At 38.9% G+C, this 144,179-nt stretch overlaps 1 protein-coding gene across 1 annotated transcript in view; it reads left to right on the forward strand.

The window, feature by feature from the left end:
- Positions 1-136,835: 136,835 nt before the first annotated feature.
- Positions 136,836-144,179, forward strand: part of P2RY10 (P2Y receptor family member 10) — a 19,053-nt gene continuing 11,709 nt past the window's right edge. Inside the window, exon 1 of the mRNA XM_010592703.3 lies at positions 136,836-137,002. The gene's annotated coding sequence lies outside the window, so the exon portion shown is untranslated. The remainder of the gene's footprint in view (positions 137,003-144,179) is intronic.

Consider the following 144,179-nt stretch of genomic DNA (forward strand, 5'->3'; position numbering starts at 1 on the left):
ACCTGATATAATTAGCTCACTCTTCATCAGCATCTCTCTCCTACTCACTGACCAGTCCCTTTCATGTCTGGTGAGTTGTCTTCGGGAATGGTTCCTGTCCTGGGCCAACAGAAGGTTTGGGGACCATGACTGCCGGGATTCCTCTAGTCTCAGTCAGACCATGAAGCATGATCTTTTTGTGAGAATTTGGGGTCTGCATCCCACTGATCTCCTGCTCCCTCAGGGGTTTCTCTGTTGTGCTCCCTGTCAGGTCCGTCATCGGTTGTGGCCGGGTACCAACTAGTTCTTCTGGTCTCAGGATGATGTAAGTCTCTGCTTCGTGTGGCCCTTTCTGTTTCTTGGGCTCATAGTTATCGTGTGACATTGGTGTTCTTCATTCTCCTTTGATTCAGGTGGGTTGAGACCAATTGATGCATCTTAGATGGCCGCTTGTTAGCATTTAAGACCCCAGACGCCACATTTCAAAGTGGGATGCAGAATGTTTTCATAATAGAATTATTTTGCCAATTGACTTACAAGTCCCCTTAAACCATGGTCCCCAAACCCCTGCCCTTGCTCTGCTGACCTTTGAAGCATTCAGTTTATCCCGGAAACTTCTTTGCTTTTGGTCCAGTCCAGTTGAGCTGACCTTCCATGTATTGAGTATTGTCCTTCCCTTCACCTAAAGCAGTTCTTATCTACTAATCAGTAAAAAAACCCCTCCCACCCTCCCTCCCGCCCCACCTCATAACCACAAAAGTATGTGTTCTTCTCAGTTTATACTATTTCTCAAGATCTTATAATAGTGGTCTTATATAATATTTGTCCTTTTTTTTTTTAACTTTTATTGAGCTTCAAGTGAACGTTTACAAATCAAGTCAGACTGTCACATATAAGTTTATATGCACCTTACTCTGTACTCCCACTTGCTCCCCCCCTAATGAGTCAGCCCTTCCAGTCTCTCCTTTCATGACAATTTTGCCAGTTTCCAACTCTCTCTATCCTCCCATCCCCCCTCCGGACAGGAGATGCCAACACAGTCTCAAGTGTCCACCTGATATAAATAGCTCACGCTTCATCAGTATCTCTCTCCTACCCACTGTCCAGTCCCTTTCATGTCTGATGAGTTGTCTTCGGGAATGGTTCCTGTCCTGGGCCAGCAGAAGGTTTGGGGACCATGACCGCCGGGATTCCTCTAGTCTCAGTCAGACCATTAAGTATGGTCTTTTTGTGAGAATTTGGGGTCTGCATCCCACTGACCTCCTGCTCCCTCAGGGGTTCTCTGTTGCGCTCCCTGTCAGGGCAGTCATTGGTTGTGGCCAGGCACCAACTAGTTCTTCTGGTCTCAGGATGATGTAAGTCTCTGCTTCATGTGGCCCTTTCTGTCCCTTGGGCTCTTAGTTATCGTGTGACATTGGTGTTCTTCATTCTCCTTTGATCCAGGTGGGTTGAGACCAATTGATGCATCTTAGATGGCCGCTTGTTAGCATTTAAGACCCCAGACGCCACATTTCAAAGTGGGATGCAGAATGTTTTCATAATAGAATTATTTTGCCAATTGACTTAGAAGTTCCCTTAAACCATGGTCCCCAAACCCCTGCCCTTGCTCTGCTGACCTTTGAAGCATTCATTTTATCCCAGAAACTTCTTTGCTTTTGGTCCAGTCCAGTTGAGCTGACCTTCCATGTATTGAGTATTGTCCTTCCCTTCACCTAAAGCAGTTCTTATCTACTAACTAATCAGTGAAAAACCCCCTCCCACCCTCCTTCCCGCCCCACCTCGTAACCACAAAAGTATGTGTTCTTCTCAGTTTATACTATTTCTCAAGATCTTATAATAGTGGTCTCATACAATATTTGTCCTTTTGCCTCTGACTAATTTCGCTCAGCATAATGCCTTCCAGGTTCCTCCATGTTATGAAATGTTTCACAGATTCATCACTGTTCTTTATCGATGCGTAGTATTCCATTGTGTGAATATACCACAATTTATTTAACCATTCATCCGTTGATGGACACCTTGGTTGCTTCCAGCTTTTTGCTATTGTAAACAGAGCTGCAATAAACATGGGTGTGCATATATCTGTTCGTGTGAAGGCTCTTATTTCTCTAGGGTATATTCCGAGGAGTGGGATTTCTGGGTTGTATGGTAGTTTTATTTCTAACTGTTTAAGATAACGCCAGATAGATTTCCAAAGTGGTTGTACCATTTGACATTCCCACCAGCAGTGTATAAGAGTTCCAATCTCTCCGCAGCCTCTCCAACATTTATTATTTTGTGTTTTTTTGATTAATGCCAGCCTTGTTGGAGTGAGATGGAATCTCATCGTAGTTTTAATTTTCATTTCTCTAATGGCTAATGATTGAGAGCATTTTCTCATGTATCTGTTAGCTGCCTGAATATCTTCTTTAGTGAAGTGCGTGTTCATATCCTTTGCCCACTTCTTGATTGGGTTGTTTGTCTTTTTGTGGTTGAGTTTTGACAGAATCATATAGATTTTAGAGATCAGGCGCTGGTCTGAGATGTCATAGCTGAAAATTCTTTCCCAGTGTGTAGGTGGTCTTTTTACTCTTTTGGTGAAGTCTTTAGATGAGCAGATGAGCATAGGTGTTTGATTTTTAGGAGCTCCCAGTTATCTGGTTTCTCTTCGTCATTTTTAATAATGTTTTGTATTCTGTTTATGCCTTGTATTAGGGCTCCTAAGGTTGTCCCTATTTTTTCTTCCATGATCTTTATCGTTTTAGTCTTTATGTTTAGTTCTTTGATCCACTTGGAGTTAGTTTTTGTGCATGGTGTGAGGTATGGGTCCTGTTTCCTTTTTTTTTGCAGATGGATATCCAGTTACGCCAGAACGATTTGTTAAAAAGACTATCATTTCCCCAATTAACTGACATTGGGCCTTTGTCAAATATCAGCTGCTCATATGTGGATGGATTTATATCTGGGTTCTCAATTCGGTTCCATTGGTCTATGTGCCTGTTGTTGTACCAGTACCAGGCTGTTTTGACTACTGTGGCTGTATAATAGGTTCTAAAACCAGGTAGACTGAGGCCTCCCACTTTCTTCTTCTTTTTCTGTCATGCTTTACTTATCCGGGGCTTCTTTCCTTTCCATACGAAGTTCGTGATTTGTTTCTCCATCACATTAAAAAATGACATTGGAATTTGGATCGGAAGTGCATTGTATATATAGATGGCTTTTGGTAGAATAGACATTTTTACTATGTTAAGTTTTCCTATCCATGAGCAAGGTATGTTTTTTCACTTATGTAGGTCCCTTTTAGTTTCTTGCACTAGTACTTTGTAGTTTTCTTTGTATAGGTCTTTTACATCTTTGGTAAGATTTATTCCTAAGTATTTTATCTTCTTGGGGGCTACTGTGAATGGTATTGATTTGGTGATTTCCTCTTCGATGTTCTTTTTGTTGATGTAGAGGAATCCAACTAATTTTTCCATGTTTATCTTGTGACCTGATACTCTGCCAAACTCTTCTATTAGTTTCATTAGTTTTCTTGAAGATTCCTTAGAGTTTTCTGTGTATAAGATCATGTCATCTGCAAATAGGGAAAATTTTACTTCTTCCTTTCCAATCCTGATGCCCTTTATTTCTTTGTCTAGCCTAATTGCCCTGGCTAGGACCTCCAGCACAATGTTGAATAAGAGTGGTGATAAAGGGCATCCTTGTCTGGTTCCCATTCTCAAGGGAAATACTTTCAGGCTTTCTGTGCATTTAGGATGATGTTGGCTGTTGGCTTTGTATAAATGCCCTTTATTATGTTGAGGAATTTTCCTTCTATTCCTATTTTGCTGAGTGTTTTTATCATGAATGGGTGTTGGACTTTGTCAAATGCCTTTTCTGCATCAATTGATAAGATCATGTGGTTTTTGTCTTATTTATATGGTGGATTACATTAATTGGTTTTCCAATATTGAACCAATCTTGCATACCTGGTATAAATCCCACTTGGTCATGGTGGATTATTTTTTTGATATGCTGTTGAATTCTATTGGCTAGAATTTTGTTGAGGATTTTTGCATCTATGTTCATGAGGGATATAGGTCTGTAATTGTCTTTTTTTGTGGTGTCTTTACCTTCTTTTGGTATCAGGGATATGTGGGCTTCATAGAATGAGTTAGGTAGTATTCCATCCTTTTCTATGCTTTGAAATACCTTTAGTAGTAGTGGTGTTAACTTATCTTGAGATTTTGAACTGGGATTAATAACCATTTTAAAGTCATGGATTTCCACAAGAATTTGATGGAAGCAGTGGACTCTCTCCAGAAAAATATATGTGTACAGTATTTTAAATATGATATTTAGAATTTTATAGACATTCTGAGACCATCGGATTTAATAACTGTTATCTTGAAGAGAATTCACCAGGAGCACAAAAATGTGTGTCCAAAGCACCTTACTCACTCCGTAAGGTATTCCTGAGTTCTCCCATCCTCACTGATCTCTCTTTCTTCTATCACCTTAAAAAAAAAAAAAAAACTTTTTTTTTCCAGAGTTCAGGAATAATGCAGATAATACTTCGTGTAAACATGCACTTATTTCTCATTATTCATCACCTGTGGATATTTCTTACCTCCGTTATTAGAATATGAGTGTCTTAAGGGTTGAGCTTCTGTCAAAATCATCTTTGTATTCCCCGACATCACCCTCTTCCAGCCTAACTTAGCGTAATACTTTTACTGACTGATATATATGCATATATTTGAATTCATCTCTCAGAACTTTTCTAAAAGAAAAAATAATATCCTCTCTAGAAAATAAGTTCTCTTCACTTTTCCTCAGCTTGCCATATGAATTCTTACTTCTGTGCACTGTTGTTGTTGTTAGGTGGTGTCAATGGGTTCCAAGCTATAGCCACCCTATGTACAACAGAACAAAATACTGCCCAGTCCTGCACCATCCTCACAATTGCTACTAGGTTTGAGCCTATTGTTGCAGCAACTTTGTCAGTCCATCTCGTTGAGGGTCTTACTCTTTTTTGCTGACTCTCTAAGAATCTTGATGTCCTTCTCCAGGAACTGGTCTCTCCTGATAACATGTCTCGCCATCCTTGCTTCTAAGAAGCATTCTTGCTGTACATCTTCCAAGACAGATTTTTTCCTTCTTCTGGCAGTCTGTTGTATATTCAATATTCTTCACCAACACCGTAATTCAGAGGCACCAATTCTTCTTTGGTCCCTTATTCATTGTCCGACTTTCACATCCATATGAGTTGATTGAAAACATCACGGCTTGGGTCAGGTTCACCTTAGTACTTAAAGAAACATTTTTGCTTTTTAATACTTTATAAAGATCTTTTGTAGCAGATTTGCCCAATGCAATAAGCTCTTTGATTTCTTGACTGCTGCTTCTATGGGTGTTGATTGTGGATCCAAGTAAAATGAAATCCTTTACAACCTAATATTTTCTTCATTTATCATGAGATTGCTTATTAGCCCAGTTGTGAGGATTTTTGTTTTCTTTATGTTGAGGTGTAATTGATACTGAAGGCTGTGGTCTTTGGTCTTCAACAGTAAGTGCTTCAAGTCCTCTCCACTTTCAGCAAGCAAAGTTGTGTCATCTGTGTATCTCAGATTGTTAGTGATTCTTCCTCCAATCCGATGCCCCATTCTTCTGCATATAGTCCAGCTTCTCAGATTATTTTCTCAGCATACAGACTGAATAAGTATGATGAAAGGATACGACCCAAACAGACACCTTCCCTGATTTTAAACCAGATACTATCTCCCTTGTTCTGTTGGAAGAGCTGCCTCTTGGTCTACATACAGGTTCCTCAACATCACAATTAAGTGTCCTGGCATTCCCATTATTCCCAATGTTATCCATAATTTGTTATGATCCACACAGTTGAATGCCTTTGCATAGTCAATAAAACATATGTAAACAAAGGAAATTGAAGAACACCAAGGCCACACGACAACTAAGAGCCCAAGAGACAGAAAGGGCCACATGAACCAGAGACCTACATCATCCTGAGACCAGAAGAACTAGTTGGTGCCCAGCCACAATCGATGACTGCCCTGACAGGGAGCACAGCAGAGGACCCCTGAGGGAGCAGGAGATCAGTGGGATACAGACCCCAAATTCTCATAAAAAGACCAAACTTAATGGTCTGACTGAGACTGGAGGAATCCCGGCGGCCATGCTCCCCAGACCTTCTGTTGACACAGGACAGGAACCATCCCCGAACACAACTCATCAGAAATGAAAGGGACTGGTCAGCGGGTGGAAGAGAGACGCTGATGAAGAGTGAGCTAATTATATCAGGTGGACACTTGAGATTGTGTTGGCAACTCTTGTCTGGAGGGGGGATGGGAGGATAGAGAGAGAGGGAAGCCGGCAAAATTGTCAAGAAAGGAGAGACTGAAAGGGCTGACTCAAGAGGGGGAGAGCAAGTGGGAGTAGGGAGTGAGATGTATGTAAACTTATATGTGACAGACTGATTGGATTTGTAAACGTTCACTTGAAGCTTAATAAAAGTTATTAAAAAAAAAATAGGTAAACATCTTTCTGGTATTCTATGTTTTCAGCCATAATTCATCCAACATCAGCGATGATATCCCGTCTTCCATGTCTTCTTGAATCTGACTTGAATTTTTGGCAATTCCCTGTGGAAGTACTGCTGCAACTGCTTTTGAATAGTCTTCAGGAAAATGTTACTTACATGTGATATTAATGATACTGTTCAATAATTTCTACATTCTGTTGGATCACCTTTCTTTGGAATAGGTGCAAATATGTATCTCTTCCATTCAGTTGGCCAGGTAGCTGTCTTCCAAATTTCTTAGCACAGACAAGTGAGAGCTTCCAACACCACATCCATTTGCTGAAACATCTCAAATGGTATTCCATCAATTCCTGGAGCCTCGTTTTCTGCCAATGGCTTCAGAGCAGCTTGGACCCCTTCCTTCAGTACCATTGGTCCTTCATCATATGCTACCTTCTGAAATGGTTGAATGTCGACCAATTCTTTTTGGTATAGTGACTCTGTGTATTCCTTCTATCTGGATGCTTTCTGTATTATTTAGTATTTTCCATGTAGAATCCTTCAGTATTGCAACTCAAGGCTTGAATTTTTTCTTCAGTTCTTTCAGCTTGAGAAATGCCGAGCATATTCTTCCCTTTCGGTTTTCTATCTCCGGTTCTTTGCACGTTTCATTATAGTAATTTACTTTGTCTTCTCAAACTGCCCTTTGAAATCTGTTCAGCTCTTTCACTTCATGATTTCTTCCATTAGCTTTAGCTACTTGATGTTCAAGAGCAACTTTCAGAGTCTCTTCTGACGTCCATTTTGGTCTTGTCATCTGAGATACACAGATGACACAACCTTGCTTGCTAAAAGTGAAGTGGACTTTAAGCACTTGTTGATAAAGATCAAAGACCACAGCTTTCTATATGGATTACACCTCAACATAAAGAAAACAAAAATGCTCACAAATGGACCAATAAGCAACATCATGATAAACAGGAAAGACTGAAGTTGTCAAAGATTTCATTTTTAATGTCCCTTTCTTTCTTCATGTATGATGTCTTTGACGTCCTTCTGTAGCTCATCTGGTCTTCAGTCTTTAGTATCCAATGCATCAAATCTATCCTCGAGATGGTCTCTAAATTCAGGTGGGATATACTCAAGGTCATACTTTATATCTCATGGACTTGTTCCCATTTTCTTCAACTTCAGCATGAACTTGCATATGAGCAATTGATAGTGTTTTCCACAGTCAGCCCCTGGCATTGTTCTGACTGATAATATTGAGCTTTTCCATTGTCTCTTTCCACAGATGTAGTCAATATGATTCGTGTGTATTCCATCTAGCAAAGTCCACATGTATAGTCATCGTTTATGTTGTTGATAAAAGGAATTTGCAACGAAAAAATCGTTGGTCTTGCAAAATTCTATCAAGCTATCTCTAGAGGGATTTCAATCACTAAGGCCACATAGTTCAACTACCAAACCTTTTTTGTTTCCAACTTTCACATTCCAATCACCAGTAATTACCAATGCATCTTGATTGCATGTTTGATCAATTTCAGACTGCAGAAGTTGATAAAAATCTTCAATTTCTTCCTTTTTTGCCTTAGTGGTTGGTGTGTAATTTGAATAATAGTCATATTAACTAGTCTTCCTGTTCTTGTCATTCTTAGGTGCCATTGAGTCAGCTCTGGCTCATAGCAACCCTATGCACAACAGAATGAAACACTGCCAGGTCCTGTGCCATCCTCATCATCATTGTTATGCTTGAGCCCATTGTTGCAATCACTGTGTCAATCCATCTCGTTGGAGGTCTTCCTCTTTTTCCCTGACCCTCTACTTCAGCAAGCATTATGTTCTTCTCCAGGGACTGATCCCTCCTGATAATATGTCCAAAGTATGTGAGATATAGTGTCACCATCCTTGTGTCTAAGGAGCATTCTTGCTGTACTTCTACCAAGACAGATTTATTCCTTCTGGCAGTCCATGGTATATTCAATATTCTTCGCCAACACCACGGTTCAAAGACATCAATTCTTCCTTGGCCTTCCTTATTCATTGTCCAGCTTCCGCATGCATATGAGGCGATTGAAAATGTCATGGCTTGGGTCAGGCGCACCTTAGTCTTCAAGGTGACATCTTTGCTTTTCAACACTTTAAAGAGGCCTTGCTGCAGATTTGCCCAGTGCAACGCATCTTTTGATTTCATGACTGCTGCTTCCATAGGTGTTGACTGTGGATCCAAGTAAAATGAAATCCTTGACAACTTCAATCTTTCCTCTGTTTATCATGATGTTGCTTATTGGTCCAGTTGTGAGCATTTTTGTTTTCTTTATGTTGAGGTGTAATCCATATTGAAAGCTGTGGTCTTTGATCTTTATCAACAAGTGCTTCAAGTTCGCTTCACTTTTAGCAAGCAAGGTTGTGTCATCTGTGTATCTCAGGTTGTTAATGAGTCTTCCTTCAATCCTGATGCTTCGTTCTTCTTCATATAGTCCAAACCAAACCAAAACCAAACCCAGTGCTGTCGAGTCGATTCCGACTCATAGCGACCCTATAGGACAGAGCAGAACTGCCCCATAGAGTTTCCAAGGAGCACCTGGCGGATTCAAACTGCCCACCCTTTGGCTAGCAGCCGTAGCACTTAACCACTATGCCACCAGGGTTTCCTCATATAGTCCAGCTTCTCAAGTTATTTGCTTAGCGTACAGACTGAATAAGTATGGTGAAAGGATACAACCCTGACAGACACCTTTCCTGATTTTAAACCACACAGTATCCACTTGTTCTGTTGGAATGACTGCATCTCAGTCTATGTAAAGTTTCCTCAACATCACAATTAAGTGTCCTGAAATTCCCATTCTTCAAAATATTATCCATAATTTGTTATGATCCACACAGTTGAATGCCTTTGCACGGTCAGTAAAATGGAGGTCAACATCTATTTGGCATTCTCTGATTTGAGCCAGGATCCATCTGACATTAGCAATGCTATCCCTTGTTCCACATCCTCTTGAATCCGACTTGAACTTCTGGGTGTGCCCTGTTGATATACCTCTCTAGCTGCCGTTGAATGATCTTCAGCGAATTTTACTTACATGTGATTTTAATGATATTTTTTGATAATTTCTGCATTCTGTTGGATCACCTTTCTTGGGAATAGGCATAAATATGGATCTCTTCCAGCCAGTTGGCCAGGTAGCAGTCTTCCAAATTTCTTGGCATAGACAAGTGAGCACTTCCAGCACTGCATTCTTTTGTTGAAGCATCTCAATTGATATTCCATCAATTCCTGAAGCTTTGTTTTTTGCCAATGCCTTCAGAGCAGCTTGGACTTCTTCCTTCAGTACCATTGGCTCCTTATCATATGCAGCCTCTTGAAATGGTTGAATGTTGAACAATTCTTTCTGGTATAGCAACTCTGTGTATTCATTCCATCATCTTTTGATGCTTCCTGCGTCATTTAATATTTTCTCTATAGAATCCTTCAATACTGCAACTTAAGGCTTGAATTTTTTCTTTAGTTCTTTTAACTTGAGAGGTGCTGAGCATGTTCTTCCCTTTTGGTTTTCCATCTCCAGGTCCCTGCATATGTCACTATAACACTTTACTTTGTCTTCTTGAAAAAAAATTGAGCCACCCTTTAATATTTTCTGTTCAGCTGTTTTGCTTCATCATTTCTTTCTTTTGCTTTAGCTACTCAATGTTCAAGAGCAAGTTTCAGAGTCTCATTTGACATCCATTTTGGTCTTTTCTTTCTTCCCTGTCTTTTTACTGATCTCTTGCTTTCTTCATGTATAATGCCCATAACTCATCTGGTCTTGAGTCATTAGTGTTCAACCCATCAAATCTATTCTCGAGGTGGTCTCTAAATTCAGGTGGGATATTCTGAAGATTGTATTTTGGTTCTCATGGACTTGTTCTAATTTTCTTTAGTTTCAACTTGAACTTGCATAAGAGCAGTTGATAGTCTGTTTTGTAGTCAATACCTAGCCTTGTTCTGACTGATGATATTGGGCTTTTCCGTTGTCTCTTTCCACAGATGTAGTCGATTTGATTTCTGTGTATTCCATGTGTCGAGGTCCATGTGTACATTTGCCTTGTATGTTTTTTAATAAAGGTATTTGCAGTGAAGAAGTCATTGGTCTTGCAAAATTCCATCATGTGACCTCCAGCATTGTTTCTATCACCAAGACTGTAGTTTCCAACTACCAATCCTTCTTCTTTGTTTCCAACTTTCACTTTCCAATCACCAGTAATTATCAGTGCATCCTGATTGCCGTGTTCAATCAACTTCAGACTGCAGAAGCTGGTAAAAATCTTCAATTTCTTCATCTTTGGCCTTAGTATTTTTTGTGCAAATTTGAATAATAGTTGCATTAACTGGTCTTCCTTGTAGGTGTACTGACATTATCCTCTCACTACTGCCTCATACTTCAGGACAGATCTTGAAATGTTCTTTTTGACGATAAATGCCAAGCCATTCGCCTTCAATTTGTTGCTTCTGGCATAGTAGACAATATGACTGCCTGATTCATAACAGCCAATACCAGTCTATTTCAGCTCACTAAATCCTAGGATAACAATTTTTATGCATTCTACTTCATTGTTGACAACTTCCAATTTTCCTAGATTCATACTTCATACATTCCACATTCCAATTGTTAATGGATATTTGCAGCTGTTTCTTCTCATTTTGAGTCATGCCACATCAGCACTTGAAGGTGTCAAAAGCTTAACTCCAACCACATCATTATGGCCCACGCTACTCTGAGGAGGCAGTTGTATTTTTCATGCCTTCCAATCTGAGGGGCTCATCACCTGGCACTATATCAGACAATGTTCTGTAGCCATTCATAAGATTTTCACTGGCCAATTTTTTATGAAGTAGTGTGCCAGGTCCTTCTTCCTAGTCTGGAAGCTCCACTGGAACTTGTTTACCAAGGGTAACCCTGCTGGTACTTGAGATACCGGTATCAAAGCTTCCAGGATCACAACAACACTCAAGCCACCACAGTATGACAAACTGACAGACATGCTCATGAAAAGATGCTCAAGGTTATTAAGTCACTGGGGAAATGCAAATCAAAATCACAGCATGATACTGCTTTATCCTTACTAGGTTGGCTATTATTAGAAAAACAGAAAATATCGTGTTGGAGAAGATGTGGAGAAATTGGAACTCTCATCTATTCTTGTGGGATTGTAAACTGGTGCAGTTGCTGTGGAAAACAGTTTGACATTACCTCATAAAGTTAAATAAAAGACTGCCTTATGACTCAGCAAATCCACTTCTCGATGTATAGCAGGATTGGATTATCCATGGTGGTTACCTTGCTTAACAGATCATCCGTTCACATCAAAATGTAATGAAACCCGTGTGAATTTAACTACGATTTAGAAAATAAGCCTATGCTTAATTTGCTTACTGGATTATCCACCCTTGTCAGGGATTGTAAATTTGAAAAGAGTCTTTGATTCTGTGCGAAGGTTCTGTGGGGTTGGGAGAGAAAGAGATGCCAGTCATACCTAGAAGCAGAATATTTGATGTGAAAAAAATGTGAAATTGTTCACTGCAAATGATCTGGTAAGCAAGCACTGTGCTTACTTTGCCTATTGGATAACCCACCCCTGGTATATATCCAAAAGAATTGAAAGCAAGAATACAGACACTTGTGCATCAATGTTTATTGTAGCACTATTTTTTTTTTTTATTCACAATAGCCAAAGGTGGAAACAGTCAAAGTAGAGTCCATCAGCGGATGAATGGATAAATAAAATGTAGTATATACATACAATGGAATAGTATTCAGCCACAAAAAGACATGTAATTCTGATACATGCTATGGGATGCATAAACCTTGAAAACATTATGCTAAGTGAACTAAGTCAGACACAGAAGGACAAATATTGTATGATCCCATTTATAGGAAATACCTAGAATAGACAAATGCATAGAGACCAAAGGTCATTAGTGATTACCTGGGGCAGGTGGGAGGGAACAATAAGGGGTTATTGTTTAAGTGGTACAGAATTTTCATTAAGAGAGATTGATGAAAAAATTGGAAATAGTGGTGCTTGCTACACAACACGGTGGATGTAGTTAATGTCATTAAATTATACACATATAAATGATTGAAGTCTTTTGTTACATGTATTCCACCACAATAAAATTTAAAAAATACCATTCGGTGGTTTTCTCCAGCAATGTTTTTGGCAGTCCCAAGTTTAGGTGCTGAGAAGGGGTGGTGGAACAGAAGAGAATATGAGAAGGTTAAAGATCATGAACAATGAATAAGAATAATCAAAGAATTGATGCTTTTGAATTATGGTGTTGGCGAAGACTACTGAATATACCATGGACTGCCAGAAGAATGAACAAATCTGTCTTGGAAGAAGTACAGCCAGAATGCTCCTTAGAAACAAGGATGGCAAGAGTTTGTCTCACGTACTTTGAACATGTTATCAGGAAGGGCATCATGCTTGGTGAAGTAGAGGATTAGAAAAAAAGAGTAACGCCCTCAACTAGATGGACTGACACAGTGGCTGCAACAATGGGCTCAAACAGGAATGATTGGGAGGATGTCACAGGACCAGGCAGTGTTTCGTTCTGTTGTACGTAGGGTGTCTATGAGTCAGAACCGACTCGACAGCACCTAACAGCAAAGAGCATGGACGAATGACTGATCGGGTACTAGCACTAAGTAGCTTATGACTTTGGACAGGTCACATCCCTAATGCGGTTTCAGTTTCTGGATTTTTTAAAAGAAGGTACTGTAAGAGGTCATCTCTATAAATTTCTTTTCAGATTCTGAACTCCACTCTCTTCTCCTGTTATTGCACTGCCACCTAGTGTATATAAAAGATATAGAAGAGAATAAGGGAGTATTTTTTTTTTTTTATATAAGGAAGAAATATAAAGGAATGGGTTTAAGAAAATAAAAATTAAAAGCATGTGTGCCTATGGAGGGGTGAGGAGAGAGCTGGATAGATTTTATCTCAGATTGTCTAAGCTTTGCTTGCCTTTCTCTCTCAGAGGTATTTTCCTTTTCATGAACTCTGTGTCCCATTTTTCCCAGGCACCAATCCTAGTTAAAAAGAATTTCACTTAATTTCTGGATATTAGAGGAAAATTATTTCAGATACTCTGTATTTTAGAGTCCCTAAGGAAATAAAAAATATTTTAACTTTCAAAGGAATTAATGTCTAGTGGTGAAATTCCAGGCAACATAAAAATTAATGGGGAACACTTTTTGACCTGTAAAGCTTTTTCAAATCACTTTCCTCACCAATGGGTGGCATTTATTCTACCTATGCTGTCAAGGAAAGCAGGTGTAAGCCAGTAGGAGAAAGTGAGTGAAGCAAATGAAACCAGTACAGGCCATCAAAAAAACATTTTTATTTCACCACGTTCTTTAAAAAAAGGTAAATTTATCAAAAAGAAAAATAAGTTCATAGAGTGAGCACAATTTGGTGCAATGAGGAAGCTCACAAGACCTTAAATCTAACAAGATACTTGGATCCAGTGGTAAGTTAAGGGAGAAGTGACTTAGCTTAACTGGTCTGATGGTGGGTTGGTGAGGGGACTTCCAGGTCAGAGGAGTAAGCTGGATTTTGAAGTAAATCACGTTCAAAACAGAAAGCCAGGACCTATTTGTTTGTTTGTTGGGTTTATTTTTGTTTTTAACTTTTCACCCAGGTTTATTTGAAAGTAAGTGAGATTACCTTTTAGCATTCTAAAGTCTTTTGTGTGTGTTCCTATATTTTAATTCTCTCTGTGAATGTACACAACTCTGTTTTTAAAAGAATAAACAATTGCACGAAATTTTTTGCATCTATCAACATGCTTTTTCTCTATCACTCTACAGACAGCAGAGTTTATAGCCATTGCTTTCATTCCTTTAACCACTCATACTATTCTTAACCAGGTAGTCTTTTTGTCCTAATTACTTCATTGAAGTTGCCCTAATCTCTGAATTTTAAGTCAAATTCAATTGCTTCTTATTTTTCACTCTCTTTGACATTTGTGTCACATTTCACAAAGATGATTACCCTTGTCTTTAGATTTTGCTTCTTTTTTCTATAACAAAAACGTCTTACTTTCCTAACTTTTCATTTTTCCCATCACTATACCTAGGTGATGCTACTTTTCCATCACCTCCCCCACCATGCCTTTATTCTCTTAGATTCTAAACTATTGTCATAGCTTCAAGCAATCCGTTTTTGCTGATTCCAAAATCCCTATTGATCCATTAACAATAGCCTATTTCTACATGACTATGACTACTTGAATAGGCTATAATCAGGATTAAAACTGATGCTGTTAGCTTTTCTCTTAAATTAATTTCTTCTCCTGCTTTTCTCACAATTTTCTCAGCCACTTAGGTTAAGAACCTTGAGGTCACCTCTGACTCTTTATTGTCTCCTATATTCAGATGACTTGTAATTCACCATTTGTTCTATGCAGTCCCTCTAATACACTTCATCTTTGCTTTCCCTTTGTCATTGCTGGTGCCATTTCCTTTCTAAAGTGCCTATTCTCTTTTATGGCTGAAAGCCTTTCTCAAATCACATCTTCTTTGGGAAGCCTTCCCCAGTCACTCCAACTAAAAGTATTCTATTACAGATACTGTCCGTAATACCTCTAAGACATACATACGCAATGGTATATTACTGTTACTTGAACATGTCTTATTTTTCCATTCAATTAAATGCTCTTGGAGGACAAAGGCATTTTGTTATCCTTATTTTAATACCCCATGTAGCATAGAATTTCACAAATTATATGCTTGCTGAATGAATGCACAAACCCACCATCATATGATGCTGGACAGAAGCTCTCTTCTGGTTCATTTATTATTAACAGGTGGGTTAGCCAGTTAATCCAGTTTGGTTTCCGTATAAAATCTGGATGACATCGCAAAAGCCACACTCTTGATTTCCCTTTTCCCTCTCCTCCCAAAATGTGCTACTTCAGTCTTCTCAATTTAGCAAATCATTTTTTCTCCATTCTCCCTGCTACTATGCTAATCCAAGTGTCCATGGTCTTTCTTTCCTGAGATGGCTTCCTATCTAGTCTCTGGTTCCTTCTTACCTCTTTACAGTCTCTTTATCTATACAATACAGTGATTTTTTTTAAAAACACTGAATCATATATCACCAAACCAAACCAAATCTGTTGTCACTGAGCCGATTCTGACTCATGGCAACTCCATGTGTCACAGAGAAGAACTTTTCCATAGGGTTTTCTTGGTCGCCATGAGACAGAATTGACTCGACAGCAACTAACAACAACCACAATCTTTATGGGAGTAGTTCTCCAGGGCTTTCTTCCATAGGACCACTGAGTGGGTTTGAACTACCAATCTTTAGGTTAGCAGTCAATCACATCACTTTTGCTTAAAACCATCCCTTGTATTTGCAATAAAAACTGAATAAGTTGCCACTTTCTACAATGCCCTACATGATTTGTTCTCTGCCTGTATTTCCTTGCTAATCTTGTTTTTTAATAACATTATTAAATATATTGATGTATTGGACATAACATAAAATTCATTCTTTCAAATTGTACAATTCAGTGGTTTGTAACATACAGAGGTGTGCAACCACTGTCTAATTCTACAATATTTACATCACCACAGAAAGAAACCCTGTATCCATTTCTAAGAATATGGATTCTGGATGCAATATATTTATCAGATATACAATTTGCAAAATTCACTTCCTGATGGTATCATTTGTAGCATAAAAGTTTTTAATTTGGATGAAGTCAAATTTATTTATTTATTTTGTCACGTGTTTTTGGTGTCATATCTAAGAAATCATTGTTTCTTCATACCAAGATTATGAAGATATACTCCTATGTGTTCTTTCAAGTGTTTTATAGTGTTAGCTCTTACATTTAGCTCTGTGATCCATTGTGAGTTAATTTTTGTGTGTAGTGTGAGATATGAGCCCATTTACAACATTTTACCTGTGCAAATCCAGATGCAGCACTGGAAGTGCTCACTCCTCTATGCCAAGAAATTTGGAAGACAGCTACCTGGCCAACAAACTGTAAGAGATCCATATTTATGTCTATTCCCAAGAAAGCTGATCGAACTGAATGTGGAAATAATTGAACAGTATCATTAAAATCACGCACAAGTAAAATTTTGCTGAAGATCATTCAACAGTGGCTGCAGCAGAAATTCAAGCCAGGTTCAGAAGAGGACATGGAACTAGGGATATCACTGCTGATGTCAGATGGATCCTGGCTGAAAACAGAGAATACCAGAAAGATGTTTATCTTTATTTTATTGACTATGCTAAAAGGTTTGACTGTGTGGATCGTAACAAATTACAGATAACATTGCGAAGAATAGGAGTTCCAGAACACTTAATTGTGCTCATGAGGAACCTGTACATAGATCAAGAGGCAGTTGCTCAGAGAGAACAAGGGGATACTGATTGGTTTAAAGTCAGGAAAGGGTGCGTCAGAGTTGTAGTCTTTCACCATACCTATTCAATCTGTACACTGAGCAAATAATCTGAGAAGCTGAACTACATGAAGAAGAACAGGGCATTGGGATTGGAGGAAAACTCATTAACAACCTGCGTTATGTAGATGACACAACCTTGCTTGCTGAAAGTGAAGAGGACTTGGAGCACTTACTGATGAAGATCAAAAACTACAGTCTTCAGTATGGATCACACCTCAGCATAAAGAAAACAAAAATCCTCACAACTGGACGAGTGGGCAACCTCATGATAAATGGAGAAAAGATTGACGTTGTCAAGGATTTCATTTTACTTGGATCCTCAATCAATATCCGTGGAAGGAGCAGTCAAGAAATGAAAAGACACATTGCATTGGGAAAATCTGCTGCATAAGACCACTTTAAAGAGTTGAAAAGCAAAGCAAAGATGTCACCTTGACAACTAAGGTGCGCCTAAACCAAGCCATGGTATTTTCAATCACATCATATGCATGCAAAAGCAAGACCAAAGAAGAATTGATGCCTTTCAACTGTGGTGTTGGAGAAGAATATTGAACATACCATGGACCACCAAAAGAATGAATAAATCTGTCTTGGAAGAAGTACAAACAGAATGCTCCTTGGAAGCAAGGATGATAAGACCATGTCTCACATACTTTGGACACGTTGTCAGGAGGGATCAGTCCCTGGAGAAGGACATCATGCTTGGTAAAGTAGAGGGTCAGTGAAAAAGAGGAAGACCCTCAATGAGATAGATTGACACAGTGGCTACAACAGTGGACTCAAGCATAACAACTATTATGAGCATGGTGCAGGAGCTGGCAGTGTTTCATCTGTAATACATACGGTCTTTATGAAGTGGAACTGACTTGATGACACCCAACAACAGAAACAACATCCAGTTGTCCCGCCATCATTGATTGAAATGGCTTTTCTTTCCCTTTGAGTTGTCTTAGTATCCTTCTCAAACATCAAGTGGTCCTGAGTGCAAAGGTTTATTTCTGGACTCTCATTTTTGTCCCACTGATCTGAATATTTATCTTTATGCTTGTAAGGTGGTGTCTGGATTACCGTACTGTTGACATAAGTTTTCAAATCAGGAAGTGTGAGTCCTACAACTTTGTTCATCTTTTTCAAGATTGTTTTAACTATATTCTGAGTTCCTTGCATTTCCATGTGAATGTTATGATCCGTTTGTCAATTTCTGCAAAAAAAAAAAAGCCGTTTGGGATGTGGGCCAAGATGGTGGAATAGACAAACACTTCCCCCGAGGCCTCTTACAACAAAGACCCCCCAAAAAAGTGAAACAAGTATATTTGTGACAAGTAGGAGCCCTGAACATCAAAGTATAGGATAGAAAATGAATCGAGGGGCGGGGGAGGAAAAGACAGTTCAGAAGCGGAAAGGAGTTACCGGATCTGAATCACCTGGAGCCCTCAGGCACCATTCCCAGAAGCAGCTGTGGCAGGCTGGTAGTAGCATTTGGCAATACTTTTCTCAGGGAGAGGCAGCCAGCCACACAGCCTACTCACACCTCCGGAACCAGAGAACGGCGCTCTGGGCAAAAGCTAACTATTTGCATATATTTTACCACGTTCTCTGCCCGCAAGCTGGCTTCAGAGGCTATTCATTTCCCTGGTCCTGAGGTAGGCCCTGTTAAGTGCCTAGAGCCATCCTCTAGGCCCTGGAAAAAAAAAAGGAATAAATTACAACAGGGGGAAAAGATAATTTGCCAGCTCCACGAACTAGGGGAGCTCAGGACAGAAGCGGCTCCTGTCCAAGCATAAATGGCCCGTGGACAATAAGTAGCTTTCCCCCCTGCATGGACCTGTGTGGGCCTGTTTCAGGAGAATAGGCCCTGTTGGCAGACAACAACTGTCTCAGCTGTGTGTTGGAGATGTGGGTGATTGATGTTTGACACTGCTTTGCCTATTAAACAGGGTCCCCACCTGCCCACATCAGGGGCCTAAGGACTGGTGGCTTCAGTCAGGTCACCAAGCCACCCATGACAGTGGTCCAAGGATAACTGGTACCTCCCAGTCCTTACAACCAAAAACATTGAGTGCCCATGGTCCACCTGCAGAATCCACCCACCTGTATGCTCTAGGCAAGAGGGACACACTTTCCTCAGAGACATGTGGGGGATGATTCTCAACCCTCTGCCTTGTTCAGACCATGACCCGTTGCTGCAATCAGATACCGGTATATACAGCAATCATCCCTGCCCCTCTAAGACTCTAGGACAGAGCCTATACCACATACTTGATGATCAGCTACCTGGAAACCTGAGCTGAATTCATACAAGAAAACTGAATGGACTTCTAGGCTGATATACCTGATAACAGCTCTAGCCATCTGGGGACAGGACGTCTGAGCTCAAAAGGTGAAAATAATCAAGCTAGCTCACTCAAGCAACCCATAGGGGTATACCAAAACAAACAAAGCAAGCAGCTACGACACAGTAAGCAAGCATAAACTAATACAATAACTTATAGATGGCTCGGAGACAACAGTCAATATCAAGTCACATACAGAAACAGGCCATGATCACCTCAACAAGCTCTCAAAAGAAAGAATCCAGGGATCTTCTAGATGAAAGTGCATTCCTGGAATTACCAGATGCAGAATACAAAAGTTTAATATACAGAACCCTTCAAGACATCAGGAAGGAAATGGGACAATACACAGAACAAGCCAAGGAACACACAGATAAAGCAACTGAAGAAATTAGAAAGATTATTCAGCAACATAATGAAAAGTTTAATAAGCTGGAAAAATGCATAGACAGACAGCAATCAGAAATTCAGAAGATTAACAATAAAATTACAGAAGTAGACAACTCAATAGAATTTTAGAGGAGCAGAACTGAGCAAGTAGAAGCTAGGATTTCGGAACTCGAAGATAAATCACTAGGCGCTAATAAATTTGAAGAAAAATCAGATAAAAGAATTTAAAAAATGAAGAAAACTTAAGAATCATGTGGAACTCTATCAAGACAAATAACCTATGAGTGATTGAAGTACCAGAACAGGGAGGAATAACAGAAAATACAGAGAGAACTGTCGAAGATTTGTTGGCAGAAAACTTCCCTGATATCGCAAAAGATGCTCATTGAACTCCACATAAGGTAGATGTTAAAAGAAAGTCATCAAGACATATTATAATCAAACTTGCCAAAACCAAAGATAAAGAGAGAAATATAAGAGCAGCGAGGGATAAACGAAAAGTCACATACAAAGGAGATCCAATAAGAATAAGCTTGGACTACTCGCAGAAACCATGCAGAAAAGAAGGCAATGGGATGATGTATTTAAAAAACTGAAGGAAAAAAATTGCCTGCCAAGAATCACATAACTAGCAAAACTTCTCTTAAATATGAAGGTGAAATTAAGACATTTCCATATAAACACAACTTGAGGGAATTCGTAAAAACCAAACCAAAACTACAAGAAATACTAAAGGGAGTTCTTTGGTTAGAAAATCAATAATATCAGGTATCAACCCAAGACTAGAACACTGGGCAGAGCAACCAGAAGACAACCCACACAGGGAAATATAAAAAAAAAAAGCAAGATAAGAAAAAGAAGAAAAAAACCACAAAACAGGGTAACAACGATGTTATTATATAAAAGAAGACATTAGAATAATAAAGAGGGACTAAGAAATGTAATCATACACCTTCCATATGGAGAGGACGATACGGCGATACAAAGCAATAAAAGTTAGGTTTAAATTTAGAAAAATAGGGGTAAATAATAAGCTAATCACAAAGGAGACAAACCAACCCACTCATCAAAATAAAATACAAGAAAAAATAGAGACTCACCAGAAACAAAATCAACAACAACAAATATGAGGAAAGGACAATATATAAAGATTATCTTCTCAGCACATAAAATTAAGTGGGAAAAAGAAACTGTCAACAATACACAAAAAAAAAAAATCAAAATGATAGCACTAAATTCATACCTATCCATAATTACCCTGAATGTAAATGGACTAAATGCACCAATAAAGAGACAGAGAGTGGCAGAATGGGTTAAAAAACAAGATCTGTCTATATGCTGCCTACAAGAGAAACACCTTAGACTTAGAGACACAAACAAACTAAAACTCAAAGGATGGGGAAAAAATGTATCAAGCAAACAACAATCAAAAAAGAGCAGGAGTGGCAATATTAATTTCTGACAAAACAGACTTTAAAGTTAAATCCATCAGAAAGGATAAGGAAGGACACTACATAATGATTAAAGGGACGATTAACCAGGAAGATATAACCATATTAAATATTTATGCACCCAATGACAGGGCTGCAAGATATATAAAACAAACTCTATCAGAATTGAAAAGTGAGATAGACCCACAAGAATAGTAGGATACTTCAACACGCCACTTTCGGTGAAGGACAGGACATCCACAAAGAAGCTCAATAAGAACACGGAAGATCTAAATGCCGCAATCAACCAACTTTACCTCATAGACATATACAGAACACTCCACCCAACAGTAACCAAGCATGCTTTCTTTTCTAGTGCACATGGAACATTCTCTAGAATAGACCACATATTAGGTCATAAAGCAAGCCTTAGCAGAATCCAAAACATCGAAATATTACAAAGCATCTTCTCTGACCATAAGGCCATAAAAGTGGAAATTAATAACAGGAAAAGCAGGGAAAAGAAATCAAACACTTGGAAACTGAACAATACCCTGCTCAAAAAAGACTGGATTATAGAAGGCATTAAGGATGGAATAAAGAAATTCAGAGAATCCAATGAGAATGAAAACACTTGCTATCAGAACCTTTGGGACACAGCAAAAGCGGGGCTCAGAGGCCAAGTTAGAGCAATAAATGCACATATACAAAAAGAAGAAAGGGCCAAAATCAAAGAATTAACCCTATAACTTGAACAAATAGAAAGAGAGTAACAAAAGAAACCCACAGGCACTAGAAGGAAAACAAATAATAAAAATTAGAGCAGAACTAAATGAAATAGAAAGCATAAAAAGAATTGAAAGAATTAACAAGACCAAAAGCTGGTTCTTTGAAAAAAATCAACAAAATTGATAAACCACTGGTGAAACTGACAAGAGAAAACCAGGAGCGGAAGCAAATAACCCAAATAAGAAATGAGATGGGCGATATTACAGCAGATCCAACTGAAATTAAAAGAATCATATCAGATTACTATGAAAAATTGTATTCTAACAAATTTGAAAACCTAGAAGAAATGGATGAATTCCTAGAAACACATGACTTACCTAAACTAACACAAACAGAGGTGGAACAACTAAATAGACCCACAACAAAAGAAGAGATTGAAAAAGTAATCAAAAAACTCCCAACAAAAAAAAGCCCTGATCCGGGCGGCTTCACTGCAGAGTTCTACCAAACTTTCAGAGAAGAGTTAACACCACTACTACTGAAGGTATTTCAGAGCATAGAAAAGGACGGAATACTACCAAACTCATTCTATGAAGCCACAATACACCTGATACAAAAACCAGGTAAAGACACCACTAAAAAAGAAAATTACAGCCTATATCCCTCATGAACATAGATGCAAAAATCCTCAACAAAATTCTAGCCAATAGAATTCAAGAACATATCAAAAAAAAAATTCACCATAACCTAGTGGGATTCATACCAGGTATGCAGGGATGGTTCAACATTAGAAAAACAATTAATGTAATCCACCACATAAATAAAACAAAAGACAAGAATCACTTTATTTTATCAATTGATGCAGAAAAGGCATTTGACAAAGTTCAACACCCATTCATGATAAAAACTCTCAGCAAAATAGGAATTGAAGGAAAATTCCTGAACATAATAAAGGGCATTTATACAAAGCCAACAGCCAACATCACCCTAAATGGAGAGACCCTGAAAGCATTCCCATTGAGATCGGGAACTAGACAAGGATGCCCTTTATCACCACTCTTATTCAACATTGTGTTGGAGGGCCTAGCCAGAGTAATTAGGCTGGATAAAGAAATAAAGGGCATCCAGATTGGCAAAAAAGAAATAAGAGTATCTCTATTTGCAGATGACATGATCTTATACACAGAAAACCCCAAGGAATGCTCCAGAGAACTACTGAAACTAATAGAAGAGTTCAGCAGAGTATCGGGATACAAGATAAACATACAAAAATCGGTTGGATTCCTCTACACCAATGAAAAGAACATTAAAGAGGAAATCACCAAATCAATGCCATTTACAGTAGCCCCAAGAAGATAAAATACTTAGGAATAAATATTACCAGAGATGTAAAAGACTTATACAAAGAAAACTAGAGTATACTTCTGCAAGAAAACAAGAGACTTACATAAGTGGAAAAATATACCTTGCTCACGGATAGGAAGACTTAATATTATAAAAATGTCTATTCTACCAAAAGTGATCTATACATTTAATGCAATTCCGATCCAAATCCCAACGACATTCTTTAATGAGATGGAGAAACAAATCACCAACTTCATATGGAAGGGAAAGAGGCCCCAGATGAGTAAAGTATTACCAAAAAGAAGAGCAAAGTGGAAGGTCTCAGTCTACCTGATTTTAGAACCTATTACACTGCTGGAGTAGTCTAAAACAGCTTGGTACTGATACAACAACAGATATATAGGCCAGTGGAACAGAATTGAGAATCCAGACATAAATCCATCCACATATGAGCAGCTGATATTTGAAAAAGACACAAAGTCAGTTAAAAGGGGAAAAGACAGTCTTTTTAACAAATGGTGCTGGCATAACTGGATATACATCTGCAAGAAAATGAATCAAGACCCATACCTCACACCATGCACAAAAATGAACTCAAAATGGGTCAAAGACCTAAACATGAAATCTAAAACGATAGAGATCATGGAAGAAAAAATAGGGACAACACTAGGAGTCCTAATACATGGCATAAACAGTATACAAAACATTACTAACAATGCAGAAGAAAAACTAGATAACTGGGAGCTCCTAAAAATCAGACACCTATGCTCATCCAAAGACTTCACCAAAAGAGTAAAAAGATTACCTACAGACTGGGAAAATACCTTTAGCTATGATACTTCCGATCGGTACCTGATCTCTAAAATCTACATGATACTGCAAAAACTCAAATTAAAAGAGACGAATAATCCAATTAAAAATGGGCAAAAGATATGAACAGACACTTTACTAAAGAAGACATTCAGGTAGCTAACAGATATGTGAGGAAATGCTCACGATCATTAGCCATTAGAGAAATGCAAATCAAAACTACGATAAGATTCCATCTCACTCTAACAAGGCTGACATTAATAAATGTTGGAGAGGTTTTGGAGAGACTGGAACACTTATACGCTGCCGATGGGAATGTAAAATGGTACAACCACTTTGGAAATCAACTTGGCACTTCCTTAAAAAGCTAGAAATAGAACTACCATACGATCCAGCAATCCCACTCCTTGGAATATATCCTGGAGAAATAAGAGCCTTTACACGAACAGATATATGCCCACCCGTCTTCATTGCAGCATTGTTTACAATAGCAAAAAGATGGAAGCAACCAATGTGCCCATCAACAGATGAATGGATAAATAAATTATGGTATATTCACACAATGGAATACTACACATCTATAAAGATCAGTGATGAATCTGTGAAACATTTCATAACATGGAGGAATCTGGAAGGCATTATGCTGAGTGCAATTATTCAGTTGCAAAAGGACAAATATTCTATAAGACCACTATTATGAGAACTTGAGAAATAGTTTAAACAGAGAAGAAAATATTCTTTGATGGTTATAAGAGGCGGGAGGGAGTGAAGAGAGAGAGGTATTCACTAATTAGATAGTGGATAAGAAGTACTTTAGGTTAATGGAAAGACAATATACAATAAACAGGAGAGGTCAGTACAACTGGACTAAACCAAAGGCCAAGAAGTTTCCTGAATAAATTGAATGCTTTGAAGGCCAGCATAGCAGGGGCGAGGGTTTTAGGACCATGCATGCAAGCATTTGGAGACACTTGATTGGTGCAGTGACACAGGTTGAAGAAAGGAAGGAAGGAAAGAAGAAAGCTAGAGTGAAAGAAAGAGCCACAGTAATCAAAATGACCTGATACTGCTTCAGTGACAGACTCATAGTCCAATGGAATAAAACTGAGAACCCAGAAATAAATCCATCCATCTATGCGCAGCTAATTTTCAACAAGGGGTCAAAGTCTATTCAATGGGGAAGAAACAGTCTCTTTAACAAATGGTGCTGGCAAAACTGGATATCCAGTTGCAGAAAAATGAAACTGGATCCATAACCTCACACCACACACAAAAACAAACTCAAAATGGATCAAAGACCTAAATGTTAAAGCTAAAACTATAAGGTTCCTGGAAGATAATACAGGAAGAAAACTATGGAATCTAACTGTTAATCTAAACAGACTAACAAATATAATTGCAAATGAACCAACAGCAGAAGACAAATTTGATAACTGGACCTTCCTGAAAATTAAATTAACTTTATCAAAAGAGTAAAAAACAAAAACAACCGACAGACTAGGAAAAAGTCTTTGGGAACAACATTATAATCTCCAGAATATATAGAAAACTTAAACAATTCAACAACAAAAAACCAGATAACCGAATTTAAATATGGGCAAAGGTTATGAACAGCACTTCACCAAAGAGGACATTCGAGCAGCCAACAAACACATTAAAAGATGCTCAACATCATTAGCTCTTAGAGAGCTATAAATCAAAACTACAATGAGATACCATCTCATCCCCGCAAAAATGGCACTAATTAAAAAAAAAAAAAAAAACAGAAAGCAACAAATACAGGTGAAGAAGTGGAGAGATTGGGACACTTATCCACTACTGGAGGGATTGTAAAATGATACAATCACTATGGAAAAAGGTATGACATTTCCTCAAAAAGCTAGGAATAGAAATACATTATGATCCAGCAATCTGACTCCTAGGCTATACCCTAAAAAAAAAAACAAACCCTAGAGATCTAATAAAAGAGACACACACAGACATATGCACACCTACGCTCACTGGGACTTCATTTGCTGATGTGGCATGAATCAAAATCAGAAAAAAACAGCTATGAATAAAAAATGAAATGGAATGCATAAAGATCGATATCCTAGGCGTTAATGAGTTGAAATGGACTGATATTTTCCATTTTGAATGAGACAATAATATGGTCTTTTATGCCAGGAATGACAAATTGAAGAGGAATGGCATTCCATTTCATTTTTTATTTCTTCCACTAATGCCAAGAAATTGAAGATTTTTAACAACTTCTGCAGTCTGAAACTGATCAAACATGCAATCAATAAGTGTCAATAATTACAGGTGATTGGAATGTGAAAGTTGGAAACAAAGAAGGATCGGTAGCTGGAAAATATGGCCTTAATGATAGAAATGATGCTGGAGATCACATGATAGAATTTTGCAAGACCAATGACCTATTCATTGGAAATACCTTTTTCTGACAACATAAACAAGGACTACACATGTGGATCTCACCAGATGGAAAATATAGAAATCAAATCAAATACATCTGTAGAAAGAGGCAATGGAAAATCTCAATATTATCAGTCAGAACAAGACCAGGGCCGACTGTGAAATAGACCGTCAATTCCTCCTATGCAAGTTTAAGTTGAAGCTGAAGGAAATTAAAGCAAGTCCATGAGAACCAAAATACGACCTTGAGTATATTCCACCTGAATTTGAAGACCATCTGATTTGATGCACTGAACACTAATGACCAGTTGTGGGATGACGTCAAGGACACCATACGTGAAGAAAGCAAAAAGTCATGAAAGACAAGAAAGAAAGAAAGACCAAAAGGGATGTCAGAAGAGACTCTGAAACTTGCCTTTGAACATGAAGTAGCTAAAGTGATTGGAAAAAAATGATGAAGTAAAAGAGCTGAACAGAAGATTTCAAAGGGTGGCTCGAGAAGACAAAGTAAAGCATTATAATGAAATGTACAAAGACCTGGAGTTAGGAAATTAAAGGGAAGAACATGCTTGGCATTTCTCAGGCTGAAAGAACTGAAAAAAAAATTCAAGCCTAGAGTTGCAATAAAGGGCAAAATATTGAATGACAGAGGAAGCATCAAAAGAAGATAGAAGGAATACGCAGTCACTGTACTAAAAAAGAACTGGTCGACATTAAAATATTTCAGAAGGTAACATATGATCAAGAACCGATGGTATGGAAGGAAGAAGTCTAAGCTGCACTGAAGGCATTGTTGAAAAACAAGGCTCCAGGAATTGACAGAACAGCAGTTTAGATGCTTCAACAAATGGATGCAGCATTGGAGATGCTCACTCATCTATGCCAAGAAATTTGGAAGACAGCTACGTTTCCAACTGACTGGAAGAGATCCATATTTGTGCCAACTCCAAAGAAGTGTGATTCAACCAAAACCAAAAACCAAACCCGTTGCCTTTGAGTCGATTCTGGCTCTTAGCGACCCTGTAGGACAGAGTAGAACTGCCCCATAGAGTTTCCAAGGAGTGCTTGGTGGATTCGAGCTGATGACCTTTTGGTTAGCAGCCATAGCTCTTAACCACTACACCACCAGGGTTCCCAACAGAATGTGGAAATAATCGAACAATATCATTAATATCACAAGCAAGTAATATTTTGCTGAAGATCATTCAAAAGCAGTTGCTGCAGTTCATCTACAGGAACTGCCAGAAATTCATGCTGTATTCAAAGAAGACATGGCACAAGGGATACTGCAAAGGCTTTTGACAGTGTGGATCACAACAAACTATGGATAACATTGCGAAGAATGGGAATTCCAGAACACTTAATTGTGCTCATGAGGAACTTGTACATAGACCAAGAAGCAGTCGTTAGAATAGAGGAAGGGGATACAGCATGGTTTATAATCAGGAAACGTGTGTGTCAGGGTTGTGTCCTTTCACCATATTTATTCAATCTGTATGCTGGCCAAAGAATCTGAGAAGCAAGACAAAATGAAGAAGAATATGGCATCAGGATTGGAGGAAGATTTATTAACAGCCTGTGATATGAAGATGACACATTCTTGCTTGCAGAAAGCAAAGAGGACTTGAAGCACTTACTGATGAAGATCAAGAATACAACCTTCAGTATGAATTACACCTAAACTTAAAAAAAACAAAAATCCTCACAACTGGAACAATAAGCAACATCATGGTAAACAGAGAAAAGAATGAAGTTGTCAAGGATTTCATTGTACTTGAATCCACAATCAATGCCCACGGAAGCAGCAGTCAGGAAATCAAATGACATATTGCATTGGGCAAATCTGCTGCAAAAGAACTCTTTGAAGTGCTGAAAAGCAATGATGTCACTTTGAGTGGAAAGGTAGTGTCATGGATTGAATTATGTCCCCCCAAAAATGTATGTATCAATTTGGCTGGGCTATGATTCCCCGTATTGTGTGATTTTCCTATATGTTGTAAACCCTGCCTCTATGATGTTAATGAGGAAGGATAGGCAACAGTTGTGTTAATGAGACAGGGCTCAATCTACAAGATTAGATTGTGTCTTGAGGCAATCTCTTGAAATATAAAAAAGAGAAGAAAGTACAGAGACAGGGAGACCTCATACCACCAAGAAAGCAGTGCTGGGAGCAGAGTACATCCTTTGGACCTGGGGTACCTGCACGGAGAAGCTCCTAGTCCAGGAGAAGACTGATGAGAAGGCCGATAGAGAGACAGAAAGATTTCCCCTGGAGCTGACACCCTGAATTTCCTACTTCACTGTGAAGAAATAAATTTCTCTTTGTTAAAGTCATCCATTTGTGGTATTTCTTTTATAGCAGCACTAGATAACTAAGATCGATGGGGAGGGGAAATCACTAACTAGATAGTAAAAAAAGTGTTCATTTCGGTGAAGTGAAAGACAATACACAATATAGGGGAAGTCAGTACAACTCGACTGAAGCAAAGTCATAGAAGCTTCCTAGACAAAAACACCTTCATGGCCTGAGTTACTAGGGCTGAGAGTTGGGGACCATGGCCTAGGAGAACATCTAGGTCAATTGGCATAACATAGTTCATAAAGAAAATGTTCTACATCTTACTTGGGTAAGTAGCGTCTGGGGGTATTAAAATCTTGTGAGTGGTCATCTAAGATACATCTACTGGCCCCAGCACATTTGGAGCAAAGGAGAATGAAGAAAACTAAAGACAAGGAAAATATTAATCCAAAGGACTAATGTACCACATGAACCACAGCCTCCACCAACCTGAGCCCAGAAAAACTAGATGGCGCCCAGCTACCACCACCAACCACTCTGACAGGGATCACAGTAGAGAGTTCTGGGCAGAGTGGGAGGAAAATGCAGAACAAAATTCAAATTCACAAAAAAAGATGAGACTTACTGGTCTGACAATTACTGGAGGAATTCTCAAGACTATAGCCCCCAGACACCCTGCTAATTCAGAATCGAAGTCACTGCCAAGGTCCTCCTTTCAGCCAAAGATTAGACAGGCCTATAAAACAAATAATAACACACAGTGCAATGTGCTTCTTAGGTCAGTCAAGTATATAAGACCAAATGGGCAACATCTGCCCAAAAGCAAAGAAGGGAAGGCAGGAAGGGACAGGAAAACTGGATGAATGGACACTGAGAACTCAGAGTGGAAAGGGAAAGGGGGAGGGTGCTGATACATTGCAGGGATTGCAACTAATGTCACAAAAGAATTTGTGTTTAAATTTTTTGAATGAAAAACTAATTTGTGCTGTGAACTTTCACCTACAACACAAAATTAAAAAAGTGAAAATTTTATTGAAGACACCAAGAAGCTTCTTTATGTTGGTTGTATCTGTTGATATTTACTGTATTACAAATTAAAACAGAGGTTTTTAAAATATATATTTATTAATTCATTAAAAACAATATTATAAGAAAAAGATATCACTTTGAGAACTAAGGCACGCCTGACCCAAGCCATGATATTTTCAACCGTTTCATGTGCATGTGAAAGCTGGACAATGAATAAGGAAGATCAGAGAAGAATTGATGCCCTTGAATTACGGTGTTGGTAAGAATGTTGAATATACCACAGACTGCCAGAAGAACAAACAAATCTGTCTTGGAAGAAGTACAGCTGGAATGCTCACTAGAAGCAAGGGTGGTGAGAGTTTGTCTCACATACTTTGGTGATGTTATCAGGAGGGACCAGTCCCTGAAGAAAGATTTCATGCTTGGTGAAGTAGAGGGTCAGCAAAAAAGAGGAAAACTCTCAGCAAGATGGATTGGCACAGTGGCTGCAACAATAGGCTCAAACATAGTAACAATTGTGAGTATGGCGCAGGACTGGGCAATGTTTCATCCTGTTGTACATAGGGTCACTATGACTTGAAACCAACTTGATGGCTCCTAACAACAGCAACAACATGTTTATTGCAGCATTATTCACTATAGCAAAAAGATGGAAACATCCTAAGCGCTCATGAATGGATGAATTGATAAAAATATGTGGTATATACATACAATGGAATTCTATCCAACTGTAAAGAATGATGAGCCTGGGAACATCTTATAATGTGGACAAATATGGAGAACATTATGCTGAGTGAAATAAGTCAATCACAAAAGGACAAATACTGTATGATCACTCTTTCATAAGAAGAAAAGAATGCATGTACAGAGACCAATGCTTATTGGTGGTTAACAGGGTTTGGTGGGGAGGGGGAGGAATAGGGGGATGCAGTCTCAAGATAGTAGACAGTTGTTATTTTTGGTGATGGGAAAGGTAGCCTCAAATACTGATGAAGTACACATAACTTGACCAAGGTAAACTATGTCACTAAGAACTTCAAGAGTAAAACCAAAAAGATTTACACTGAGACAATTTATAATCAAGCTGTATAAAAGCGAAAGACAAAGAGAATCCTGAAAGCTGCAAGAGAGAAGTGAACAGTCACGCCCAAATTATCCCCAGTAAGATTAAGTGTCTATTTCTGCTCAGAAACCTTGGAGGCCAGAGGCAATGTAATGACATATTCAAAGTGCTGAAAGAAAAGAACTGCCAACCAAGAATACTATATCCATCAAAACTATTCTTCAAGAATGAGAATGAAATAAAGATATTTCCAATAAACAAAAGCTCAGAGAATCCCTAGCCAATACACCTCCCTTACAAAAGTACTAAAGGGAGTATTCAGATAAGAAAGAAAGGACACTAGAACATAACTCAAAGAAGTACTTAGAAAAAGAAAAAAAAAATTCCATTAAAGGTAATTGTAGGGGTAAGTATAAGGGCAAGATTTAAGGTATATTTGCTTGATAATTCTAGTGGTTATGTCCTTAATACTTAACAAATGCATAAATGATAAGTATAAATGTAATTACAGGTCACATGATGTATAAAGATGTAATTACTGATAACAACTACATATATAAGGGGAGGGGAGATGAATGGTACAGGTATAGAACTTTTGTATGTTACTGAAGTTAAGTTGGTATCAATTTAATCCAGGTTGTCATATATGCAAGATGTTAAACGTAATACTCATGGTAACTACAAAGAAAATATCTAAAAAATACATACAAAAGAAAGGAGTAGGGAATCAAAATCGTTCACTACAAAAAAAAAAAAAACAGGCATAACTAGAGGAAATAAGAAGCAAAGAAGTTATGAGACACACAAATAACAAAATGACAAGTATGTTCTTTCTTATCAGTAATTACAGTGAATGTAAATGGATTAAATGCTCCAGTCAAAAGAGAGAGTGGAAGGATGGATAATAGCTCATGATCCAACTATACGTTGTCTACTAGAGACACATCTTAGGCCCAAATCACAAATAGGATGAAAGTGAAAGGATGAAAAAATTACCCCATACAAATAGTAACCAAAAGAGAGCTGGGGTGGTGATTTTAATAGGCTTTATATCAAAACATGAAATAAGAGACAAATAAGGACATTATATAATGATAAAAGTGTTTAAAAAAAAACTGATAGAATTGAAGGGAGAAATAGATTTCTCTACAATAATAATTGTTGTTGTTGCTAGGTGCCATAGAGTCAGTTCTGACTCATAGAAGCCCTATGTACAACAGAACAAAACACCGCCCAGTCTTGCACCATCCTCAAAATCGTTGCTATGCTTGAGCCCATTGTTGCAGCCACTCTGTCAATCCATCTCATTGAGGTTCTTCCTCTTTTTCGCTGGCCCTCTACTTTACCAGGCATGTCCTTCTTCAGGGACTCATCCCTCCTGATAACATGTCCAAAGTATGTGAAATGTAGTCTCGCCATCCTTGCTTCTAAGGAGAATTCTAGTTGTGCTTTGTCCAAGACGGATATGTTCCCTCTTTTGGCAATCCATGCTATATTCAATATTCTTTGCCAACTCCACAATTCAAAGACGTCAATTCTTTGGTCTTCCTTATACATCGTTCAGCTTTTGCATGCAGGTGAGGCGACTAAAAACACCATGGCTTGGGTCAGGTGCACCTTAATCTTCAAGGTGACATCTCTGCTTTTCAACACTTTAAAGAGGCCTTTTGCAGCAGAGTTGCCCAATGCAATGTGTCTTTTGAATTTCTTGACTGCTACTTCCATGGGCGTTGAACATGAATCCAAGTTAAACGAAATCCTTGACAACTTCAATCTTTTCTCCATTTATCATGATGTTGCTTATTGTTCCAGTTGTGAAAATTTTTGTTTTCTTTATGTTCAGATGCGATCCATACTGAAAGCTATGACCTTTGATCTTCATCTGTAAGTGCTTCAAAAAATACTCTTCACTTTCAGCAAGCAAGGTTGTGTCATCTGCATAACGCAGGTTGTTAATGAGTCCTCCTCCAATCCTGATGCCCCATTCTTCATGTAGTCCAGTTTCTCAGATTATTTGCTCGGTATACAGATTTAATATGGGTTTACAGATTTAATAGGTATGGTAGAGAGATACAACCCTGACACACACCTTTCCTGACTTTAAACCACGCAGTGTGCCGTTGTTCTTTTCGAACAACTACCTCAATCTATGCACAGGTTCCTCATGAGCACAATTATGTGTTCTGGAATTCCCATTCTTCGCAATGTTATCCATAATTTGTTATGGTCCATACAAATGCCTTTGCATAGTCAATAAATACAGATAAACATATTTCTGCTATTCTTTGTTTTCAGTCAAGATTCATCTGACATTAGCAATGATATCCTTGGTTTCACCTCCTCTTCTGAACACTGCTTGAATTCCTGGCAGTTCCCTGTTGATTTATTACTGCAGCTGCTTTTGAATGATCTTCAGCAAAATTCTACTGTCAGGTGATATTAATGAAATTGTTTGATAATTTCTGCATTTGGTTGGATCGCCTTTCTAATGGGCACAAATATGGATCTGGTCCAGTCAGTTGGCCAGGTAGCTTCTTCCAAATTTCTTGGCCTAGATGAGTGTACACTTCCAATGCTGCATCCGTTTGTTGAAACATCTCAATTGATATTCCATCAATTCCTGGAGCCTTTTTTTTTTTTTTCCACTAATGCCTTCAGTGCAGCTTGGACTTCTTCCTTCAGTACCACTGGTTCCTGATCATATGCTATCTCCTGAAATGGTTGAACATCAACCGATTCTTTTTGGTACAGTGACTCTGTGTATTCCTTTCAACTTCTTTTAATGCTTCCTACATCATTTACTCATTTACTATTTTCCCTATAGAATCCTTCACTATTGCAACTCAAGGCTTGAATTTTTTCTTCAGTTCTTTCAGCTTGAAAAATGCTGAGCATGTTCTTCCCTTTCGGTTTTCTAACTCCAGCTCTTTGCACACATCATTATAATACTTTACTTTGTCTTCTCGAGCCACGATTTGAATCTTCTGTTCAGCTCTTTTACCTCATCAATTCTCCCTTTTGCTTTAGCTACTCAACATTCAAGAGCAAGTTTTAGAGTCTCTTCTTACATCCATTTTGGTTTTTCTTTCTTTCCTGTCTTTTTAATGACCTCTTACTTTCTTCATGTATGACATCCTTGATGTCATTCCACAACTTGTCTTGTGTTTGATAATTAGTGTTCAACACGTGAAATCTATTCTTGAGATGGTCTCTAAATTCAGTAGAAACTTCAATATTCCACTTTCAATAACGTACAAAGCATATAGAAAGAAGATAATTAAGAAAACAGAGGTTCTAAATGGCGCTATAAATCAACTAGAGCAAACAGACAAAAATAGAACACTTCACCAAACTACAGCACAGAATACGTTCTGCTCCATGCACATGAATCATTCTCTAGGATAGATCACATGTTAGGTCATAAGCAAGTCACAATAGATTTTAAAAGATAAAAAACATGCAAAGTATTTTCTCTGTCCACAATGGAGTGAAATTAGAAATTAATAAGAGAAGGAAATGTGGAAAATACACAAATATGGAAATTCAACAACACACTATTAAATAACCAATGAGTTAAGGGAGAAATAAGAAAAAAAATATTTAGTGTCAAATGAAAATGAAAGCACAGGAAAAAGAGGAGTCAGGAATTGAGGGGGGAATTGAATATATTTCTGGATGCCTCCATGAACAACTGCTTCCTTTTCCATGAGATCAGAAAAACTGAATGGTGTCCCTCTACCATCACTGAACATTTTGATCAAAGGTTCTGTAGATCAATGCTAATCAAAGGGGGTGAAAGGAAGTACAGAACAGAATTTCAAATTCTCAATGGTATCTAGTCTTTCTGGATTCATTGAGGCTGGATGATCCTCTGAAACTATTGTCCTGAAATAATCTTTAAACTTTAAGCCTTAAACCAAAACTATGCCCTGATGTCTCCTTTGAACAACAACAACAAAAAGTTTATCTTAATTACCAAACTAAATCTTCCTTGACCATTGTGCTCTCTTAAGAGTTATCAATGTGAGATCAAATTGACAATGACAACTCAAAAAGTTGGATAGGAGGCTTAGTGAACAGCGAGTTTAAGATAATGATGGTAGAATAATTTGGAAAGGATAGAGAGAACAGTACCACAACTTGAAGAATGTAACCAATGGCACTGAAGTACATGTAGAAATTGTTGAAATGGTACATTTTTAGCTGTGTGTATTTTCAACTAAATAAAAAAAATACATATTAAAAAAACTTATGGGACACACAAAAGCAGTGTTCAGAGGAAAATTATAACTATAAATGCCTACATTAAAAAAGAATAAAGATCACAAATCAATAGCCTAATTTTACAACTTTAAGAATGAGAAAAAGAAGAGTAAATTATATCAAAAGAAACCAGAAAGGGGGGGATAACAAAGATCATAGCAGCAATAAATGAAATAGAGAATAGAAAAACAAGAGAGGAAATCAATGAAACCAGTAGCTAGTTTTTCCATGCACACAAAAAAAAAATCATTATAATTTTCAAACCTTTAGCTGGACTAAAGAGAGAAGATGCAATATCTAAAATCAAAAATGAAAGTGGGGACATTACAACTGAGCCTACAAAAATAAAAATGAAAAGGGGGACATTATAAACAACCCTACAGTAATAAAAAGGGTCAAAAGAGAATATCATGAAAAATAGTATGCCAGCAAATTAAATAATCAAGATGAAATGGACCGACATCTAGAAACACATAAGCATCCTACACTGAAGCAAGTCAAAACAGATCTTAACAAACCCACAACAAGAGATTGAATAAGTAATCAAAAATCTCCCCAAAAAGAAAAGTCCTGGACCTGGTAGCTTAACAGGGGAATTCTACCAAACATTTATGGAAGTGACTTGAATCCTATTTAAACTTCTCCAAAAATAGAAGAGGAGGGAACACCTCTTAACTCATTCTATGAAGCCAGCATCACTCTGATACAAAAGCTAGACAGACACAATGCAATATTCCTTATGAATACAGATGACAAAAATCCTTAACAAAATATCAGCAAACTGAATTGAAAAGAATATTAAATGGATTATACACCATGATCAAATGGAATTTATCTTAGGAATGCAATCGTGGTTCAACGTTAGCAAATTAATTAATGTAATAAAAAAAATACACCTCATTAATGGAACAAAAGAAAGGAACCACATTATCACCTCAATTGATACAGAAAAGGCATTTGACAAAATTCAGCACCCTTTCATGACCAAAATACAAGCCAAGAAAAGGGAAAGCATCATCTGATAAAGGGTATTTATGAAAAACCCACAGCTAACATCATACTCAATGGAGAAAGACTGAGAGCTTTCCCCTTAAGATCAAGGACAAAACAAGAAAACCACTCCTACTGTTATTCAATATTGTACTGGAAGTTTTAGTCAGATCAATTAGACAACAAAAAAAAATAGGTGGGGCCAAAATAGCAGAATAGTCAGATGCTTCCTGTCATCCCTCTTACAACAAAGACCCCAAAAAACAAGTTAATCATTTATATATGACAATCTAGGAACACTAATCATCAACGGCAAAGTTGAAGTATTGGACTGAACAGCAGGGGAAGGAGAGAGAATTCAAAAGCATCTGAGAAGTAACGATTGCAAGATCACCAGCACCCTGCTAGCTGAGTCTGCGTAGCACACACAGGCTAAGCCAAGCAGCAACATTCAAAGACTAACCTCACCACATCAAGTGTAGCCAAGCAGCAGTGCATCTTCACACACCTCCAGAACCAAGTAGGAGCAACACCAGACCTGCAAAAGTTAAGTGTAAGCTTCTAACCTACCATGCAGGGGCAAAATAACTCCTCACATCCTAGAGTTTCACAGAGGAGAAGTGCTTCCTTCCCCTCATCCACCGCCTACCGTGCCCGCTCCAACACCAGTCATGCAGTATTAAAAAACACTATGGCCCCTAAGCCAGGAACTCAGGGCTCTTTGCACCCACACCAGTCTCGTAGCCACTCTGCCCAGCCACTGCCTTAAGGGGTACATGGAATTTCAGTGCCCTTCACCCCTGCCCAGACCTGTGTGCGCCAATTCAACACCACATGCCCTCATTAGCATAAAACAGCAGGGCATAAACATGAAGACCATTTTCAACTTCAGTAGCCCAGGGGGAGCTGCAGATTTGTGACATTTGACACCACACATACCCCTAAACTGGGACTTCACCCAACCACAGTTGGGCCTGAGGGCTGGTGGCACCACTCATTCCATCTAGTCACCCACAATGGGGTCTGAGAATAAGTGGTGGCTCCAAGTCCCTCCAGCCAACAGCACTGGGTGCCCAAGGACCAGCTGCAATACCCCCCTACTATGCACTATAGGGGACAGGGATACACCCTCCACTCAGGCACCCTGGGGCAGCCATCAGCCCCTGCCTTCCTCCACACATACCCCCTATAGCAGCCAGATACCTGTGCCTGCTCTGAACACCCCTACTCAGCCCTTCCCATCGAGGACTGTAGGTGAGAATCTGCACCACACATTTGATGGTCAACAACACGGGCACCTGTGGAGCACCACCACAAGAAAAGTGAACAGACTCAGACTCCTGGGCTCACACACCTAGTAGCTGCTGTCACCTGGAGACAGAACATGAGACCTTCAAAGACACCAACAACCAAAGTAGCTCACAGACCCAGAGCTTGTAGGACATGTTAAAAAAAACATACAATAGATAAATATAATAACTTATTGATGCTTCAGAGACAACAGTCAATATCACATCACATAAAGATGCAGGTCAAAATGGCTTCAGCAAGCTACTAAAATAAAGAACCAGAAAACCTTCCAGAAGAAGATAAGATATTAGAACTACTAAGAAAGAATTCAATAGACTAATATAACAGAGCTTTTGAAGAGATCAGGAAGGAGGTCAGGCAAAACTCAGACCAAGCCAAGAAACATGCAGACAAAGCAATAGAGGAATTCAGGAAAACAATACAAGAATAAAATGACAAAATCAACAGGCTGATAGAAACCACGCAGAGACAGCAACTAGAAATCCAAAAGATTAACAATAAAATTTCAGAATTAGACAACTCAGTAGAAGGTCATAGAGAAGGATTGAAACAATGGAAGTCAGAATTAGTGAGACTGAAGATAAATCCCTTGACACCAATTTATCTGAGGAAAAATCAGAAAAAAAGAATTAAAAAAATTGAAGAAATTCTAAAAATTATGAGAGACACTATCAAAAGGAAAAACCTACGAGTGGTTAGAGTACCAGAATGGGGAGGATAACAGAAAACAAAGAGAGAATTGTTGAAGATTTGCTGGCAGCAAACTTCCCTGATATCGTGAAAGATGAAAGATATCCATCCAAAAAGCTCAATGAACCCCATACTGGGTAGACCCCAAAAGGATGTCACCAAGGCATATCATAATCAAGCTTGCCAAAACCAAAGACAAAGAGAATCTTGAGAGCAGCTAGGCATAAACAAAAAGTCATCTATAAAAGAGAACCAATAAGACTAAACTCTGACTAATCAGCAGAAATCATGCAAGTAAGAAGACAATGGGATGACATATATAAAGTCTTGAAGGATAAAAATTGCCAGACAAGAATTATATATCCAAAAAAAAAAAATGTCTCTCAAATACAATGGTGAAATTAGGTCATTTCCAGAAAAACAGAAGTTAAGGGAATTTTTAAAAACCAAACCAAAATTACAAGAAATATTAAAGGGAGTCCTTGGATTTTTTTTTTTTTTTTTTTTTTGGATTAGAGAACCAACAACATCAGACAGAAATCCAAGACTGGAACACAGGACTGATCAACCAGTTATCAACCCAGACAGGGAATTCACAAAAACGACTCAAAGCTATAAGACTGAAAATAGGGAATTGGAGATGTCAATATGTAAACGATGATAATGTCAAAACAAAAAAAGAGGGAATAAGCAGTATAGTCATAGAACTCCCATATGCAGAGGGAGTTAAAGCAATATAAAGAAATAAAAAAATTGTTTAAAATTAGAAATATCAAGTTAAATTTTAGGGTAACTACAAAAAAGCTAACAAACCTACCCATCAAAATAAAAAAGAAAAACATAAAGACTCAGCAACACAAAATCAACAATAATGAAAATGATGAAAAGAAAATACATAAGCAAAAAGAACTCAGCAAAGAAAATTAAATAGGACAAAGAAACTGTCAACAGCACAAAAATGCATCAAAATGACAGCATACTTATCAATAATTATACTGAATGTAAATGGCACAGATGCACCAATAAAGAGATAGAGAGTGGCAAAATGGATCAAAACCACAATCCATCTATACGCTGTCAACAAGAGACACACTTTAGACACAAACTAACAAAAACTCAAAGTATAGAAATAAATATAACAAACAACAATAAAAAAGAGTAGAAGTAGCAATATTAATCTCTGACAAAATAGACTTTAAGGCAAAATCCACCACAAAGTTTAAGAAAGGACACTGTATCATGATTAAAGTATCAATACACAAGAAGGATAATATCCATAATAAATATTTTCTCATTCAATAACAGGGCTCAAAAAATATAAAACAAACTCTAACAGAATTGAAGAGAAATTGACAGCTCCGTAATAATAGTAGGAAACTTCAACACACTTCTTTTGGCGAAGGGCAGAACATCTAGAAAGAAACTCAGTAAAGATACAGAAGATTGAAAGCCACAATCAACTTTACCTCATAGACATATACAGAACTCTCTACCCAACAGCAGCCAAATATACATTCTTTTCCAAAGCACATGAAACACTTTCCAGAACAGACCACATTTTAGGCCACAAAGCAAGCCTTAACAGAGTCCAAAACATTGAAATATTACAAAACATCTTTTCTGACCATAATGTCATAAATGTAGAATTCAATAACAGAAACAGCAAAGAAAACAAGTCAAATACAAGGAAACTGAACAACACCTTGCTTAAAAATTACTGGGTTATAGAAGAAATCAAGGATTGAGTAAAGAAATTCGTAGAATGAAATGAGAATGAAAAGGCATCTTACCAAAACCTTCGAGACATGCAAAAACAGTGCTTAGAGGTCAATTTATAGCAATAAATTCATACATTCAAAAAGAAGAAAGGGCCAAAATCAAAACATTAACACTACAACTTGAACAAAAAGAAAGAGAGCAGCAAAAGGAGCCCTCAGGCACCAGTAGAAATTAAATAATAAAGATTAGAGCAGAAATAAATGAAATCGAGAATAGAAAAACAATTAAAAGAGTCAACAAGACCAAAAGTTGGTTGTTTGAAAAGATCAATGAAACCGACAAAACGTTGCCCAAAACTGACAAAAGAAAAACAGGAGAGGAAGCAAATAACCGGAATAAGAAATGAGATGGGTGATATCGCAACAGATCCAACAGAAATAAAAAGGATCACAACAGAATACTATGAAAAATTGTACTCCAACAAATTTGAAAACCTAGATAAAATGGATAAAATGCATTTCTAGAAATACACTACCTACAGAGATAGAAAAACTAAATAAACCTAAACAAAAGAAGAGATGGAAGAGGTAAAAAAAAAAAAAAAAAAACTCCCAACAAAAAAAGCCCCGGCCCTGATGGCTTCACTGGAGACTTCTACCAAACTTTTAGAGAAGAGTTAACACCACTGCTACTAAAGGTATTTCGGAGCATAGAAGAGAAAGGAATACTCCTGAACTCATTCTACGAAGCCAACATAATCCTGATACCACAGACAGGAAAAGACACCAAGAAAAAGAAAATTACAGATCAATAAAAAAAAAACAGATCAATATCCCTCATAAATACAGACACAAAGTTCCTCAAAAAAATTCTAGCCAATAGAATTCAACAGCATATCAAAAAAAATAATTCATCGTGACCAAGTGGGATTCATACCAGGTATGCAGAGGTATTCAACATTAGAAAATCAATCAATGTAATCCATGATATAAATAAAAGACAAGAACCACATGATCTTATAAATTGATGTGGAAATGGCACTTGACAAAGTCCAACCCATGTTCCTGATAAAAATTTTCAACAAAATAGGATCAGAACAGAAATTCCTTGACATAATTGAGGGCATTTATACAAAGCCAGTAGTCAACATCATTCTCAATGGAGAGAGACTGAAAGCATTCCCCTTAAGACGGGGAAACAGACAAGAATGCCCTTTATCACCACTCTTATTCCACATTGTTCTGGAGGACCTTACTACAGCAAAAAGGCATGAAAAAGAAATAAAGTGCACCCAAATTGGTAAGGAAGAAATAAAAGAATCCCTATTCACAGATTCATGTGAAAGCTGGGCAATGAATAAGGAAGACCGAAGAAGAATTGACACCTTTGAATTGTGGTGTTGGCAAAGAATATTGAATATAGCATGGAGTGTCAAAAGAATGAACGAATCTGTCTTGGAAGAAGTATAGCCAGAATGCTCCTTGGAGAAAAGGATGGCGAGACTTCATCTCACATGCTTTGGACATGTTGTCAGAAGGGAACAGTCCCTGGAGAAGGACATCATGCTTGGTAAAGTAGAGGGTCAGTGAAAAAGAGGAAAACCCTCAATGAAATTGATTGACACAGTGGCTGCAACAATGGGTTCAAGCATAGCAACAAAAATTGTAAGGATGGCACAGGACTAGGCAGTGTTTTGCTCTGTTGCGCATAGAGTCACTATGAGTTGGAACTGAGTTGATGGTACCTAACAACAACAACATTCACAGATGATATGAATTTTACACAGAAAACCCCAAAAATGCACAAGAAAACTACTGGAACTAACAGAAGATTTCAGCAAAGTATTAGGATTCCAGAAAAACATACAAAAAAGAGTTGGATTCCTATATGCCTAAAAAGAGAACTTCAAAAAGGAAATCACCAAATCAGTACCATTTACAATAGCCCTCAAGAAGATAAAGTGCTTAGGAATAAATTTAACCAGGTGTAACTGCAAAACACTACTTCAAGAAACCAAAAGAGACTTTTGTAAGTGGATGAACATACCATGCTCATGGGTAGGAAGACTCAATACTGTGAAACTGTCAGTTCTGCCTAAAGCAATCTACAAATACAATGCAAGCCCGATTCAAATTCCAACAGTGTTTTTAAAGAGATGTGGAAACAAATCACCAGCTTTATATGGAAAGAGAAGAGGTCCCAGTAAGTAAAGCATTACTGAAAAGAACAAAGTGGGAGACCTCACACTATCATTTTAGAAGCTATTATAGTACATGGTAGTCAAAACAGCCTCGTACTGGTAAAAAACAGACACATAGACCAATGGAACACAATTGAGAACCCAGGCCTAAATGAATACACCTATGAGCAGCTCTTATTTGATAAAGGCCCAAAGTCCACTAAATGGGGAAAGGCATTCTCTATCAAATGGTACTGGCATATCTGGATGTCCATCTGTAAAAAAGAAATGAAACAGGACCCATACTTCATGCCGTACACAAAAACTAACTGAAAATGGATCAAGACCTAAATATAATACCTAAAATGATAAAGATCATAGTAGAAAAAATAGGGAAAATGCCAGGGGCCTTAATACATGGCATAAATAGTATACAAACCATAACTAACAATTCACAAGCACCAGGAGAAAAACTAGATAACTAAAAAAAAATGAAACACTTATACTCATTAAAAGACTTCACAAAAAAAGAATAAAAAGAGAACCTACACAATGGGAAAATTTTTTTGGCTACAACATATCTGATAAGGATCTAATCTCTAAAATCTACAAGATACCAACACCTCAACAACAAAAAGACAAAGAACCCAATTAAAAAATGGGCAAAGAATATGAACAGACACTTCATCAAAGACATTCAGGCGGCTAATAGACACATGAGGAAATGCTCGCAATCGCTAGTCATTAGAGAAACGCAAATCAAAACTACAATGAGATACCATCTCACCCCAAGGCTGGCACTAATCCAAAAAACACAAAATAACAAATGTTAGAGAGGTTGTGGGGAGATTGGAACTCTTACGCACTGTTGATGGGAATGTAAAATGATATAACCACTTTGGAAAATAATATGGTGCTTCTTTTCCTTAAAAAGCTAGAAATAGAAATACCATATGATCCAGCAATCCCACTCCTAGGAATATACCTGACAGAAATAAGAGCTGTCATGTGCATAGACATATGCACACCTATGTTCATTTGCTATTCACAATAGCAAAAAGATGGAAACAACCTAAATGCCCATCAACAGACAATTGGATAAAAAAAAAGTTATGGTACATGCACACGATGGAATACTATGCAAATATAAAAACAATGATAAATCCACGAAACATCTCACAGCATGGATGAATCTGGAGGGCACTGTGCTGAGTAAAATAAGTCAGTCACAAAAGGACAAATATTGTATGAGGCCACTATTATAAGAACTAAAGAAAACAGAAAAAAACTTTCTTTGATGGTTAAAAGGGCGGGGAGGGATGGCGAGGGGAAATCACTGACGAGATAGTAGACAAGGATCCACTTCGGTGAAGGGAAGGACAACACACAATACAGGGGAAGTCAGCACAACTGGACCAAAGCAAAAGCAAAGAAGTTTCCTGGACACATCCAAACACTTTGAGGGACAGAGTAGCTGGGGCTAGGGCCTGGTGACCACAGTTTTGGGGGACATCTAGGTCAACTGACAAATAGTTATAAAAGAAAATGTTCTACATCCCATTTTGGTGTGTGAAGCCTGGGGTCTTAAAAGATTGGGAGTGCTGCCTAAGATACATCAGTTTGTCCCATCCCACTCAGAGCAAAGAAAAATGAAGAAAAGAACACAAGGAAAACAGTAGCCCAAAGGACTAAAGGACCAAATGAACTTGAGACTCCACCAGCCTGAGATCAGAAGAACAAGATGGTGCCTGTCTACCATTAATAACCACCTTGACAGGAAACAGAACAGAAAGTACTGGACAGAGCAGGAGAAAATGTAGAACAGAACTCAAATGCAGGTAAAAAAGGCCAGACTTAATGGTCTGACAGAGACTACAGGAACCCCCGAAACTATGGGCCCAAGGTGCAATGCTAACCCAGAAATGAAAACTTTCCCAAAGCCCACTCTTCAAAGATTAGACAGGACTATATTACAAAAAAAAAAAAAATACAGGTGGGGAATGAGCTTGTTAGTTCAGTCAGATATACAAGACCAAATGGGAAGCTCCTGTCCTACAGCAGGATGAGAAGGCAGGAAGGGATAGGAACTGGTCGCATGGACACAGGGAACCTGGAGTGGAAAGGGGGAGTGTGCTCTCTCATTGTGGGGATTGGAACTAATGTCACAAAACAATATGTGTATAAATTTTTGAATGAGAAATCAATTTGAGCTGTAAATTTTCACATAAAGCACAAAAAAAAAATAAAAGAAAGAAAAAGTAATAAAAGTTATCCTAATCATGAAGGGGAAGTTAAAACTATTTCTTGTCACTGATAACGTGATCCTGTATATAAAAAAAAAAGTTCCCAAAAGATCCCTGAAAAAAGGCCTCTAGTTTTAATAACTCCGAGCTTGTCATATTGTGGCCCTTACATGTTGCTGTGGTACTGTAAGCTATGCCACTGGTATTCAAATACCACCAGTGTCACCCATGGTGAACAGGGTTCAGCTGAGCTTTTAGACTAAGACAGACTAGGAATAAGGGCCTGGCCGTCTACTTCTGAAAAAAATTAGCCAGTAAAAACCTTATGAATAGCACTAGAACATCGTCTAATATACTGCTTGAAGATGAGCCCCTCAGATCGGAAGGCACTCAAAATATATAATGGCACTCAAAACATATAAAAATTTTTTTTTTCACTGAAAATAAAATGACATGTGCAAAGACCTGGAGTTAGAAAACCAAAAGGGAAGAACATGCTTGGCATTTCTCAAGTTGAAAGAACTAAAGGAAAAATTCAAGCCTTGAGTTGCAATATTGAAGAATTCTACAGGGAAAATGCTGAGCTATGCAAGAACCATCACAAGAAAATGGATGGAATACACAGAGTTACTGTACCAAAAAGAATTGATCAATGTTTGATCATTTCAGGAGATACCATATGATCAAGAGCCAACAGTACTGAAGGAAGAAGGCCAAGCTGCACTGACGGCATTGATGAAAAACAAGGCTCCAGGAACTGACAGAATATCAATTGAGGTGTTTCAACAAAGGGATGCAGTGCTGGAAGTGCTCCCTCATCTATGCCAAGAAATTTGGAAGACAGCTACCTGACCAACCGACTGGAAAAGATCCATATTTGTGCCCATTCCAAAGAAAGGTGGTCCAATAGAATGTGCAAATTATCAAACAATATCATCAATATCACACACAAATGAAATTTTGCTGACGATCAGTCACAAGTGGTTGCAGCAGTACATGAAACAGGGAACTTCCAGAAATTCAAGCTAAACTTCCAGAAATTCAAGCTGTATTCAGAAGAAGACATGGAACAAGTGATATCGCAAAGGCTTTTGACTGTGTGGATCATAACAAACTATGAATAACATCGGCAAGAATGGGAATTGGAGAACACTTAATTGTTCTCATGCAAAACTTGTGCATAGACCAAGAAGCTGTTGTTAGAATAGAAGAAGGGGATACTGCATGGTTTAAAATCAGGAGAGGTGAGTGTCAAGGTTGTATCCTTTCACCATACTTACTCAAGCTGTATGATGTGCAAATAATCCCAGAAGAAGGACTATATGAAGGAGAACATGGTGTCAGGCTTGAAGGAAGATTCATTAACAACCTGCAATATGCAGGTGACACATTCTTGCTTGCAGAAAGCAAAGAGGACTTGAAACACTTACTGATGAAGATCAAAGAATACAGCCGTCAGTATGGATTACACCTCAACATAAAGAAAACAAAAATCCTCACAACTGGACCAATAAAAAAAAAATAAGCAACATGATAAACAGAGAAAATTTTTATGTTGTCAAAGATTTCATTTTACTTGGATCCACAGTCAGTGCCCATGGAAGCAGCAGTCAAGAAATCAAAAGATGTATTTTATTGGGAAAATCTGCTGCAAAAGACCTCTTTAAAGTGTTTAAAAGCAAAGATGTCACTTTAAGGACTAAGGTGCACCTGACTCAAAGCATTGTGTTTTCAATCACCACATATGCACACGAAAACTGGACAATGAGTAAGAAAGATGGAAGAAGAATTGATGCTTTTGAATTACGGTGCTGGTGAAGAATATTGAACATACAATGGACTACCAAAAGAATGATCAAACTTGTCTTGGAAGAAGTACAGCCAGAATGCTCCTTAGCACTAATCAAAAAAAAAAAAGAGAAAAAAACAGGTATTGGAGAGGTTGCGAGGAGATGGAACTCTTAGGCAGTGCTGATGGGAATGCAAAATTGTATAACCATTTTGGAAAACCACATGGTGCTTCCTTAAAAAGCTAGAAATAGAAATACCATGTGATATAGCAACCTCATTCTTAGGAATATATCCTAGATAAATAAGCGCTGTCACACAAATAGACATATGCACACCAATATTCATTGCAACATTATTCACAATAGCAAAAGATGGAAACAACCTAAGTGCCCATCAACAGATAAGTGTTTAAACAAACAGTGGTACATACACACAGTGGAATAGTATGCAACGATAAAGAACAATGGTGAATCTGCAAAACATCTCACAATGTGGATTAATCTGGAGGGCATTATGCTGAGTGAAATAAGTCAACCACAAAAAGAGAAATACTGGGTTGCTGTGAGTGGGAATCGGCTTGACGGCAATGTGTTTGGTTTTTGGTCTTTGGTATGAGACCACTATTATAAATATTCTAGAGAAAGTTTATACACAGAAAAAACAATCTTTGGTGGTTATGAGGGAGGGGAGGGTTGGGAAGGGGAAATCACTAACTAGATATTAGGTAAGTGTTAACTTTGGTGAAGGGAAAGACAATGCACAATGTAGAGGAAGTTAGCACAACTTAACCAAGGCAAAATAATAGAGGCTTCATAGACACATCCAAACATCCTGAGGGACTGAGTTACTGGGGCTGAGGGCTGGAGATCATGGTGGAGGGGATCATCTAAGTCAACTGGCATAACATGATTCATAAAGAAATTCTACATCCAACTTTGGTGAGTAGCATCTGGGGTCTTAAAAGCTTGCGAGTGGCCATCTGAGATACATCTACTTGTCCCATTCCATTCAGAACAAAGGTGAATGAAGAAAACCAGACACAAGGAAAATATTAGTCAAAAGGACTGATGGACCACTTCTACCACAGCTTCCACCAGCCTGAGCCCAGAAGAACTAGATGGTGCCCCACTACCACCACCAATTGCTCTGACAGGGAACACAATAGAGGGTTCTGGACAGAGCAGGAGGAAAATATAGAACAAAATCCAAATTCACACACACATAAAAAAAGACCAGACTTAGTGGTCTGACAGAGACTGGAAGAACCCCTGAGACTATGGTCCCAGACACCCTGCTAACTCAGAACTAAAATCATTCCCGAAGTTCACCCTTCAGCCAAAGATTAGACAAGTCTATAAAACAAAAAATAACACATGTGAGAGAAATGTGCTTCTTGTTCAATCATGTAGATGAGACCAAAATGGCAACACCTGCCCCAAAGCAATAATGAGAAGGCAGGAAAGAACAGGAATAATGGACAGAGGGAAACAGGGAATTGATGTGAGGAAGGGGAGAATGTTGACAGGTCACGGGGATTGCAACCAATGTAACAAAACAATTTGTGTATCAATTGTTGCATGAGAAACTAATTTGCTCTGTAAAATTTCACATACAGCATAATTAAAAAATATATAATAATAAATAATGCTGGGACAACTGGGTATCTACAAATGAATAAACCTGGACGCAAACCTCACACCAAATGCAAAAACTAACTCAAAATGGATCAGAAACCTGAATATAAGAACTAAAATCATAAAACTCTTAAAAGAAAAAGTAGGGGTATGCTTCAGGTAAGGGTAGTGATGGTTCATGGCAGAATCCTTGCCGTCCATGTATGGCACTCAGGTTCAACTCCTGGGCAATGCACCTCAAGCACAGCCACAACTCATCTGTCAGGGGAGGCTTGCTTATTGCCGTGATGCTAAACAGGTTTCAGCAGAGCTTCTACACTAAGAAAGAAAAATAAATTAAGACCTGGCAATCTACTTCTGAAAATCAACCAGTGAGAACCCTACAGATCACAATGATCAGATCCCATTGTGCATGGGGTCTACAAGGGTTGGGGGCCAGCTTGATGGCAACTAATAACAATAATGAAGCTTCAGAATCCAGTTTTTACCAATAAGTTTTTAGATACAATATCAAAAGCATGAGCAATAGAAGATAAAATAGATAAATTGGACTTCATCAAAATTAAGAAATTTTGTTCATTAAAGGACTTTATAAACAAAGTAAAGAGATAACTCACAGACTGGAAGAAAACTTTGAGGAACCATACATGATAAGGATTGGAATCCAGAATATATAAAAACTCCTACATCTTAACAACAAAAAGATAACTCAATCAAAAAATGGGCGAAGGACTAGAATAGATATTTCACCAAAGAAGAAATGCATCTTTGATTAATTGGTCTTCCTTGTAGGTGTATGGATATTATCCTATCACTGACAGAGTTGTACCTCAGGATAGAACAAAGAAATGTTCCTTTTGGTGATGCATGTGACGCCATTCCTCTTCAATTTGTCATTCCTGGCCTAGTAGACCATATGATTGTCCAATTCAAAATGGCCAATACCAGTCCATTTCAGCTCACTAATGCCTAGGATATCGATGTTTATGCATTCCATTTCATTTTTGTCAATTTCCAAATTTCCTAGATTCATACTTCATACATTCCACGATCCAATTACTAATGGATGTTTGTAGCTGTTTCTTCTCATTTTGAGTTGTGCCAATCACCAAATGAAGGTCCATGTCATTTGAGACTACTCTACTTTGAGGAGGCAACTCTACCCTAGTCATCTTTTGAGTACCTTCCAACCTGAGTGGCTCATCTTCCAGCACTATATCAGACAATGTTCCGCTGCTATTCATATGTGTGTGTGTGTGTCACAATTTAGAAGAAAGCAAGCAGATAAAAGGAATTGGGAAAAAATGTGGAGTATTTTGGCTGGCAAATATGGAGAAGGGAGGTGGAATAGGGTATTCTAAGTGGAAAGAATTGGCAAAGAAAGGATTAAAGAGTCATAGATTGTGGGAGTGTTTTGATAATATCTATTAGTCCAGATTGGCAAGAATGTACAGTGTGAAGAAGGGATGTGAGAAAATAAGCAGAGCGACTCAACTCAATAAGAGCTAGATTTGATGCTTCAAAATGTCTGAAATGAATTCTGAATGCATTGAGAAGCTACTTAGTATTTTGCAGTGAGAGATTGAAAAGCTGAAACAAGCTGGAACAGCTCAAACAAGATTGAAAAGCTGGAACAAAGACAACAGGATTTCTGAGCAGAAGATGATGCTAAACTTGACCAATATGGACAAACCTACACAGTGGTGTGGTTTTGGAGACTGCTGTAGAAGAAAATAACTGAAAATTTCCTCACCACCCACCTTCATCTTGGTTAGGATTTGATTCATTAAATCTTCATTTTATTTCAGGTAATGGGAATGGTTTAAACGTGGCAATGTAGAATGCTAAATTACACAAAATTAAAGAAAGAGGGATTAAGTAAATATCGAAGAATAGAAGTTCTTATAGGAGAGAAAGCAGATCATCCATTAAAGGTGCTCTATTAAGAATGTTATTCGTTTCAGAAAACAAAAACCATTGCCATCAAGTCGATTCCGACTCATAGCAACCCTATAGGACAGAGTAGAACTACCCCACAGGATTTCCAAGAAGCAGCTGGTGAATTCAAACTGCCAACACTTTGGTTAGCAGCTGTAGCTCTTAACCACTGCACCACCAGGGTTCCATTATTTGTCTAGAAGTGTAAAAAAAAGTACAAATCCAGTCAGGGTAGCATTTAATCTGGTAGACATAATGATTCAACTGAGAAATAAGTAATGATATGTTGTAAGCAATACCGATTTTTTTAAAAAGAGTGAGCAATATATTTGTTACAGGCTGGAGGGCAAGTAGGTGCCCATTATAATTTCCAGGTGCAGTGCCCAAAGAGTTGGGGTCCACGGTACCAGCTGTTGGAGAGAGCAATGTAGAATATTAAGTAGTACAGAAAACTGGGATTCTAACAGCCATCTACCTGGAAGGTGTTTCTGGGAAACATGGAGGCTTCCTGGTCCATGAGGCCTTGGAGTTTACTCATGGGGTGGGGAGGCAGGCGAAATAGAAAGGCAAGAGAAGATTATACTGAGTATTCCCAGCTGGCCATTTATACCTATAGTATGCCCAACATAACATATTTAGAATAGAATTCTTCATTTTCCCTCCAAGACCAGTGTTCCTTCCTGGCATCTTGGCATTCCTCCAGAGCTTTAGTTCCAGGCTAGAAATTCCAACGTCTTCCTATATTTCTAATTTTTGTTATCTTCATAAGTACTCACTCAACGACTTTGGTGAATTATCCTTTCATAATGTCTTTTGCATCCATTCCTTCCTTTCCATTCTCAAAGCCACCACCCGAGTTCAAGACCTTATTACTCATGCCTGGATGAGGGTATATACCTCCTTCCCTGCCCGAGCAATCTGCTCTACTCACTGATCATGTCAACCTCCCAGGTACACTCGTCCTGTATCCTATAGTGGTCTTCTCAAAGTGGGGTTTGTGTACTCCATGAAATTTGCAAAATAATCTACTTGGGGAAGAAAGAAAATCAAATATTAGAACTTCCATTTTATTTATTTTACTTCATCCTTTAAAATTTTTAATTTGCGTATGTTTTTAACATACACAGTTGTATGTGTTTTTGATTTATAAACATAAATAAAGGCTTGGAGTCCTTTTTTATTGTACTTTAGATGGTTTAGAGAGCAAATTAGTTTCTCATTAAACAATTAATATACATATTGTTTTGTGACATTGGTTGCCAAACCACGACATGTTAACACTCTCCCCTTCTCCATCTTGGGTTTCCCATTACCAGCTTCCCTGTCCCCTCCTGCCTTCTCGTCCTTGCCCCTGAGCTGGTGTGCCTATTTAGTCTTGTTTTGTTTTATGGGCCTGTCTAATCTTTGGCTAAAGGATAAACCTCAGGAGTGACCTCAGTACTGAGATAGAAGGATGTCCGAGGGTCATATTCACAGGGTTTCTCCAGGTTCTGTCAGACCAGTAAGTCTGGTCTTTTTTGTGAGTTAGAATTTTTTTTCTATACTTATCTCCAGCTCTGTCCGGGACCCTCTATTGTGATCCCTGTCAGAGCAGTTGGTGGTGGTAGCCAGGCACCATCTAGTTTTGTGGGACTTGGTCTGGGGGAGGCTGTGATAGTTATGGTCCATTAGTCCTTTGGACTAATCTTTTCCTTATTTCTTTGGTTTTCTTCATTCTCCCTTGCTCTATTTGGGGCGTGACCAGTGGAATATCTTAGATGGCTGCTCAAAACCTTTTAAGACCCTGCTTGCTACTCACCAAAGTAGGATGTAGAACATTTTCTTTATAAACTATATTATGCCAATTGAACTAGATGTCCCCTGAGACCATAATCTCCAGCCCTCAGCCCAGTAATTTGATCCCTCAGGGAGTTTGGATGTGTCTATGAAGCTTCCATGAGCTTGCCTTGGACAAGTTGTGCTGGCTTTCCCAGTACTGTGTACTGCCTTGCCCTTCACCAAAGTTACCACTTATCTATTGTCTATTTAGTGGTTTTCCATCCTCACACTTCCCCTCCCTAGTAACCATCAAAGATTGCTTCTTGTGTGTAAACCTTTTCATGAGTTTTTATAATAGTGGTCTCATACAATATTAGTTATTTTGTGATTGACTTATTTCACTCAGCATAAAGCCCTCTAGATTCATCCATGTTGTGAGATGTTTGCAGGTTCATCATTTTTTGTCATTGCATAATGTTGCATTGTGTGTATATACCATAGTTTATTTATCCCTTCATCTGTTGATGGGCACTTAGGTTGGTTCCATTTTTTGCTATTGTGAATAATGCTGCAACGAACATGGATGTGCATGTGTCTATTCATGTGACAGCTGTTATTTTTCTAGGATATATTCCTAGGAGTGGGATTGCTGGCTCTTATGGTATTTCTATTTCTAGCTTTTCAAGGAAGTGCCATATGGTTTTCCAAAATGGTTGTACAATTTTGCATCCTCACCAGTAGTGCATAAGAGTTTTCATTTCCCTGTAGCCTCTCCAACATTTGTTATTTTCTGTTTTTTTTTTTTTTTTTTTTATGCCAGTAAAGTCTGGGCGAGCTGGTATCTCATTGTAGTTTTGATTTGTATTTCTCTAACGGCTAGTGATCAAGAACATTTCCTCATATATCTGTTAGCCACTTGAATGTCTTCTTTGATGAAGTGTCTGCTCATATCCTTTGCCCATTTTTAAGTGGTTATTTGTCTTTTTGTTGTAGAGGTGTTGGATTTTCCTGTAGATTGTGGAGATTACAACTTTGTGGGATTTTTCTTAGCCAATTTTTTTTTTTCAAATCTGTAGGTTCTCTTTTTACTCTTTCAGTGAAGCCTTTTGATGAACATAAGTGTTTAATTTTTAAGATCCCAGTTATCTAGCTTATCTTCTGGTGTTTTCATATTATTAGCTGTGGTTTGTATCCTGTTTGTGCCATGTATTAGGGCCTCTAGTATTGACCCTATTTTTTCTTCTATGATCTTTATATTTTTGGGTTTTATATTTAGGTCTTTGATCCATTTTGAATTTGTTTTTGTGTATGGTGTGAGGTATGGGTCATGTTTCATTCTTTTGGAGATGGACATCAAGTTTTGCCCAAACCATTTGTTAAAAAGAATGTCTTTTCCCCATTTAATGGACTTTGGGCCTTTGTCAAAAATCAGGTGACCATAGGTGGATGGGTTTACAAATGGGTTCTCAATTCTATTCCACTGGTCAATGTGTCTGTTGTTGTACAGTACCAGGCTGTTTTGACTATTGTGGCAGTATAATAGGTTCTAAAATCAGATTGTGTGAGGCCTCCCACTTTGTTCGTCTTCTTCAGTAATGCTTTACTTATCTGGGGCCTCTTCCCTTTCCATATAAAGTTAAGCATTAGTTTTTCCCATCTCGTTAAAGAATGCTGTTGGTGTTTGGAATGTAATTGTTTTGAATTTGTAGATTGATTTGGATAGAACTGACATTTTCACAATGTTGAGTCTACCTATCCATCAGCATGGTATTTTTTTTCATTTATGTAGGTCTCTTTTGGTGTCTTGCAGTACTGTTTTGTAGTTTTTCTTTGTATAGTTCTTTTGTATCCCTGGTTAGATTTATTCCTACGTATTTTATTTTATTAGAGGCTATTTTATAATTTTTTATTATAAATGATATTGTTTTCCCGATTTCCTTTTCATAGTTCTCTTTATTTGTGTATAGGAATCCAACTGATTTTTGTGTATTTATGTTGTATCTTGCTACTCTGCTGAATCTTTCTATTAGTACCAGTAGTTTTCTTGCGTAGTCTTTTTTGACTATGTATAGTATCATATCATCCACAAATAGGGACTGTTGTACTTCTTCCTTACCAATTTAGATGTCCTTTATTTCTGTTTTTTTTCCTTATTACTCTAGCTAGGACTTCCAGCACAATGTTAAATAGGTGTGGTGATAAAGGGCATCCTTGTCTTGTTCCTGTTCTCAAGGGGAACGTTTTCAGATCTCTTCATTAAGAATGAGGTTGGCTGTTGGTTTTGTATAGGTGCCATTTATTTTATACTGTGAAATTTCCTTTCTATATCTATTTTTTTGAGAGTTTTTATCAGGAATATGTGTTGGACTTCATGGAATGCCATTTCTGCACCAATTGAGATGATCATGTGATTCTTTTGTTTTATTTATGTGGTGGATTATGTTGATTGATCTTCCAATGCTGAAACATCCTTGCAGACCTGGTATGAATCCCACTTTTTTTGGGTGTATAATTATTATATGATGCTGAGTTCTTTTAGCTAGAATTTTGTCGGTAAATTTTGCATCTGTATTCATGAGAAATATTGGTCTGTTATTTTCTTTTTCTGTGGTGTCTTTGCCTGGTTTTGGTGTCAGGGTTATGCTGACTTACTAGAATGGATTCGGAAGTACCCTTTCCTTTTCCCTGTTCTGAAATAGTTTGAGTAGTACTGGTGCAAGCTCTCCACTAAATGCTTGGTAGAATTCTCCAGTGAAACCATTGGGACCAGGGCTTTTTTTTTTTAAACCATTTCCATCTTTTATTATGGTTCTGCTCAGATTTTCAACTTCAATATGTGCTAGTTAAGTAGGTAGTGTGTTTCTAGGAATTTGTCCATTTCCTGTAGGTTTTCAAATTTGTTGGAGTATGGTTTTTCATAGTGCTCTGTTATGATTCCTTTTTATTTCAGTTGGGTCTGTTGTAATGTCCCCCATTTCCTTTCTTATTTGATTTGTTTACGGCCTCTTCTTGCTTTCTATTGTGAACTTTGCCAAAGCTTTGTTGATGCTTTCAAAGAGCCAACTTTTGGTTTTGTTGATTCTGTTGTTTTTCCCTTCTCTGTTTCATTTATTTCTTCTCTGATCTTCTTTTCCTTTCTTCTGGTGGCTGTGGTATTCTTTGCTGTTCTTTCTATTTGTTCGAGTTGTATCGCTAGGGTTTTGATTTAGCTCCTTTCTTCTTTTTTGATGTGTGCGTCTATTGCTATAAATTGACCACTGAGCACCGCCTTTGCTGTGTCCCAAAGATTTTGGTATGATGTGTTTCCATTCTTGTTTGATTCTAGGAAATTTTTATTCCATCTTTGATTTCTTCTATTACCCATTGGCTTTTGTGCAGGGTGTTATTCAGTTTCTGAGTATTTGGCTTTTTTTCCTTGCTCATCCTGTTATTAATTTCTACTTTTATGGCATTGTGATCAGATAAGATGCTTTGTACTACCTCAATGTTTTGGATTTTGTTGAGGGTTGCTTTGTGGCCTATGATGTGGTCTCTTCTGGAGAACATTCCATGTACATTGGGAAATAATGTGTACTTTGATGCTGTTGGGTAGTTTGTGTTATATATGTCTATGAGGTCAAGTTGGTTTACCATGCCGTTTAGATCTTCTGTAGCTTTGTTGTATTTCTTTCTAGATGTTCTGTCCTTTACTGAGAGTGGCATGTTGAAGTCACCTACTATTATTGTGAAACTGTCAGTTTCTCTTTTCATTGTTGTTAGAGTTTGTTTTATGTATTTTGGAGCCCTGTCATTGGGTGCATAGGTATTTATTATGGTTATATCCCCATGGTAGATTGTTACTTTAATCATCATATAATGTCTTTCCTTGTCTTTTATGGTGGATTTTGTTTTGAAGTCTGTTTTATCTGAGATTAGTATTGCCTCTCCTGCTCTTTTTTAATTGCTGTTGCTTATTTTTTTCCATCCTTTGATTTTTAATAAATTTATGGCTTTGTTTCTAAGGCATATCTCTTGTAGACAGTACATTGATGGGCCCTGTTTTTTTTTTTAATCCATTCTGTCATTCTCTGTCTCTTTATGGCTGCATTTAAACCATTTACATTCAGTATGACTATTGATAGGTGTGAGTCTACTGCTGTCATTTTGTAGTGCTGTTATTTTATTTTTGTGGTGCTGACGTTTTCTTTCTGTTACTCTCCTGTGCTGAATTCGTTTTGTTTCTGGATTTTTTTTTTCATTTCTTTTGTTTTTGTAGATTTTGCATTTACTGGGACTGTTTTTCTTCTTTTTGATGAATAGATTTGTTAACTTTCTTTGTGTTTACCTGGAAATTTACCCTTATCTTCCTAAGTTTAAGCAAGTTTTTTATTACTTGATGTCACCTTGACTTCCTCTTCATTTGAAGGTTCTATACCTACACCATTTATTCCCTCTTTTACTGTTCTGACGTTGTTGCCATTTACAGATGGACCTCTTTGGGTCCCTGTTGTAAATCTTTTAGTTTTGTTGTATACTAGAGAATTCATTACCTAGGTTGGTGTCTGGCTGATGCTGTCTTGCATTGTAGATTCCCATTGTTTTCTGATGTTGCTGGTTCTCTAACTGAAGAACTCCCTTTAATAATTCTTGTAAGTTTGGTTTGGTTTTTGCATATTCCTTTAATTTCTGTTTATCTAAAAATGTCCTAATTTCACCATCATCTTTGAGTGAGAGTTTTGCAGGGTATATTATTCTTGGTTGGTAATTTTTTTTTCTTTCAAGGTTTTAAATATGTCATCTGATTGCCTTCTTTGCCTGCATGGTTTCTTCTGAGTATTCAGACCTTGATCTTATTGTTTTCCCTTTGTATGTGACTTTTCATTTTTCTTGAGCTGCTCTCCCAATTCTTTCTTTGTCTTTGGTTTTAGCAAGTGTGATTATGACATGTCTTGGTGACTTTCTTTTGGGGTCTATCCTATATGGAGGTCATTGAGCTGCTTTGATGGTCAGCTTTTTCATCTTTCATTATATAAGGGAAATTTTCTATCAGCAAATCTTCAGTGATCCTTTCTGTGATTTCCATTTTCTCCCCCTGTTCTGGAACTCCAATCACATGCAAATTTGCTGTTGATTGTATCCCACATCATTCTCGACATTTCTTCATTTTTTTCTGACTTTTCCTCAAAGTAGTACCCAAGGATTTGTCTTCAATTTTGCTGATCCTGTTTTCCATTGTTTCAAATTTGCCCCTAAAACCTTTTATTTCACAGTCCATTAGTGATATCTTGTCTATCTTTTGAATTCCTACTTGCTCTTTTTTGTATTATTTCTAGTTATTTGTTTGAAATTTTGTTCCCATATTATTTTCCTGAATTTTTCCATTGGTTGGTCTGTGTTTTCCCTGATTTTGTCTGTATTTTCCATGATTTTGTCTACTTTTCTCTTATCTTTTTCTGCATTTTCCTTCATCTCTTGGATAGCCACAAATATTAGAGTTTGAATTTCCATATGAGGTAGTTTCAGTGCTCTTTACTCTACCTTTTATTCTTCAGTGCATTTTTTTTCAGTGCCTTTTATTCATCTGGTGTTTTATTTTGGACTTTTTCTGGAGCCATCCTTTCCTGTATTTTTTTTTATATGTTTTGATATTGTCTGCTGCCTTCTGAAGAATAAGGAATTATTTTCTTTGTTTATTATTTGTAGTTTTTTTTGTTTCATCCTGCTTTTTTTATTTTATTTATGTTTGGGCAGGTGGGATGGGCATGCTTTGTTCCTTGCTCATCTGTGGGCACAATACTCCTCACCACCTTCTCCAGGTGGGCAGTGCTGATCACTTAGGTATGGTGCAGCAGGGCAGGTCCAGCAGAGGGGGAATTGTGGGGATGGGTTGTTTGCAGCACGTACTGAGCCCAACAGGGTGGGACAGGGATCAGTGCAGGGCAGGGTCTGATGGTCCATGCCTGTGCCGCTCAGGAGTGCAGCACTCGGCATGCAATGCAGATAGGCAGGAGGGAAAGGAGATGATGTGATATGTGGAGCTAAATGGGTGAGAGAAAGAAGAGAGAGAAATAGAAGCAAAAAAGGGGAAAACATGAAGCAAAAAAGAAAAAGTGAATAAAAAGACAGTGCAGTAAGATTCAGTGGATGTGGGCAGGGAAGGCCCAGCAAGGCTGTGTGTTGGTGGCTCTCTAGCCGAGTGGTGTGGTTTGGCTTCTTGAAAAAGGGCTTGGGTGGCACACATGGCTAGGTGGGCTGGAGAAAGGAAAGAAATGAAAGGAAACAGAATTAAGAAAATATAAAACAAAAACAACAACAAAATAAATAAATATGGTTCTGAGGATCTGGCTTTTGGGAGTGGGACAGAATTGAGGTGGCTGCAAGCTAATGTCTTTCTCACTCAGCAGCATGGCACAGCCTGTGAAGAAGGGGCAGAGGCAGTGCAGGGCCTAGATGGGAGAGAGAAGGAACAGGGAGAAGGGGAAAGACAAAGAAAAAAAATATGGCACTGAGGGAGCTGGCCTGGGGGGGCAGCACAGACCTAGTGAGACCATGTGCCAAAGGCTCTCTAGCTGAGTGGTTCAGCATGTAGCCTGTTGAGAAGGGGAGAAGATGGCACATGGGGCTAGGTGGGTGGTAGAAAGGAAATAGAGAAAGAGGAAACAAAAAAAGAAATGTTCTCTAGGAGCCTGCCAGTAGGGGCAAAGTGGACACAGGGAAGCCCTGCGCTGGTGGCTCTATGGCTGAGTGGTGTGGCACAGCCCATCAAGAAGGGGCAGGGACTGCACACACAGATAGGTGAGTGGGAGAAAGGAAAGGAAGGAAGTGAGAGATAAGAATCAAACAAAAAAAGCCAAAAAAACAACAATAAAGAAGGCACTGAAGGAGTTGGCTGGTGAGGGCAGGGTGAATCCAGGTGGCAAGGAGCTGGCATCTCTCTGGCTGAGCAACTGTGGCCCATTGGAAAGTGGCAGAGGCTGTGTAGAGGGAAGAAGAGTGAGGAGTGGGAAAGCCTGTATTCCTGGTTACTGGGTGCTCTGCCTCCTGTTCGGAGCTCCATGAAGTTGCCTTCCTATTCTCCCTGTTCACTGTTCTTGGTGGTTGAGGTCCAGGATGGTGAGTCTGTGCCGTGCTAGCTGGCAGGGGACCTCCACCCCATAGCTTTCCTCATTCTCTCAGTTTCTTATTCCATTAAATGCTTGGTTGAATTCTTTGTCCCTTCGTTTGATGCTTAGGGTTCCAGGATTGATGTTTGTATCCATTTTACTTCATTTTTTGGGCCTTTGCTGTACAGTCATGTTGGCTCTGCCACTGGAATGCATTTTTTTAATGATAGTGTAGTGAAACCTAAAAAGGTTTCTGAATGAATGGTCTACAGCTTCAAGTCTAAACTGCTTAGCCTGTTACTAAAAGCCCTTCATTATTTGACATCACTCCCTTTTCAGTTTAGACTGATCTTCAAGCTATTCAAAAGATGTGCTTTATGCTTCAGCCATGATTTCACTCAAACACTTCTTGAATATTTCTGCACACTAGGTCATTGGCACTGGGTTATTGGACTTGTCTTCTGGCCTAGAATGATCTCTCACATTCTTTCTGCTCATCTAAATCCTATTTATCATTCAGGACATAATTTATACCTCTTCTTATCTACAGATGCTTCCCTGGCTATTATAGTTCTCTGAATTCCTGTGGGAGGTACAACCTGTAACTATTTGATAATTAAGTATACACTATTTTTTTTTTTTACCTGGTAGTGTTTACCTTGCAAGAAATACAGCCAGAATGTTCCTTAGAAGCAAGGACGGTGAGAATTTGTCTCATGTACTTTGGATATGTTATTGGGAGAGACCAGTTCCTGTAGAAGCACATCATGCATGGTAAAGTAGAAGGTCAGTGAAAAAAAGGAAGACCCTCATCGAGATGGATTGGCACAATGGCTGCAACAATGAGCTCAAACATAGCAACATTTGTGAGAATGATGCAGGACCAGGCAGTGTTTCGTTCTGTTGTACATAGAGCAACTATGAGTAGGAACCAACTTGATGGCACCTAACAACAACAACCTGGTAGTGTTACCAACAAAATGTGTATATGCCTATCTGCAAAGTCTGTATGCATCTTGAGTATAGAAATATTTTGTCTTTTTTACTTTTCCTGTAAGCATCACTCATGGAAACTTGGGCAGTGTCTTACGCAGAATAGGACCTCAGTGAATGTTGTGATTATTATATTGATGTAATCATTATAACTATATATTATATAATTAAAATTATATCAATAACAGTATATAGCCACTGTAGTGGTAGCCCTGCCAAGCCAGTTGCCATCGAGTCAATTCTGACCCGTAGCGATCCTGTAGGACAGAGTAGAACTGCCCCATGGAGTTTCCAAGAAGTGGGTGGTGGATCCAAACTGCCAACTTTTGGTTAACAGCTGTTGCACTTAACCACTGAGCCACCAGGCCTCCAACCTAGTGGTAGAGGGTGTGAAAAGGTATCTCATTGTAGTTTTTTATTTGCATTTCCATGGTGACTAATAAGGTTGGGCATCATTTCAATCATGCCCTTATTTATGTTCTTATTGGCTATTTTTATATCTTCTTTGGAGGAATGTATATTCAAGTCATATATATGTGTGTGTGTGTATGTATGTGTGTATGTATGTGTCATATATATTCAAGTCATATATATATGTGTGTGTGTATGTATAATAATCCCCAAAAAGCACATACAGGTAGAAGGAGGTTATTCACACTTCCAGTTGAACTGTTTTTAATAGAAGGCTGCAAACTGAACCTGGTCTCAAGGAAAGAACATCTAAGAATATTCTGTTACAGTGGCCCTGTTCATGTTGACAGAAATGAAGAAAGTATACAAAATGAAGGACTGTAGCTCAAATCAGTTATGTTTGGCTTTGGAGCGTGGTCTTTTTCCTGGTTCATGTCTACAACTCGTTTGGCCACTTGGGTGGAATATAACTGTACTGATTTAATTGCTCTCATTGGTGTCTGAGGAATGACTTTTTAATTTAGTAAAATGATCACATGCTTGGTAGTATGTACACATACTCAAATAATGACTTGTTCTGCAAGTAGCCCTGACCCTCAAACCCACTGCTGTTGTCTTTCAACCTAAATGGCTGAAAGTAGCCTCCCACAGAATTTCAAGGTAGATAATTTGCTTGTAGAAAATTAAGACAGAGCTCAGAATACAGTCTGGAATTCTTCACCCAGTAGGGTGACCATGTGTAAGGCAGATTAATGAATTGTCTAAATTCATGAGGGTTAAGAATCAGGATCAGTACAAAGCTGATTGCTATGATGTGGAGGTCAGACATACCTCTACTCTCCAACTTCTTCACCATTTCTGACACAAACCTTTCCCCCATGGCACTCTCTATTACTCTGGTGGGTTCAATAATTTGTTGCAATGACCATACAGAACTCACAGACCATACTCACAGTTATGAGGTTTATTAGGGAAGTAATAGGCTACTACTTGGGATCAGGATCAACTTGGAAGTAACAGGAACAACTTGGGATCAGGATCAGGAAGCACACAAGCAAGGTCTGGGAAGGTCCCTGAGGTGAACACGTCTCTCCCTTCTTTTATGCAGGACAGCTTCTGACTAGGAGAGCTCTCTCAGCTGCTCTCCACCATCGAACCTCTCTGCTGTTGGCCTCTCTGCCATCATCCTCTCCACCATTGGCCTTTCTGCTCTAGGCCTCTCTGCCACTAACTGGCCCAGCTCATAGCCACTGTAGCAGCTCATTCAGCTCCCTTGTATGTTGCTCCCCAGCAACAGCTCTCCATAGTCGGGCCTCTCTGCAGTTGGGCCTCTGCTGTCCAGTGCTCTGCCGACAGGCTGTCTGCTGTTGGCCTCTCTGCCATCAGCCTCTCTGCTGCTAACTGACCAGCTCATAGCCAGTGTAGCAGCTTCAGGACCACTCAGCTTCTATGTGCTTCTAAAACCTTTGTGTTTCAGCCATTTATATACCCCACTCCTCATCAGATACAAGGTGGGGCTTTGCTCACCAGACCAGAATTCAACCAAACCTTAATTATCCAAACCAGAAAAACCAAGACCACTGCCATCAAGTCAATTCCAACTCGTAGCAACACTATAGACAGAGTAGAACTGCCCTATAAGCTTTCCAAAGAGTGGTTGATGGATTTGAACTGCCAGCCCTTTGGTTAGCAGCCAATCTCTTAACCACTGTGCCACTAAAAAAAAAACTAGGTCTCCTTTAATTACCCAGGAAAAGTCAATCAACCCAGGGAATCCCCTGGGCAATAGTAACAAGCCCTCCGGGGTAGAAAACAACCTGGAAGCCTCCCCACCCAAACTGGAAGCCCTATTTGGAGTTGCTTCTCCCAATAACTAGGACAAAATTAATAACTCCTCAAAGAATAGGGGGAAACTCTCCCAAGCTATTTTTCCAAAGAACCAAGGTAAAAGACCACTTAAAGGAATTCATTGCACCACACCATGGAAAATGGTGAGGCTCCAACTGTATATATTTGCTATAATGTTTTATTTCCTTATGACCCACAGATCTGGGCACATGGTAGGTCTTCAGTAAAGACTTATAATGTGATTGATAAAAACTGGAAGGAAATTGGATGCTAAAAAGGATGGGATGAGGTCATAGCTAGTTCAAGAATCCAAGCTGATCCAAAGAGGACAGAGGGAAGTCATTCCCAGATGGTGGTTGGCTGGTCATTGCTCTGCAGAAATTCATGAGCTGGTCCATGTTCTCTACTCTGGACAGGTAGCTCTGTTATAGGCATATGTCTCCCAATTACTGTTTTCAAGGCATATGGCATTTTCTGACAGCATCAGCTATAGCTTTGCAAGGGTCCTAAGTACTGATGTGCATCACAACAGACCTTCAGTGTGTTGCTTTATCTGTTTCCAAGATCAATTCTTCCCTTTGAATGCACTTGTTGTAAGCTCTTCTAATGACTAAGCCCTTATTTCTCTCTCCCAAAAAGATAAGTTAGACACACTCTCTAGCACAAACCAGGTGACTCTGTGAGACACACCTAAAAATTAACAGAACAAGCCTCTAACAGTTTAGTCTTTTATTTATTTATTTTGTTAATAACCAAAGCACTTTTTTGCACAATCTTATAAATGCTTCAAAGTGTTCAGGGATTTTTCACCTCCCTCCATTTAATTTGAACTGTTAATATTCATCAAGGACTTTTACTATCTGGTAGTATGATCATGTTAGCTGAGCCCTAGGGAATTATCTCTTGGTCCTCAGATCTCAAGGGTCACCACTCTTTGAGAGTACATTCAGAAAAAGCAAAGACACTCAGCCCGCAGGTCCCACTAAGCCTTCTTTCATCATGAAGTTTCTGTCTCCTTGAATCCATTGCCATTGCCACTATCCTTTTGCCTTTTGACTGAACTACTGCAATAACCTCCTACCTAATATCACTACTTTCCATGTCTTCCCCTTCCCCATTCTGTATATTATTCCATGATTTTTCCCCCAAAATACTACTATTTTCAGGTTATCTTCTCTTCAAAAGCCTTCAATAGCTCTTTATTATTTATTGGGTAAAGTCTAAACTTGGTCTGACACTCAAGATCCCTCTTTATAACCAGGACCTAAACCAAATGCTGTCACTCATTGTTACCTTTGGTGAGCCTCATACAGTAAGACTATTTGTCTCATTGTTTGCCTAAAACACTATAAACATTTCCATTTAGTCCCTATCATTCCTGCTGTCCCATTCCTTTTTTTACCCATGTTCCTTTGTTAAAGATAAATTACTTTTTAGAATATTAAATTCCTGTCACTGATCTGTATGCTATAAAAACCAAGTTCATTATATCAAAGTTACTTAAGTGAATCAAGGAGCAACAGGATATGGATAAATCCATGAACCTCAGGAAATAATCTGAAGAGGAGTGAAGAAAAAGACACCTTCACTTGATTTCAAATGAAATAAGCTCATTTTGTTAAAAATCCAATATCCTTCTGCCACGTTTCATGGACGCTTGTTCTCCTGGATGGCACCTGGAAGTACTTTTAGAACTTTCTATGGGCACTAAGTGTGATGAAACTCAGTTCCCATGTCTACAAGGCTAATATGAGGAGCAATGGAAAAGTTTCCACTATCACAATGAGAGCCCTTACTAATTGTTCATGAGAAAAAAAAATTATCATTCAGTGTTACTCCCTCAGGTTCCCAACCTTCTAGAGTAGATAGGGTCTGAGTAACCTAATCCTGTTACCCAAAAAGCAACTAGCTCAAATTAATTCACAAAGCCAATTAAGGTGAAGACAGGCAGAGAATTACCCATTCTATCTTGGACTTTTCCTTACCTTTCACTTCTTTACGAGTCTCTTTTAGGCAATGAGTCTGTTCAGTGTCCTCTTATCCACCCTTTTCCCTCTGGCACATAAATCCATTCTAGTGGAAGAAAGAAATGCACAGTATGTTGGTGCTATTATGAACACCTCTTTTAGCCTAGAAAAAGGGAAAAATGAAAAGGAAGGTGTTATTCAGCAACTTGGGTGGTGTGAGATTTAAAAGATATGTTCAAAAAAAAAAAAAGACAAAACAAAACCCATTGCCTCAAGTCAATTTCAACTCGTAGCGGCCCCATAGGACTTCCAAGGAGTGGCTGGGGGATTGGAACTGCTGACTTTTGATTAGCAAACGAGCTCTTAACCTAAAAGCGAAATAGAGAAATAGAAACAGGAAATTTTATATAAATATATCACCCCCTAATGTTTCTAAGACATCAGAAATTAGTTTCTGAAACACCAAGTCTGTTATGAAGCAACTAATACCTCTTTACCTATGGTCTACCAAAAGCCAGTCTATTCTTAGACCATAATCAAACTAGGAGTACATGGAGTTGCCCTGGGAACAAATGGTGGCTTGGGACTAGGGGTCAATGTTCTATAATTTTAGAATGTATCCTGAAGCATCAGACCTTACATCTCATACTTTTCTGAAGGCTAAAAAAGAAACCACTAGGGTGAAAGCAGAGTCTGGCCCATAAGTATCTTTTTGTCAGTTCTTTTTTTTTTTTTTTTGACAGAGCAACAGTCTGTCCTGAGATCCCTTCATCTCATCTACCTTGGCCCTTAAAGGGAATTTGGTGACCTCATTCTGAACCCACCCCCCTACCATCATGTTTACTTTGATTGGCCACTTGGCTTTGACTGTCCTAGAACACTGATTCTACTCAATGCTTAGTTCAGCACCTGACCTTCACAAGGTAACATATTTCTGTCTGGAGACCTTGCTGGGGAACTCCCCGACACTGGCCTGAGCTTTATTTACAGTTCGAAAACCACCTAAAGACTTAGTTTTGGAAGATGATCTTCTTACAGTTCAGTTCTGAAAACAACACAAAATAAAACTAAAACAAAAACTGTGAACTGGTTCTCCATTTTCCAGCTACTGATTCATAGTGACACATCACTGCTTGATCTTCAGTCTCCACTGTTGTTGTCAGCCTGGCCCTTGAGGCTAGTGGCCCAGCTTATAACCAACCAGTGCCACAAAGAAATAAGGAGATAAAGTGCTACAAGACCAAAATAGAAAGACTCAATGACTCAGGAAACCTATCGTTTTCTCAAGCTGAGTCTCCATGGCCTGACTGGAGTGGTAGGGGTTTTATCTGTGATGGAAATGTAATTGTTGTTGTTGTGGTTATTTGCCATTAAGACATCTTCGACTCATAGTGACCTTATGTATAACAAAACTAAATATTGCTGAGCCCTGCACCATCCTCACAATTGTTGGTACGCTTGAGCCCACTGTTGCAGCTATCGTGTTGGTCTATCTCACTGAGGATTTCCCAGTTTTTCGATGACCTTCTACTTTACCAAACATGATGATGTGTCTAAAATAAACAAGGCGAAGCCTCGCCATCCTCACTTATAAGGAGGAATCTGGTTGTACTTCCTTGAAGTCTTATTTGCTTATAATTATGGCACTCCAAGATATATTCAATATTCTATGCCAACATCACAATCTGAATGCTTCAATTCTTCCTTGGTCTTCCATTTTCATAGTACAGCTTTACTACACATATGAGGTGATTGAAAAGAACATGGCTTGGATCAAACTCACCATAGTTATCAAAGTGACACCTTTGCTTTTTAACACTTTAAAGAGGTCTTTTGCAGCAGATTTGCCTGATGCAATGTCTTGATTTCTTGACTACTGCTTCCACAGCTGTTGATTGTTGATCCAAGTAGAATGAAATCCTTGACAACTTCAATTTCTTCACCATTTATCATGGTGTTGTTTATCGGTCCAGTTGTGAGGATTTTTATTTTCTTTATGTTCAGGTGTAATCCATATGGAAGGCTGTAGTCTTTGACATTCATAAGTAAGTGCTTCAAGTAGCCTTCATTTTTAGTGAGTTAGGTTGTGCCACCTACATACCGCAGGTTGTTAATCATTCTTCCTTCAATCCTGATGCCAAATTCTTCTTAATATAGTCTGACTTCTTGGATTATTTGTTTAATAAACAGATTGAATAAGTAAGGTGAAAGACTGCACCCCTGCCACCCACCTTTTCCAATTTTAAACTATGCAGTATCCCCTTGTTGTGTTCGAAACACTACCTCTTGATCCATGTACAAGTTCCACATAAGCACAATTAAGTGTTCTGGATTTTCCATTGTTCATAATGCTATCCATAATTAGTCATGATCTGCAGAGTTGAAAGTCTTTGTATAGTAAATAAAACACAGGTAAACATCTTTCTGGTATTCTCTGCTTTTGCCAAGATCCATCTGACACCAGCAATGATATCCCTCATTCCACATTCTCTTCTGAATTCAGCTTGAACTTCTGGCAATTTTTTTTAGCAAAAAATTTTTAGCAAAATTTTGCTAACATGTGATATTAATGACACTGCTCCATAATTACCACATTCTATTTGAATGACTTTCTTTGGGATGGCCAGGTAGCTGTTTTCCAAATTTCTTGACATAGACAAAAATGTACTTTCAGCATTGTATCCTTTTGTTAAAGTACCTCAATTGGTATTACATCAATTCCTGGGGCGTTGTTTTTTGCCAATGCCTTCTTTTTTTTTTTTTCAGTGTAATTTGAACTTCTTCCTTCAGTAACAGCATTACTAGATTGTATGCTGCCTCAACCAATTCTTTTTGATACAGTGACTCTGTGTATTCCTTCCATCTTCTTTTGATGCTTTCTGTGTCATTCATTTTTTTGCCCATAGAATCTTTCAATATTGCAATTTGAGGCTTGAATCTTCTCTTCAGGTCTTTCACCTTGAGAAATGGTGATCATTTTCTTCCCTTTTGGTTTTCTAACTCCAGGTTTTTCATATTTCAGTATAAATACTTTACCTTGCTTTCTCAAGCTGTCCTTGAAATCTTCTGTTCATCTCTTTAACTTCATCATTTCTTCTGTTCACTTTAGCTACTCTGTGCTTAAGATCAAGTTTCAGTCTTTTCTGACATCCATTTTGGTCTTTTTTTCTTTGTTTCCTGTCTTTTTAATGACATTTTACTTTCCTCATGCATGATATCTTTGTTGTCATCCACAACTCTTCTGGTCTTTGGCCACTGATGCTCAGTGCACCAAATATATTCTTTCGATGGTCTCTAAATTCAGGCAAGGCTACATGTATTAAAGGTCATGCTTTAGCTCTTGTGTACTTGCTTTCATTTTCTTCAGCTTCGACATGAGCTACTGATGTTCTGTTCCACAGTCTGGCCTTGGCTTCGTCTTGATTGATGTTATCGAGTTTCTTCATTGTCTCTTTCCATAGGTATAGTCAATTTGATTCCTGTGTAATCCATCCAGTGAGGTCCAGGTATATAGTCATCAATTGTTTTGTTGAAAAAAGATATTTCCAGTGAATAAATTATTGGTCTTGCAGAATTCTATCATTCAATTTCTGGCAGTATTTCTATCAGTGAGTCCACGTTTCAACTACTGATCCTTCTTTGTTTCTAACTTTTGCATTCCAACCAACATTAATTGTTTATTCTTCTTGATTGTATGTTTGATCAACTTCAGACTTCAGCAGTTTATAAAAATCTTCTATTTCTTCATCTTTGGCATTTGTGGTTGGTGCATAAATTTGATTAATAGTCATATTAACTGGTCTTCCTTGTATGTGTATGGATATTAATTTATCACTGACAGCACTGTACTTCAGGATAGAACTTGAAATATTCTTCATTATGATGAATACAATGCTGGTCTTCTTCAGTTTGTCATTCCTGGCATAGTAGACCCTATGATTGTCAGATTCAGGATGGCCAATACCAGTTCTCTTTGGCTTGCATATCAATCTTTAAACATTCCATTTTATTTTTGATAACTTCCTATTTTCCTTAATTCATACTTTGTACAGTCTGTGTTTTGATTACTAAAGGATGTTTGTGGCTGTTAAGTCTTATTTTGAGTCATGCCACATAAGCAAATGAAGGTCCTTAAGGCTTTACTCAATCCACATCATTAAGGATTGACTGTATTTTGAGGAAGCAGCTCTGCTCCAATCGTATTTTGAGCGCTTCCTAATCTAAGGATCTCATCTTTCATCACTATATTGGACAGTGTTCTATTCATAAGGTTTTTGTTGGCTAATTTTTGGAAGTAGTTAGCCAGGCCTTTCTTTTTAGTCAGTCTGGAAGCTCTGCTGAAACCTGTCCACCATGGGTGACCCTGTAGGTTTTAGAGATACTGACGGCATAGCTTCCAGCATAACAATAGGCAAGCCACCACAGTATGACAAACTGACAGATGGGTTGTGGGTGATATGATTATGCAGATATAATAGGAAAATTATTATCTATTCAATACAGAGAAAATAAGAGAAATGATTTTCCCATTCAATCCAGCCTTCAAATCCCATTACTTGGAGCTCCTTGTGCCAACAAATACAGGCATCTTCACGAAGGCCTCTAGTTTCTGGTGTGTGAGCTGGGGCACCCTCAGCCAAATTCCTTGAAGGTGTTGCTCAGAGCCCTTTTACAATGCTCATGTAACATTAAAGTCTTCATTTTCCTGACTTGTCCTCTTGGAGGTCTCCCTCACTAAAACCTCTTTTCCTTCAGGCTCAGTCAAAAAACAAGAAGTCTATGCATATAAATTCATTCTTACACACCCTGGCATTGGGAAAGTATGGAGGTTTTCTGTACTAGTTCTAAAAACATTTCCACTCAAGATTTCTGTTCAGACTGCACATGGTCCCTGCTTTTAATGAGCTCACAGTCTAGGGAAAGAGACATATATGTGAATTATAATATGAAGCATTCACTCTTAAGGGACAAATTAACTAAGCTATTTATGGTTGGCACATAACCTTGATTTATTTAGAGTTAATTCTTCTGAAAGATTTAGGAAAGCTTTACAGAGGGGCTAGCCTTTGTTCTAGATCTTTAAATACGAGACTTAAAGAGACTTTGAATGGAAAATGTGCAGGACCAGGAGTATTCCAAATTAAGTGGACAATCATAAATCAAAAGTTTATGTCAGTTTCCCAAGGATATTCTCTATACCATAGTCCATTGAGTTCAGTAAATTTATATTTGCTGGGCTTTCTTGAAAAATGTAGTTCTGATGCCCAGACTGCCTTCTCTTTGCCTGAATTAAATGTTGAGTTCTTACTGTATGCACTTTGAGTGATCAAAAGTTCAGAGGCATGGTTGGCAACTGACTTCCTGAGTGTGGCTAAGGAAAAGGTAGACTAAAATGAAATTGAAAAGTTAGGACAAGGCCAGGATATACAGTAAATTGAAGGTTAACTTAAAGAATTTGGACCTGAGTTAGTAGCAAATAGGAAGCCACTAAAGGGTTTTTAAGTCAGAGAGTAATTTAATAAGACTTATATATTAAGACGATGACTTAGGTGACACTGGAGAGGAGATACAATATTTAGGGGGACCCTTCAATATCAAGAAAGGATGAGGGATTGAAAGCAGATTGTAACAGTGCAAAGAAATGAAGAGATAAATCTGAAAGACATTTTGAAGGTAGATATATTTTTTTTTTATATTTAGACTTGGAAGTTGATTTGGTGTAATGAATGAGGAAGATGGAAGCATTAAGGACAATCCTAATATATCTGATTAGGTGGCTGGATGATAATGATAATAATGATGATATGTTATATTGATCATCTACTATGCACCATGTACATCCATTGTTTCACTTAATTTTCACAATTTATTTTTTTGTTTGTTTTGTTTTAAATAATTTTTATTGTGCTTTAAGTGAAAGTATACAAATCAAGCCAGTCTCTCACACAAAAACCCATATACACCTTGCTGCACACTCCCAATTTCTCTCCCCCTAATGAGACAGCCTGCTCTCTCCCTCCACTCTTTTCGTGTCCTTTTCACCAGCTTCTAACCCCCTCCACCATCTCATCTCCCCTGCAGGCAGGAGATGACAACACAGTCTCAAGTGTCCCCCTGATCCAAGAAGCTCACTCCTCACCAGCATCCCTCTCCAACCCATTGTCCAGTCCAATCCATGTCTGAAGAGTTGGCTTTGGGAATGGTTTCTGTCCTGGGGCAACAGAAGGTCTGGGTGCCATGACCACCGGGGTCCTTCTAGTCTCAGTCAGACCATTAAGTCTGGTCTTATGAGAATTTGGGATCTGCATCCCACTGCTCTCCTGCTCTCTCAGGGGTTCTCTGTTGTGTTCCCTGTCAGAGGAGTCATTTGTTGTAGCCAGGCACCATCTAGTTTTTCTGGTCTCAGGATGATGTAGTCTCTGGTTCATGTGGCCCTTTCTGTCTCTTGGGCTCGTAATCACCTTGTGTCCTTGGTGTTCTTCATTTTCCTTTGATCCAGGTGGATTGAGACTAATTGATGCATCTTAGATGGCTGCTTGCTAGCGTTTAAGACCCCAGATGCCACTCTTCAAAGTGGGATGCAGAATGTTTTGTTAATAGATTTTATTATGCCAATTGACTTAGATGTCCCCTGAAACTATGGTCCCCAGGCCCCTGCCCATGCTACGCTGGCCTTCGAAGCATTCAGTTTATTCAGGAAACTTCTTTGCTTTTGGTTTAGTCCAACACAATTTATTTTTTATCTCTGTTTTACACATGAAGAAACTGAGACTCTCAGTGGTTAAATGATTTGCCCAAAGTTATATACTCGGTAAACAGGATTTATCTGTATTTTGTATTCAAAATGTTCAGAAATACACCTTTTTTGCAAAATAAATTTCTATGATACCCTGGTAAAGTTATAAATTTGAAAAGAAAACAGAAATAAAAGTCTATGCATAACTGATTTTAGGAACTATTGGTTCCATATTTAAGGTTGATAAAAATGCATTCCCTCATGCAACCTGTAACACTGTCTAAAGACATGCCTTGGAGATTTCTCTAAAAATAAATGCCCAACTTTGAACCTAAGATAAGTTATCTTTAGAGATCTATAGCCAGATCTTTACCTCAGTTTAGGGCACCCTTTCTCAAAGAATTGGGACTATAAGAAAATGGTGAAATATGGGACACCATGGGAAGAGACAGGCTGCTTTATACTAAGGGGAAACTCCTCAGGCACGACCAATTCAGAAAGAAATAAACCCACAAAGACCTTCAGATCTGAAATAGGGAAGAAGAGGCAGTTTGAACTTATCTGTAAAAAATTTGCTGGTTTGTCACTCAAAATTAACAGTTTCTTTTGAGATTATAGTTTCCGTGAAATGCATTTTTATCAGTCTTTACACCCTTAAACAGTTACATCCACAACTCCAGCCTGCTAGAACAAAAACAAAGGCATGTGTGTGGGGGGAGGGGAATGTCCATTTTCTTTTCTGAAATAATTATTTTCCTGAGGAGATGGTGAGAGAAAGCATTAATTGGGCCTTGAACTCGAAAGCCATCAACTTTCTTTTTGGTTCTGAATTCTTAAATTCAAGTTCATGTATTCGTTCATTCAATAATTGTTTATCAAGTATCTATTATGTATCAGAGTAGAAGCAAGGGACATCAAAACAGATGTAGTCCCTGTTTTTATGCAACAGTACATTCTAGTGGTGAACACAGAGCAGTAAACAGGTATTTGCAAAACAGTACCTTAAGTGCTGTGCTAGGAAAGCTTCAAGCAGTCAGAGGGGTATAGAGATATACCTAACCCAGTCTAAGAACAGGGGGAGAAAAGATCTCTATTATAGCTGGAGATGAGAGTATGATATAGGAATTGACTGAACAAATAAGATGCATCTGAGTCAAGCAGAACTTTATAAGCCAAGTTAAGAAATAATAGATTTATCCTAAAAGCAACTGGAAACCATTTATGCGTTAGAAGCAGAGGACTGAATAAAAGGATTAGATTTTGTGTGGGATTCTCTCTGGAGGTAACTAGGATATTGCTGTAATCTAGGTTGAATGATGGTGACCTGAAGTAGTGTAATTGGAGGTGGAGAAAAGTGGATGGATTTAAGAAAATTCTTGGAGATATAATCACCAAAATCACCACAATTTGATTGGGAATGGAGGCTAAAAGAGAGGGAAGAATCAAGAATGATGTTCACATTACTGGCTTGAGCAACCATATGCATGGTAGTGTCTTTGACTCCCAAGGAGATAAGGAAATTTGTGAAAAATATGTTAAGTTCAACTTTGGATATATTGAATTTGAGTATGTTTGGGACATCCAAGTGAAACGTTCAGCAGGCATTTGTGGGATAATAATTTGAAGTTTAGAGAAGAGCTCTTGGCTAGAGTTATAAATTTGGAAATCCTCGGTCTATAATTAATCTTTCAGGTTATAAAATATAGAAGCTGAAGATCATTCAAAAGTGGCCACAGCAGTACATTGACAGGGAACTGCTAGAAATTCAAGATGGATTCAGAAGAGGATGTGGAATGAAAGATATCATTGCTGATGTCAGTAGGATGTTGGCTGAAAGCAGAAAGTATCAGAAAGATGTTTTACCTGTGTTTTATTGACTATGCAAAGGCATTCGATTGTATGGATCATAACAAATTATGGATAACATTGTGAAAAATGGGAATTCCAGAACACTTAATTGTGCTTATGAGGAGCCTGTACCTAGACCAAGAAGAAGTTTTTTCGAACAGGGGGATGCTGCATGGTTTAAAGTAAGGAAAGGTGTGTGTCAGGGTTGTATCCTTTCACCATACTTAATCTATATGCTAAGCAAATAATCCTAGAAGCTGGACTGTGTGAAGAAGAACACAGCATCAGAATTGGAGGAAGACTCAATAACAACCTGCTATATGAAGATGATATAACAACCTTGCTTGCTGAAAGTGAAGAGGACTTGAAGCACTTATTGATGAAGATCAAAGACCACAGCCTTCAATATGGATTACACCTCAACATAAAACAAAAATCTTCACAACTGAATCAATAAGCAACATCATGCTAAATGGAGAAAAGATTGAAGTTGTCAAGCATTTCATTTTACTTGGATCCAAGATCAGTGCCCATGGAAGCAGCAGTCAAGAAATCAAACGATTTATTGCATTGGACAAATCTGCTGCAAAAGACCTCTCTAAAGTGTTAAAAAGCAAATATGTCACTTTAAGGACTAAGGTGCACCTGACCCAGACCATGGTGTTTTCAATCAACTCATATGCAGGTGAAAGATGGACAATGAGTAAGGAAGACCAAAGAAGAATTAATGCCTTTGAATTACAGTGTTGGTGAAGAATGCTGAATATACCATGGCTGCCAGAAAAATGTACAAATCTGTCTTGGAAGAAGTGCAGTCAGAATTATCATTAGAAGTGAGGATGGCAAGACTTCCTCTCACTTACTTTGGACTTGTTATCAACACTTGAGTGAGTACTTTCTAAAAATGGAATTGTTTGATCAATGGGTATATGCATTTGAAATTTTTCTAGAAATTGCCAAATTGCACTTCAAAACATTGTCTGAGAACTGCTTATTCACCACAAATCCTCATCAACACTAGGTATTTTCAATATAATCTTTGGTGGTCTGATATTAGCCTATCTTTCTAAAATCCTACTAAATTTGCTAACTTTCCTGGAAGTGGGGATAGAAGTTTGTTGAAGACTTTGGAAGACAGCAAGCAATGATATTCCTTTACTAAGAATGTAACTGAATAAAACTTCCATTATGGAAGTTGAGAATACCATATTTCAAATGGTTGCTTTGTGATATATTGAATGTTTTAGCATTAGCAAACCTACTTCTCACTTGACTAATATTTTAGTACCTTGTCATAACTTCCACATATAATTCATATGAAGTGGCAGCATCCTTCCCCACACTGTGACTTTCAAAGTTTTTGAATAAATGTGACATTTTCTATATTTTGTGCATCAGACCTAATTCACATCAGGTTATGATATAAATAATTATTGAACAACATGAAGTTGCCAGATTCTATGGTGACTTTTTGAATCACTGAGCATGTTTGTTTTTGTTGCTTTTTTCTCACAAGAATCTGGTATAAGTTACCCCGGAGCTGTAAGAGATCTGATCAAGGAAAAGGATCAAAGATGACCACAGGAAAAGTATTGCTGGCTTCCTGTTTCTGTATGTTCTAAAATATCATTAGACCGAGATGCAAAAGAACTAGGAATAAAGCTGTGTCCTTACTTACAAACCAGGGTGATTTTTTGTGGGTTAGTAACTCTGCAGTTGAATTGTTTATTGTATTTTATTTTTTGGTTTCTAAGATGGCTTGATCAGATCAACTGTTCTGAGATCTACACATCCTTCTTCAACCAAAGGAGAAAAAGAACTATTTGATACAACTTAATCTAAGTTTGCCCTTTGATGGATTATAATGATCTAATATTTTCACTGATGACCAGTGAAGCATTTAGTAATATCTTACCTCAGCATATTATTTTATTCTCTTTTAAAGCCGTTTCTTTCACATGTATTATTGCCCTTGATTCTTGCAGCAATCCTCTGAGGCAAGGATTGTTATCTGCATTTTACAACAGAGCCGGAACTGGAGCCCAGCACATTTATCTCTTGTGTTTTCGCCTAGACAAATAGAGGAAACCTCTGATGAATAGAGGCATGACAGTTGCTTTATAAATGTAAAAATAGGCTTAATATTATTTGACTGCAAAATAGGAATGATTCATAGATTTTTAAAAACACTTTAGGAACTCACATTTATCTTTTGAGTCCAATTCATACCAAAAATGCGCTCTAAGTTTTCAACAATTACAATAAAATAGGTGATCATGTATTTGACTTTTACAAGTAAAAGTACTCTTACTAAAGACAAAGAGATTTTACATTTACATTTTCCTCCCTAATAAGAAAATAAAACCAGAAGATTTCCAGTGTCATACGCATATGGCTCCTGACTTGATGGCCAGCAGATTCAATTCAATTCAACAAAATTACTGAACACCTATCATGTACATAACAAGGACTTGCAGTCTAGTAGAAGGGGTGCAGTAGATAAGTATACATAGATCTAACATCTCAAACAGAATGCAAGCACCTAAATGTGGTGCAGGTTCAGAGAATGGAAAGGTCCAATCGATAAGGTAAGTAAAAGAGTATAGAGAGGGTTTCATGAAAATAGTGGAGTTTGGCAGAGCCTCGAAGGGAAGATGGGTAGGATTTTAAGTAGCAAGAGAGAGTAAAAGGCTTCAAGAAGATGGATTGGCTCATGCAAAGACTTGGAGATGAGAAAGTGCAGCTTGTGTTTGCAGAATAGTGATAGTCCAGTTTGTTTGAGACATGGTATACATTTAGGAGTGTGGGGAAAGAGGATGATAGAAAATAAAATGAAACCATGAGGTTGAAGCAGAGGAGTTTTGCAAGGAACCTAGTGAACAGTAATGCATCGTTGAGGGTTCCTGCGCACACACACACACACACACAAAACGACATGACCACAGCTGAACTTAAGGCAAATGAAGCTGATAGTTCTGTGTTGGGCATATGACACAGTAGTTGGGAGACTATTGTAGTAACTGTGCTGGGAGTTTCATGAAAAGGACATAAACTGAGATAGTGGCACTGGGAAGGTATAAGACTGCAGAGAAAAACCTAGAGGACTTAGCTTCTGAATAAATGGCAGTGTCAGTGGTTGAACAGTGGGGAATGCAGATGATGGTAGTATTTTCAGCTTCAAACAATGGGAAACTAGTAACAGAAATAGGGAAGACTGGTAGAAAAGCAGATTTTGAGGGCTCGGTGATTGTTTTAAAGGGAGTTTTGGGAGCCTTATACTTGGCTGCTGACAGAAAGGTTGGCAGTTAGAACCCACCAGATGCTCCATGGGAGAAAAGACCTGGCGTTCTGCTCCAGTAAAGAGTATAGCCTAGGAAATCCTATGGGGCATTTATTAAAAAAAAAAATTGCCATCAAGTTGGTTCCAACACATAGAGGCCCTATAGGGCAGAGCAGAAGTGCCTCATAGGATTTCCAAGAAGCAGCTGGTGGATTTGAACCACCAACCTTTCAGTTAGCAGTCAAATGCATGGGGCCATTATACTCTGTCCTATAGGGTGACTTTGAGTCTGAACTGAATAGACGGCACACAACAACATACTTGAGCTTGGTCTAAGAGAATATTACTCCAAAGAGTAGACACATTTTGTTCCACAACAGTAGTAGGCACTGTAATAGTGATGATAGTGGTGGTACTACAGATGAAGTCATAGTACCTGGTTTGGTAATATATAGACTGCTAGAGAGACAGGGCTACTATCTGGAAAAACTGACCTAAAACTATAGAGACAAAAAATGGCAGGTCAAAATATTAGAGACTGAAAGAGTTTAGAGAAAGAAAAGTGAGGCTGGAAGAACATTCTCAAATAGGAGAATAGAGATGTGTCTGAGAACTGAGAGCCCCTATTTTTTAGGTCAGTTAGACAGACATTGAATAGTATTTAATGAATAGAGCTGGGTTTTGCTATTTAGTAACATACTTTGAATCAGGGGTTGGTACACTATGGCCTACAGGCCAAAACTGGCCCACCACCTGTTTTTGCATGACTGCTAGCTAACAATAGGTTTTCTACTTTTTTAAATGTTTGGAACAAAAGAAGAATAATATTTCAGGACACATAAAAATTATATGAAATGCAAATTTTAGCATCCATAAATAAAATTTCTTGGAGCACAAACATATGCATATTTTTAGGTGCTGTCTAAAAATGGTTGCAGCAGTATGTTGACAGGTAACTGCCAGAAATTCAAGCCAGACTCAGAAGAAGATGTGGAATGAGGAATGTCATTGCTCATGTCAGAAAGTTGGTGGCTGAAAGCAGAGAATACCATAAAGATATTTACCTGTGTTTTATTGACTATGCAAATATATTCCACTGTGTGGATCATAATAAATTATGGACAATATTATGAAGAAAGGAAATTCCAGAACACTTAATTGCACTCATGAAGAACCTGTACATAGACCAAGGGGCTGTCGTTTGAACAGAACAAGGGGATACTGCGTGGTTTAAAATCAGGAATGGTGTGTGTCTTAGTCATCTAGTGCTCTTATAACAGAAATACAAGTAGATGGCTTTTACAAAGAGAAGTATATTCTCTCACAGTAAAGTAGGCTAGAAGTCCAAACTCAGGGCATCATCTCCAGGGCAAGGCTTCCTCTCTCTGTCGGCCTTCTCATCAACCTACCCCCAGACAAGGAACTTCTCTGTTCAAGAACCTCGGGTCCAAAGGACATGCCCTGCTCCCGGCACTGCTTTCTTGGCTGTATGAGGTGCCCAACTCTCTGTTTGCTTCCCTTTCCTTTTATCTCTTGAGAGATAAAAGGTGGTGCAGGCCACACCCCAGGGAAAGTCCCTTTACATTGGATCAAGGATGTGACCTGGTAAGGGTGTTACAATCCCACCCTCATCCTCTTTAACATAAAATTACAATCACGAAATGGAGGACAACCACACAATACTGGGAATCATGGCCTAACCAAGTTGATACACACATTTTTGGGCAGACACAACGCAATCCATGACAGTGTGTGTCTGAGTTGTATCCTTTCACCATACTTAATCAATCTCTAGATTGAGTAAGTAATACAAGAATCTGGACTATATGAAGAAGAATGGGGCATCGGGATTGGAGAAAGACTCATTAGCAACCTGCAATATGCCGATTATACAACAACTTTACTTGATGAAAGTGAAGAAGACTTGAAGCACTTACTGATGAAGATCAAAGACCACAGCCTTCAGTATGTATTACACCTTCACATAAAAAAATCCTCATAACTGGACCAATAAGCATAAAAAAATCATGATAAACAGAGACAAGATTGAAGTTGTCAAGGATTTCATTTTACTAGGATCCATAGTCAAAACCCATGGAAGCAGCAGTCAAGAAATCAAATGATGTATTGCATTGGGCAAATCTGCTGCAAAAGATCTCTTTATAGTGTTAAAAAGCAAAGATATCACTTTGAGGACTAAGGTGCACCTCATGGTATTTTCAATCACCTCATATGGATGGAAAAGATGAACAGTGAATATGGAAGAAGGAAGAAAAATTGATGCCTTTGAATTACAGTGTTGGGAAAAATATTGAATACACCATGGACTGCCAGAAGAAGGAATAAATCTGTCTTGGAAGAAGTAGAACAAGAATGCTCCTTAGATGCGCGGAAGATGTGAATTTGTCTCACATACTTTGGACATGTTATCAGGAGGGATCAGTCCCTGGAGAAGGACATCATGCTTGGTAAAGTAGAGGGTCAGTGAAAAAGAATACCCTCAGTAAGATGGATTGACACAGTGGCTGCAACAATAGGCTCAAGTATAGCAAGGATGGTGTAGGACCAGGTGGCATTTCATCCTGTTATAGGTAGGGTCGCTATGAATGGGAACCAACTGGATGGGACCTAATAACCACCACATGGCTACTTTTGTGCTACAAAGGCAGAACTGAGGAGTTGCAACAGACATGTGTGACCTGCAAAGCTGAAAATATTTATTATCTGGCCCTTTAACAAAATTTTGCCCACCTGGGACTAAAGAAATACCCTTATGTGACTGCTACAGCTTGTAATCAGTAAAAGTGTCACTGAATGTTGCGCTACAGGCTGTCTTTACATCTTGCACTCACATTCCTAGAGACTCATTTTGATTTGTGGATTGCAGAGTGATGTGCCATAAACATTCCTTCTCACAATATCACATACATATTCTTGCTGGTAGCCCATAGACTCTTAAAAAAAATGTGCAAATATGGAGATCCCAAACACCACTGACATTTTCTGTTTTCTGTGAACATTGTCAAGGCCACTCGCCTCCTTCCAGTCAGAGTAGACTCCTTTCTCCCACCCTGTCCTGTCATTGGACTTTTTCCTCTTTTTATTTCTTTTTTCCCTTCTCTCTCTGTAATTACACCATCCAAGTTAATCGTGGAAAACTAGTTTCCTCCTTGTCGGTTTTGCCTCCCTGGCTGCATCAATAGCATTTCAAAGGAAGGAAATTTTGCTCACCTTATGTCCATCTATCTCATGTTTGAGTTACTTTTCCCCAGCTCTGATGGAAAATAGCTTCAAGGATTAGTGGTTTCAAAACCTGTTGCACAAGTAGATCTCAAACGCAAGCTGTAAAGTTGAGCTCTTTTTCTGTTACTCATATAAAGTGCTCCACAACAGTATACCTGTTTGTGGTGTCAGGGGCTTTTGATGTATTATATAGCATTAAAATGCCTCTACACAGGCTAAATTAGGGGATCTGATAAATTAGGAGATATATCAAAATAGTCCCGGGGGATATTGTTGTCATCGTGGGCCACTGAGTCAATTCTAACTCATACGGTCCATATAGGACACAGTAGAACTGCCCCATAGGGTTTCCAAAGCTGTAATCTTTAAGGGAGCAGATCACCAGTTCTTTTCTACCTGTGGAGTCACTTGTGGATTTTTTCCTTTCGGTTAGCAGCCAAGCACCTTAACCATTGTGCAACCAGGGCTCCTTTGGGGGAGATTAATAGTACCCATTGCTGTCCAGTCAATTCTGACTCATAGCAACCCAGTAGGACAGAGTAGAACTGCCTCATAGGGTTTTCAAGGCTGTAAATCTTTAAGGAAGCAGACTGCCACATATTTCTCCCATGGAAGAGCTGGTGGGTTCAAATCACCAACTTGTCAGTTAGCAGCAGAGTGCTTAATCACTGTGCCACCAGGGCTCCTTCAGGAAAGATAAGATCCTTATATTTCCATGATTATTTTATCTTTATTTGGTTATGCCAAAATAAAATTCCTATACATAGAGTGTCATAAAATATTCCTTTCCCTATGTTTCAGACTCAAAATAGCTCTATTGCAAAAGAGATGTATGAATGAAAAAAAAATTCAAATATGTAAACAATTAAATCAATCAGGAAATGTTGAGCCCTAGCTGCTGCTCATGGGAGCTGTTATTACATGAAAACGTGAATGAAATAATAATGGGAAAGCAGAAGAATAAGGAAAATAGAAATAAAGATGTACTGCCTAAAAAAGGGATAGTGGATAATTGATAATCAGGTTCTCTATTCCTCCGTGGCCTCAAATCTGTTGTCTTTACTTATAACCAGAACGACTGGACAGAAGTTTTCTTCAACCGTATATTCTCAACTTCAAGCAGGTCTACTCTGGACTCAACAAAGACCTGAGCAGTATGGTTTTGAGAAAGAGAGAAGCAGTCTCTGACATCCTGGAGCTGGCCTAGTACTTTTAGCTAGGCCTCGATGTTGCTAGGAGGTGACCTGATACTCCCAGCTGGAGGATATTTGCCTGTTTAATATAAACAATGTCACAGAAAACCAATATCTGTGACCATGATGGATCAAGACAAGAACAAGATAGTTCTGTAATCATGCATAAACACAGACAAAACGTGAACATTTTCTGAGCCATAAAATACCAAACATCCTCCTCTACCAGTTAATGTGAGTGACTGCTGCTTCTTTACCAATTATAGCTTTCGTCTCACTTTTATCTCCTCTCTTTCTGGATAAGACTCCTTAAGATGCCCATTTACAGAACTTATGGGTGCCCCATTTCCTGATAGTATCCAATCTAGAGCAGAGCCGTGCCTCCTTAAACTCTCACCAAAATCTTCTAACACAACCAACCCCCTATTTTGTAAGTCCTTTCTAACACCATCTTACAGAGACACCTCGCAGTTCCCTATGGTGTGTACTTTCCATTACTGCAACTAGCAATAAACCCAGCCTGTTTAACTATAGGTGTATTCCTAGTGATCTTTGGCTGGAGATCATTGACTGAAATGGAATGTCCACTGAGATTCAGTTCAATCTCTCACTGATACAGTCTAGGACCCTCAAATCGGTACAATGTGCACATCTGAGACCTATTGAGTCTTTACCTGTTTAAGATGCCATCTGCCTTTGGGTCAAAGGTAAGTTCATCCTGAATTGATCTGTGCTATTTCCCTGAATCTGCTCAGAATTAGGTTGATATTACTTTCCTAGGAATAAGGTTCTTCAGATGGTTTTGTTATCTAAGCAGATTTGTATTGTTCCTTTGTGAAATTGTTTTCTGGCCTCAAACACCTGCTCCTAGGTCTGTTTGTTTAGTATCTTAAATGTTGTCTCTAAGTTGGCAAGTCTATAGGAAGAGGGGAAGCATGGGTCCAATAAGTTCATCCTCAAGTTGGCCACGAGGACTAAAGAGTTCAGAATGTCTCAGAGTGGCAAACTTTCCCTCGTGTTACTCCATTAGTTTTTAATGCTGTGTAACGCATCATTACAAACTTAGTGGCTTAAAATGACACCTTATTATCTCATGTTTCTATAGGTTGGAAGTTTCAAAACACCTTAGCTGGGTTCTCTGCTTCACGGTTTCAGCAGGCTGCAATCCAGGTGTTGGCCAGGGTTGCAGTCTCACCAGAGGCTCAACTGGGAAGAGATCACTTACAAGTTTCCTTAGATTGTTGGCAGAATTCATCTCCTTGCAGCTGTAGGATCAAGGTTCTTGTTTTCTTGCTGGCTGTCTACTGGGGGCTGCTCACAGTTCTTAGAGGCCCCTGCAATTCCTTGCCATGTTGGCTTCTCTAACATGGTTTCTTACTTCACCTAGCCTACACAAAGATTCTTTCACTTCAGGGAAAGCCCAGACTCTCTTCTTAGAGCTTTCACCTGATCAAGTCAGATCTACCCAAAATAATCTTTTTTGATTAGCTCAAAATAAACTGCTTTGTGAGCTTGATTATATCTGCAAAATTCCTTCACCTTTGCCATATTCTATTGACTACAAGTAGGTGACAAGTTCCACTCATATTGAAGGGTAAGGGATTATATATATAAGCATGGACACCAAGAGGCAGAGATCATTGAGTGTTATCTTAGGGTCCATCTGCCATAGTCATTTCAAAACATTCCAAGAACTTCTTCCTCAGTCTTATCTTGTGTTCCTGAGAAATGCTTTATTTAGTCTTATCTGTCCAGAATCAGAAGGATTTTTCCAGCCCCTGAGTGGTGATAATTAGATCTTGCCCAAGCTCTGCAGACACAAAATTACTTAAGCACCATCTTTATAGACCATTTAATTCTTATGGGGTCTTCATAGTCTACAACTGTGCCTTTTCTGGTCTAAACTCCTACTTCCTTCATGTTTTCTCATAATAATGCTAATGCATAAGCTTTATGTTTCTATCATTGACCCAACTTAACCAATGACAATTTGGAATTTTAGTAGCCATTTTGGGGAGCTACTGACATGAGCAAGACTGTTCACTTCAGAGGTAGTACCTTAGAAGAAAAAGTGAAGAAACTTGAAATTGTCTTATTTATCTAAAAAGAGATCATTGTTTGCCATAGGAAATATTCCCTCCATTTCTGTACCAAATTTGGTCCACCACCTGTTTTTGTATGGCCCACAAGCTAAGAATGACTTTTATATTTATATTTCACATTTTTACAATTTTAAATGAAAATAAATCCAGGACTTCCAGCCAACATGGCACCATAGACAACAGCACCACGAAGTCCCTCCACAGCAGAGACCCAAAAAACCAAGTAAAACGGAGACAAACATCATTCCTGTAACCCAAAGTGTCAAATGAAGAGAAAAAGAACTCAGCCACACACCAAATGGAATAAGAAACTGACAGAGAACAGAGTGAGGAGAGATACGTGTGGAGGTCCCTTATCAGATAATGCAGCACAGATTCACCATCTTGAAATCCTGTTGGGGCTCTAGTGGACAGGCAGCACAGGAAAGCAGCTTCACGGAGCTCCCAGCAGGAGACAACACCCAGTAACGAGCAACATACACTTTCCTAATCCCCACCCTTCTTTTCCCCCTTCAGCCTCCTCTGCTTCCTACCAGCCACTGTCTCTTGGCTGGGAGGCAACTGCTTCCGCCCCAGGCTGCTTGGATTTGCCCTGCCCACACTGGCCGGGTCCCTGAGCAGATGTTACTTCTTTCCATTTCTTTTGGTTTCTTCCATGCCTCCCACCACCTCCCCCTTCTTACTCTCAAACACCTAGCTCAGTGTGCCATCTTTGCTTCTTCTCGAAAGGCTGTGAAGCTTCACTCAATTGGGGAACCACTCTCCCAGCCCATGAGACCATGTTGGTGGAATCCCTGGGGATTTTGTTTTGTTTTCTTTCTCTTTTAGCACTTGGGAGACCCTTCTAGCCAGGCTGCGTTGCACAGCTTAGGAGCCACTCCCCCAATCTGTGTAGCCACATAGGTGGGATCCCTGGGGGAATTTCCTTTTTTAGTTTTTTTCTCTCTTTTTCCCTTTCTGTCTTTCTTCATTTCTCAGTTCTTGTCTGTCAATACTGACCTTCTTTTCCTGTCTTCTGAATAACTGGTGCTGTGTGACATCTATACCCCCTCTGGCCAGGCTATACTGTGCACCTGGGAGCCCCTGCCCAGTCATGGTAGCCACATCCATGGGACCCTTGGAGGCTTTTCTTAATTTTTTTCCTTTTCCAAATTTTTATCTTTTTTTTTCTTTATCCCTTTTTCTTTTTTTTCTTTTTGTTTTTCTCCATTTCTAGGTTTCTCATCTCTCTACTCCAATGGCAAGCTCCCTTAGCACTCATTTCCCCCCCCCTTTTTTTTGGCTCTTGTTTCCATCTCCTGTTTCCCATACCCATATTAGCTCCACACATCACAACCTCCCCCCTCCTTCTTGCCCACCCACACCGTGCACTGAACATCATACCACTGAGCAGTACCGACCCTGCTTACCGGAACCTGCGCAGGACTGATTCCTGGACCACCCTGTGGGTCCTAGTATGTGTCACAAACAACCCATTCCAGCCCCTCCCCTTCAGCTGGACATCCCCTGCAGCCCCATAGCTGAATGACTGGCCCTGCCCATTGGACAAGGAGGTGAACAGTGTCGCGACTACAGACAAGCAAACAACAAAGAAGGCACAGTCCACATGCTCAGATATAATCAAATAAAACAAAAAAAAAAAACAGGACAAAATAAACAAATCTACAACCAAGAAACAAAGAAAATAACTACTGAATGTCCTGAACACAGCAGAAAATATTAAAACGTATTTAAAAAACAGGACAGGATGGCTCCAGTAGGCATCCAAAATAAAACACCAGATGACTTTCCAGTAGAAGAAAAGGCACTAGAACTACCTGACAGGGAATTCAAATCTCTCATGTTCAGAGCTATCCAAGAGTTGAAGCAAAAAACAGAAAAAAATGATGGAAAAATACTCAAATTTATGGAAAAGGCAGATAAATCAATGAAAAATACAGACAAAAAATGAAAAATTCAGGAAAATAATACAGAAACAAAATGCCAAAATAAATTCACAACTAGAAATCATGAGAACAATTAGAAATCCAAAAGATAAACAACAAGGTTTTAGAAATGGACAGTGTCATAGAAGGGCTAAGGAGCAGGTTTGAAATGATGGAAAACAGGATCAGCGAAATTGAAGACAAACACTTGGCTATAACTCTGAGGAAAAATCAGAAAAAAGAATGAAGAAAAATGAAGAAACCCTGAGAATTATGTGGAATACAATCAAAAGCAAAAATTTGCGAGCAATGGGAGTTCCAGAACGGGGAGAGAAAACACAGAGGATCATTGAAGAATTGCTGACAGGAAAGTTCCCTAATATCATGAATGATGAAAAGCTATCGAAGAAGTTCAACAAAAGCTATATAGGATAGACCCAAAAGAAAAACACCAACGCATGTCATAATCACACTCTCAAAAAGCAAAGACAAAGAAAACATCCTGAGAGAAGCTCGAGAAAAACAAAAAGTCACATACAGAGGAGAAACAATAAGACTAAGCTCTGATTATTCAGCAGAAACCATGCAGGCAAAAAAGCAATAGGATGACATACAAACCTGGAAAGAAAAAAAACTGCCAACCAAGAATAATATATCCTGCAAAACTTTCATTCAAATATGATGGCAAAATTAGGACATTTCCAGAAAAACAAATTAAGGGAATATGTAAAAAGTAAATCAAACTTACAGGAATTATTAAAGGGAGTCTTTCAGTCTGAGAACAAACAACATCAGACCACAGCCTGAATCTAGAATGCAAGATTATACCAGCCAGTTACCAACATAGGAAACGAACTCTCAAGAAATATCCAAAACCAAAATAATTGCAACAGGGAACCAGAGAGGTTAATCTGTAAATAATAATAATGTCAGAACAATAAAAGAGGGAATAAACAGTGTAGGTATAGAACTTTCTAATGGAGAGGAAGGCAAGGTGATACCAAGTAATAATAGACTGGTTCAAACCTAGGAAGGAAAGGGTACATTTCAAGGTATCCACAAAGAAATTTAACAAACCTACTCATCAAAATAAAGAAGAAAAACATAAAGTCTCAATAAAAACAGAGTCTACAAAAACAAAAGAAATCCACAAACAAAAGGAACTCAGCACAGGAGAGTAAGAGGAAAAAAGAAAATGTTAGCACCACACACACATACAAACTACAAAATGATGGCAATAAACTCACACCTATCAATAATTACACTGAATGTAAATGGCCTAAATGAAACCATAAAGAGTCACGGAGTGACAGAACAGACAAAAAAAAATAGGACCCATCAATATGTGGTCTACAAGAGACACACTTTAGAAACACAGAAGTAAATTTATTAAAAATCAAAGGATGGAAAAAATATATATCAAGCAAACAACAACCAAAAAAGTGGCAATACTAATCTCAGATAAAATAGACTTTAAAACAAAATCCACCATAAAAGACAAAAAAGGGAACTATGTAACTATTAAAAAGACAATTCGTTATGAAGACTTAACCATAATAAACATCTACGCACCCAATGACAGGGCTCCAAAATACATAAAACAAACTCTAACAGCATTGAAAAGAAAAATTAACAGTTCCACAATAATAGTAAGAGACTTCAACACACCACTCTCGGTAAAGTACAGAACAACTAGAAAGAAACTCAACAAAGATACAGAAGAGCTAAAGAGCACATCAGCCAACTTGACCTCATAGACATATATAGAACACTCCACCCAACAGCTGCAAATTACACATTCTTTTCCAATGCATATGGAACATTCTCCAGAAGAGACCACATCTTAGGCCACAAAGCAACCCTCAACAAAATCCAAAACATTGAGATAATGCAAAGTACCTTCTATGACCACAAAGCCATCAGAGTAGAAATTAAGAACAGGAAGAGTAAGGAAAAAAAACAATTACATGGAAACTGAATAATACCCTGCTTAAAAACCACTGGGTAATAGAAGAAATCAGAGATGGAATCAAAAATTTCCTAGAAACAAGAATGAAAACACATCAAACCACAACCTTTGGGACACAGCAAAGGCATTGCTCGCAGGTCAATTTATAGCAATAGCTGCACACATTTAAAAAATAGAAGGGACAAAATCAAAACATTAGCTACACAACTTGAACAAAGAGAACAGCAAAAGAAGCCCATAGCCACCAGAAGAAAGGAAATAATAAAGATCAGAGCAGAAATAAATGAAATAGAGAGTAGAAAAACAATAGAAAGATTCACCAAAACCAAAAGTTGGTTCTTTGAAAGGATCAACAAAATTGACAAACCACTGGCCAAACTGACAAAAGAAAAACAAGAGAGGACACAAATAGCCCAAATAAGAAATGAAATGGGGGACATTACAACAGATCCAAGTGAAATAAAAAGGATCATAACGGTGTATTAAGAAAAATTACACTCCAACAAATTTGAAAACCTAGAGGAAATGGACAAATTTCCAGAAACACACTACCTTCCCAAACTATCACAAAATGTTGAAAATCCAAACTGACCCATAACAAAAGAAGATATTGAAAAGGTAATTTAAAAAAACTACCAACAAAAAATAACTCTGGCCCAGATGGCTTTACTGGAGAACTCTATCACATTCAAAGAAGAGCTTACACCAGTGCTACTCAAACTATTTCAGAACATAGAAAAGGAAGGCATACTTCCAAATTCATTCTATGAAGCCAGAGTGACCCTGATACCAAAACCAGGCAGACACAACAAAAAAAGATAATCACAGACCAATACCTATCATGAATATAGACACGAAAATTCTCCACAAATTTCTAGGCAATTGAATTCAGCATCATATCAAAAAAATAATACACCATGACCAAGTAGGATTCACACCAGCTATGCAAGGATGGTTCAACATTAGAAAATCAATCAACGTAATCCACCACATAAATAAATGGAAAGAAAAGAATCACATGATCATCTCAGTCGAAGCAGAAAAGGCATTCAACAAAGTCCAACACCCATTCCTGATAATAACTGTCAATAAAATAGGTATAAAAAAAACAACCCAGTGGCCTCAATTCGATTCTGACTCATAGCGACCCTATAGGGCAGAGTAGAACTGCCTTGTAGAGTTTCCAAGGAGCGTCTGGTGGATTCAAACTGCTGGTATAGAAGGAAAATTTCTCAGCATAATAAAGTGCATATATGCAAAACCAACAGCCAACATCATTCTTAATGAAGAGAGGCTGAAAACATTCCCCTTGAGAATAGGAACAAGACAAGGATGCCCTTTATCAACTCTCCTATTTAAATTAACACTGTGTTGGAAGTCCTAGCTAGAGCAATAAGGCAAGACAAAGAAATAAAGGGCATCCAAACTGGTAATGAAGAAGTTAAATTTCCCTATTTGTAGATGATATGATACTATACATAGAAAACCCAAGAGACTCCACGAGAAAACTACTGGAAATAATATAAAGATTCAGTAGATTAGCAGGATACAAGATAAACATACAAAAATCAGTTGGATTCCTAAACACCAATAAAGAGAATGATGAAAAGGAAATCATGAAAACAATACTATATAATAAAAATAATAGCCTCTAAAAAATTAAAATACTTGGGAATAAATCTAATCAGGAATATGAATGACCTATACAGAGAAAATCACAAAACACTACTGATAGAAATCAAAAGAGATCTGCATAAATGGAAATGCTCATGGATAGGTAGACTCAACATTGTGAAAATGACAATACTACCCAAAACGATTTACAAATATAATGCAATCCCAATCCAAATACCAACAATATTCTTTAAAGAGATGGAAAAACTAATCATTAACTTTATATGGAAAAGGAAGAAGCACAGGATAAGTAAACCACCATTGAAGAAGAAAAATAAAGTAGGAGGACTCACACTACCTGATCTCAGAACCTACAATACAGCTACAGGTGTCAAAACAGCCTGGTACTGGTACAACAATAGGTACGTAGATCAATGGAACAGAATTGAGAACCCAGATGTAAATCCATTCACCTAAGGTCACACGAAAGGCCCAAAGTCTATCAAATGGGGGAAAAGACAGTCTTTTTAACAAATAAAAAACCCAAAATAGTGCTGGCAAAACTGGATGTACATCTGCAAAAAAAGGAAACAGGACCCATACCTCACACCATATACAAAAACTAACTCGAAATGGATCAAAGACCTAAATATAAAGCCCAAAACCATGAAGTTCATAGAAGAAAAAGTAGGATCAAGGCTAGAGGCCCTAATACTCTGCATTAACAGGATACAAGGCACAACCAACAACAGGCAAACTGCAGAGGATAAGCTAGATAACTGGGATCTTCAAAAATTAAACACTTATGTTGATCAAAAACTTCACCAAAAGAGTAAAAAGAGAAACTACAGACTGGGAAAAAATTTTTTGGCTATTACAAATCTGACAAAGGTCTAATCTCTAAAATCTATAAGAAAATCCAACACCTCTACAACAAAAAGACAAATAATCCAATTAAAAAACGGGCAAAGGAAATGAATAAACACTTCAACAAACAAGACATTCAAGCGGCCAACAGACACAAGAGGAAACGCTCACAATCTCTAGCCCTTACAGAAAGCAAAGCAAAACCACAATAAGATACCATCTCACCCCAGCATTACTGGCATGAATCAATAAAACAGGAAATAACAAATATTGGAGAGGCTGCAGGGAGATCAGAACTCTTATACACTGCTGGTGGGAATGCAAAATGATACAATGATTTTGGAAGACGATATGGCTCTTCCTTAGAAAGCTAGAAATAGAAATACCATATGATCCAGCAATCCCACTCCTAGGAATATATCCTAGAGACATAAGAGTAGTCACACGAATAGACATATGCACACCCATGCTCATTGCAGCATTGTTTACCATAGCAAAAAGATGGAAACAACTTATATGCCCATCAACAAATGAATGGATAAAGAAACTGTAGTACTTATACACAATAGAGTTGTATGTAACTATACAGAAAAAGGATGAATTTGTGAAGCATCTCATAACATGGATGAATCTGGAGGGCATTATGCTGAGTGAAATAAGTCAATCACAGAAGGACAAATATTGTATGAGACCACTACTGTAAAAACTCATAGAAAAAGAAACAACCTTTGAGGTTAAGAGGGAAGGGAGAGGTGGGGATGGAAAAACACTTAATAGACAATAGATAAGTGGAAACTTTGGTGAAGGGTAAGACAGTACACAATACTGGGGAAGCCAGCAGAACCTGTGCAAGGCAAGGTCATGCTAGCTCCATAGACACATCCAATCTCCCTGAGAGACCAAATTGCTGGGCTGAGGGCTGTGGGGACCATGGTCTTGGGGAACATCTAGCTCAAGTGGCATAACATAGTTTATAAAGAATATGTTCTACATTCTACTTTGGTGAGTAGTGTCTGGGGTTTTAAAAGCCTATGAACGGCCATCTAGGATACTCCACTGGTCTCACCCCTTCAAGCAAGGAAAAATGAAAAAAACTAAAGATACAAAGGGAAGATTGGTCCAAAGGACTAATGGACCCCATCTACCACCGCCTGCACCAGACTGAGTCCAGTACAACAAGATGGCGCCTGGCTACCACCACTGACTGCTCTGACCAGAGATCACAATAGAGGGTCCCAGGCAGAGCTGGAGAAAAATGTAGAACAAAATTCTATCTCATAAAGACCTGACTTGCTGGCCTGACAGAGACTGGAGAAACCCTGAGAGTATGGCCCTGGACACCCTTTCAGCTCAGTAATGAGGTCACTCCTGAGGTCCACCCTTCAGCCAAAGATTGAACAGTCCCATGGAACAAAACAAGACTAAAGGGACGAACCAGCCCTGGGGCAGGGACCGGAAGGCAGGAGGGAATAGGAAAGTTGGTAATAGGGAACCCAGGGTTGAGAAGGGAGAGTGTTGACATGTCGTGGGGCTGTTAACCAATGTCATACAACAACGTGTGTACTAATTGTTTGATAAGAAACAGTTTGTTCCATAAACCTTCATCTAAAGTTCAATAAAAAAATAAAAGAGAATAAATCAGAAGTAGAATATTTAATTGCACATTAATATTATATTTCATTACAAATTATCTCTGTGCAAAATTCTCTTCTCAGCTGCCCACACACTTGGAAGGGCCCCTGATCTCTGGCTCTGAGTCTAATATCACAGATCTTCAGGATCCTGACTCCCCCCCTCCCTGCACAGCACCCTCACAGAGCAGGGGAAGGAGCATTAACCCAAGGGTCAACTGTTGTACTTTTGATGATGACTTCTCTTCCAAAAAAAAAAAAATTTTTTTTTTCTCTTCCAGTCAGAAAACGCTTGAAGTGTGACCCTTGTAGAGCTTGTAACAAATCAGGTCAAGTGTCACTGCTTTTTCTTTCTTCAAAGACACTATAAACATATACTACCCCTTCCTGCCTGACAGGTATCCTTTGGTTCTCTCCCAAAGCACTTCACTTGAACTTAGCTCTTACCATTTAGGCTAGCTGGAATAGGAGTAGTGCTTCCAATGTAGGGAACCCCTAGGTATGTGGGATAAAGGAATGGAGGCTTTAGGTACCAAACACCATGGTTTAGGATGCCTCCTGTATATATCTCTCTTCCTATATCCAACCAGTTTATGCATCCCTGACATTCATTCTCTCCTTTCCAGTCCTATCACCACTCCTTTAATTCAGGTATTTATTAGCTGACACTTTATCTGTTGAAACAAACATCTATGTCTTAATTTCTGCCTCCTGACTCTTACTCCTTGACACCTTCCTCCTATTATTTCTCCAGTTTATCTTGCTCCCACTACTTTCCTAATCTACCTGATATGCTGATTGTATTATGTAATTTATCTGTCCAAACATTTTCAAAGGCTTCTAATTTCAACTTCATTAGTTTCTCTGCCTGGATTATTGTGGCTCAAACTGTTTTAGTGACAGGCACGCATAAAATATCAACTCTTTTAATTTTTATGAGATTTTAGGCAAAATCACTTTAACCTTCCTGAGCCTTAATTGGGATAATATGACTCATAGTCTTTGGTGAGGTTTATATGAGATAATTCCTCTGAGAATGACCAGTATAATGCTTGGTAGATGTAAGTTCCCTTCCACCTTTTTTCTATTCAACCGTATATCCCACTATTCTCAAATAAATTCTTTCCATATGTTACTGAACCGTAGAAGGTGAATTCTGTCTGGCACACTCAGACCTACCAATGATCTGGGCACACCTTTGAGAAAGTAACTTTATTGCAACGTAAAGAGTAAGGAGCTCAGAGGAAGCTTCTCAGATCCAACTCCCTGAGCTATGAGGAAGCAGGGCTTATATGTGATTTGGGCAGCAAGATGGCGGCCACGCAGGTGTACTGGGGAGGGAAAATTCTAGAAGGCGGCCAGGAAACAGGAGGTGATGTGGTTCTTGTCAGACCTCTTGCTTTGGAATTGGTTCTGGGTGATGATTTTCCTTCTGATCCATTGCATCTGTGGCTGGGTCCTCTATTGAGGTCATTAACGGTTTCAGCTGGCTCTTCTGCACATGCAGGCCAGCCAAATCTGGCCTGGGCTAGTTCAAGGACAAATGGAAATTTACTGGCATTCATAGGGTCAGGTTACAATCCGCCCTTGAAGTGTAGTAATTCCTTAATCTTAAGGGATAAGGGTTGGTGACTCATTTGACTCCTTCCTGCTGACACGAATTGGAGTTATAGGCAAACAATTAGCTTCTGGGGGATAGCAGGCAAAGAAGACTTAGAAGGTGGAAAAGAAGAACTATTATAGAACTTAAGTTTTACTTTTTTATACTATCTATATCCTCTTACCTTCCCCACCAAACTCACAAAAAGAAATATAAATTTAATATATGCCAGACAATGAGCTAAGTCGTTTTTACTTTATCTTATTTAATCTTCACAATAACCCTATAAATCAGCCACTGTTATTTACTGCTATTTTGCAAATAAAGAAACTGAACCACCTGGAAGTGAAACCCCTTGACTCAAAATCAAAAGCTAGCAGAGCCAAGATTTGAACCCAGGCAGATGGTCTCCAAGACCCTTCTGTTATACTGCCACCAGAAGCTATATTGGTTTTCTCCTGCTGCCAGGCCCTTTCACACACTCAGAGGTTTTCCCTTCAACCCAATTAACGACCTCCCAGTAAATACTGTACACCTGCTGATGGCTTCCAACTTCTGGGCACCAGTGCTACTGCCGGCTTCTGTCGCCTCGCTCCACCCCTAAGATTTAGGAGGGCAAAAAGAATGGCTGATCTTAGGTGCTAAGAGAAGCAAATTGCCTTGTATAAGCAGAACACATGCCAATGAGCACTGAAATGCAAGTCGGCCTTCCCCCTGGCCCAGAAGACTGGAAAAGAAATGGAGCAGGGAACAAGAGCCAGGATGTGAAAGTGTTTAAGACAATGTTACAATTAGAACTGTTACCTAAGATACCTAGAAATATTAAGTTCCTGGACTACTTAAGGATCATCTGAAGCACTACATCCCCAGGTTGCCTAAAGGAAAGTTCTCCCATACAGCATTTCATAGGGGCTCAATTGCAGCCTGCTTCTAGGGTCCACTCGGACTCTCAACAGGGCAATGTAGCAGCTTGATCTCTTTAGAATACGAATATTCACCCACATTGCCCATTCTAGCTTAGGTTTCTAATTATACCTTTTAAGCACAGAGTCAAATGCAGTAATCAAGGTGGGCTCCAGGGAGCGTGTAGCTTCCACCGAATTTCTAAATGTCCTGAAACCTCTTGAGCGACTTTGGATAAAAAGGCTCCTCCGTTATCGCTTTGAATTGAATAAGGTAGGCCAAGTCTAGGAATCATTTCATTGAGGAGAGCTTTGCTTACCTCAGATGCCTTTTCTGTTTGGAAGAGGAAGCCTTCTACTCATTCAGTAAAGGTATCTAGAAACATTAAAAGATACTTGAAACCTCCTGTAGCTGTTGGCATAACTCTTAAGTCCACTTGCCAGTCTTCTCCAGGTCAAATCCCGTGGGCTTGTACCCCAGGCATAGGAGGTTTTGGGCTTGTTTTTGGATTGTTCTTCATGCAGGTGATACATTGTTGAGTATTTTGTAGATTGGGCTCTTTAATCGGTTTGACTAGCCAGTGAAACATAGCACCCTGACCATAATGTGTGCTCTCATGTGCTGCCTTTATTATTGGGTGCATCAGGTGTTCTGGTATTAGCACCTGTCCTTGGAAACTGTATAGCTGCTTGTCCCCTGCTGTTATTAAGGTCAAAGCCGCAGTCAGAAGCTCCGTTTATATCACATTCAGTGCTCTGGGGATTTTCTGGTGGCTGAAGATGAGGAATTAAAAGCAAGGCAAATGGTGTGGATTTTTCTTCTAGAAGCTTGTTTGGCCACCTGATCCTTTAATTATGTGACTCTCCCTTCTGGTTTCCCAGGGCAGTGTATAACTGCCACCTCTGTTGAACATAGTACATTATTCAAAAAAAGGCATCTCAGTAGGCTTTCTTTCCTCCAGTCCCACCAGCCAAGAATCTCTTTGCTGTCAGGGGCCTGCCAGGGTTTGGGGCAAGGTAAGAATGGTGACTGTCTTACCAGGCCCTGAAGCTGTGGGTCACCTCTGCCCATGTTTGGCAGCTCTGCACCCTGCCAATGAAGCCAGCTAAGGGCTAGGACTGCAAACTTGTCCCTGCCTGGGGTGGCTGGAATATCCCCTGTGTGCATGGGACAGTAGCAGAGGCTATGTTCTCCAGCTCTCTGGTCCGTTGCGTATGAAGTAATAGGTTGTGCCCGTGCCTACTAAAAATTTAGTTGTCAGCCCACAGTCATTTGTAACCCAGAGCTCCTCATGGGTCTTTTCTCTCTCCACTGCCACTATCTAGTCATCCTTGTAAATGCTTTTCAGGATGAAAGCAGGAACAGTAATCATTAGCCAGAGGCTGGGTGCAGGGGAGCCCCTGGGCCCTGTCAGTCCAAGTCATCTGCAGGAGTTGTGTTATGGGTTTCCTGCTTGGATTGGGTTTGCTGTGAGGGGCACTGTCTTTCTGGTGGCCTTCTTGTTTGCAGTAGGCACACTGTCTGGGGCCTACCTTTAAGGGGCCTTGGGTTGGCCACCAGCCCTTTTGGGGCCCATGAGGACTTACCCTGCATGAGATTTGCCTGGGTGGTGGGTTACCTCCTTCTAACTTTTGAAGTTTCCATCTGATGTCAGGGGCACTCTGGCTGATGAAAGTCATTTATTAACCTAAAATTCTCTGGGTCTTCGGGGTTTATATCAGTAAATTGCCAGTATGCTTCACATACCCACCCATTCTGGGAAGCTGGAGGGATTTTCCTTGGAGCCTTGTTGTACATCCTGAACTTTTCTAAAGTTCTTCTGTGTTGGGGCCCCTTGCTGTAAACCAATTATCAGTTTTTATAATGTTTTAGCTGTCCTGCCCCCAGCAAATGTCTGTGGCAAGTACAGCCTGGGGTGCTGGGAGTCTAATACCATTTTGAGGGTTGAGGTTAAGCAACCTGTCGGCCTCTTAGTGTGCCTTTTCTAAGACCATCTTCCTTTCCTCTGGAGTTAAAAGAATGTGCCAATTATACAGGTCAGAAGTGGAGAACACTGTATGGACCCACATAATCCCTCTTGGCTGGGTGTTGTGATCAAGTCCAGCAAGCATTTGTCTCAGTGGAAATTGCCCTGAGTATACTTGGGTGGATCCCTGGCCAAACAGCACCCCACTACAGGTGTGTGCTGGGGAGACTATTCCCTTGGCAGGACCAGGAGTTTCTGACTCCTGAAGAGCCGGCAAGCAATTTGCAGGAAGGGTGGTGGAGGGTTCTACCAAAGGGGTAGTGGCTGCCACCAGAGGAGCAGTGCAGTGGGGGCTGCTGGTGTTGGGGCCATCAGGGAGGTGCCAGGCCTGGAATTAGGCCTACACCTCCAGGTGGAAGGAGTATGGATAAATGCAAATCTGGGTGGGGCCCCGATTTTTAACCTGAGCCTCCACTCTATAAACAAAAAGCTGTGTTTCTCCCAGGCAAATCCTAGCTCTCCTTTTAGCAGATCCAATTAAATATTGACTGAAAGTAGTTATGTATTCTCTGTAATCTATACTACCCAATATTCTTTTCTAGCATACATATTTAAACATTCAATATCCATAGTACATACAGATAAATGTATAATCCTAAACACATAACCTTTTAAAACATTCCGTTTAGGCTTCTGTACACCTTCATATGCATACGGCCTTGGGCCTCTGGTTGGGTGAAATCAGAAGACCCTGGCCCCCTATCAATCATCCCATTTATCTGGCCTGGCTTTGGCCCTAGGCCTTGCCAGGTGGAGTTTTCTCCCCTTTCTTTTTCCCCTGCACCGTTAGTTTACACTGTTTTTGTAGGTTTTTGTTTTGCCAGAGAGACATAAAGGTTTTTACACAGGGATTTCATCCCATTTTCCCTCTCTTTTGCAAAACAGACCTAATTGTAAAATAGTAGCATAGTTAAGTGACCCAAACAGTAATTAGAACCCACATGAAAAAACAAACAGCACCAGTAAAAGTACACTAGAGGTTGGTTTCCCATATTTCACTCACACACACACACACACACACACTCAGAACCAGAACCAGAACCTAAACCTGACCAAGATCAACGACTAGAAACTAGGCTACCTGTTCTCTGCCGTTGGCTAGGGAGAGTGGCAGGGCAAGTTAATGAGGATGTCTTAGGAGGGCTTCAATCCTCCCCTATAGGGATGTCTTAGTCCTACTTACAATCCTCCAGATAACTCCCCACCTCAGAACCAGAACCAGGACAGTGGTCCACCAGAAACTAGGGTGGCAATTCTCTGCCATCAGCTCCGGGGAATGGTAGCATAACGAGGATGTCTTAGTAGGGCTTCAATTCCAATTAATGGGGATGTCTTAGTCCTACTTTGACCTTCCAGATACCTCCCCATCTCCAACCCCAAGCACTTACGCTTAACAAGAAAGATTCTGAGGGTACTTACCTAGTGGATGTCCATATCTGAATTAGTTTCTAATTCTCAAAGTAACAGTGCCTCAGACCAGTCATTGCCTCAGTCATGTTTAGGAGACCCACCCAATCCTCTCCAACAAGAGGCTTGGTGTGCGCTGTGGGTCGGTAGAGTTTCCACTCACAATCGGGGGGTTGCCAGGCTCTGAACAGAGGGTCTGTGCAACCCTCTGGACCCACATTGGACACCAAAATTGCTACCAAACCCTAGAAGGTGAGTTCTGTCTGGTGTGCTCAGACCTGCCAATAATCTGGACACAAGACTTTGAGAAAGAGAAAGTAAGTTTATGGCAATGTGCGAGCAAGGAGCCAGGAGAAAGTCCTTCAGATATGACTCCTCAAGCTATGGGAAACAGGGTTTATATGTGATTTGGGCAGCAAGCTGGTGGCCACGCAGGTGTACAGGGGAGGGAAACTTCCAGAAGGTGAACAGGAAACAGGAGATGATGTGGTTCTTGTTGAACCTCTTGCTTCAGAATAGTGTCCAGGTGATGATTTTCCTTCTGATTCATTCCACCTGTTGCTGGGTCCACTGTTGTGGTCAATTAATGGTCACAGCTGGCCTTTCTGCTGGCCTTTCTGCCATGTAACCTACTATAACCTACTGCCGTAGGGCAGGCCAAATCTGGCTTGGGCTAGTTTAAGGACTAATGGAAATTTACTGGCATCCCTAGGGTCAGGTTACACATATACAGGTCTTTGAAAAATTGTCTATTTTTTAATAGAGAATTGCCATATTAAGTGTAACATAATCCAATTTTCTAAGATCTGGAATAAACTACAAAACTTTAAAGTTTGTTAAATAGAATTCGGTATTTTCTGATAGAAAGCATAATGGTGAAGATCAATGATCCTTGTGTAGGATAGTAAACAGCATTCTGGTAATCTTACATTTCTGGTTTTTTACTGTTGGATCAACAGGAGTTAACTGATAATACTAGTTATGAGGGTCCTGGTTGAGGTTCAGCTTCAGAGGTAATGGGTGAAATAAATACGTTAGCAATGAAAGATATTGAAAGATAATGAAGGTGTGAGAAATATTTTAGGGCACTTCTTTGGTTTGTTTAGGCTCGAAACTAAAGCTTTTCTCCATGTAATCACTTTTTCCAAAAGCCACAACTAATGTACACATGCTGTCATGGATTGAACTGTGTCCCCCTAAAATATGTCAACTTGGTTAGGCCATGATTCCCAGTATTTCGTGGTTGTCCTCCATTTTGTGATTGTAATTTTATGTTAAAGAAGATTAGGATGGGATTGTAACACCCTTACTAAGGTCACATCCCTGATCCAATGTAAAGGGAGTTTCCCTGGAGCGTGGCCTGCACCACCTTTTACCTTATAAGAGATGAAAGGGAAGTAACCAGAGAGGAGGGACCTCATACCACCAAGAAAGCAGTGCTAGGAGTACAACATGTCCTTCGAACCCAGCTTTCCTACATGGAGAAGCTTCTAGTCCAGGGAAAGGCTGATGACAAGGATCTTCCTCCAGAGCCAATAGAGAGAGAGAGCCTTCCCCTGGAGTTAACATCCTGAATTTGGACTTCTAGCCTACTAGACTGTGAGAAAATAAGTTTCACTCTGTTAAAATCATCCACCTGTGGTATTTCTGTTATAGCAGCACTAGATGACTGAGACAGAATTTGTTATTGAGAGTGGGGTTCTGCTCTAATATATACCTAAAATGTGGAAGCAGTTTTGAAACTGTGGATGGATAGAAGACTCAGAGGAAAGTGAGGAGAACTGTTAACACAGGAGAAGGTACAGATGCTGAGAAACAGTAGCAGCAAACCAGCAGCAGCAGAACCAGAAGACCAGCACCAGACCGTACTGGAGCCAACCCATGGAGTGAGAGAGCTGAGTGTCTGTCTTTGTGCAGGAGGCTTCCTGGCAGCGTGGGGTGCCTATGGGCACTTATCGATGGAGCTACTGAGCTTTGGAACACTTATTTGAGCAGGGCAGATGCTGGTGTGAGGCCCAAGGGCTGAGAGACAAAGAAAACAGGAAGCTGAGCTGCCTCAGTCTCAAAAGATAGGGCCACGACCTCTGGGGTTTCAAAGGGTGAAGCCATGCATGTCCTCTGTTGTTTCTAAGGGTGAAGTCGCCACTCAGATGGACGAGAAGAATGGTGTGCTTAAAGCTGAGGGAGCAGAGTTGCTGTCCGTCCCAGTGTGCCTGGAAGGTGGAGCTGAAGCCCAGAGCCAATGGGCCACCACTCAGAATCTGGAAAGTGTGGCCAATACCTAAAGTTTGGAGGGAAGGGCCATTGTGTAAATTGTTTCAAAAAACAGAGGATTATTTTCAAAGCCTTGAGGGCTAATGTAATGTGTTCTACTGACTTGCTTGGTGCCTGTTATGCCTTATTTCCCTCCAATTTCTTCCATTTGTAATGGAACTGTATAGCTTGTGCCTGCCTGTTCTACCATTGTACTTTGGAAGCAGATAACCAGTATTCTGGATTTCACAGATGAAGAGGAATTTTTTGGATTTTGGACTTGGAGTTGATTTAATACTTTTGCTGTGATATGATGGGGTGAATGTGTCTTACATGTAGCAAGGGCATGAATTTTTGGGGGCCAAAGTGTGGAATGTCGTGGATTGAATTGTGTCCCCCCAAAATATGTGTCAACTTGGTTAGGCCATGATTCCCAGTATTGTGTGGTTGTCCTCCATTTTATGATTGTAATTTTATGTTAAAGAGGATTAGAGTGGCTTTGTAACACACTTACTAAGGTCACATCCCTGATCCAATGTAAAGGGAGTTTCCTTGGAGTGTGGCCTGCACCACCTTTTATCTTACAAGAGATAAAAGGAAAGGGAAGCAAGCAGAGAGGTGTGACCTCATACCACCAAGGAAGCAGTGCCCAGAACAGAGCACATCCTTTGGACCTGGGGTTCCTGTGTGGAGAAGCTGCCGGTCCAGGGGGAGATTGATAACAAGGATCTTCCTCTAGAGCCAACAGAAAAAGAAAGCCTTCCTCTAGAGCCAATGCCCTGAATTTGGACTTAAAGCCTCCTAGAGTGTGAGAAAATAAATTTCTCTTTGTTAAAGCCATCCACTTGTGGTATTTCTATTACAGCAGCACTAGATGACTAAGACATACGCTGATATCATGTTCAGGGAGTTGTGTTTTCCAACTCCAGAGAAGCAAGGAGCATTAGTGTTAGTTCCTGCAGAATATAGTTCAAGGAATCTCCTAAAAATGAGGCTCTAAAGACAAGTCTGCTGGCACTTATGTCCTGACGTCCATTAAGATCTTGATTTCTTGGTCCCTCAATGTCCTTTATTGAATTATATTCACTTCCTTTTGTTTCTTACGCCTCCAATTCAGAAAGAATATTTACTCGTTATGCCTTAAGTAAAGTGCAATGTATGAGGTTAAGTATTTCTGCTTTATAGATCTATTTCATGGCTGTTTCTACTCAGTTATCCTAATCACTCTTCCTTAATCTGGTCACTATGGTCCTACTCACCTTTTGTGACCTGGACTGACATGTTTTTACTGCAGGGAGTACCCCTATATCTGGTTATCTTGCATGGCTGTGTTACTGTATAGGTTAATGCTGTTCGCCTTACTCATTGCCCTAATACCAGTTACTTAGGACTTGAGTTAATGAAAGTTGTTTGGAAACCTTCTAAGGGACATTATGGTTGTACTTCTTTCAAGATAGATATGTTCATTCTTTTGGCATTTCCACGGTATTTTCAATATTCTTTACCAAAACCACAATTCAAAGGTATAAGTTCTTTTTTTTAAGTTGTGCTTTAAGTGAAAGTTTATAAATCAAGTCAGTCTCTCATACAAAAACTTATACATACTTGGTATGTACTCCTAGCTGCTCTCCCCCTCATGAGACAACACACTTCTCCTCTCCGCCCTGTATTCCCCGTGACTGTTCAACCAGTTCCTGTACCCCTCTGCCTTCTCATCTCACCTCCAAACAGGAGCTGCCACATAGTCTCATGTGTCTGCTTGAGCCAAGAAGCTCACTCCTCACTGGTATCATTTTCTGTTTTATAGTCCAGTCCAATCCCTGTTTGAAGAATTGGCTTTGGAACTGGTTCCAGTCTTGTGCTGAGGGTCCAGGGACCATGACCTCTGGGGTCCCTCCAGTCTCAGTCAGACCATTAAGTCTGGTCTTTTTATGAGAATTTGAGGTCTGCATTCCACTGTTCTCTTGCTCCATCTGACATTAGTAGTGATCAGGAACACATTTGTATTCAGGTCATGTGGAAAATTTTCATGGGCTTGTAAGCTGTGTTGATTGGTGTAATTGCATCAAATATCATGTTCTAAATCTAGAACTACTTTGGAAACCTTTTGTTAAAAAGCCAAAAGATTTTGACTTTTTTAGTCCTCAAATATACTCATTTTTTTGTTTGTTTGTTTAGTTTGTTTTTTATTTCTTCTCTTATCTGGTAGAAGATAAGTGTACTTTGTATAACAAGAATCACATGATCTTACCAATTGATGCAGAAAAGGCATTTGACAAAGCCCAACACCCATTCATGATAAAAAAACTCTCAGCAAAATAGGAACACAGGGAAAATTCCTCAACATAACAAAGGGCATTTATACAAAGCCAACAGCCAACATCATCCTAAATGGAGGGAGTCTGAAAGCATTCCCCTTAAGAAGGGAACCAGACGAGGACACCTCTTATCACCATTCTTATTCAACATTGTGCTCAAGGTTCTATCCAGAGCCATTAGGCTAAGTAAAGAAAAAAAGGACATCCAGAATGGTAAGAAGTGAAAGTATATCATTTGCAGATGACACGATCTTAAACACAGAAAACCCTAAAGAATCCTCAAGAAAACCACTGAAACTAACAGAAGAGTTCAGCAGAGTATTAGGATACAAGATAAACATACAAAAACCAGTTGGATTCCAAGAGGAAATCACCAAATCAGTAGCATTTACAGTAGCACCCAAGAAGATAAAATACTTAGGAATAAATTTAAACAGAGACATAAAGACCTATACAAAGAAAACTACAAGACACAACTGCAAGAAACCAAAAGAGACCTGCATAAGTGGCAAAACATACCTTACTTGTGGATAGGAAGACTCCACATTGTACAAATGTCTATTCTACCAAAAGCCATCTATAGATACAATGCAATTTCGATCCAAATTCCAATGACATTTTTTAATGAGATGGAGAAACAAATCCCCAACTTCACATGGAAGGGAAAGAGGCCCTGAATAAGTAAAGCTTCGCTGAAAAAGAAGAACAAATTAGGAGGCCTCACACTACATGATTTTAAAACATATTATACCACCACAGCCTTGTGCTGGTACAAACAGATACATAGACCAATGGAACAGAATTGAGACTCTAGATGTAAATTCATCCACACATGAGCAGCTGATATTTGACAAAGGCCCAAAGTCAGTTAAAGAAGGAAAAGACAGCATCTTTAACAAATGGTGCTGGCATAACTGGATATCCATCTGCAAAAAAAGAAACAAGACCCATACCTCACACCATGCACAAAAACTAACTCAAAATGGATCAAAAACCTAAATACAAAATCATGGAAGAAAAAATAGGGACAATGCAGAGTCCTAATACATGGCATAAACAGTATACAAAACATTACTAACAAAGCACAAACACCATAAGAGAAATGAGATACCTGGGAGCTCCTAAAAATCAAACACCTATGCTCATCCAAACACTTCACCAAAAGAGTAAAAAGATTACCTACAGACTGGGAAAATGTTTTTAGCTATGACATTTCCAATCAATGTCTGACCTCTAAAATCTATATGATACTGCACTGCAAAAGCTCAACAACAAAAAGACAAATAACCCAATTAAAAAATGGGCAAAGGATATGAACAGGCACTTCACCAAAGAAGACAGAAGGCAGCTAACAGATATGTGAGTTAAAAAAATGCAAATCAAAACTACAATGAGATACTATCTCACTCCAACAAGGCTGGCATTAATTCAAAAAACACAAAATTAATAAATGTTGGAGAGGTTTTGGAGAGACCAGAACACTTATATACTGCTGGTCGGAATGTAAAATGGTACAACCACTTTGGAAATCGGTTTGGCACTTCCTTAAAAAGCCAGAAATTGAACTACAATACTATCCAGCAATTCCACTCCTTGAAATATATCCTAGAGAAATAAGAGCCTTTACATGAACAGATATATGCACACCCATGTTCGCTGCAGCACTGTTTACAATAGCAAAAAGATGGAAGCAACCAAAATGCCCATCAACAGATGAATGGATAAATAAATTGTTGTATATTCACACAATGTAATGCTATGCATCGATAGAGAATAATGATGAATCCGTGAAACATCTTATAACATGGAGAAATCTGGAAGGCATTATGCTGAGTGAATTTAGTCAGTTGCAAAAGGACAAATATTGTATGAGACCACTATTATAAGCACTCAAGAAATAGTTTAAACAGAGAAGAGAGCATAACAAAATCCATTAAGAAAACATTCTGCATCCCACTTTGGAGAGTGGGGTCTTAAATGCTAGCACGTGGCCATCTAAGATACATCAATTGGTCTCAACCCACCTGAAGCAAAGGAGAATGAAGAACACTGAAGACACAAAGTAATTATGAGCCCAAGAGACAGAAAGGTTCACATAAATGAGAGACTACATCAGCCCAAGACCAGAAGAACTAGATGGTGCCCAGCTCCACCGATGACTGTCCTGACAGGGAACACAACACAGAATCGCTGATGGAGCAGGTGAGCAGTGGGATGCAGACCTCGAATTCTCATAAAAAGACCAGGCTTAACGGTCTGACTGACACTAGAAGGACCCTTTTAGCCCAAGGCTGGAACCATTCCCAAAGCCAATTCTTCAGACAGGTATTGGACTAGTGTATAAGATAAAAAATGATACTGGTGAGGAGTGAGCTTCTTAGCTCAAGTAGATACATGAGACTATGTGGGCAGCTCCTGTCTGGAGTCAATATGAGAAGGCAGAGGGGACAGAGGCTGGCTGAATGGGCACAGAGAATACAGGGTGGAGAGAAGGGGTATGCTGTCTTATTAGGGGGAGAGCAACTATGAGTACATAGCAAGGTGTATATAGATTTTTGTATGAGAGATGACTTGATTTGTGAACTTTCACTTAGAGCACAACAAAAAAAAAGGAGTATTTTGTACAACCAAAAAGGACTTTGGAGAATGAAATAAAGATCTTTGTCCCTTTCTAAGCCTCAGTTTCTATAACTAATTAAAGTGTCCCATATGCAATTGTCCAATGCCTTTGCATTTGACCGTGTGCATCATAACAGTTTATGGATAACATTGTAAAGAAGGGGAATTCCAGAACACTTAATTGTGCTCATGCAGAATCTATACATAGACAAAGAAGCAGTTATTTGAACAGAACAAGGGGATACTGAATGGTTTAAAATCAGAAAATGTGTGTGTCAGGGTTGTATCCTTTCACCATATTTAGTCAATCTGTGTGCTGACCAAATATTCTGAGAAGCTCGACTATATGAAGAAGAACACCACATCAGGATTAAAAGAAGATTCGTTAACATTCTGCAATATGCAGATGAGACAACTTTGCTTACTGAAAGCAAAGAGGACTTGAAGCACTCACTAATGAAGATGAAAGACTACAGCCTTCAGTATAAATTACACTTTAACATAAAGAAAACAAAAATCCTCACAACTGAAACAATAAGCAACATCATGATTGGAGAAAAGATTGGCGTTGTCAAATAGCTTTATTTTACTTGTATCCACAATCAACACCCATGGAAACAGCAGTCAAGAAATCAAATGACGTATTGCATTGGGCATATTTGCTGCAAAAGGCCTCTTTATAGTCCTAAAAAGCAAAGATGTCACCTTGAGGACTAAGGTGCGCCTAACCCAAGCCATGGTATTTTCACCTCATATGCATGCAAAAGCTGGGCAATGAATATGGAAGAACAAAGAATTGATGCCTTTGAATTATGGTGTTGGCGAAGAATATTGACTATACCATGGACTGCCAGAAGAACGAACAAACCTGTCTTGTAAAAAGCACAGCCAGAATGCTCCTTAGAAGTGAGGATGGTGAGACTTTGTCTCACTTACTTTGGACATATTATCAGGAGGGACCAGTTCATGGAGAAGGACCTCATTCTTGGTAAAGAAGAGGGTCTTAGAAATATAAGAGGACCCTCAAAACAAGATGAATTGACACAGTGGCCACAACAATGGTCTCAAATATAGCAATGATTGTGAGGTTGGCACAGGACCAGGAAGTATTTTGTTCTGTTGTACACTGGGTCGCTATGAGTTGGAACTGACTGAGGGCACCTAACGACAACAACAACAAAACAACATATGTGACTGTGTGAAATAAATGAATAACCATTGTAAAGAGATACATAGTAGGGACTCAAATAATAGTAGCTATTAAAAAAATTTTTTTATTGATAATATTATCACTATGTTTATTGTTGTCAAATATTATCAAGGATGTTCATTGCGTTAAAACATCTACTGAGCACTTCTGTACAGGCACATGCTAGGTGAAGACTTAGACATGGTCTTGAGTCTTCGGTCTAGTGAGGGTATAATCATAAAAATAAATAATTACAACACAGTATAATATAATCTTCAGAGTAAAGTATTGTAGGCACCCAGAAAGGAAGTAAATAACTTCCTATAAAAATTAGAATAATGATAGTTCCTACCTCATAGGATTAGTATAAGAAATAGATTTGATAATATATGTAAAGCTTTTGGTACATGTTGTTAGTTGCTTTGAGTAGGCTCTGACTCATGGTGAACTTTTGTATAACAGAATGGAACATTGCTCAGTCTGTGCCATCTTCATGATTGTTGGTATGTTTGAATCTATTGTTGCTCTTCTGTCAATCCATTTCATTGAGGGTTTTCTTCATTTTCATTAGTCGTCTATTGTACTTCTCTAGAAATTGGGTTTTCCTGATGACGTGTCCAAAGTAAATGAGTCAAAGTCTTGCCTTCCTCACTTCTAAGGACCATTCTGGTTCTATTTCTTCTAAGACTGATTTGTTCATTCTTCTGGCATTCCACGTTATATTCAATATTCTTTGCCAATACCACAATTTGAATGCACCTATTCCACCATTTTCTCAATGATCGTGTGACATGTATGAAATCAGTAAGTCTATATCAAGAAGCCTGGAATAAGAAATTGAGGCAAGATATATCTTCACATCATCTATTTGTCTCTTGCTCATTGTTTATGCCTTTTATGATGTGGAAACCAAAGAAAGCATCAAGAATTTGGGGGAAATTAAACTAGATTAATGGAAATGAAACAACCAGAATGGAATTAATGAGAATGGTCATGCATTGTGAAGAATGTAACCAATGTCTCTGAACAATTTGTGTAAAAATTGTTGAACGGGAACCTAAACTGCTGTGTAAGTCTTCACTGAAAACAATAAAATACTATTTAAAGAAGAGGTGGGGCCAAGACTGCAGTATAGTCAGATACATACTGTCATTCCTTTGACAACAAAGACCTCTCCCGCTCCCCCCAAAAACAAGTGAATTGGATATATATGGCAATCTAGGAACCCTAATCATCAAAGACAAACCTGAAAAATTGGACTGACTGACAAGTGGAAGGAGAGACAACTCAAAAACAGCAGAAATGGAGAATTACAGACAGCAGGATTGCCAGCATCCCACTAGCTGCATCTGCACAGCACACACAGATTGAGGAAGCAGGAGCATCATAACCCAAAACCCACCCCATCTGCTGAAGCCAAGGCAACAGTGAATTTGCATGCACCTCCAGAACCAAGCAGGAGTGACACCAGACCTGCAAAAATTAAGTGCAAGCTTCCAACCCACCACATATGCCCACCTTAAGCCTTCCCACACCAGAGCTCCACAGCCAAGGATCACTCCCTTCACCTCATTCATCCCCTCCCCACTCCAACACCAGTCTCGCGGCATTCAACACTGCCATGCCCCCTAACCCGGGAACTCATGGCCTGGTCTGGAGGCACCTGCCCCTTCGCCCAGCCACTGGTGTAGGGGGTCCACGGACTTACAGTGCCCTTCATCCCCCATATTTCAATCACACTGCTTACTGCCTTGCTGGCAGACCTGGCACAAAACTCCTTCATTAGGTCAAAATGGGCAGGGCATCCACTTGAAGCCCATTTGAACATGCAGCCAAAAAGTGGCAACTGCAGATTTCTGACATTTGAGACCACCCCATCTCTTAAGAAGGGGCCTCATCTACCCACGCCTGGGGCCTAAAGGCTGGTGGTACTACGCAGTCCTTCTAGCCGCCCATGACAGAGTCCTGAGAATTAATGGTGTCCCCCAATCCTTCCAGCCAATGGCACTGGGCATCCAAGGACCAGCTGCACTATCCCCCGACTATGTACTCTAGCAGACAGGGCACCCCCTTCATCCAAGCACCTGGTGGCAACTGACAGCCCCCCCCCGCCTTGCTCCCCACATCACCCCCCCACAGCAAAAAGAGAACTGTGAATGCTCCAAACATCCCCATGCAGTCCTACCCATCCAGGACTGTAGGTGAGAGTCCCTGCACCACACACTCATGATCAATAACCTGCACACCTTTGCCCCAACCAACCAGTAGGCAGAGGAGCACACACACAACGTTCAACCTCATGTCAAAGGAAAACACCCCCTGCAACCACGGCCAGGTGACGAGCAGGACAGATTCATTGCCTCACCAAAAACTACACCTACAGCATCAGCACCTGCAGCAGAACAGTGAACAGACTCCCAGACTCACAGACTTAGAAGCTGACAACCTGGAGACAGGAGGTGAGAGCTTCAATGCCACCAGATTAACCACCAGAGTAGCACAAAATCTCAGCCTATTTGAACATATCAAAACAAAACAAAACAAAAATTCAGGATGCAGTAAACAAAAAAAGAATAAAAAAGTAAATATAATAACATACTGATACTTGGGAGACAACAGTAAATATCAAATCACATAAAGAACCAGGACAAGATGGCTCCAGCAAGCGATGAAAATAAAACACCAGAAAACATTCTGGAGGAAGAAAAAGCAATGAAACTACCTAATCAAGAATTCAAAAGCCTAATATACAGAGCTCTTCAAGAGATCAAGAAGAGAATCAGACAAAACACAGACAAAAACAAGGAATGCACATGCAAATGCACATACAAAGCAATAGAAGAATTCAGGAAAAGAATACAAGAACAAAATGACAGAAAAAAACAGCTGCTAGAAACCATACAAAAACAGCAACTAGAAATCCAAAAGATTAACAATAAAATTTCAGAATTAGACAACTCAGTAGCAGTCACAGGAGCAGAACTGAGACAATGGAAGTCGAAATTAGTGAGATTGAAGACAAACTCCTTGACACTAATATGAGATAAGAAAATATAATTTAAAAATTGAAGAGTCTAGAATTATGTGGGACGCTATCAAGATGAAAAACCTACAAGTGATTGGAGTACTAGACAGGGGATGGGAAGGATAACAGAAAACACAGAGAATTGTTGAAGATTTGCTGGCGGAAAACTTCTCTAATATCATGAAAGGTGAACAGATGACCATCCAGGAAGCTCAACAAACCCCAAACAGGATAGACCCCAAAAGAAAGTCACCAAGACATATCATAATCAAACTTGCCAAAATAAAAGACAAAGAATCCCAAGAGCAGTTAGAGATAAAAGAAGAGTCACCTACAAAGGAGAACCAATAAGACTAAGCTCTGATTACTCAGCAGAAACCATGCCAGCAAGAAACCCATGGGATGACATATATATAAAGCCTTGAAAAAAAAATTGCCAGCCAAGAATTATATATTCAGCAAAATTGTCCCTCAAATATGATGGCAAAATTAGGTCATTTCCAGATAAATAGAAATTAAGGGTATTTGTAAAAAACCAGGCCAAAATTACAAGAAATATTAAACGGAGCCCTCTGTTTAGAGAACCAACAACATCAGACAATTCAAGACTAGGACAAAGGACAGATCAACCAAATTCCAACCCAGATAGGGAATTCACAAAAACTAACCAAAGCCAAAAGACTGAAAATAGGGAACCTATTTGTCTTTTACAACATATGTAAATGACAGCAAGGTCAAACAAAAAAGAGGGAATAAATGTTGTAGTCATAGAACTTCCATTTACAGAGGAAGTCAAGGTGATATGAAGACATAAAAGACTGGCTGAAACTTAGAAAATAAAGGTAAATTTCAAGGTAACCACAAAGGAATCTAACAAACCAACCATAAAAATAAAAAAAAGAAGAAAAACATAAAGACTCTCAGCAAACACAAATTCAACAATAAGGAAAGAGATGAAAAGAAAATACATAAACTACTCAGCACAGATAATTAAGCAGAACAAAGAAACTGTCAACACCCCCCCACACACAAAATAAAACCAAATGGCAGTAGTAAAATCGTACATATCAATAATTACACTGGATATAAATGGCCTAAATGCACCAGTAGAGAGACAGAGAGTGGCAGAATGGATAAAAAAATCCATTTATATACTGTCTACAAGGGATAGGCCTTAGACACAAAGACATAAACAAACTAAAACTCAAAGGATGGAAAAATATCTATATCACACAATAAATAACCAAAAAAGAGCAGAAGTGGTAATATTAATCTCCAATAAAACAGACTTTAAAGCAAAATACAACATAAAGGTTAAGAAAGGACACTATATAATGATTAAAGGGTCATTACACCAGGAGGACATAACCGTAATAAATATATATGCATCCAATGACAGGGCTCCAAAATATATAAAATAAACTCTAACAGCATTGAAAAGAGAAATAGTTCCACGAGAATAGTAGGAGACTTCAACATACCACTTTTGGTGAAGGACAGAACATCCAGAAAGAAGCTCAATAAAGACATGGAAGACCTAAATGCCATAGTCAACCCACTTGACCTCATAGACATATGCAGAACACGCCACCCAACATTGGTGAAGTATACATTCTTTTCCAATGCACATGCGACATTCTCCAAAATAGACAATGTTTTAAACCACAAAGCAAGTCTTAACAAAATTCAGAACATTGAAATAACACAAAGCATCTTCTCTGATCATCATGCCATAAAAGTAGAAACCAATAACAAACAGCGAGGAAAATAATCAAATACATGGAAACTGAACAACACCTTGCATAAAAAATACTGGGTAATAAAAGAAACCAAAGATGGAAAAAAAATTCATAGGATCAAATGAGAATGAAAACACATCTTACCAAAACCTTTGGGACACAGCAAAAACAGTGCTTAGAGGTCAATTTATGGCAATAAATGCACACATCCAAAAAGAAGAAAGAACCAAAATCAAAACATGAACCTACAACTTGAACAAACAGAAAGAAAGCAGCAAAAGAAGCCCTCAGGCACCAGAAAAGTGAAATAATAAAGATTAGAACAGAAATAAATGAAATAGACAACAGAAAACAAACAATTGAAAGAATCAACAAGACCAAAATTTGGTTCTTTGAAAAGATGAAAAAAATCAAGAAACCATTGGCCAAACCAACAAAAGAAAAACAGGAGAGGATGCAAATAACCTGAATAAGAAATGAGACAGGGGTATCACAACAGACCCAAATGAAGTAAACAGGATCATAACAGAATACCATGAAAAATTGTACTCCAACAAATTTGAAAACCTAGAGGAAATGGACAAATTTCTAAAAAGCACACTACCTACCTAATATAACACAAACTGAGGTAAAAAAACTAAACAGACCCATAACAAAAGAAGAGATTGAAGAGGTAGTTAAAAATAAATGAATAAATAAATAAACTCCCAACAAACAAAAAAAGCCCTGGCCTGGATGGCTTCACTGGAGAATTCTACAAAAGTTTCAGAAAAGAGCTAACACCAATACTACTAAAACTTATTTCAGAACATAGAAAAGGAAGGAATACTCCCACACTCATCCTATGAAGCCAGCATAACTGTGATACCAAAGCCAGGCAAAAACACTACACACATACACACACACACACACAAAAAAAAAAAACTACATATAAATATCGTTCATGAATGTAGACAGAAAAATTCTTAACAAAATTCTAGCCAATAGAATTCAACAACATACCAAAAAAATAATACATCATGACCAAGCAGGCTTCATATCAGTTATGCAGAGATGGTTCAACACTAGAAAATCAATCAATGTAGTCCATCACATAAATAAAACAAAAGAATCACAAGATCTTATCAATCGACACAGAAAATGCATTTTACATAGTTCAACATTCATTCCTGATAAAAATTTTCAGCAAAATAGGAATAGAAGGGAAATTCCTCAACATGATAAAGGGTATATATGCAAAACCCACAGCCAACATCATTGTAAACAGAGCAGAGTAAAAGAAAGCATTTCCCTTGAGAATAAGAACCAGATGAGAATGCCATTTATCACTGCACTTATTCAACATTGTGCTGGAAGTCCTAGCTAGAGCAATAAAGCAAGAAAAAGGAATAAAAGGTTACCAAATTGCTAAAGAATAAGTAAAATTATCCCTATTCACAGATGATTTGATCTTATACACAGAAAACCCCAAAGAATCCACAGAAAAAGCTACTGGAACTAATAGAAGATTTCAGTAAAGTAACAGAATACATGCTTAACATACAAAAATCTGCACTAAGAGAACCTTGAAAAGGAAATCATCAAATCAATACCATTTAAAATAGAACCCAAGAAGATAAAGTACTTAGGAATAAATCTAACCAGGGACATAAAAGACCTAGTCAAAGAAAACTACAAAACACTACTGCAAGAAACCAAAAAAGAACTACATAAGTGGAAAAACATGCCACCCTCATGGATAGGAAGACTCAACATTGTGAAAACTTCGATTCTATCCAAACCGATCTATAGATACAGTGCAGTTTCGACCCAAATTCCAACACCTTTGATCCAACTTGAGAGAGAGAGAGAAAAAATCACCAATTTTATGCAGAAAGGGAAGAGGCCCCATACAAGTAAAGCATTACTATAAAGAAGAGCAAAGTGGGAGGCTTCACACGACCTGATTTTACAACCTATTATATAGCCACGCTAGTCAAAACAGCCTGGGGGACAGAGCAATATGGTGCTATAGACAGAAGTGCCACACCTTCCCTCCACAAAAACCCGAAAAATTAAGTAAAACAAAGGCAAACACCAATCTTGAAACCTCAAGTGTCAAATGAAGAGATAAAGAACTCAACGAAGCACCAAATGGAATAAGAAACTGACAGAGAACAGAGACCAAGGAGAGGTACGGAGTGGAGGTCCCCTATCAGCTAACATGTCATGGATTCACCATCTTGGAACTCTTAGCCACCTAGAACAGCAGGCAGGGAGTATGGGAAGGCAACTTCACAGAGTTCCCAGCAGGAGACAAAGTGCCTGGTAACCAGCAGTACACACTTTCCCACCCCCCAACCTTCTTCCCCCTGCTTTGCCTCCACTGCTTTCCAGTGGGCTGTGGTCACTAGGCCAGGGAGATGCCAGCTCCTTGCTGCTTGGATTTGCTCCACCCCCACTGGCCAGCTACTTCAGTGCCATTTTTTTGTTGTTGCTTTTTTTTTTTTTTGGCTTCTTTTGGTTTCTTCTCTCTTTCTCACTTCCTTCCTTTCCTTTCTCTAGAACACCTGGCTCCATGTGCCATCTCTGCTCCTTTTGACAGGCTGTGCAGCTCTGCTCGGCTGGGGAACCATTTCCCCAGCTCATGCCACCACGCCACTAAACTTCCTGGGGGCTTTTTTTTTTTAGTTTTTCTTTGTTTCTCAGTTTCTTGTGTCCCTCCACCTTCCTTCTTTTCCTTTCTCCTGAATACCTAGTGCCATTTGCCATCTCTGCCCCTTCTAGACAGGCTGTGCAATGACACTTGGCTGGGTATCCCTTTCCCTGATCTGTACTGCCAAGCTAGAGGGCTCCCTCGGGGCGTTTTTCTTTTGTTGGTTTCTCTTCTCTCTCTACCTATCTTTCTTTTCTTACTTCTTAACACCTAGCACCGTGTGTCATCTCCACTCTTTTTTGACAGGTTGTACAGCACTGCTCCACTAGGGAGTTCCTTTCCCAGTCTATGCCACCACACCAGTATGCTCCCTCCCAGCATTTAAAAAAATCTTTTCTCAGTTTCTTGTCTCTCTACCTTCCTTCCTTACCCTTCTCCTGAACACCTGACGCTGGGTACCATCTCTGCTTCTTAATGGGCTGTGCGGTGCCACTCAGCTGGGGACCCACTTCCAGTGGGATCCCTTGGAGCATTTTTTTTCTTCTTTTTCTCTCAGTTCCCTGTCTCTCTCTACCTTCCTTCCTTTCCTTCTGCCCAACGACCTGGCACCTTTTATTCCCACCTCCCATGGTTTCTTGTCTTTCTATCTTCCTTCCTGTCCTTTCTCCCAACTACCAGACCACTTGCACCTTTCTCTTTTTTTTTTTTTTGACCTAAGTTTCTTATCTCTCCCTTCCTTCCTTTCCTTTCTCCCGCTCACCTAGCTGATGTGCTGTATCTGTCCCCTCTTGACAGGCTGTACCACACAGCCTGGCTATAAAGCCACTGGTACACAGTCTCCCTGGGTCTGTACGGGCAAGTTCCTTCAGTATTTTTTTTCTTTTGGTTTCTTTTTCTCTCTCTTTCTCTTCTTTCCCACACCCACTTAGCTCCACACATCACATCTTCCCAACACCCTCCTGCCTATCTGCACTCTACGCTGAGCATCGTACCCCCAAGCACCACAGGAATGGACTACCAGAACATGCCCTGCACTGCCCCCAGAATCCACCTTGTTGGCCCCAATACATGCTGCAAATGACCCATCACAATCCCTCACCTTCTGCTGGATCTGTCCTGCTGCACCATAGCTGAGTGACTGACTCTGTCTATTGGACAAGGTGGTGAGAAGTATCATGTCCAAAGAGAAGCAAAAAACAAAAAATGCCCAGCCCGCCTGCTCAGAAGTAACCTAATAAAACAAACAAGTGGGACAAAACAAACAAATCCACAATCAATGAATGAAGAAAATAATTACCGAATTCCCAAATACAGTAGACAATATCTAAACATATTTTTTTTATATATATATATTTTAAAAAGGACAGTATGGTTCCAATAGGCTTTCAAAATAAAACACCAGGTGACCTTCCAGTAGATGAAAAGGCACTGGAACTACCTGATAGGAAATTCAAATCTCTAATATTCAAGGATAGCCAAGAGATGAAGGAAAAAGCAGACAAAAATCAGGGAAAAAATAGAAAAATCATGGAAAATACAGACAAAACAATGGAAGAATTCAGTAAAATAATACAAAAACAAAATGTCTAAATAAACTCACAACTAGAAATCAGACAAAAACAGCAATTAGAAATCCAAACGAAAAACAACAAGATTTCAGAAATGCACACTGTCATAGAATGTTTGAGGAGCAGGTTTGAAAGAACAGAGGACAGGATCAGTGAAATTGAAGACAAATCCTTGGATACCACTTTGAGGAAAAATCATAGAAAAGAACTAAGAAAAATGAAGAAAATCAGAGAACGATGTGGGATATAATCAAAAGCAAAAATGTTTGAGTGATGAGAGTTCAAGAACAGACGGAGAAAACAGAAAACACAGAGAGGATCATTGAAAAATTGCTAACAGAAAACTTCCCTAGTATGATGAAAGATGAAAACCAACCCTCCAAGAAACTCAACAAACCCCATATAAGATAGACCTCCTAAAAAATCACCAAGGCTTAATATAATCATATTTGCTAAAACCAAAGACAAAGGAAGAATCCTGAGAGCAGCTCGAGTAAAACAAAAAGTCACATAAAGAGGGGAAACAATAAGACTAAGCTCTGATTATTAGTCAGAAGCCATGCAGACAGGAAGAAAATGGGATAACATATATAAAACCTTGAAAGATAAAAAAATGCCAACCACGAGTAATACATCCTGCAAAACTCTTGCTCAAATACGATGATAAAATTAGAGCATTTCCAGATAAATAGAAATTAAGGGAATATGTAAAAACCAAACCAAACTTACAGGAACTATTAGAAGGAATTTTTTGGTTAGAGAACAACATCAGACAATAGCCTGAATCTAGGATGCAAGACCACATCAGCCAGATACCAACCTAGGTAAGGAACTCTCAAGTAGAAAACAAAACTAAAAGTTTTACAACAGGGAACCAAAGAGGTTAACCTGCATATGAAAACAACTTCAGAAGAAAAAAAGATGGACTAAATGGTATATGTTTAGAGTTTTCAAATGGAGAGGCAATACCAAGTAATGAAAGACTGGTTCAACCTTAGAAAGATAAAAGTAAATTTCAAGGTAACCACTAAGAAGATTAACAAAACTACTCATCAAAATAAAGAAGAAAAACATAGTCTCAGTAAACACAAAATCTGCAAAAATGAAAAAAAGGAGAGAAAATCCAACAACAAAACGTATTCAGCTCAGGAGAGTAAGAGGAACAAAGAAAACGTCAGCATTAAAAAAAAAAGCACTACAAAATAACAGCAATAAACCCAAACCTATCAATAATTACACTGAATGTAAATGGCCTAAATGCACCCATAAAGAGACAGAGAGTGATAGAATGGATGAAAAAACAGGACCCATCAATATGCTGTCTACAAGAGATGCACCTTAGAAACAAAGACAAAAATTTATAAAAAAAAAAAAATCAAAGGATGGAAAAAATATATATCAAGCAAACAACTATGAAAAAAGAGCAGGAGTGGCAACACTAGTCTCAGATAAAATAGACTTTAAAACAAAATCCACCATAACAGACAAAGAGGGATGCTATATGATGATTAAAGGAATGAGCCATCATAACAACATAACCATAATAAATATCTACACACCCAATGACAAGGCTCCAAAATAAACAAACTAGCAGTGCTGAAAAGAGAAATAGGCTTTAGAAGAAAATCTGCCATAAAAGACAAAGAAGGGCTGTTCTACAATAATAGCAGGAGACTTAACACACTACTCATGGTAAAGGGCAGAACATCTAGAAAGAAACTCAACAAAGACACGGAAGATCTAAAGGCAACAATCAGCCGCCTTGACCTCATAGACATATATAGAACATACCACCCAACAGCTGTACAGTACACATTCTTTCCTGACGCACATGGAACGTTCTCCAGAAGAGAGCACATCTTAGGCCACAAAGCAACCCTCAACAAAATCCAAAACACAGAGATAAAACAAAGTATCTCCTCTGATCAAGATACCATCAAAGTAGAAATTAACAGCAAGAAGAGCAAAGAAAAAAAATCAAATACAGGAAAACTAAATAGCACCTTGCTCAAAAACCACTGGGTAAAGAAGAATTCAAAGATGTAATCAAAAAATTCCTAGAATCAAATGAGAATGAAAACACATCATATGAAAACCTTTGGAACACAGCAAAGGCAGTGCTCAGAGGTCAATTTATAGCAATAAATGCACGCATCAAAAAAGGAGGGACAAAATCAAAACATTAGCTACACAACTTCAAAGAATAGAAAGAGAAGAGTAAAAGAAGCCCACAGCCACCAGAAGAAAGGAAAAAAAAAAAAAATCAGACCAGAAATAAATGAAACGGAAAATAGAAAAACAATAGAATCAAGGAAACCAAAAATTTGGTTCTTTGAAAGGACCAACAAAATTGACAAACCACTGGCCAAACTGACAAAAGAAAAACAGAAGAGGGTGCAAATAACTCAAATAAGAAATGAAATGGAGAACATTACAACAGACTCAACTGAAATAAAAAGATTCATAAAAAAAAAATACTATGAAAAACTATACAGCAACTAATTTGAAAACCTAGAGGAAATGGACAAATTTCTAGAAACAAGCTATCTACCCAAACTAACAAAAACTGAAGTTGAAAATCTGAACAGGTCCATAACAAGACGAGATTGAAAAGGTAATAATAATAAAAAAAAAACTACCAACAAAAAAAAAGTCCCAGCCCAGATGGCTTATGTGGAGAATTCTACCAAACATTCAGAGAAGAGCTTACACCAGTACTACTCAAACTATTTCAGAACATAGAAAAGGAAGGGATACTTCGAATGCATTCTATAAAGCCAGCATAACCCTGATACCCAAATCAGGCAAACACCACGAAAAAAGAAAACTACGTAACCAGTATCTCTCATTAATATAGATGCAAAAATTCTCAACAAAATTCTAGCCGATAGATTTCAGCACCACATCAAAAAAAGAATGCCCCATGGCCATGTGGGATTCATACCAGGTATGCAAGGACGGTTCAACATTATAAAATCAATCAATATAATCTGCAATATAAATAAAATAAAAGAGTCACATGATCACCTCAATCGACGCAGAAAAGCCATTCAACAAAGTCTAACGCCCATTCCTCATAAAAGCTCTCAATAAAATAGGTACTATTGTTGTTGTTTGATGCCATTGAGTCCATTCTCATTCATGGTGACCCTATGCGCAACAGAACAAAACATCACCCGATCCTGCGCCATCCTCACAACTGTTGCAATGCTTCAGCCCATTGTTGCAGCCACCGTGTCAATCCATTTCCTTGAGGGTCTTCCTCTTTTTCACTGACCCTCTACTTTACCAGGAATGATGTCCCTCTCCACGGGCTGATGACATGTCCAAAATATGTGAGATGCAGTCTCATCATCCTTGCTTCTAAGGAGCATTCTTGCTGTACTTCTTTCAAGACAGATTTGTTCATTCTTTTGGTAGTCCATGGTATATTCAATATTTTTGCCAACACCACAATTCAAAGGTGTCAATTCTTCTTCAGTCTTCCTTATTCATTGTCCAGCTTTCACATGCAGGTGTAGGTATAAAAAGAAAATTTCTCAAAATATGCTGGAGATCGCATGATTGAATTTTCCAAGATCGAAAACTTCTTCACTGCAAATATCTTTTTTCACCAAGATAAATGGTGGCTATATGGACCTCACCAGACAGAATACACAGGAATCAAATCCACTGCATCTGTGGAGAGAAGGAAAGGCTTGATGTCATCAGTCAGAACAAGGTTAGGGGATGACCGTGAATCAGACCATCAATTACTCATATGCAAGTTCAAGCTGAAACTGAAGAAAATTGGAACAAGTCCACGAGAGCCAAAGTACAACCTTGAGTATATCCCATTTGAATTTAGAGACCATCTCAAGAATAGATTTGATGTGTCGAACTGAAGACCAAATGAGTTGTGGAATGACATCAAGGACATCATAAACGAAGAAAGCAAGAGGCTATTAAAAACACAGGAGAGAAAGAAAAGACCTAAATGGAAGACACTCTGAAACTTGTTCTTGAACATCGAGTAGTTAAAGCTAAAGGGAAAAAATGATGAAGTAAAAGAGCTGAACAAAAGATTTCAAATGGTGGTTCGAGAAGACAAAGTAAAGTATTATGATGACATGTGCAAAGACCTGGAGATAGAAAAGCAAAAGGGAAGAGCATGCTTGGCATTTCTCAAGCTAAAGAACTGAAGAAAAAGTGCAAGCCTTGAGTTGCAATAGTGAAAGTTTCTACATGAGCCATCACATGAATAGACATATGTACACCCGTGTTCATTGTAACATTGTTCACATTAACAAAAAGGTGGAAACAACCTACAACCAACAGATGAATGGATAAACAAACTATGATACATACACACAGTGGAATATGATGCAATGATAAAGGACAATGATGAATCTGCTAAACATCTCACAACATGGATAAATCTAGAGACTATTATGCTGAGTGAAATAAGTAAATCACGAAAGGACAAACGTTGTATGAGACCACTGTTATAAAAACTCAGGAAAAGGTTTACACACAAAAAGAAACAATCTTTGATGGTTACGAGAGAGAGAAGGGGTGGGGATAGAAGAACACTAAATAGACAATAGATAAGTGGTAACTTTGGTGAAGGGTAAGACACTACACGATACTGGGGAAACCAGCACAACTTGTCCAAGGTGAAGTTATGGAAGCTCCATAGACACATCCAAACTCCCTGAGGAACCGAATTACTGAACTGAGGGCTGTGGGTACCCTGGACTTGGGGAACATCTAGCTCAATTGGCATAACATAGTTTGTAAAGAAAATTTTCTATGTTCTACTTTGGTGAGTAGCATCTGGAGTCTTAAAGCTTCTGGGTGGCCATCTAAGATACTCCACTGGTCTCACACCATCTGGAGCAAGGGAGAATGAAGAAAACCAAAGACACAAGGGAAAGATTAGTCCAAAGGACTGACAGACCACAAGTACTACAGTCTCCACTGGACTGATTCCACACAACTAGATGGTATCCAGCTACCATCACCCCAGTAGAGGGACCTGGACAGACCTGGAGAAAAATGTAGAACAAAATTCTAACTCACACACACACACACACACACACACACACACACACACACAAAAGACCAGACTTGGGGGCAGGGCCAAGATGGCGGAATAGCCAGATGCTTATAGTCATCCGTTTTACAAATAAGACCTGAAGAAACAAGTGAAACAATTATATTTATGACAAGCTAGGAGCCCTAAACATCAAAGGCAAAGTTAGAAAATGGGCTGAGGGGCAGGGGGAGTGAGAGATCGTCCACAAGCAGAGAGGAGTTGCCGGACCTGAATCACCAGGACCCCTCAGGCACCATTCCTGGGATTGGCTGTGGTGGGCTGGTGGTAGGGATCAGCTGCAGTTTCCACAGGGATAAGCAGCCAGCCACACAGCCTACTTACACCTCCAGAACCGGAGAAGAATGGTGCTCTCAGCAAATGCTAATTACTTGCATATATTTTGCCACACCCCCAGCCCCCAAGCCAGGTTCAGTGGCTGTTGATTTGCCTGGGCTAAAGATAGGCCTTGCTGAGCACTTTGAGTAATTCTCTCAGCCTTGGAAAAGGAATAAATCCACAAATGGGGAAAAGATAATTTGCCAGTTCTGCTAACCTGGGGAGCTCAGGACAGAAGCGGCTCCTGTCCAGGCATAAATGATCTTTTTACATTGAATACATTTCCCCTCTGCATGACCTATGCGGGCCTATTTCAGGAGAACAGGTGTTTGTTGGCAGACTGCAACTATTTCAGCTGTGCGGTGGAGAGGTGTGTGTTTGATGTTTGGCACCACTTTGCCTATTAAACAGGGTCCTCACCTACCCACATGATGGGCCTAAGGACTGGTGGCTCCACTCAGGTCACTCAGCGACATGCAAAAGGGTCCAAGGATAACTGGTACCTCCCAGTCCTTACAATCAGAAACACTGGGTGCCCATGGCCCATCTGCAGAACACACCCACCTGTATGCTCTAGGGAACAGGAACACATTTTCCTCACAGACACTTGGGGGAAGGTTGTCAGCCCCCTGCCTTGTTCAGAGTATGACCCACTGCTGCAACCAGGTACTGGAACCTACACAAATCACCCCTGCTCCTCTAAGACTCTAGGACAGAGCCTGTACCACACACTTGGTGACTGGCTACTAGGACACCTGAACTGAATCCATACAAGAAAAGTGAATGGACTCCTAGACTCATATACCTGATAACATCTCTAGCCAACTATTGACAAGACATCAGAGCTTCAAAGGTGAAAATAATGAAGATAGCTCACTCAACCAACCCATTTGGGCATATCAAAACAAAACAAAGCAAGAAGCTAGGATACAGTAAGCAACCATAGAATAAAACCACACAATAACTTATAGATGGCTCAAAGACAACAGTCAATATCAAATCACATAAAGAAGCAGACCACAATTACTTCAACAAGCTCTCAGAACAAAGAACCAAGGGATCTTCTGAATGAAGGTGCTTTCCTGGAATTACCAGATACAGAATACAAAAGATTAATATACAGAACTCTTCAAGATGTCAGGAATGAGATTAGGAAGGAGATCAGGCAATATGCAGAACAAGCCAATGAACACATGATAAAGCAGACAAAGATATTAAAAAGTTATTCAAGAGCATAATGCAAAATTGAATGAGCTGCAAGAATCCCTAGAGAGACAGCAATCAGAAATTCAGAAGATTAACAATAAAATTACAGAAGTAGACAACTCAATAGAAAGTCAGAGGAGAAGAATTGAGCAAGTGGAAAGCAGAGATGGTGATATAGAAGATAAAACACTTGACACTACGATATTTGAAGAAAAATCAGTTAAAAGAATTAAAAAAAATGAAGAAACCTTATGAATCATGTGGGACTCTATCAAGAGAAATAATCTACGAGTGATTGGAGTACCAGAACAGGGAGGGATAACAGAAAATACAGAGAGATTTGTTGAAGATTTGTTGGCAGAAAACTTCCCTGATGTTGAGAAAGATGAGAAGGTATCTATCCAAGATGCTTATCGAACTCCACATAAGGTAGATGTTAAAAGAAAGCCACCAAGACATATTTTAATTGAACTTGCCAAAACCAAAGATAAAGAGAATTTGAAGAGTAGCTAGGGATAAACAAAAAGTCACCTACAAAGGAGAGTCAATAAGATTAAGCTTGAGCTACTCAGCAGAAAGCATCCAGGCAAGAAGTCAATGGGATGACTTATATAAAGCATTGAAGGAAGAAAATTTCCAGCCAAGAATCATATATCCAGCAAAACTGTCTCTCCAGTATGAAGGTAAAATTACAACATTTCCAGATAAACAGGAGTTTAGGGAATTTGTAAAAACCAAACCAAAAGTAGAAGAAATACTAAAGGGAGTTCTTTGGTTAGAAAATAATAATATCAGGTATCCACCCAAGACTAGAACACTGGACAGAGCAATCAGATGTCAACCCAGACAGGGAAATCACAAAAATAAATCAAGATAAAAAAGCTAAGAACAGGGAAACAGTGATGTTATTACGTAAAAGATGACAACATTAAAACAATAAAGAGTGACTAAGAAATGTAGTTATAGATCTTTCCTATAGACAGGAAGACAAGGCGATATATAGAAATAAAAGTTATGTTTAAACTTAGAAAAATAGGGGTAAATATTAAGGAAACCACAAAGGAGAATAACAATCATTCTCATCAAAATAAAATCAAGAAAAAAGCAGAGACTCAGCAGAAACAAAATCAACAGCAACAAATAAGAGGAAAGACAATATAAAAGATAAACTATGCAGCACAAAAACTTAAGTGGGAAAAAGAAACTGTCAACAACACACACAAAAAGACATCAAAATGTCAGCACTAAAAACAAACTACCTGTCCGTAAATACGCTAAATGTCAATGGACTAAATGCACCAATAAAGAGACAGGGAGTGGCAGAATGGATTAAAAAACAAGATCCGTCTATATGCTGCCTACAAGAGACACAGCTTAGACTTAGAGACAAACAAACTAAAACTCAAAGCATGGAAAAAAGTATATCAAGCAAACAACAATCAAAAAAGAACAGGATTGGCAGTAATAACTTCTGACAAAACAGACTTTAAACTTTAATCCACCACAAAGGATAAGGAAGGACACTATATAATGCTTAAAGGGACAATATACCAGGAGGATATAACCATATTAAATATTTTTGCACCCATTGACAGGGCTGCAAGACACATAAAACAAACTCTATCAGCATTGAAAAGTGAGATAGACAACTCCACAATAATAGTAGGAGACTTCAACACACCACTTTCGGTGAAGGATAGAACATCCAGAAAGAAGCTCAATAAAGACACGGAAGATCTAAATGCCACAATCAACCGACTTGACCTCATAGACATATACAGATCACTCCACCCAACCGCAGCCAAGTATACTTTATTTTCTACTGTACAGGGGACATTCTCTATAATAGACAACATATTAAGTCATAAAGTAAGCCTTAGAAGAATCCAAAACATCGAAATATTACAAAGCATCTTCTTTGAGCATAAGGCCATAAAAGTAGAAATCAGCAACAGAAAAAGCAGGGAAAAGAAATCAAACACTTGGAAACTGAACAATACCCTGCTCAAAAAAAGACTGGATTATAGAAGACATTAAGGGTGGAATAAAGAAATTCATAGAATCCAGTGAGAATGAATACACTTCCTATCAGAACCTTTGTGACACAGCAAAAGCGGTGCTCAGAAGTCAATTTACATCAATAAATGCACACATACAAAAAGGAGGGCTAAGGTCAAAGAATTATCCCTACAACTTGAACAAATAGAAACAGGGCAACAACAACAAAAAACTCTCAGGCACCAGACAAAAGCAATAACAAAAATTAGAGCAGAATTAAATGAAAAAAAAAAAAAAAAACAGAAAAACAATTGAAAGAGTTAACAAGACCAAAAGCTGGTTCATTGAAAAAAATCAACAAAATTGATAAACCTCTGGCCAAACTGACAAAAGAAAAACAGGAGAGGAAGCAAATAACCTGAATAAGAAATGAGATGGGTGATATTACAACAGACCCAACTGAAATGAAAAGAATCATATCAGATAACTATAAAAAATTGTACTCTAAAAAATTTGAAAACTTAGTATAGGCAAACACCTAACACTATCCACCTAAACTAACTCAAACAGAAGTAGAACAACTAAATAAACCCATAACAAAAGAAGAGGTTGAAAATGTATTTTAAAAAACTCCCAAAGAAAAAAAGCCCTGGCCTTTTGAAAAAAAGCTTCACTGCACAGGTCTACCAAACTTTCAGAGAAGAGTTAACACCACTATTACTAAAGGTATTTCAGAGCATAGAAAAAGATGGAATACCCCCAAACGCATTCTATGAAGCCAGGATATCCCTGATAAGAAAACCAAGTAAAGACTCCACAAAAAAAGAAAATTACAGACCTATATCCCTCATGAAATTAGATGCAGAAGTCCTCAACAAAATTCAACAACATATCAAAAAAATAATTCACCATGACCAAGTGGGATTCATACCTGGTATGCAGGGATGATTCAACATTAGAAAAACAATTAACGTAATCCATCAGATAAATAAAACAAAAGACAAGAACCACATGATCTTATCAATTGATACAGAAAAGGCATTTGACAAAGTTCAACACCCATTCATGATAAAAACTCTCAGCAAAATAGGAATAGAAGGAAAATTCCTCAACATAATTAAGGGCATTTATACAATGCCGACATAAACATAAATGGAGAGAGTCTGAAAGCATTCCCCTTGAGATTAGGAACCAGATAAGGATGCCCTTTATCACCACTCTTATTCAACATTGTGTTGGAGGTCCTAGCCAGATCAATTAGGCTAGATAAAAAAATAAAGTGCATCTAGATTGGTAAGGAAGAAGTAAAAGTATCTCTACTTGTAGATGGCATGATCTTATACACAGAAAACGTAAAGAATCCTCAAGAAAACTACTGAAACTAGTAGAAGAGTTCAGCAGATTATCAGGATACAAGATAAACATACGAAAATCAGTTGGATTACTGTACATCAACAATTAAAAGAGTATTGCAGTGAAAATCACGAAATCAATACCATTTACAATGCCCCCAAGAAGATAAAATACTTAGGAATAAATCTTACAAGAGATGTAAAAGACCTATACAAAGAAAACTACAAGACAATACTGCAAGAAACCAAAACAGACCTACATATGTGGAAAAAAATACCTTGCTCATTGATAGGAAGACTTAACATTGTGAAAATATCTATTCTACCAAAAGCTGTCTATAGATACAATGCAATTCCAACCCAAATTCAAATGACATTTTTTAATGAGATGGATAAACAAATCCCCAAGTTCATATGGAAGGGAAAGAAGCCTCGGATAAGCACAGCATTACTAAAAAAGAACAAAGTGGGAGGCCTCACTCTACTTGATTTTAGAATCTATTATAACTGCCCCAGTAGTCAAAAGAGCCTGGTACTGATACAAAAACAGATACGTAGACCAATGGAACAGAATTGAGAATCCAGACATAAATCCATCCACATATGAGCAGCTGATTTTTGACAAAGGCCCAAAGTCAGTGAAAAAGTGGTAAAGACAGTCTCTTTAACAAATGGTGCTGGCATAACTGGATATCCATCTGCAAAAAAAAAAAAAAAAAATGAAACAAGGCCCATACCTCACACCATGCACAAAAACTAACTCAAAATGGATCAAAGACCTAAGTATAAAATCTGAAATGATAAAGATCATGGAAGAAAAAACAGGGACAACGCTAGGAGCCCTAATACATGGCATAAACAGTATACAAAACATTACTAACAACGCAGAAAAGAAACTAGATAACTGGGAGCTCCTAAAAATCAAACACCTATGCTCAAGCAAAAAGTTCACCAAAAGAGTAAAAAGATTACCTATAGACTGGGAAAAGTTTTTAGCTATGGCATTCCCAATCAGAGTCTGATCTCTAAAATCTACATGATGCTGCAAAAACTCAACTGCAAAAAGACAAAAAAACCAATTAAAAAATGGGCAAAGGATATGAACAGGCACGTCACTAAGAAGACATTCGGATAGCTAACAGATACCTGAGGAAATGCGCACAATCATTAGCCATTAGAGAAATGCAAATCAAAACTACAATGAGATTCCATCTCACTCCAACAAGGCTGCATTAATCCAAAAAACACAAAATAATAAATGTTGGAGAGGTTGTGGAGGGACTGGAACACTTATAGACTGCTAGTTGGAATGTAAAATGGTACAACCACTTTGGAAATCGATTTGGTGCTTCCTTAAAAAACTAGAAAGAGAACTACCATAAGGTCCAGCAATCCCACTCCTTGGAATATATCCTAGAGAAGTAAGAGCCTTTTCATGAACAGATATATGCACACTCATGTTCACTGCAGCACTATTTGCAATAGCAATAAGATAGAAGCAGCCAAGGTGCCCATCAATGGATGAATGGATAAATAAATTATGGTATATTCACACAATGTACTACTATGCATCAATAGAGAACAATGATGAATTCGTGAAACATTTCATAACATGGAGGAATCTGGAAGGCATTATGCTGAGTGAAATTAGTCAGTTACAAAAGGACAAATATTGTATGAGACCACTATTATAAGAAATTGAAAAATAGTTTAAACAGAGAAGAAAATATTCTTTTGATGTTTACAAGAGTGAGAAGGGAGGAAGGGAGGGAGAGGGTTTTTTACTCATTAGATAGTAGATAAGGACCATTTTAGGTGCAGGGAAAGACAGCACACAATACAGGAGAGGTCAGCACAACTGGACTAAACCAAAAGCAAAGATGTTTCCTGAATAAACTGAACGCCTCGAAGGCCAGTTGAACAGGGGTGGGGTTTTGGGGACTATGGTTTCAGGGGACACCTAAGTCAATTGGCATAATAACATCTATTAAGAAAACATTCTGCATCCTACCTTGGAGAGTGCCACCTGCTGTCTTAAACGCTTACAAGCGGCCATCTAAGATGCATCAATTGGTCTCAACCCACCTGGAGCAAAGGAAAATAAAGAACACCAAAGACACAAGGTAATTATGAGCCCAAGAAACAAAAAGGGCCACATAAACCAGAGACTACTTTAGCCTGAGACCTGAAGAACTAGATGGTGCCTGGCTAGAACTGATGACTGCCCTGACAGGGAACACAACAGAGAACCCCTGAGGGAGCAGGAGAGCATTGGACACAGACCCCAAATTCTTGTGAAAAGACCAGACTTAATGGTCTAACTGAGACTAGAAGGACCCTGGAGGTCATGGTCCAGACCTTCTGTTAGCCCAAGACAGGATTCATTCCCAAAGCCAACTCTTCAGATAAGCATTGGACTGGCCCTGGAGGTCATGGTCCCCAGACCTTCTGTTAGCCCAAGACAGGATTCATTCCTAAAGCCAACTCTTCAGATAAGCATTGAACTGGACTAGGGGATAGAAAATTATACTGGTGAAGACTGAGCTTCTTGGATGAAGTAGATACATGAGACTATGTGGGCATCTCCTGTCTGGAGGGGAGATGAGAGGGCAGAGGGGGTTAGAAGCTGGCTGAATGGACACGAAAAGAGAGAGTGGAGGGAAGAAGTGTGTTGTCTCATTAGGAGGACAGCAACTAGGAGTATATAGAAAGTTGTATATAAATATTTGTATGAGAGACTGACTTGATTTGTAGACTTTCACTTAAAGCACAATAAAAATTAAAAAAAAAAAAGACCAGACTTACTGGTCTGACAGAGACTGGAGAAACCCCAGAGTATGGCCCCTGGACACACTTTTCACTCAGTAATGAAGTCAGTCCTGAGGTTCACCCTTCAGCCAAAGATCAGACAGGCCCATAAAACAAAATGAGACTAAATGGGGACACCAGCTCAGGTAAAAGGAAAAGAGGGCAGGAGGGGACAGAAAAGCTGGTAATAGTGAGCCCAAGGTCAAGAAGGGGAGAGTGTTGACAAGTTGTGGGATGGCAACCAATGTCACAAAACAGTATGTGTACTAATTGCTTAATGAGAAGCCAATTTGTACTTCTTTTAAAGTACAAAAACAAAACAAACAACAACAACAAAAAGAAAGGATGGTAGTGTTACAACAACAGACACATAGACTAGTGGATTAGAATTGAGAGCCAAGAGGTAAATCCATCCATGTATGAGCAGTTGATATTTGACAAAGGTCCAAAGTCCATTAAATGAGGAAAACATATTCTCTTTCACAAATGGTGCTGTTAAAACTGGATGTTCATATGTCAAAAAAAATGAAACAAGATCCATGACTGACACCACACACAAAAACTAACTCCAAATGGATCAGAGACCTAAATATAAAATAAAAAAGGATAACGGTAATGGAAGAAAACATAGGGACAATGCTAGGGGCCCTAATACTTGGCATAAATAGTATACAAACCGTAACTAACAATGCACAAACACCAGAAGAGAAATGGAATATCTGGGAGCTGCTAGAAATTAAACAGTTACGCTCATCAAAAGACTTCCCCAGACGAGTAAAAAGAGAACATACAGACTGGAAAAAATTTTTTGGCTATGACATATCGGACAATGGAGTAAACTCTAAAATCTACCAAACACTTCAACACCTCAATAACAACAACAACAAAAAAACAATAATCCAATTTAAAAAATGGACAAAGGATGCGAACAGACAGTTTACCTAAGACAACATTAGGGTGGCCAACAGACACATGAAGAAATGCTCCGAATCATTAGCCATTAAAGAAATGCAAATCTAAACTACAATGAGATCCCATCTCACCCCAACAATACTGATGCTAATCCTAAAAACACAAAATAACAAATGTTGGAGAGGTTGCAGGGAGGTTGGAACATTTATGCACTGCTGGTAGGAGAGTAGAATGGCACAACCACTTTGGAAAATGACATGGTGCTCCCTTAAAAATCTAGAAATGGGGATACCATATGATCCAATAATTCCACTCCTAGGAATATTAATATACCCTAGAGAAATAAGAGCTGTCACATGAATGGACATATACATACCCATGTTCACTGTAGCACTATTCACAATATCAAAAACATGGAAACAACCTAAATGACCATCCTCAGATGAGTGGATAAACAAATTATGGTGCATAAACACAATGGAATACTGGGCAATGATAAAAAATAATAATGAAACTGTGAAACATCTCACAATATGAATAAATCTGGAGGGCATTATGCTAAGTGAAATAAGTCAATCACAAAAGAACAAATATTGTATGAGACCACTATTATAAGAACTCAAGAACAGGTTTACACACAGGAAAAAAAGCATTCTTTAATGGTGGGGAAGGAGGGGGAGAGGAAATAATTAGATAGTAGACAAGGGTCAACTTTTGTGAAGGGAAACACAATGCACAACATAGGGGAAGTCAGCACAACTGGACAAAAACAAAAGCCTAGAAAATTTCTAGACACATCCAAACACTTTGAGGACCTGAGTGGCTGAGGATGGGGGCCATAGTCTCAGGGGACATCTAGGTCAATTGGCATAACATAGCTCATAAAGAAAATGTACATTCCATTTTAATGCATAGTGTCTGTGGTCTGAAAAGCCTGTGAGCAGCCATCTAAGATACAACTATAGGTCCCATCATGTTTGGAGCAAAGGAGAATGAAGAAAACCAAAGACACCAGGAAAACATTTGCCCAAAGGACTAAAGAACCACATGAACCAGAGACTTTACCAGCCTGAGCCCAGAAGAACTAGATGGTCCCCAGCTACCTCCACCTACTGCTCTGACAGGTATTACAACAGAGTCCTGGGCAGAATGGTAGAAAAATGTAGAACAGATTTCAAATTCATGAAAAAAGACCAAATGTACTTGTGTGACAGAGACTGGAGGAACCCCCAAGACTATGGCTGCAGAACTCTCTGCTACCTCAGAACTGAAATCACTCCTGAAGCCCACTTCTGAGACAGAGTAGACAGGTCTGTAAAACAAAAAATTTCACATGTGAGGAACGTGCTTCTTAGTTCAATCGAATATACAAGACCAGATGGGTAACTCCTCTCCAAAAGCAAGATATGGCAGCAAGTGTCAGGATCTGGACAAATGAACGCGCGGAACCAGGAGACGGAAAGGGGGAGTATGCTGTCACATTGTGTGGACTGCAACTAAAGTCACAAAACAATATGTGTTTACATTTTTGAATGTGAAATTAACTTGATCTGTAAACTTTCACCTAAAACACAATGTATTAAAAAATACATATTACTTTAAAGAAAAGAGCTTGAGGAAATTCCACGACTCTCTTTAATTCACAACATGTAGACACAAGCAGCCAGTTTGGTTGACTGAAACCTCTTCTTATAGAAATTATCTTAAATATATTTCTTTAGAAATTCATATCCTGTGAGACCAGCTTTCCCCCCCCGGCCCCTCAGGATTACTCATTCCTCACATAGGGCCTCAAGAAGTTGCCTGTCTCCATGACAAGCTTTTGGAACTCAGGAAAATTAATGCCTCTTCTAGCTACAAAGTATGTTTTTCTCACTTAAGGAAGATACTTCAGTGAATGACTCAAAAAATTTTAATGAAAAATATGCAAAAATTAAACCCCTTCAAAGGCTGATTTATTCACACTCATGAAGACTCATTTTCTCTTTTGTTGATTACTATTTTAAGTGCTCTTTTGCAAAATATATTTCATTTGAAACTATTCTCTCTTTATTCTTATTGTCATTGCCCTAATCAATGTCCTCATTACCTTAAATTTAAATTACTGGTATATCATCCTAATAGGGCTTGTCATGGATTGAATTATGTCCTCCCAAAAATGTGTGTATCAACTTGGTTAGGCCATGATTCCCAGTATGGTGTGGTTGTCCTTCATTTTGTGATCGTAATTTTATGTTAAAAGGATTAGGATGGGATTGTAACACCACCCTTACCCAGGTCACAACCCTGGTCCAATGTAAAGGGAGTTTTCCTGGGGTGTTGCCTGCACCACCTTTTATCTCTCAAGAGATAAAAAGGAAAGGGAAGCAATCAGAGAGTTGGAGACCTCATACCACCAAGAAAGCAGCATCAGAAGCAGAGCGCATCCTTTGGACCTGGAGTCCCTGCGCCTGGCAAGCTCCTCGACCGTGGGAAGATTGAGGACAAGAACCTTCTTCCAGAGATGACAAAGAGAGAAAGCATTCCCCTGGAGCTGATGCTTTGGGTTTGAACTTTTCACCTACTTTACCATGAGGAAATAAATTTCTCTTTGTTAAAGCCATCTGCTTGTGGTGTTTCTGTTATGGCAGCACTAGATAACTAAGATAGGGCTTTCCACCTCCTCTTTCACCTTCTTCTCCAATCTGTCTTGTCTATCATTGTCTGTGTGATCTTTCAGGGAGTAGTAGAAAGAGGCTTGGCTCTGGAGCTAGACGGGCTTGAGTCTGAATCTTGCTTCTCCCACTTACTTGTTGTGTGGTCTTAAGGAAATTAACCTCTCTGTGCTTCTGTTCACTCATGGTAAGATGGGGGTAATGTTAGCCCCTATCACATTGGGATCACAAGTTGGAATCAACTTGACAGCAACTAGCAATGACAACAACATGTCATAGGACTGTTCAGAGTATTAAATGAGATGTGTATAAATTACCCAGAATGATGACAGGTACGTAGACTGTAACTCAAGTAGTTCTTATCTACCTCCTTCAGCTCTGTTTAAAGCTCTTCAGTGGCTTCCTGTATCCTATGACTTCTATACTCCAAGACCATCTTTGTATGGCTCAACACTCCAAGCTTCTTTCCTACTGTTTCCTAACATAAACCTTATGCTTCAGTCAAGCCTTTTGTCCTCAGTGTCACACAAACAGTACGTGTTTATTCTCTATTCATGTCCTTGGCATGTCCTTCTCTCTCCTGAAATTCCTTGCCCTCTCTCCTCTCCCTAAGCTGGTGTATTAGTTTCCCAGGGCTGCCCTAACAAAATACCATAAATTGGGTGGCTTATAAGAACATAAATTTACTGTCCCACAGTTCTGGAGGATAGATGTCTAAACCACTGTATCAGCTATGCTGATTCCTTCTGAGGGCTTTGAGGAAGAAACTGTTCTATGCCTCTCTCCTAGCATCTGGTGGCTTCTGGCAATCCTTGAAATTCCTTGGTTTGTAGATGCATATTCACATGACAGTCTTTATCTCCTTGTCTTTGTGTCTTTTCTCCTCTTTTATAAGGACACCAATCATATAAAACACACCCTACTCCAGTATGAACTCATGTTAACCTAACTGATAATAGCCTCAAAGACTATTTCCAAACAAGATTACGTTCACAGGTTCTGGGCATTAAGACTTCAACATATTGTTTTGGGAAACAAAATTCATTTATAATACCTGATATTTGCCAAATTTCAGACACTCAAATTTTCCTCCACAATTTTCTATGCCTGATTACCCTCCATACTTTTTTATGAGTGTGCTTGTTTAAATAATCACAATTTTTAAAACTTAATTATCTACTTTAGCCTGTTCCTAAGTGATATCATCCATAAAAGCATGGATTTGATGTACAATTTTTAATAATGTTAAAGCATCAAAATAAATGCATAACTTTAAACATCTTCTTAGTTATTCCTTGTACCACTTAAAATAACCTTGCATGCCTCCATTGGAATATGTTCCACACATTGGCAAACACTGCTGAAACTAAAACTTGCCCACTGAGAAAGGATCAGTCAACCTTCTCAAACATGTCCAGCCTCCAGCCCATAGTGATCTCATTTTCTTTTTAACTTTCACATAGTTTAATACTAAATCATATACTATGCCATGTGTCTAATTCTTTTATGAGTTGTCCTCTTGTCACTTGGATTGTAGGCTTCTGGAAGATAGGGAACATATTTTTTGCTTTTGAATATAATCCTGCCCATTAAGCATTCAACAAAATTTATCATTGTTGTAGCTCATTAATTACTTACTGAATGATTAATTCCAAAAGAAAAGTCAAAGGCCATATAATCAGATATGAGCAACGCTTGAATACAGTTTATCTGAAAAAGTTCATGTTAAATAGTTCTAATACAGTGCTTCAAACAGAACACAGGGATATCATATGGCCTAAAATCAGGAAAGGTGTGTGTCAGGGTTGTATGCTTTCACCATACTTATTCAATCTGTATACTGAGCAAATAATATGAGAAGCTGGCCTATACGAAGAACGCCGCAACAGCATCAGGATTGGAGGAAAACTCATTAGCAGCCTGCGATATGCAGATGACACAACTTTGCCTGCTGGAAGTGAAGACGACCTGAAGCACTTACTGATGAAGACAAAAGACTTCAATATTCAGCATAGACTACACCTCAACATCAAGAAAGCAAAAATCCTCACAGCTGGACCAATAAGCAACATCATGATAAATGGAGAAAAGATTGAGGTTGGATCCATGGCCAACACGCATGGGGCACCCATGGAAGCAGCAGTCAAGAAATCAAAAGACTTGTTGCACTGGGCAAATTGGCTACAAAAACCTCTTTAAAGTGTTGAAAAGCAAAGATGTAACTTTGAGGACTAAGGTGTACCTGACCCAAGCCATGGTATTTTCAATTGCCTCAAAATGGGAAACCTGGGCAGTGAATAAAGGAAGAAGAGTTGATACCTTTGAATTATGGTGTTTTCAAAGAATGTTGAACATAGCATGGACTGCCAGAAGAACGAACAAATCTGTCTTGCAAGAAATACAGCCAGAATACTTCTTAGAAGCAAGGGTGGTGCAACTTCTTCTTGCTTACTTTGGACATGTTATCAGAAGGGACCAGTCCCTGGAGAAGGACATCCTGCTTGGTAAAGTAGAGGGTCAGTGAAAGAGAGGCAGGCCCTCAATGAGATAGATTGACACAACGGCTGCAACTATGGGCTCAAGTATAGCAACAATTGTGAGGATGGTGTGGGACCAGGTAGCATTTCATTGTGTTGTATGTAGGGTCACTATGGGTCAGAACCAACTCCACAGCACCTAACAACAACAGTTCTAATGCAAAAAGAATTGAGGTCATTGTTTACTCTGTGCTTTGTTTTTTAATTATTTGTCCTACTGTTTTCCCAGAAAGGACTGAGGGTAGTTTAAAAGGATGCATACCATAGCAAGATAATATAAATTAAAAGTAGGTGGAAAATAAGGGAAAAAACATAAATATTGAGCCATGAATGAGGCCAATTAAAATGCACACCATAAAAAGGTATCTACACTTGTTATTATAGGTGTTGTTGTTGTTAGGTGCTGTTGAGTTGGTTCTGACTCATATCTGCCTTGTGTACAACAGAACAAAACACTGCACGGTCCTGAGCCATTCTTATAATCATTGTTATGCTTAAGCCCATTGTTGCAGCCACTTTGTCAATCCATCTCTTTGAGGGTCTTGCTCTTTTCCGCTGATGCTCTACTTGTTATCATTAGACTATAAAATCAGCTTCAAGTTTTTCACTAACCTACGGATGCAGTGCTGGAAGTGCTCACTTGTCTGTGTCAAGAAATTTGGAAGACAGCTACCTGGCCAACCAATTGGAAGAGATCCGTACTTGTACCCATACCAAAGAAAGGTGATCCAACGGAATGCAGAAATTATCAAACAATATCATTAATATCATATGCAAGCAAAATTTTGCTGAAGATCATTCAAAAGCGGCCACAGCAGGGAACTGCCAGAAGTTCAAGCCAGATTTGGAACAGGACATGGAATCAGGGATATCACTGCTTATGTTAGATGGATCCTGGCTGAAAGCAGAGAAAACCAGAAAGATGTTTACCTGTGTTTTATTGACTATGCTAAAGCATTCGACTGTGTGGATCATACCAAATTATGGATAACATTGCAGAGAACAGGAATTCCAGAACACTTAATTGTGTTCATGAGGAATCCACACATGGATCAGAGGCAGTCATTCGAACAGAACAGGGGGATACTGCGTGGTTTAAAGTCAGGAAAGGTGTGTGTCAGGGTTGTGTCATTTCACCATACCAAAAAAAAAAATTTTTTTTTTTTTTTATCAATCTGTATGCTGAGCAAATAATCCAAGAAGTTGGACTATATGAAGAAGATCAGGGCGTCAGGATTGGGGGAAGACTCGTTAACAACCTGCATTATGTAGATGACACAACCTTGCTTGCTGAAAGTAAAAAGACTTGAAGCACTTACTGATGAAGATCAAAGACCACAGCCTTCAGTATGGATTACCGCTTCAACACAAATAAAACAAAAATCCTCACAACTGGACCAATAGGCAACATCATGATAAGAGGAGAAAAGACTGAGGTTGTCAGAGATTTCATTTTACTTGGATCCACAATCAACTCCCATGGAAGTAGCAGTCAAAAAATCAAAAGACACATTGCTTTGGCAAATTGACTGCAAAAGACCTCTTTAAAGTGTTGAAAAGCAAAGATGTCACCTTGAGGACTAAGCCACGGTATTTTCAATCCCCTCATATGCATGTGAAAGCTGGACAATGAATAAGGAAGACCAAAGAAGAATTGATGCCTTTGAATTGTGGTGTTGGTGAAGAATATTGAATATACCATGAACTGCCAAAAGAACGAACAAATCTGTCTTGGAAGAAGTATAGCCAGAATGCTCCTTAGAAGCAAGGATGGCAAGACTACGATTCACATACTTTAGACATGTTATCAGGGGGGATGAGTCCCTGAAGAAGGACATCATTCTTGGTAAAGTAGAAGGTCAGCAAAAAAGAGGAAGACCCTCAACAAGATGGATTGACACAGTGGCTACAATAATGGGCTGAGCATAGCAACAATTGTAAGGATGGTGCAGGACAGGACAGTGTTTCATTCTGTTGTGCACAGGGTTACTATGGGTCAGAACTGACTCGACTGCACCTGACAACAACAACAACATGTAAAGAGGGACATATGATCAATTATATAATATCAGTGTCCATTAAATTCTAATCAAAGCAGTTGCTTGGGAAAAGCTTAGGTCGTCCTGATAACAAGATCAGATAAGACTCTTTGGTTCTCTTAGAAAAAGAAAGTTCATGGTAGTAAGTAATGCCCTCAATAGCCATCGCTCCCTATCTCCTGCTACTGTCAGAAAAGACCTAAAATCCTTTGAAGCACCAAATCTTAAACTTCCTCCAGCCTAAGGAAGATATGGTCCACCAATTAAACCTTGAGGCTGAACGTCTGGAAAAGAAGATATTTCAGAATTAAGAGCAAGAAGGAGCAGCTGCACTACTTTTCTACTCTTTAGATACCTATGACTGGATATATAATGCTTCATTTGAGGCACTAATGATTTCATGATCAATCATGTCAGATAACTAGAGGACTCTCTTCCAAAAGCTAATTGGAGATTGTTAATTTATCAGCTTTTTTGATTTGTCCACATCTTTGCGCCTTCTAATCAGCAATCAAAACTTGAGTTGAATTTTTCTTTTTCATGAACTGGGACACTGACTTCTAAGCTTTTTTTGTTTCCCTTTTTAGGGTCAATGAGAGGAGAGGATACTTGCATGCAAGAGAGAAATGAGGTAAGCTGGCTTCCTCCTAGAAATGTTAATGTGTTTGTGTGAAAAACGAAGGTGGGGGTGGTGACAAGAGCTACTTGTCAGGAAAAGGTTCCTTTTCTCTCTATATCACAGGGTTTGGTTTCTAAGCTCAAGAGGTCTGCAATTTTCTTTGTCTAGAGAAGGATCGGACCCTAGGAAAACTGGCTGTCACTGTCCAAACTCACAAGGGACAGATTTGTACCAGAAAGCCAATTTAATAATTTATAGCCAGGAGCATAACTCAAATGGACTGAAATGTGTGGTTGCCTGTCAGTAGGGAAGCCAAGTCAGGTAACTAAATTAACAATAGATTGGAGCTGAATAAATATATGAAATCAGCATGAGGAAGGGAACTGCAAGGTCAAGCTTGTTTTATTTGGTATACATCAGTCAGATGGGCACCCTCTCCTTTTACCAGTCCTCACAAGCCATGGCTTTCCCATCAATCAGACCAAAATCTTAGTTTCCAGTGCAGAAATCTTTTCTGCTTCCATCTTGTTATGCCCTCAAAATTTATGTTGAAGATCTCTGAGTGTTGGACATGGCTGCATCTAATTCTCTAATGCTACTTGTTTTATATGGAGAGCCTGGTGCAGATTCAGGTTGCCCTCTTATAAGAATATTATCTATTTCCTTCTTTAATCAGTCTTATCCATTAATTAAGGAGCCCTGTTGCCTAATGATTAAGGACTAGGCTGCTAACTGAAAGGCCGGCAGTTTGCAAGTGGCTCCAGGGAGAAAAGACCTGGTGATCTGCTTCTGCAAAGATTACATCCTAAGAAACTCTATGAGGCAGTTCTACTCAGTGCGATAAGGTCATTATGAGTTGGAATTGACTCGATGGCACATAACGACATTCATGAGTCCAAATTCTACCCTTTGACCTTACCCACAGTACTTTCTTTTTCTCCTTTACTATGTTTATTACAGAAACCCTGGTGGCATAGTGGTTAAGTGCCACTATGGCTGCTAACCAAAAGGCGGCAGTTCAAATTCACCAGGCGCTCCTTGGAAACTCTATGAGGCAGTTCTATCTGTCTATAGGATCTCTATGAGTTGGAATCAACCAGATGACAACGGATTTGGTTTTCAGTTTTTTATGTTTATTACCCAGAAGACTCTGCAGCTTTGAGCTCTTGGTTCTGAGTGCAGTTCTCTTATGTGCCCACAGAAGTTTGTGCTGCTTTGTAAGCCTTCTTTTTCAGAACTATTCTCTGATTTGGTTGAGGCTACAGTCTCTAAATGTATTTATCTTCCTTTATTTTCAGTCTGAAGACCCCATAGACATTGTACATAAAGTTCAGAATCCTGGAATACCTGGAGGGAGGCTGTGTAACCAACAATATTTATTCATGCATTCTTTAAACATTCATTGATTCATTCATTTCCTCACATATTCATTTAACAAACATTTGTGAAAGTGCCTTGTGTTGTACAATTTGAGAATATAGAGATGAGTCAGACATTGTTTTTGCCCTCAATTTACACTGTAGTAAAAAGAAAAGAAAAATTCTTTTTTTTTTAGGGGATAAAAAAATGTACAAAAATAACCAAAGTGCACATTAAATTGTGAACCTTGGGATAAGGAGGTCGAGGAAAGTGCACTCCAGATGGAGGGAAGAGCTTAAGTAAAGGTAATCCTACTGCTTTTATTTCTGACTTGTATTTTGAGATTTCTTAGCCTTTGCCCTCAGGTCTTGAAGAAGCTGCATCTCTTGTTCACAGGTAAACTCTCATCAGATTTTACTTGAAAATCTCATCTTGCCATGGAGCCTGCTGAAACCTAATGAGACAGGCATGTGGACTATAGTGAAAGGCGGAAGGGTAGGGAGCAGTGAAGAAGGCTAGTATGCAGTCATTGAGTGTGCGCATAACCTGCCCTTTGAATTTCTCTGCACCAATGAAATGAACTAAAAAAAAAAATAGAAATAAAACTAAGGTGGCGTCATCTGTTCAAGGGACTTACCTTCGTTCTGTGCAAGTTAGGTTTCTGTGGTGAGACACCAAATGTATTCAACTTCCTCTTTCAACAACAAGTTTGTTAGTTATCGGCAGGATCCTTGCCCCTCAGAGTTAGGCGTTTTTACTCCTACCTCCCTGCAAAAAGAACAAGAGTCTAATCCCGGCTGAACTCCAAGGTAAGTTACAGCCTAACACCTGGAAATTGGTGGTTCCATGTGGGAGGATTGGTGGAGACATGAAGATCCAAGACGTAGGCTCTTGTGGGGTTGGTGTCTGAAATGAAAATGGTCTCTGGTTTCTCATCTCAGACTTTTTACAGCAGGGGCAAATATGATTGCCTTTGAATCTGACCAGAGTCCAAAGTTAAGGTTAATGCCGTTAGTCCCCACCATTGTTCCAGGAGTGTGGTGTCCATGATACATCTTCCTCTTTTCTGAGGGTTCTTTGTAGGGTGGGACCAGGAAAGATGACACAAAGTGGTTAGAAAAGAGTGTCCTCAATGAGACTCATTGGGACAACTTGGTATATTCAGTCAGAAAAAGAGGATTTTTTTTACACATTTCATGTAGATTAAATTTTGTGTTTGTGGAGGAGAAAAGGAAATGTGAAAATGTTTGTGCTTTATCTTGGTTGCTGGGAAAAGAAGAATGATGTTTTGCACTCAACTTCTGCTGTGTGTAGTTCATCTAGCTGTATAATAAACAAAGATTTTTATCTATTAGCTCCTTGCTTTGAAGTTTAGTTTTCAGCAGTACAGAGACAGATGTTAAGTTTTCCCAGGAGAAAAGGAATGAAAACCAGAGCATAGATTTTGGAGCTGAAACCAAAAACCTGAAGAACCAAATCCATTGCCATCCAGTCAATTCCGACTCATAGCGACCTTATAGGACAGGGTAGAACTGCCACATATGGTTTCTAAGGAGCACCTGGTGGATTTGAATTGCCAACCTTTTCGTTAGCAGCCGTGGCTCTTAACCACTATGCCACAAGGGCTCTTAGAAGATCCAAATCTCTTAAAATACACATGGGGAAACTGAGAGATAGTGCAGGGAAGACACTTGGGATCACATCATCCAGTTTGGGAACCTGTGTCTTCTGACTAAAACACCCTTTTCCCTACAGCAGTCTGCATCTCCCAGAGAATACTGTAAATGTTATTTATGACTCTGCCAGTTTTTAGTTTAGAAAAGGAGAAAATATCTCAGATCACAAGCTCTAGTGAAATTATTTCAGAGTCCGCTTGGAAGATTTTTTTTGATCCTTTGAAAGCTACTGTTTGATCCAAGTCATCCGCACTATACAGCAGAGTCAAGAATAACAGCAAAATGACACCTGTCTTTTCAGTAATTATTGCTTATTACTTTGAGTGCTAACATCTGTCTTGTTCAAAGCCAAGATGAATGAGTAAAATAGGAACTGCCGATTGGGGAGTTCCTGAAGATGGACTGTGCCAAGCCAGGTGGCATCAGAATCAGTATAGATAGAATGATGACAGGTTTTGTTGTGCTTTTAAGGGTGAAGTAGCCTCAGTCCCAAGGATCCTGCAAGTAAGAATATAATATTTTTTGGTTGTTCAAATGAATGCAGAGAGTTTTTGCCAGTTCTGTTAATTGGAAGTTTATTCCTCAGCAATTGTGACACAGTAAAATTATTTGCTGCTGAAAGCAGGGGACATGCAAGTATATTGCAGCAGAAAATGGCCTGAAGTATACTTGGAATTGGGTCATGAATTTGGGGTAATTGTCTTTGCAATGGCCCTGTTTAACATGGCTATTTCTTTGGACAAAGGGAGTTCTGTTTTGAGCTCAACTGGGGAAGTTGTTGAGTGCAAGTTGTACAGCCCGCTCAAATACTAGCAGTGATGAATCATCAAACTCCAAATGAATGAGCATATTTCTGGGTCATTTGAATTGTCTTCAGTGGTCAGTGGTGTTTGAAGTAAGTCATTTGAGGCCATAAGAGACAGGGCAGACCTCTGTCATGGCTCTAGCAAAGAGGATTACACTTTGCCATCACGTCAATTCCAACTCATGGTGATCACATGTACTACAGACTAGAACGGAGCTCCAAAGGGTTTTCATGGCTGTAATCTTTATGTAAGCAGATCACCAGGCCTTTCTTCTGTGGCACTGCTAGGTGGGTTCAAACTACCAACCTTTCTATTAATAGTTAAGTGCAAACCTTTTGCACCATCCAGGGACATTTTAGTAAAGAGAATAGAGGCTGTATGTTTTGAAACTACCCCTTCTAAGAGTTCCATCACTCAGGGTAGTAGATATGGCTGGCAAGAAATCTAGGCTTTATTTAAACGCCATTGGCCTAAAGGTCTGCTTACACTCCAGATAAGGGTATTTTGCAGAGAAATTTTCATCTAGTATCAGTTCACATGCATCAAAAGCAGAGTGATAAAGCAAGCAGAACTATAGACAGGGGGTCAAGGAGTCTGTGTTCTAGCTCAATGACTCAAAGGTGTGGCATTGGGCAAGTCATTTTATTTCTTTGGGTCTCAATCTTCTCACCTTTTATAAAGGGGAGACTTGGAATAGATGGTATCTAATTCCCTTCTTAGAAATATAATGATTCGATTCTAGGCTGCTAGGTACCTCAGAAATGTTACATATCATTAAGTCATGAATAACGGTGTCATTAGTAGGAAAATCTAATTAGAAGGTTCTTTCTGAAAATAAAATCCAAGTTTCCAGGGTAATTCAGTAACCTTTGCAAAAGGTCATTGTATTTCTTCCAGATTATGTTATCACAAGACCTTCAACTTTTAGGGCACAGGAAAATGTTTTGTAAGTAATTTCCTTTTTTGTTTTTCTTTTTCTCAAATAATAAAACACAGACAACAAAGGAAAGAGTTCTAAAATCTGATTTCCACCATGACTGTGTCTTTCAATTTTTATTTGTCAATCTTTTAAAACTAATGTTGCCTTTGAGAAATATGAAAATCTCACTAGAAGGTTATTGTGAACTTGCCATACTGAGAACCAGACCCTGGACCCTAGAAAGACCTACTACATCATACAGATTTTTCAAGTACTCTGCACCCAACAGCCAAGAAGATTTTATAGATCTGTACACCCAGAAGTTTGTATTATAAGGACAATAATTATATTTTGTTCTCCAAATAAATTTATTATGATAAAGAATATGTATTTTTTTAAGTAACATATGTTTTTCACACTCCCACTTTAAAATTACTGCTTTAGACCTGTCTGGCTCTCATGACTATACTTTTCAGGGATTTTTTCTAAAAATACAGGATCTAACCAAAGTCCTAGGAGATCACTCTGTGTACACGTAAAGAGGAAATTCACTAATGTTTGTTGAATGTCTGTTGTGTACCAGACATGAAAATAGGTACTTTCGCACAAGTTTCCCATATAATCTTCACAACAATCTATGTTGTGGACACCACTAGTATCTTTATTTTATAGATGAGGAAACTGAAGCCCAGAGATAAGTGAGATGTTTCAGGCCAAGACCGAACCCATTGCCATCAAATCAGTTCCACCTTATACAGACTATAGGACAGAGTATAACTGCACCATAGGGTTTCCAAAGCTGTAATTTTTATGGAAGCGGACTGCCACATCTTTCTCCTACAGAGGGGCTGGTGAGTTTGAATTGTCAACCTTTTAGTTAACAGCCAAGCACTTAACCACTGCACCACCAGGGCTCCTGTTTCAGGCTACACAGCCAATAACTTAGTCAAGATATGACCCCAGGTCTGCGCAAATATCATGGCTTTTTCCACTAACAAAATGCTGCACCAACTGCAAAAAATGGTATCTAATCATGCCTCCTTCCTAAGTGACTAAAAATCCAACTAAGATTAATGCATGGAAGTTCAAATTCAAACTCTAATATGCTAGTTCTTTAATTCATTTTAAAGGTATATAATTTTTACTTCCCCTAATTTACAGAAAAAAATGTGTAAACTTGTAGAATATATCCAAATATCTGCATTTCTGATGTCAAGCTGGGTTATCTGGAGTTGATTTTAATTAATTCAGGAGATATCAGTTTCCAGTCCCAGCTGATCTTCTTTAGCTCTGGTTATGAGAGATTGAATGAAGGACACCATGGTTATAGAATTCATACTGGCAGAGCCAATTCATGTTAGACTTTAGTGGTTAAAAAAGATAAAAAGGTAAGATAAGGCAAAGCAAAGTTCCTAATGACCTGTAAAAGCTGTACCTTGGAGAGTGAGAAGTTTCCTTTTAAGTGCCCATTCCCTTTTCCCTGTTTTATTTCCCCTTCTCCTCTCAAGATGACAATCCCACAGTTGTCCCTATCGTCAAAGAAAATAACCCAGAAAAAAACCCAGTGCCGAGGAGAGGTAAATTTAATAAACATTCTCATTTAGTGGTGTTAATATGGAGCCCTGGTGGCACAGTGGTTAAGAGCCTGGCTGCTAACCAAAAGGTCGGCAGTTCAAATTCACCAGCTGCTCCTTGGAAACCCTATGGGGCAGTTCTACCGTGTCCTATACGGTTGTTGTGCGTCGGAATCAACTCGACAGCACTGGGTTTTTTTGTTTTGGTTTTATTGAGAGGGTAGAGGTTTGTAGAGTCGGTACTAGGAAAAGAGCAGTCATTTTGATGCTAAAAGCTTAAACTCCACACTCCTGTCTCTGCCACGTGCTAATCTTGCATCTTCAGGCAAATGAGATCGATTCTTTGAACCCCAGTTTCCTCATCTGTAAAATGAGGATGATATCCCCTGACATGATTATTCATAATATATATTTTTAATAATTATTAACTGCAAATGTTGGTGTAATAATGCTCTGTAAAATGTAAATCAGGAGATAGATTGAGGTGATAGCTGTGTAAGCATTAACAGTGGCAATGGCAGTGCTGTTGGTATTAGTTAGGGGCAGGTATTGAGAGGGATAATGCCTATAAAGCACTGGAAAGTTAGAGCTGGAAGGGAGTTTAAAGATCACCCAGTTCAAATTGTCTTATTTTAATAGTGAGAAAAATGAAACCCACAAAAGGGAGGGGGCTTATTCAGGGCAAGATAAAGAGTTAGTATTTGAATAAGTATTAGAAACCAAGTCTGTTGGCAACAAATTCAGTATTCCTTTTCATATATCCTACTGCTTTTGAGCCTTTTCTATCCCACAAAAAGGCTTGTCCCATTCAGACCACTCCTGTTATAGATTGTTCCAGTACTTCTACCCACAGATCTGTTACGGTTTGGGTTCATAAACAAAGCTCCAAAAAGGCCCCTGGCTTTGATAGAACTGTACCCTAACATATGATGGGTAATTCAGAGTAGAGTTGCCCAATGCAGGGAAAAGATGAGAGTTAAGATGGGATCTTATGAGAGGAGCAAAATATTGAACTCTGAGATGGGCTTCAAGGGGAAAGGAGTTTGATGGAGTTTTGGTCAGGAATATCCTTAGAGCCACATGTTGAAAGTGAATCTTGTTAACTCAGAGCTGATGGCTGATTTTCTGTTCTGTGATTACTAGATTAGAGCTCTGTACTGGTCATTTTCTTCGGGACTTAGCTTCTGTCAGCAGACTCCTCTTTCAAAAGAAGAGGCATCCCTCCCCATGGTCCTGACCCTTGGAGTAGGCAGTGTGTACCCTGGGCAGAGTGTCCCAAACTGGAGGAACGAAGAGGCATTTACTTCTGTAAGACTGGTATTCTTAGGAATTCATCAAGGATTCTGCTCTAGAAGCTGGCTGAACGGACATGGAAACACAGGGTGGAGGGAAGGAATGTGCTATCTCATTAGGGGGAGAGCAACTAGGAGTATGTAGCCAGGTGTATATAAGGTTTTATATAAGAGACTGACTTGATGTGCAAACTTTCACTTAAAGCACTATAAAAATTTAAAACAAACAAAAAAGAAAGTGATACTAAATGGGCACGCCAGCCCAGGTGCAAGGATGAGAAGGCAGTAGAGGATAGGAAAGAAAGCTGGTAATAGGAACTCAAGGTAGAGAAGGGAGTATGTTGACATGTTGTGGGGTTGTCAGCCAATGTCACAAAACAATATGTGTATTAATTATTTAATGAGAAAGTAGTTTGCTCTGTAAACCTTCATCCAAAGTACAATAAATAAAGGATTCTGCTCTAACTGCAGCTGAGTGGTTCATAACTACAGAGCTAGGGACTGAAGCGTGGCACTGAGAATGTGGCATTTTCACAGGTTATAATTTTATCTGGCCCTTATTGTCTCTGTGGACTTAGTTAGCTGAGTTGGTTATGCAACATCGATGAAGTTAAGTCCTTAGGATTAATCCCCACATAAGCCAGCTAACATCAGTTGTTTTAATATGTTCAGCCTTGTTCAAGAATTAGAGAAGCAAATTTGGAACATGGTCCCTGACTTCATAAATTTACAACCAAGTGTAAAGAGATCCATAAATAGTTAAACAATAAAAGAGTTGTAATAAGGCAGAATATTTATTTAGTTAAAATATTAACTGAATAACTACTACGTGCCAGGAATTCTGCTATGTTCTGACATATTAGTTAGAAATAGAGACATAGATGCAAACATTTAACATAATATAGTGAATGTAGTGTTAATGTAATTCTCATGGTGATATGGGGCAACCAGATAAGCATTTTTATTACATATCTATGGTAGCATGCTAGACGATAGACTTTAAGAAGGTAATTCTTCAGGCAAGTAGATAATTTACTAAGTCTTTTAACAATCCAGGCAAGGGAAGATGGCAAGATGAAAGCCTGATATAGAGGAGCCATAGCTGAGAGAAAGAGAGAATTTTGTGGTTGATTGGATTAAAGAGAAGTTGTCTAGGATTATTCTAAAGATCCTGGCTCTTGAACTGGATAGATGGTGGTGGATAAGTAAAGTTCAGGGAGTGTGATGAGTTTTTTGTTGTTAATTGTTGTCAAGTCAGTTCCAACTCATGGTGATCCTATGTGTGCAGAGTAGAACTGCTCTATGGGGTTTTCAAGGCTGTGATCTTTCAAAAGCAGAAGCAGGCCTGTCTACCAAGAGGCCTCTGTGTGGGTTTGAACTGCCAACCTTTCGGGCTAGTACTTCAGCACTTAACCATTAGCTCCACCCAGGGACTCCCATGAGGAGTTTAGGTTTGGGCGTATTCATTTCAAGATGCTTTGGGATGGCTTGGGGACATTCAGGAGCTCTGGTGATGCAGTGGTTAAGAGCTCAGCTGCTCATCAAAAGGACAGAGTTCTAATACACCAGCCACTCCTTGGAAACCCTGTGAGGCAGTTCTGCTCTGTCCCATAGGGTCGCTATGAGTTGGAATCGACTCAAAAAAAAAAAACAGTTTTTGTTTTGTAGACATTCAAATGGGAAATCTCAGCTCAAAGTTGGACATACAGGTTTAATATC

The sequence above is a fragment of the Loxodonta africana genome, chromosome X, assembly GCF_030014295.1.
Source record: "Loxodonta africana isolate mLoxAfr1 chromosome X, mLoxAfr1.hap2, whole genome shotgun sequence".
NCBI classification, from domain to species: Eukaryota; Metazoa; Chordata; class Mammalia; order Proboscidea; family Elephantidae; genus Loxodonta; species Loxodonta africana.